Source organism: Panthera pardus, unplaced genomic scaffold, assembly GCF_024362965.1.
Source record: "Panthera pardus isolate Hobbes unplaced genomic scaffold, ASM2436296v1 HiC_scaffold_27, whole genome shotgun sequence".
NCBI lineage: Eukaryota > Metazoa > Chordata > Mammalia > Carnivora > Felidae > Panthera > Panthera pardus.
The window spans coordinates 7,141,546-7,284,745 of NW_026526843.1; the positions used below are offsets into that span (position 1 = coordinate 7,141,546).

The following is a 143,200-nucleotide window of genomic DNA, read 5'->3' on the forward strand; positions in this document are numbered from 1 at the left end:
TAAAAAGGAAGTGCTCTGAGGGGTTCAGTGTTGATGTGTGCCAGAGAAATGCAATAAAGAGGTATATATGCACACTCAAGCACAATACAAGGTTTACTTTCCTCCAGGAAGTGAAGAAGAGAGGTTGTATGCTGTGGGCTTGGGGTTTGGTGCGATCTGAAGAAGCCTATAAATCCACTAGATGGCTATTTTTTTATATATCGTCACTTTTATAGTTTTATAATGAGACACAGATATATTTCAGATTCTATATTTATATCATTTCAATTCCATTCCTTATGCCGAGAAAGATCAATAACATGCCCTGTTAGGGGGGGAAAAAACCATGAAAAGGCATTTACCCGCATGGGGAGCACATCCTAAGGATGGTCCTAAGGGGCCCGCCTGCCCTCAACGCAGGGAGCACTGCCTGACTGAAACCATGTGTGCTTCCGGAATACTGCTGAAGCCGTTTTGAAAACTGTTTCAATAGTATTCACCTTGGAGGGATTGTTTTGAATACTTTGTATGCAATTTTGTAACATAATCTCTTTTCTGATTATAAAAGTAGGGCACTCATTGTAGAAAAGTTGGGAGGAAAGTATAAAGATTTTTTTTATGTCATCTCAAAATGCCATTTGTGAACTGGGGCATACCTCTATCTACCTACCTACCATCTATAATATAATATAGTATAGTATAATATAATATAATATAATATAATATAATATAATATAATATAAATGTTTATAATTAAATATTTATTATATTTATTACTATAAATAAGTATTTTATATAGATATAAATGCATAAATAGGGAGTGTGATCTGCCTCAATTCACAAATGGTATTTTTATGTATATTATATGACATATATTAAATTATTACATATTATTAAATTATATATATTATATATTATTATATAATATATATAATATTATATACACTCCTAATAGGAAATCTTGATATAATATATATCATATATATATTTCCTATATATATTATGATCATATATATATATAGAGAGAGAGATAGATAGATGATATAAACTCCTGATAGGAAATCTTGTACATCTTCAACCAAATCAACCAATCATCCCCATGCATTGATCTCATGGAATGAAAGTGGCATATTATTACTTGGAGTTGACTTTAGCAAATCTGTGAGCCAGGGAAAGTTTGTTTCTAGGTAATAATCCCACCCCCACCTAATGTCAGGCAGAATTCTTAGATGACTCCCATGATGTCCACCCCCCGATGTTACTTCCTGTATAATCTCCTGTCCTTAAGTGTGGATGAGACCTGTGACTTCCTTCTAGTCAATCGAATACGGCAAAGGTAATGGGTGTCACTCAAGATTAAGTTACGTCATATAAGGCTCCATCTCAGCAGATGGGAGCAAGCAGTTTCCCTGATGGCCCTGAGCAAGCAGATAGCCATGCTGTGGACAGCCTCCGGAGAGGGTCACGTGGCAGGGAACTGCAAGTGCAGGTAGACCTGAAGGTGGCCGTCAGCAAAAGACAGCCACAAGGAAATGAATTCTGCCACCACGCTGACTGACCTTGGAAGCTGATTCCTTCCCAGTCGAGTCTCCAGATGAAAACACAGCCTGGCCGACGTCCTGATTGCAGCCTTTGAGACTGAGCAGAGAATCTAGCCGCTCCATGCCCAGACCCCTGATTCATGGCAACTGTGAGGTGATAAATATCCATGTCGTTTTGAGCTGCCGACTCTGTGGTAATTTGTTACACAGCAGTAGAAAACTAACACACCAGTGCCCCAACCAGTCCTGCACTTTCAGCTCGTTGGCCCATGTGAACCTTGCCCTTCTCTAACCATATTTGTATCAGAATGGAAATGGAAGCTTCTAGTGCCTTTTTCATCCTGATTTCCTCATTAATTCCCACCAGGTGTATCCCACCAGACTGGCCTGGAACGCCCCATGCATATTACTGTTACTGGTTTGAATTTTTGTTCACCCTATTCCTTCCAACCCAGAATCCCTCCCTTCTGCCTCTGTGCCCCTTCCATGAAACCTTCCGAACTTCCAGACCACTAGACCATTGCTTTCATTGCACTCTTTATTTGCATTGCTCGTTTGTCTCTGGTTCAAATGCTGCCATGGCGCCTCTTCTGAAATCTTATTTTTTTCTGAAAATGTTATTGAATGTGTATGCATGTACTATATATGTATATATGTGCGTATGTGTGTATATATGTATTACATTACAAAGCACATATGAATTGTAAGCTCATTGAAGCTCAGGATTCCATGTTATGCATAGCATACTGCTGGGATCACACCTCCATATTTAAAAGTTGTGTTACACCAAGTAGTCAGCCGAGCACGGTTGGCCCTCTACTGAGCCTCTCCATGGAACCAGACTTGAGAATATCCCTCAGTGTTACCGTAATTCTAGCAAGCTGCACTTTCCTTTACTGGAAATCAAATATAATGCCATCTAGCCCAATTATTTCAAAGATTAAATAAAGCCAACATGGGTGCCCGGCACATCATAGGTGCTCAATAAATGAGAGTTGAATCAGAACCTAGGGTGGGAAACCTCCCATGTGTAAAGGCTGTAGCAGGCACAACCATGGGTGGAATTATCACAGGCAGGCCAATACTTGAAAAGCTCAATGAAACTGAAGAAGCTTGTAGATACAAAAGGCCAGTTTAGGTAACCGTGTTTGTTCCAAGCCTTAGTTTTCTTTCTAAGTAGATATATGTGGAATGCAAGGCCAGCAACCGCCTTACAAATACTGATCAAGAGTGGGGAGGCATCGAAAGGAATGCGAGTAGGTCTTGCCAGGAAAGAAGTTTGCTGCTTCTGAAATGTTTTGGTCTTAGCCACTGGCAGGATTGATCGATTGCAGTTAGCAGAGCGTTTTCTGTGCAGCCTGTCCAAGCGTCTGCTTCTGTAGTGCTGCGCAACTGTTGCTCAAATTCACTCTTCCTTTCGAGCCATCGTGTTTGAAGAGCAAGAGAATATCCATCCAAACCACCCTAAGTATCCTAACGGCTTCCAAGTCGTTTAAAGGAGGGTCCTTAACATCTCCCCTCACTTACCCCCCTGCTTGGGTTCAAACTTCAACTCCCAGGGTTCGCCCAAGTCCCGCCCCTTGCCCTGTCATCTAATGAATATGCAAATACCACATAATTGGCAGCCAATGGCGTGGTTTCTGGTCACATGGTGCCCATGGTAGGTGAGCGGACAGAAGTTGTGTGTCGGTGAACAGAGACAGCTCTCAGTCTGGGGCGAGCGCTTGAGTGAGCGTGGACGGATGCTTGGGCAGTAGTCCCTGCGGCGGCGGCGGCGGCGGCGGCAGTAGTGGTGGCAGGGGAGGGGAAAGGGGGAGGGCCCCGAGGGCTACACACGCTCCCACTTTCAAGTTCCCTTGGAGGGAGAGGAGGTGGGGCTGCAGAAAGAGGAGGCCAGGAGCAGTTCCATCCGTCCCGTCCCGTCTCCCCCTTTTCCTCTTGCTCCTTGCACCCTGCCTCTGCGAGAGTTGAGGGTTCGGGTGGCAGTCCGCGGCAGTGAGGGCAAGTGGGCCAGGAGAGTGGGCAGCGGAGCCAGGGGTGCGGGGGAAGATGCCCATCCTGCTGTTCCTCATAGACACGTCCGCCTCTATGAACCAGCGCACTGACCTGGGCACCTCCTATTTGGACATTGCCAAAGGCGCTGTGGAGTTATTCTTGAAGGTAAAGGGAGGGGAGGGGAGAGCTGGGGAGAGCTCCCGAGGGATGGGGGTGGTGGTGGATCTAGGTGCTTCTGTAACGTCTGTATCGCCCCCTCCTCCCTCCTTCCCTTCGCGGCCCCCTCCGTCATCCCTCGTCCCGCAGCTGCGCTCCCGGGACCCGGCCAGCCGCGGAGACAGGTACATGCTGGTCACCTACGACGAACCCCCGTACTGCATCAAGGTAAAGGGGCCACCGAGGGAGTGGGCGGGCGGGAAGTGGGAGCCAGGCTCCCCGGGGCTGCCGCCCCTGCCCCCGCCCGAGGCGGTGCTGCGGCGCCCGGCGGGGCGCGCGGGCCCGGCGGGCGGGGAGTGGGGGACGCGCGGAAGGCGGGCGGAGCGGCGGCGGCGCCCGGGGCCGGGGCCGGGGGACGCCGGAGGGGCGGCCCCGGGACGAACGGCGCGGAGGCCGAGCCGGCGGCGGCGCCGACCGCAGCGGCCTCGGAACATGGCGGACATTTTGCTTTTGTATGAGCCAGAGAGGGAGACTGAGGGCGCTGCTGAGATGGAAAGGAGGGAGGGGAGGGAGGGGAGGGGAAGGAAGACCCGACACCGGGAGGGAGGTTGCGGGATGGGCCCGCCCCCTCGGGGCGCACCGGGAGCGGCGGCGGCGGCCCCGGGGCCGGGCGGGCTGGGCGGCTCCGCCCCGAGGTGCTGCGGGCCCGGCGCGCGGGCTCTCCCGGCGCCGGCTCCTCCTCCTCCCGGCCCAGCCTCCTCCCCCTCCCCCCTCCTCTCCCCCCCCCCCTCCTCCCCCGCGCCTCCCCCTTCTTCCTCCCGCTCCCCTCCCCTTCCTGCTGAGAGCGTGGCAGAGCCAGCCGCCGGCCTTCGGAGTGGAGCCGGAGCCCGTGCACGTCTGTGGTCTCTACCCCGCCCCACCCGATGGCAGATCTGCCCGCGGAGCTAGCCTCCCCCCACCCTAGACCCGGAGAAACTTCTCATTTCTCCCCCGGGATCGGTCCGCTCCAGCCCGCTCTCGGGCACCTTAGCGACTGTTAGTGTTTCCTTGCAGACTCCGCCGAAGCCGCGACGGGCTGGGGCGGGGACGTGCGGATCGGAACTCACTGGGGGCCCGAGCTTTTTAAGGACCTGGCCTACCTATTTACATCCTAAATTAGGTTGCTGTTAGCCACGCAGGGATTTGTCCGGGGAGAAGAAAGGAAGGAAGGGGGAGGACTCGACTGCGCGAGGCTGCGGTAGTCCAATTCGATGATTCGATCCACGGGATTCTGACCTACAGGCGAAAAGTAGGGAGGATTTAACCTCCGTGGGGTAGTTAATTCATGTTCCTAATGGTGAGGAGATAAAGAACTGCCTTGCCTGCAGTGGCCCGATAAACTAGAACTCAGACTATTAAGTCAACCTGCATGAGAGTCCTGCTTGCATGTTGAAATTTCAAAAATATATTACCATAATCCTTGACGTCTTTTGCTAGACGCCTTCTTTTTCTCAGAATTATCTTAATTGTGCTGGGGAGCTGCAGTCGGGACATGTTGTAATCCGTTTCAGCCGAGGGAAGTGTTTAAAAGAATGGAACCTACCAAACTGAAGAGTTGGCCAGAGAGAGCGTGCCTTCAGCAATAAAGCTAAAGGGAGGCTTTAATTTTGTAACTCGTAGCTTGGGTTCACAGTTTGATTATTAGGTTCCCCTTCAAACTGTTCTGGTTTGGGGGCTTTGTTTTCAGTTTGTGATTTATCTGTGTTAAAAACTGCAGCAAGTAGACCGCTTCCAAAATGCCACAAGCTTTGAAAAAATGTCAGTTTCCCAAAAGGGTGTGACCATTTTTTTTTCCACATAGAAAAGCAGATGTTTGTACGTCCTAAGTCTGAAAGTCTACACCCTTTGAGTACTAATACAGATAAGAACCCACCATTTGTAGGGTGGCCATTTGAAATTCTCCTTAATTTGAAGTAGGAAAAAGGATAAGCCACAAAACCGTGTGGCTTTTTTTTTCTTTAAAGGATAACTTACTTAACATTTTTCCGAAATGCCAAGACTTGCCATTTAAAAGTGTTGTTGTTGTTTTTGATCTAGAAACATTTCGTGGCAATATTTACAGAATCTTTGGAAAGGAAAAAGAAAGTCTCACCTTCCCACCCCATCCCACAGCTCCCCCCCCCCCCGCCCCAACAACCATGGTGACATCTTTTTACCTAGCATCTTTATCACAGTGTATACATGTTACTTTATGTCCTGCTTTTCCCGCCTGTTTTGTCCCATGAATTATTCTGGGTTGCCACATAGTCTTCATACTTAAAATTTTTAGTGGCTGTGTAACTTATCCATGGTATTTTAGAGGCTCCAGATAGTTCTATGAACAGAGGGGGAAAGTTGGACTTTGTTTTTAGTGGAAATTTCATCTCTCAGCTCTCTTAATCCTGCCATGTTATATATCACATTTTTTCCCCTTTAGAAAAAAAGCATCCTTCCAAGTTGAATTTGATCTTTGTTTTCTTCTGTAGATGGGATAGGAGAAGGCACCCTGTGTAATACTTTTAATTAACGATCATTAGCTTATGATTTAGTCTTGATGCTTTTCAAAGGTTTGCTCAGGTTTTTCATTTTAATCTCACATGATACTTACATGCACTAGAAAATGGTTACTGGTTAGTTATCTTAATGATGTTCTCGTCACGTTGCTGTCCGTACCTGAATCACTAACGATGTACATCTTTGGTAGCATTTTCTTTTTCTGGGTCTCCTCAGCCGGTCCTCTGCCTCCCCCACCTCTCCCCTCAGCATGTGGTAACTATTTGTTCTTTGGCTTTTAGGATCTAGGCATTTGGGAAGGCCTGAAATTTTAGAACATCTGGTGAATTTTTCTTAAAAGTTAGTTGAGTCTTTCATTAGCTAATAGCTGGGAGCCAGAAGGGTCTGTTTTCCGTCACACCGATTATCAAATTGGTCTTTCTTTGATTGTCAGCAGGCATCTTGGTCCCTACTCAAAACTTCACTCTCCGTGAAGAGTCTGGGTCCCTTCAGCCAAGTGATGTTACATAGGGCTTTGCTGGTAGCTTATTTTTCTGAAGAATAGTGTGAACTGTATTTCTCAATTGCTCTCCAGTTGGAGGGTCATTGTTTATCTCTTCTCAAAATAACTACTTATTTCTCAGGTCTTGGTTATATCCAGCTCCAAACACTGCCGAACGAATTTGTGTGTGTGTGTGTGTGTGCTACTGGAAGATTCAGGGCTGTTGGTGGTGTAAACAGGCGTGAGTTGTGCATTTGGGAGGGTTTTTTTTTTTTCCTAATAGGCGTGGAACTCTTCCCAGTATATCCACTTACAGGCTCTGACAATAAATCTTGTCAAAAGTTACAGTGACTGGAATTTTTCTCTGATGTATACTGTTGTGTACATGAATATAGTATTTCACGTAGGGCTTAGTGGATTCTTACTGCACTTAGGGATGGCTGTGTGCTCTTTTAAAATTCGTCATACCTGTTACTTGCAGTCTGGCGTGGATGGAATTCAGTTTGATTTGGGGACCATATAGAAAGCATGTGGAATCCAAGCATTTTGTGCGACATCTGTTTCAAGCTTTGCTTTGTAGACACGTTTTATACATAGTGTCACAAGGCTTAACACTACTTTCATACAATGGTATCTTTACACAGCTGGGATGAAACCCTGTTTAATAGTTTAAAATTTCGAGCATATCCATATAAGACTAATACATGATTTTAAAAAGTGGGCTTTAGGGGCATCTGGGTGGCTTAGTTGGTTAAGGGTCTGACTTCAGCTCAGGTCGTGATCTCTGGGTTCGTGGGTTCGAGCCCCGTGTCGGGCTCTGTGCTGACAGCTCAGAGCCTGGAGCCCGCTTCGGATTCTGTGTTTCCCTTCTGTCTCTGCCCCTCCTCCACTCACTCCCTGTCTTTCTCTCTCAAAAAAAAATAAATAAACAGTAAAAAAAAAATTTTTCAAGTGGGCTTTGTTTTGCATACTAGTTCCTAATAGTTTTGGCTGAGGTTCCGCTGCCTTGTGTGTGTTGTTTTGCCATGAATCACAATTTCCTTTTATTCAGTGAAAGATAGCTGAGGTAAGCCTGTGGGTACTACCAGCTCCCAGCAAATTGAGGGCACCAAGAAGAAAGTGAACCATGAGACTGGGGAACATAATAAATATTCAAAATAGTTTGGTGTTTGAAGTGACTTTCTTTCTTAAAATGGTATCTTTTTTATTGAAGGAAATGCTTTTTTAATATAAACCTGAGTCACTTTTCTAGAAATAGCTGAAACACATGTATAAATAGTGGGCAGAAGTGTTTTTTTTTATATATAAATAGGAAGAGATGTTTCAAAGAACTAGCCCAAGTCTGTAATTTGAAAACATAGAGCATTTGAAAAAGTGAAACTTTCCCTTGAGTGTTGCTTTTTTTCACATCCTGTAGCTAGTTGTGTTTACTGGTATCTTTATCAACATGTATCAGCAAAGGCAGTATTTTGGCTTACAGATTTAGGAAGTAAACTTGGGCTTTTTAAAAAATTTTTCTTTTACATTTATTTATTTTTGAGAGACAGAGAGAGACAGAGTGTGAGCAGGGGAGGGGCAGAGAGAGAGGGAGACACAGAATCCGAAGCAGGCTCCAGGCTCTGAGCTGTCATCACAGAGCCCGACGCGGGGCTCGAACACATGAACCGTGAGATCATGACCTGAGCCTAAGTCGGACGCTTAACCGACTGAGCCACCCAAGGCGCCCCTAAACTTGGGCTTTTTAAATGACCTGTGTTCCCAGCATTTATTGGTATTTTAACGAACGCATAACTTTTTCATATGCCCACAAGTGTATTTTATGGGCCTTATTTGGACAGAAGAGTGACCTTTAGGGGAGCCTTTCACTGTGGTTGGAAGCTAAGGAAGTGCTTTTGGGTGAAACAGTAGCCACACGGCCTGTGAGAGCAACATGAGAGTAGAGGGTGCACTCTACACGCAAAAAGCCACAAAGGCGGTGCATTGACTTTTATGATGAATTGTGTCTCCCCTGACCTAGCTTCCTTTTCACCTTCCTCACTGGCCCTTCAAAGCATGCGATGATAGTTATTTTGAAATTAGAAAAGGGAGGAGAACCATTAACAAAATGAAAAGGCAGCCTACTGAATGGGAGAAAATATTTGCCCATCACGTATGTATCTGATAGAGGTTAATATCCAAAATCTGTAAAGAACTCCTCCAACGCAGTAGCAACATACCAATCTGATTTACAAATGGGCAGAGGATCTGAATAGACGTTTTTTCCAAAGAAAACCTAGAGATGGCCAACAGGTGCATGAAAAGATGCTCAAGGTCATTAAGCATCAAGGAAATGCAAATCAAGACCACAATGAGGTCTCACCTCATGCGAGTTAGAACGACTGTCTTCAAAAAGATAAGAGATAGCAGGTGTTGGCGAGGATGTGGAAAAAAGGGCACCCTTGTGTGCTATGGGTGGGAATGCAAACTGGTGCAGCCACTCTGGAAAAGTGTGGAGGTTCCTCAAAAAATTAAAAATAGAACTACCCTATGCTCCGGCAATTCTGCTTCTGGGTATTTATCTCAAAATAAAAACACTGATTCAAAAAGATACCTGCACCCCCAGGCCCCTGTGTTTATCGCAGCATTATTTACAATAGCTAAGATATGGAAACAACATCAGTGTCCATTGATGGATAAATGGATGAAGAAATAGTGATACCTATATTATCCAGCTGCACAAAAGAAGGAGATCTTGCCATTTGCAAACCATGGATCATGCTAAGTGACGTAAGTCAGACAGAGGAAGACAAATACTATCTGATCTCACTTATATGTGGAATCTAAACAAAAAACGAAAACAACACACAAGCTCACAGGTACAGAAAACAGATCGGCGGTTGCCAGAGGCGGGAAGTGGGAGGTGGGCAGAATGACTGAAGGGCTCAAAAGGTACAACCTTCCAGTTATAAAATAAATAAGTCATGGGGATTTTTTTTTGTAATGTATGGCATGGTGACGATAGTTAAAATCCTGTGTTGCATATTTGAAAGTTGCTAAGGGAGTAAATCTTAAAAGTTCTCATCATAGGAAAAAAAGAAAACCATTTTGTGGCTACACATGGCAGTGGATGTTAACCAGGCTTAATGTGGTGATCATTCCGCAATATATACAAATATCACATCCGTATGTTGTATACGTGAAACTAATATAACAATATGTCAGTTATACACACATACCTACGAAGTAAATGCTTACAGACTTTTGTCCAACCTATGATTTAAATGTAGTTTACCGGAAAGAATTTTAAGAGTGAGGTACCGTGAGTGGTAGCACTTTTTTCCCTTATGCCAGGAATTAGAACTTTAGTGAAAAGCCTATACAAATAACCCTTCATCACTCATATATGCCACTCTATCTGAACCTCTGCTGGTTGTTTTGCAGTGAATAAAATATTTCTTCAAAAAAAAAAAAACAAGCAAAGTTTTCTATAAAAGACTAGATCTCTGGCCAGGGGAGTAAGTGCTGTCTCCAGACTGGGCACCCACTGTCAGGTGACGGGGAGTGCTGGCAGAATTACAGAGTCCTGTGTGTTCTGTACCCCAAATCTCTCCTCTAGCCACTCATTCTTACCTGCTTCTCCCTTGTTTCACTCTTGGTCCTTCCTCACCTGGACTGCTTTTGCAACAGCCACTCCACTGGTTTCCCTGCTTCTGGTCTGGTCTTGCCCCTCACTGATTCCTCCCCCTCATTGCCACCGGATTGGTCGTTCTTTTTTTTCTTTAAGTTTATTTCATTTTGAGAGAGAGAGAGAGCGTAAGAGAGGCAGAGAGAGAGGGAGAGAGAGAGAGAGAGAGAGAGAGAGAGAACGAGAGAGAGAACCCCAGGCAGGCTCCACGATGTCAGTACAGAGGCGAACTCCGGGCTCAAACTCACGGACCCTGAGCTCATGACCTGAGCTGAAATCAAGAGTCGGATGCTCAGCCAACTGAGCCATCCAGGTGCCCCTAAATCGGTCATTCTTAAAAGTAAAATAAAGTCACCCGCCTCCTAAAATCCTTCAGTGGTTCCCCCAGTACATTTCAGAGTAACAGCCAGACTCCTCCAAGGCTTCCATGACCCTAGCTCACCTTCTCAACTGTGTCTTTCCACTCCTTTCCCTTCTCCTGGACCTCAGCCTCCGGCCACAGCGAGAAGGCTGTCTTCCCCAGACTTACTATGCCTCTTGCTTCTGTGCCATCGCATATGTTGTTCCCTGTGCCGGGGACACACTTGTTGACCTGACGTGCCTCAACTCTTGATCCTACATTCTCAAAAGTCATTCTGCCCCTCTGCCCCACCCATACTCCCAGCAGTGTGACAACTCCCACTGTGATCCCCTGACACTGTCCAGACCTTCACTATAGCAATTAGCGTGTCATGTGGTTTTTCCCGGTGTTCATGTTGGCCTCCCTAATGTGAGTTCTTTCAAGGGCACATACTTGAACTTCTATCTGAACCCTGAGCACTTAAGGGAGTGCCTAGATTTTAGCAGGTACTCAGTAAATAGACAAAAAGTAATGTAGCAGAATTGTATTTTTTACAAGACCAATGTATATGCATCCCCTTTCTTTGTTGAAGTATAACTGATATACTAAAACACAGCAATCTTAACAACTCAATGCATTTTTACACCTTTATACGTTCATGTAACCTCCACCCCAGACCAAGATACAGAACATTTCCGTCAACTCAGAAAATGCTTCTTCCTGTGATCCCTTCCTTCCTGCAGGTAACTGTTGGTCTGACCTTTGTCACCACTGTGGTGATATGATCAAAATGGTGTTTCCCGAAGAGAAGTCTGCCAGTGGATTGCTACTGTAGCAGTCTAGCTGTTCATTTGCCATATGTTCACTGAGCACCCTCTCTGGACCAGGTCTGTTACAGGGGCCTATGACATAGGCCAGAAAGTCCTGGCCCAGGGGGAGACCAGCAGAGTAAAAGACGCAGTCCTAGTCATCAAAGTTCTTGGGAATGGACATTGGAAAAAGGTGACTGGAAAAAGTGGATTCAGGTATGGGATGTGTCAAGAACAGTGGACTCTTTTTTTTTTAAGTTTGCCTATTTATTTTGAAAGACACAGAGCACAAGCAGGGGAGGGTCAGAGAGAAGGAAAGAGAGAATCCCAAGCAGGCTCCACACCGTCAACACGGAGCCCGATGTGGGGCTTGAACTCTTGAACTGTGAGATCATGACCTGAGCTGAGATCAGGAGTCAGACGCTTAACTGTCTGTGCCACCCAGGCGTCCGAAGAACGGTGGACTCTTAACCAACACATTGGAAGTGAGGGAGGAGGGTGGGGAGGACACAGCAGTGTGAATTCAGTTCATCCAGTCAGGATTGTAACTAGCCGAGACGAGACCACAAAAGGGCTTTGAAACCTCTGAGCTAGAGTTCGTATGTTTTTCCTGGGATGAAGAGCTGTGAAGTGGATTTGAAGAGAAGTGAGGCAAAAGCTTGCCGTCTGTACGTTTGTTTGCTTATTCGCAGTGGCCTGCATTGAGGTGGGCTAGGGGGAGGGCAGAAGGAAAGGGGGAGGCGACCCCCAAAATGGAGTTGCAATTGCCTCATTTCGCATCGCTGCTGGTCGCGTGAGAGCTTTTGGCCTGGAGGTTGGGATCAGGGTGGACGGGATGGCAGAAGGGCAGGGCGCATGTCAGGCCAGGGCAGATACCGTCCTCCGTTTGCCTGTGCTTCGAGAAGATAATCAGAACGGCTCATGAGACAGGGTTCTTAGGTGCACGGAGTGGTCAAACATGGCTGCAGTTCCCACGACTCAGGGAGAGATGCGCTTCCCAGAGAAGGGCAGGGTCGAAGGACCCTCTGTATGGGGGGAGTGACAGGTATGAAGACGGGACCCCACTGGCTTAAGTTCTTAAATGAAGAATTCTTTGGAAACATGGCCTCTGGTTCCCTTTCACCGAGAGTGTAAGTGAGAGATCCTGCCAGGCAGTCCCTTCGTGTGAGTACTTTCTGTGAGCTGGACCACACTATCTCCTGGATACGATGTTCTAAACGGTGATTAGGTTCCCAGACCTTCCTCTCCAGGAAAGCCTTCTTAACCCTCAATGTCAGTTAGCCAGAGAACTATTGTGTCCGTTATTGTTTCTACGGGGGAAATGGATTTGGGTTTCCAAGGTGATTTGTTAAAAACACATCCTTCCCCTTCTTCTTCACAACTCAGGGATGGTGGGGGCGGGGGGGGCGACATTATAAAGGCTCCAGTGATGAGGGTGAAGGGCTGAGGTGTTGGTGAGAGTAGGCACAGCTCTTCAAATATACCATTCATGTTTTAGATTGGCTATATTTACCCTGTTAGGAACAGTACCCACCGGCCACATGTGGTTTTTGAGCACTTGAAAGGTGGCTTGTCTGAATCGAGATGTGCTGTAACTGTGGGACGCCTGTGTGACTCAGTCAATTAAGCGTCCACTTCGTCTCAGGTCACGATCTCACGGTACATGAATTGGAGCCCCGCGTGGGGCTCTGTGCTGGCAGCTCGGAGCCTGGAGCCTGCTTCGGATTCTGTGTCTCCCTCTCTCTCTCTGCCCCTCCCCAGCTCGCGCTCTGTCTCTCTCTCTCTCTCTCTCTCTCTCTCTCTCTCAAAAATAAACATTAAAAATTAAAAAAAAAAAAAGATGTGCTCTAAATGTAATTTAAACACTTGATTTTGAAAACTCGGTACAAAAATGTATAAAACATCTCATTAACCACTTTTAGATCGATTACAAATTTAAGCAACCATACTTTTTATATATTGGGTTAAATGAAATATACTATCAATTTCACCTACCTCAGTTTTTAAAAATGTGGCTACTTAAAAATACAAAATGACATATGTGGCATGCACTATACTTCCGCTGGACGGCGGTGTTAGTTTCTATTCTTTCTTAAGATATTTCTGACTTTCGCATCCTAGAAATTATTTGCCAAGGAAGTTCCTTTCTCTTCAAGTTGTTTAAAATTAACACCATAATGGACTCATTTGTGTATGAAAGGTTATCATACAGTTCAGAGTTGATGGGTTGATAACCCTTGGCCCTGGGGCAAAATATGAAAGCATCCCATTCTTGTTTGTATTGAAAGCCAGTTTGGTGATCTAACTGGTTGGGTTAGAAGTGTTTTCCTAGGCTAAGTACAATAGAATATATGTGTGAACTCCTAATGTAAATGCGGGAATTCAGAATTCTGTTGGTAATGTGTGCTCGCCAGTGGCTCGAAATGTTCCATGCTTTTAGTGTTATTAGAAATATGTGACATAGCCCTCATTTGACTTAGAGAGCTCCTTGGCCCAAGAATTCTTAGGAACAGTATTCATCAATAAAAGTAGGATAAAGGATAAATTCTCTAGCTTGGCATAGTACAAAACCTAAGAAACAAAGGGAGGTTTGTATCACTGCTCTTATTGAAGACTTTCTGGATGTTCCCTAGCAAGCCCTTGTCTTATATCATGGGATGTCATCAGTAGCATTGAAAGGGGGGGTGGGGGTGGGTCCAGGTTCACACGATAGGAGAACTCCCATGATTATTACTTTCTCTAACCTCAGTCCTCCTAATGGGGGTTACAGAAGTGACCATGTTATTTTTTGTTACTGTAATGACTTCCATTTAAGGAAGAAAAAGCAATGTTTAATCCTGAGTCTGAACAAAAGTACTGAATGGCACGTATTTTACATATAACATTTCATATATAGTTTGGGGTCCTTCTAAAACCCTCCCTTGTAGTCGAAGGTGTTATCCGACTTTTACAGATAGGATTGGACAAATAACTACTTTCTTGTAATAATGAACAATAATACAAAAGCTTTCTAATAACAGCAGCTGACATTTATTGAGTAATGCTTATGCACCGGGCAATGTGCCATTGAATATAAGGTACTTATTTTATTTATCTTCCCAACCAGCCTAAGTCAGAGGTACTGTTATTATCCCCATTTAACAGATAAGGAAACCGGGGCCCAGAGAGGTTAAGTAACACAGCCAAATAGTGAGCCGGGTCTGTATTCCAGAGGCTTCGGTAATGAGCCGCTTTACTTTTCCTATCAGTCATGGGAGAACATTCCTTTTAATAACTTCTCACTTGTATTTTCTCGTCATGATATATGTCCTGGAGCCGTGTTATTTAGACAGAACTGTTATGCTCTTACTTACGGTTGTTTTTGGTATAGCAGTGCTTGGCACGATAGCAAGCATTCACTGACTGAACATTATTACCGCCAGAGTCACTAGTTTTATTTTTTTCTGACGATTTCTAGGCGAGTATCACAGTGCATTCGTTTGTGAAACAGTTTGGCTTTTGATGGGCCACAGTTCTGCCCCTACCCTGGCAGCGTGTGGAGTCGGTAGGGATTGAGATTGGTTAGTGTGTCCATGTCGGGGGTGGAGTTTGAGGACGGATCGTCTGGGCTGAGTAGACCCTATAGGAGAAGCAGTAGGCTTGAAAAAGCAACAGGGTAGTCTTTGGCCTTCTAGTGGCTGCCAGGATCTGATTTTGCCACTTTGACTTTATCAATCTCCTGACAAATGTGTTTCCGGTAAGGAAAAGAAAGACATTCAGGATACTTCACAGTGACCGTTGCTTTCTTCCAATCCACAACCTGTGGGGAGGCAGAGCAGCTTGGAAAAGGCTGGAAGGCACCATAAGCACCTTTACGGAGTTTTATGTATCAGCCTGTGCCTTTACCTGATGGTACCATTCTCATTCCCTCCACATCTCCCAGTCTCCCCAAGTCCCCGACCCCTTCTGGAGCCAGATACCTATTTCTCCTTCCTGCTTAGTTAAGCTGGGAAGGGTGGATTTCCGAGAAGGAACAGCGATGCCGCCCACTCAGCCACTGGGGTCCTAACCAGAGAAAAGGTATATGAAGGCTTTTGTACTGATGTGCCAGATGTTGGGAGAAAAAGTGGGGGTTCTGTTTCTTAAACCATGTGCTCCTGATTATATGAGTCGTTAATGGCAGTTGTTTTTTTGTTTTGTTGTTGTTGTTGTTGTTATTTATATCCTGCCCCATAGGTCAAATAGTTCAGTAAACTTAGTACCAAGAGCCACATTTTGGACTTGAATGCGAGTGAACCAAAGGCAGAACGCACTTATGTTCGTGCAAGAAAGGAACAGTATGAGTAAGAAAGGGCTGAGTTACTAATGTTTATTCTCTTTGCCCTTGACTGCCTTGTTCGTGATTTCAAGTATTCCTCCCACACCGATGGCTCCCCATCTTCAGTTTCTTACCCAGGCACCTGTAGCTGACTACAGGGCATCTCCACTTGGCTGTCTGTCCTGCCATCAGCTCATAGTGACCATGTCAAGAAGACCCTGTGGTTCTAAACCTATACCCTTTTCCATATTTCCCAGCTTTTAGTCACCCAGGGTTGAAAGCAAGGCATTATTTACCTTTGACCCTGTCCTTCCATTTCTTCTGAGATCTGTCCATCATCCCTGGGAAATGCTTCTTACATACGTTCCTTCATCACAATTTCTGCTGCCATCACCTGAGTCCAGATCCTGAAATTTGGTTCTTTGACCACTGTTAACAACCTTCGACTTGGTTCTCCCAAGTACCCCCCAAATTCCAACTCTTCCCACACCAACCGTCAAGTTTCTAAAAAAGATGGTTTCGACCCCTGTCCCCGCAACCAAGCCTCCAAAGACTCCCTAGGCCTATGGATGCCATCCTGAGCCCTCTGCAATCTGCTCCATGAGTGCATAGAAACTTATTCCCTGTCATCTGCCCACGGGAGTTCCCTGCATCAGCCAGACCTGTCTCTTCCACCCCCTGAGTTGGTGTCCCTTAGAGCATCAGTGAACCAAAAGAAGGGGGGAGATACAGAGAGCTGAAGGGGTGGGGCAGGGAGGGAGGAGTGAACTGGCAACATTCCAGTGAGGGTGTGACTTGAGGGGGAGGATGTGACCAAAGGTGCTTTATCATAATGAAGAAAAGTTGCAAAAGGAAGAGGGAAGAGGCTGGAGTATGACCTTTAGAGGTTGATTAGTCTGAACTAGACCAATAGGTTGTGATTTAAATTGGCCTGAAGTTGCCTGGAGGCACGGTTTAATCTGGAGACCCATCTCTCTTTGCATTTGTTTGTGCCGAAGGGGGCCCGCATAACTAGACAGTAGACTGCAGGTTCCAGGGGGAAAAATCTAGGCTTTCATACAGCCATGGCATTGGGAAGTGGGGGGCCCTCCTGTTTTATTTCTTATGGAAGAACGCTGAAGATGTGCGGGGCAAATCTCTCCATGTTTCTTAAAAGCTTACTTGTAACCTCCATTTCATAGTGACGTTTTCAAGCTGTGTATTAGAAGTCTGTTTAAATCTAGGTACTTTTACAAAAATCAGGTTTTAAAAAATGGTCATGGTACATCCTGTCTGGTAGATCACCCCACCCACTGTCGTGTACGTGTGGCAAGGGGTGTCACTTCAACTCTTAGCCACAGTCTGCCACTGATTAGATAGATGCATGACCCTGGGCAAGTAAGTCACTTACCTTTTATGTGGTCCATTTTCTTATCTGTAAAATGAAGGGATTAGATTAGGTTATTTCCAGTGTTCTTTCCAAAAAAAGTATAGGCGAGAATGGTATAACTGAAAGGCAGGAAGGCGAATAATTGAGGTATGGATTTCAGGGTGATTTCAAACTTGCTTTTTAAATTTTAGAAAACGGTTCCTGGCCATGCTTACTGTGCTTTCTTGGACACTTACTCATTATGTTGATGAATGTTACTCCATTTTCATTGGTAAATGGGACTCCATCTCATTGGTGTCATTTCTGTTTGCCGATAACAGTTCAATGATCAAGACAGATTCCTGGCAATGGTTACCTCTCAAGAGGGTGGCCCTGGGAGTTTGGGGAAGGTATTGACTGGCCTCATATTTCTGTTGGAATTTTTAACATTGAATGTATGTTACTTGCGTAACGTAAAAAACTGCTCATAGGGACACTTGGGTGGCTCAGTTGGTTGAGCAGCCGACTTCAGCTCAGATCATGATCTCATGGTTTGTGAGTTCGAGTCCCACATCAGGCTCTCTGCTGTAAGCGCAGAGCCTGCTTCAGATCCTTGGTTCCCCCCTCTCTCTGCTCCTCCCCAACTCATGCTCTCTTTCAAAAATAAACATTTAAAAAAATGCTCATGGGCGCCTGGGTGGCTCAGTCAGTTGAGCGACTGACTTCAGCTTAGGTCATGATCTCAACCTCCATGTGTTCAAGCCCTGCGTTAGGCTCTATGCTGACAGCTCAGAGCCTGGAGCCTGCTTCGGATTCTGTGTCTCCCTCTCTCTCTGCCCCCCTCCCCTGCTCACGCTCTGTCTCTCTGTCTCTCTCTCTCTCAAAAATAAATAAACATTAAAAAAATAAAAATAAAACAAAATTTAAAAATGGTCATAAATTTTTTTGAGAAAATAATTTTTAAAAATTGGAAGAAAGAGATGCCATGTAATATTTTGGAAAGTAATGAATGGCCTTTCTGCGGCCTCCTCTGTTCAGTTCTTTCTGCAGTGTTTGGGTGGCTCTCACTCCTGTCCTTGCGTTTTTCCAAGGCCATCTTTGCTCATTTTTATTTTGTGTATGTGTTCATAAAAATTTCTCCTATCTGGGGGCGCCTAGGTGGCTCAGTCGGTGAAGCGTCCGACTTCAGCTCAGGTCATGATCACAAGGTCCGTGAGTTCAAGCTCTGTGCTGACAGCTCAGGTCCTGGAGCCTGCTTCAGATTCTATGTCCCCCTCTCTCTCTCTGTCCTCCCCCACTTGCACTCTGTCTCTCTCTCTCAAAAATAAACATTAAAAAAATTTTTTTAAATAAATAAAAATAAAATGTCTCCTATCCGAACCCAAAGTCTCAACAATTGAGCATGTGATCTGCACAATAGCTTTTTTTTTTTCCTGATAATAGGTCAATAGCCACAGTTGAAATGGTCTGAGAGTGAGAGAGGAAACATTTAACACTGTATCTGACCGAGTTTGGCAAAGTCTTTGCTACTCTAAGATATTTTTCTTTCACTAACAATATAATTGACTCTTGGACAAAGGAGAAAAGTTTCTAAAATGTGGCTTTTATCTCATAATTTCTTCCTGATTCTCTGGGGCAAGAGAAATTTTGAAAACTCAAAAATGCATTTTGCAGTTATTTTAGACTTACCTCTAGGATTGTTTATCCTCTTAAAAAATCCCTCATACTAGGTATTCTAGAGACCCATGATGCAAAATTGTGAACTTTGTGTGAGTAGACTCAAACCGTGGATCATTTCTTTGCCCAGTTTACTTAAAAATAGGTGCTCATGATGTGGGCCTTTAGCCATCTGCTGGAAAAACAATCCTGCAGGCCATAGACTGTCAAATACATTTCTGCAGTGTAGTATGGGGGTCTATTTCTTTTTTTTAATGTTCTTTTTTTTAATTTATTTTTAAAATTTTCATCCAAGTTAGTTGGGATATAGTGCAACAATGATTTCAGGAGTAGATTCCTTAGTGCCCCTTACCCATTTACCCCATCCCCCCTCCCACAACCCGTCCAGCGACCCTCTGTTTGTTCTCCATATTTATGAGTCTCTTCTGTTTTGTCCCCCTCCCTGTTTGTATATTATTTTTGCTTCCCTTTCCTTATGTTCATCTGTTCTGTGTCTTAAAGGCCTCATATGAGTGAAGTCATATGATATTTGTCTTTCTCTGACTAATTTTGCTTAGCATAATGCTAGGGAGTCAATTTCTTAAGAATGTCTTTTAAAAACTAGGAGATTCAAGTAAGCTAGAATTCTTTTGCATGGTCTTGACTGGTATTATTTCAGTTGTCTCAGGGAGAGAACTGATGCAATCAAATCAAATGGACTTTGAGGCTTTTAGCAAGTTCAGGACACCAAGCGCCCCTGGGGAAGTAACTTAGACAAGAAGGAATCCAAGAGAACTGGATGGTCTTAAGTAATTTTATAAGAAGAAGCTGTGTCAGTGCACATCAAACACAGAATCCTAGATAGCCCCTGTCGAACCTGGAAGCGTACCAGTACCTTGAGCCAAGGGAGAAAAACCACAAAAAAGTGCTACCAGTCCAAATTGCTGGAGATTTAAGGGGGAAAACAGTTGTGTCAGGGTCAGAAAATGCAATGCCGGAAGGAAGTTTTAAAAGAGATACGAGAAGCAAGACAGTTCTGTTCTTTCACCAATACAGCGTCTTCCTAAAGTGTGCGTTCATCATGTTAGCACCTTCCTTTGTAGGTGTGCTGCAGGTAAACACAGTTGAAAAAGATGCTTGAACATTTTAAGATGATTCAGCTGTCACAGTGTTCTGTTTACGTAGGAGGCCAAGTAAACCGTGTCTCCTCTCTGTCCGAATTAGAGTCTGTTTCAGTCGTGAGGAGAAAACTCCAGAAGCTTTTCAAGCTTTAACTCACACGGATATTCCGTATAAGGCTCGAGGGAAAAGTCATGTGTCTCCTTGGGAGGCGGACTTGATTGGAAAAGCAGGGCTTCTTCCTTTCCACGTCATTCTGTTTCGCTGGTCTGGTTACCAATGCAAGGACGATATGCCGTGACAAAGTCGATAGAATGTCAGGTTGCAGAAGAAAGTGAGTTGGTTGAAAAATGCTGTTGAAGTCGATTTAGTCAGGTTGTCTGAGTTGTTGCAGAACCAGTTCCCCGCTCCCACCCCCAACTTGTGGAGAACAGATGGAAAAAGGAAAATAGTTTATCTTTCAACAAGAGAAATGGTGGCCCTGCTAAATTTAAACTCTTTGGCTTTAACTTGTGACATCTGGGAAAATACTCAAATCCGTTAATCATCTAGTTTGTAATCACCTCGAAGAAGAGCCCAAGGTCCAGGATAGCCCCCTCTGTATGGGACTCTGAAGGGCAAATGTTGCCAGCCTGATTTCATTTCCTTGAATAAAAGATTTTTTTAAACAAGTCTTGTCAAGGAGAGGGAAGCAACTTGTATTTTCTCTCCCTGGATCCCAGGAAGATTTGGGCGGAGCTTTTCAGGGGAGCATCCAAATGGGCTTTCGGGCGTGTGTGCCCAGAACGGGTCAGGGCAGTGGCTCAGCACTGAGTCAGAGGGACAGAGAGAGAGCCTGGCATGTGACAACCTATAATATAGAAGGACTATTTGTGCTCTTTGAAAAGATTCACTGTAATTCCCTTTCACACCCAGCACAGAGCCCAACGCAGGGCTCGAACTTGCGGCCCTGAGATCAAGACCTGAGCTGAGATCAAGAGTTGGATGCTTAACCGACTGAGCCACCCAGACACCCCTTCATTTATTTCTCGATTTGCAAGTTATTCCATTCATGCCATTTTTAAGGGGCACTTCTCTTGTGGAAAGTTCGATGTAGCTGCCCTAAATATGTTCCTCAGTTACCTTAGATGAGGAGATTCGTAGCGTGTTCCTTAAATTTGCACATTACACTAAGCCTAACAAGGTCATTTGTATTTTGGAATTGGATTACAAGTGACCTTTAGAGATGGGAGCAGGGCCTTAATAAGGTTGCAGAGGATAGTAGGACATATTTCTTTTAGGCTTTGCCCTTCCAAGGAAAGGAGTGCAGATTCTCTCCTTTCTGTGGTGATATGAGTGGACGATAAATGGCTAGTGGCTAGTCTGGAGCTGGGACAGAACCCAAGGCACTGGTAGACTGAAAAGCCCATACTTCTTCTGTTGGCATTCAAAGACGTTTTCAGTTGCCAATACACATTTCAACCAGGCCCGAACTAACGTACTGATTCAGATGTGAGTTGTTTTCTTTCTGTAAGTCAGATTTATATAAAGGTATGGAATTACAAGATGCAAAAACCCAAAGGGACCTTCCAGTTGGTTTTTTCAACCTTTTCGTTGCTTAGATGAGACAACAGCCCCAGTAAGGGATAAACGACTTACTCTGGACCAGTTGCTTTGCTAGTTGGCTATAGCCAGGAATGGACCAGGGTCTTCCAAGTCCTAGGTCACTGCTCCCCACACACAACTGGTCTGCATTTAGACATGAGGGAAAGGAAGTTTCACTGAAAGGAAATTTGGAAGTTCCATTAAGTGTATATGACTTTGGAGCTATAACAAGACTTGTCTACAAGGTGAGGATGTGGACTACCTAGAAGATTCTCGAGTATAGTGGTTTAAATTGGTGGGCTCTAGAATTAGGCTACCTGCATTCAGATCCCGGCCGTGTCACTTCCTAGTTGTTCGCCCTGGACAAGTTCCTTATCCTCTCTGAGCCTCAGTGTGCTCATCTATAAAATGGCAGTAATAACAGCACCTACTTCGTGGGATGGTGAAGGTGCCCAGATGAGGCTACAGATAGAATGGTATGCTGAGCCTAAGTGAGGTCCTGACACATAAGCACAGATGCACATTACCTATGACTATTACTGACCACCATTACCGTCTTCATCATCGTTGTGACTTTACTCCAGGGAGACTTTTACAACTTGACCTAAGACAGTAAACCCTTAGTTCAGGAGTTCACTCGTCTCAGGTTGCTCCTTCATCCCAAACCTCTGTCCCTCTGGTCTCCCGGGCTAGAAGTTTTGTAACCATCTTTGCGCTCTCTCCTTCACGCATATGGTCGGTCTGTCACCAAGTCCTATCTTGTTGGTTTAAAATGTTTCTGCCTTCCTCTTCATTCCCAGGCTAACTCAGGTCCTGATTCCCTCAGGCTGGGATTACTAGTCAAGGCTCCTAGCTTCTTTTTCCTGGCTATGGACAGAAATCTGTAGCCTGCCTTCCTTCCCCAATCTGTCCTATGTGTCACTGCCAGACTGACCTTCCTGAGACACTGCTTTGATCCTGTTTCCCCGTCCCCTGGAATCAGTAATGAGTCTATTGTCTGCTGAAGTCAGGCCGAGCTCCCTTGCCTGACCTCCCGGTCCTTCTAGCACATCTCTATCCAACAGACATATAATGCCACCCATACACAAATTGTAACCTCGTCTAGTAGCCACGTTAAGAAGTAAAAAGAAACAGGTGGAACTTTTAGTAATACATTTTATTTAACTGCGAAAATTTAAAACACTATCACTTCGGCACGTAACCAATATAAAAGTAAACACTGAGATACTGTCATTCTTATTTTTCTTCTAAGTCCTCCAAATGCCGCATGGATTTTACACTTACCTCACATCTCAAGTCAGACTAGCCGTGTTTGGGGGGTTTTGTTTTTGTTTTTTTTTTTTTAGAGGGCAGGGAAGGGGCAGAGGGAGAGAGAGAGAATCCCAAACAGGCTCTGCTCTCAGTGTGGAGCCGAAGCGAGGCTCGATCCCACAATCCTGCCACTATCACCCCCACAAACAAGACCGACTTAAGTCTTACTTCTTCCTGGTTTCGGCAAACAAAATAGGGACGGTAATACCATGCCTATTTTATAGGGTTGTCCTAACCAAATGTGAAATGTGAAAGTACTTGGTAAGCTGTAAAGCTTCCATAAGAATGTATGGAACTCATTATCGTGAGTCAAGATTTTACTGACCTGAGAGTAGCGTACCTTTGGAGTAATTTGAAAGAAAAGACTGTGTTAAGAAGACTGTGTTAGGAAACGGGCTGTCCTGAATTCATTTCTATAAAAAAAAAAAAAATCAACTCCAAACAATGAGCGAGAAATAGAAACACAGACTTTCTGCCACTAGCTCTTCATGATTATCTTTTGGGAAGAAATTTGTCACATTAATGAAGTTCTCAAGATAGTGAGATTAATCCATAGGCTCTTTCCCCTTCAGCATGGTGAGGAATGCGTTTAGGGGCTTTTAGTTCTTGTGTTGTTCAGTTCATTGCAAAGAATTGGGATTGACCTGATAACAGAATGCCAGCGATTCAAGTGCAGGAATGATTTGTAAAATGCTTCCTTCCAATCCATAGGCTAAAGAGAAATCGAAAGAGCAATTATTCCGACAGATTAATTAGCAAGACTCTGAACAATCGGGACACGTTATTTTCAATATGGAGGAGTTACAGGGTGCTTGCCTAAGTGGTACCCACATCTTACCCCAGCCCTTTACCAAACCAAGCTGTCTGCTCATTTTTCTTTAGTCATGCCGCGGACTGCTTTGCGGCTCCCAGGAGTTCAGTGCTCGCTGTGGGTATAATGCGGAATTTACAATGTGGAAGTAAGATTGCTACGTGAAGTAACTCCGAGAAAGCAGTCAACTTTATAAAGTGGATTGTGAGGGAAGGGCCCACCATTCTCAGGTTTGCCCAGGCCACAAAGCTCACCCATCCCTTCTGATCAGCTCCCAAATCCTTCTGACACCGCCTCTGAAATTCTTGTTTCATCGGCAGCCCCTTCTCCTCCCCTCTGCTCTTCCCATAAGCTATGGCAACAGTTTCCAAACCAGTTTCCCTGCCTCGAGCTTCAGCCTCCCCTCCACCTCCCAGTCTGTTCTCCAACTCCCCAGCAGAATGATCTTGCTAAAACACAGATCTGATCAAGCCGCTGCCCGGATTAAAAACCTCAAGTTATTCCCAGAGCCAACAGATAAAATCCAAACTACAAAGCATTATACAGCCAGAACCCCACTTATCAGCCTTGCCTCCTGCCCTATCCTTCTGTGGACTCTCGTTCTCTTCCTTGGCCTGCCCCTCCACGCCTGCCATCAGTGCAGGATGTTCTTTGCTCCTCTTCCGATGCCCCATCTTCCGTGAGGAGCCTTCCCTAACCTGCTGGTCACTTGTCCTTTTAGTGCCCATAAATACATTTCTCATGCCTCTGTGACAGGAACTCCTCAAGGGCTGATCCCTTTCTAGATCTCCAGCATGTAGCGTTCTGTCCAGTACGGCATAGTTGGCCCGTGCAAATTTGTTGAAGAAAGGAAACAATTGCTAGTATCCCTCCCAAATGCATACCTTTCTCTTCCACCGCAAAGAAGAAAGCTCATTTTTTAATTCAGTATGATTTGCAACGTGCTGATAGTTCTAGGTATTTGAGGAGGACAATTTCCACACAAGCTTTCTTTGTAACTACGCTTTTAGTGAAAAAGCCATAATTGCTTGTGGCCTAAGATTTTCCTTAGGCCACAAGGAATTCTCATGCTCTGCTTTCCCTAGGTACTAAAAGTCATATATACAATCTGGCCAAAGGGACACGTGGAAAGGTTTTACCTTTAGACCCTTCGATCTGTAGGATATGTCAGGAATATTAAAAAAAAAAAAAAAAAAAACCCAACAGCTAAGCACATCTTTAATTTCACAGAATTTCAGACTATTGGACTGGAATGGATATTAACCAGGACCTTCACCCTGTATGGTTATGCGGGTTCTGGACGGTTCAGCCGAAGGGGGCGCCATTCTGTCGGATTCCAATGTGAACGACTCCTTCCGCTGCTTATATTACGCACAGCCTCGCACAGTGTCCCTGCTTGCCTAATCCTCTCCAATTCCAGAGAATACCATCTCGGTCCCTGGGGCCAACAGGCTCACTCAGGGTCATGCAGATATCTCAGTCATTCTGACCCAAACTGCTTCTGGAGACTATGAAACTAGAAGAGAGAACGTTTGCTGTAGTTGTATGGATAATGGCCAGTGTGCCTTCGGCCAGACATGAAATTGAAATGATTTGGTTGATCTCTTATTATTTGCTCTCGCCCTCCACCTCCAGCTGTACCGGCCTGGTTGGCATGACTTCAGCATTCAACCTATCACACTGCTGCCCTCAGTGTCACCAACACTAAGATGGCTGTTTGTCCCACCCAGTTGCCAAGCTGTGCTGTTTGCTCTCTCCCTTGCTGGCCTTCTCCTCTGTGACCTGCTGTCAACTGCCAGTTCTTCTTTTGGCTTCTCTTCTTTGCATTTGGTGCTGCTTTGTTTTTATAGCCATTACTGGCCCCCAGGCAACGTGATCTTTTCCTCCTGGTCTCCAAACCATTCGATCACAGCATGTTGGCTGCTGGCCTGGGGTCTTTGGTTCTTTGCTGCTGCTCATAGCTGCTGGGAGTGCCTGGGGGCTGCTTCTTTGCCAAAACTTTTTAAATTTCTTTTCTTTCTCCCCTTTTTCTAGACGTGGGGCTTTCTGAATGTTTGAAGATGCCAGAAAGGTTGTCTCCGAATAGTGGTGGCTCTATTCCTAGAATTCCCCCTTGACTCTTATTTAAAGTGAACATATTGTTTGGGGGGAAGAATCTTGGTTAGAAAAGTTCATGCAGTTCAGCCCCTCAGTAGCGAATTGTCTCTATCAAGGACAGCGCACTTAAAAATAGCCCCTCCTCTCCTCCTTTCTTCATGCTCATCATCAGTGTCAAACTAAGGTAAATACTGAGGTGTTTGGGTAGGTTTGATTGGACCTGAATAGAAGATTGGACTTCCTGAGCCAGAGCCTTCCAGCCATAATGGACGAATGCACCGTTTGCCTCTTTGCTCTTGGTCGTTAATGCCGACAGATCTTTCCGATCAGCCAAGATCTAGACTAGAATTAGATCGAGGGACTAGTGAATCTGTTAGAGGTTGGATACTTGCTGTTTAGTGGTTGTTTGCACTTTATATATTGTTCATTGTGTAATCGGGAATTTCTTTGTAAATGTTTGGTTTTCAGGCTGGTTGGAAGGAAAATCACGCAACATTCATGAGTGAACTAAAAAATCTTCAGGCTTCTGGACTGACTACTCTTGGTCAGGCTCTAAGATCCTCATTTGATTTGTTAAATCTCAATAGATTAATATCTGGAATAGACAATTATGGACAGGTAAAAAAACTTTTGAGTGAGTACAGCTAATTTATTTTGGTGACTTGGGGTAAGAATTTAAAACTGGGCGTGGTTACCAAGTGTTCTGCTACTTTTCACAACTGCCCAAAGGAAGTCCATATCTTTTAAACACATACTTTAAAAAAATGTCCCCCTTTTGGGGGGTCTTGTATGTGGCTTTATCATAAAATGTGTAGTGCCAATTGCCTCCCCCTCAGGTCATCAGGTGTCTGAGAATGGGATGAATAAATTGCTGACAAGTGTTGGAACAAGGTATTTGAAGAGAAATTTTCAGTGTCCTTAGCTCCCTCTCGCCTCTCCCAATTCAATTGAAAAAGCTCTAGAAGTGCCCATTGATGGCTAAATGGATGAAGAAATAGTGTTGTCCTTTCCTGCCCTAGAAACTCTGCTCACGGTAACCAGAGTAGAGTCCAGATTGCAGAGCATGAGTCACTAATGTCCCCCTACCTGTGCCAGGAATTTGCCAGTCTCTTTCTTTTATGATTACTTAGACCACAGAGGGAGAGGAGTTTTTGCATATGCGAGTTGGGGGAGCTCCCGACTGATAAGAATCCCTCAGTCCGTTCTGAATGTTACCTCTGCAGGGATTGTTACTTGGATTTCCCACCCGTTTCAATCCCTAATCTTTTCCTTCTTGTTTATCCAGGCAAATTTTATCACACGCTTGAGAGATCACTGGCCAGGCAGATGTAAAAGTTTAAATACCATTTTATTACTTTACATGGCTCTAATACTTTTTAAATGTATTTTAGGGGAGAAATCCATTTTTTTTAGAACCATCTATTTTAATTACCATCACAGATGGCAACAAGTTAACAAGTACTGCTGGTGTTCAGGAAGAGGTGAGATTTCATGTTTTTTTGTAAATTTTGTTTAAATGGCGGAGAACATGCAGCTATTTCTGTGGGAGGCATACGTTTCCAGTTAAGAATAAGTTTGATCAGACCTTCCGTCTTCGCAATCCTTGAAAGATTACCGAGTACATGAAAGAAAAATGACCCTTTTGACTCTCTCTTCAGTTTTGTATGGGTTGTCGTGATGAAACTTTTCAACTTTTGCCTTATCAGCTTCATCTTCCTTTGAATTCTCCTCTGCCTGGAAGTGAACTAACCAAAGAACCTTTTCGTTGGGATCAAAGGTTATTTGCCCTGGTGTTGCGTTTGCCTGGACTGGCTTCTACGGAACCAGAGCATCTAGGGAGTGTACCAACTGATGAGTCTGCCATCACACAGATGTGTGAAGTCACAGGAGGTATTGGCAATATTTCATATTTCTAGAGGAGGAATTCAGAGCAGCAGAGTATGGTTTTGCTTAAATGCCGTATCCTGTCTTGTCTTGTTTTCCTTCAGAATCTTTCAGCTCTCCTGCTTAAGCTCATCATGAGTGTGATGTTTGCAGCCATCATAGTTATGATTGGTTCAAGATATACTCTACGATTTCAGATGCTTACATTGTTAAGTAGTATTTTATTTGCTCAAACTGACACTATTTGCTTTTCCTTCTGGTATAGGTCGCTCCTACTGTGTTAGAACACAAAGAATGTTGAATCAGTGTTTAGAATCTCTAGTTCAGAAAATTCAGAGTGGTGTAGTTATTAACTTTGAAAAAACGGGACCAGATCCACTTCCTGTTGGAGAAGGTACAGTACGTGACTTTTTTGTGTTCTTTTTGCGCCCCAGAGAATGATCTGAGGTTGGGAAGACAGTCAACTGATAACAGACACAGCCTGTACTATCCACACACGTTCATGTGGTTGCAAACATCCATCCAAACAATGGCCATGCGTTCACGTGTCAGGTGGTCTGATGCTAACAACTTTAATCCAGTGGCAAATCTTCTTAAGAAAATTCTTCCTTTTTCCTACCCATTTCATCTTCCCTGGTCCCAGTCTTGGGATACCCTGCATTATTCACCTCTCTATGAACGAAGTACCTGGAGAATCATGGAGGAGTGCCACTTAACCGGTAATCTGGTTTTGGTCTTATGAGTGCCAAATGGGCCACGCTATCTTTATGAAATCTGTGTTCGGTACCGTATGTCAGCAAGAGATTGTGAACCTTTATCCGGAAACTGCTGATATCCTATGAGATCCTACACCAGTATTTTCCCGGCCACTGTTTAACTGCAGAACCTTTTCTCTTCAAATGACATCTCACAGAACGTTCCACATCTCAAAACAGACAGATTATGGCAGTGGATGATAGCAGAGGTCCTTTTGTACAGGGGAAGGGTCTTCTCCTTCAAATCATCCCTGTGCCGCAAGCCCTGGAGCACCGTGCACTTCACCTCGCTCCTGTGCTCTCGCACACATCATTACCACCTTGCCTGTCTGACCTGATCCACACATTTTTTTTTTTAAGTAGGCTCCATGCCCAGTGTGGGGCTTGAACTCACAATCCTGAGACGTAGAGTCGCATGCTCTATCGACTGACTCAGCGAGGCTCTCCTGATCCATGAGTTTTAATTGTGTGGCCACAATCAGTCATAGCTGCTCAGAAAGACATACGTCTCTGTCGGAAGCCATGGATCCTGTGGCTCCTGACCTTTCTGATGTTTAGTGCCTTGAACCCTTTGAGAAGCTGTTGGAAAAATAGAGACCTCTCTCCCTAGAAGAACGGACATAGGCCACACAAACACAATTTTGTATTTAATTCTAGAGTTTCTTGGACTCCAGTTTAAGAACACCCACCACAGAAGACTGAGGCCTTACAGTCTGTTTTAAATTCATTAATGTAATTGTAAAGGAAGGACATGTTATGTATTGCTAACGATTCACTGCTCCATCCATACTTTTGTGTTCAGTTACCTTAATGTGAACTGGGGATGGTCATACTGGAAGCCTGTTGGATTTTGGTGTCATGTAAATAGCTCAGATTTTTCTTTCTAGCTCCATTTCTCCTTTGTCTAGGGTTCTTTTTTTTTAAATTTTTTCCATGATAAAATTTTTTAAATCTTTGTTTATTTTTGAGAGAGAGAAAGAGAGAGAGTGCAAGTAGGGGAGGAACAGAGAGAAAGGGAGACACAGAATCCGAAGCAGGCTCTGGGCTCTGAGCTGTCAGCATAGAGCCCGACGTGGGGCTCGAACCCATGAACCGTGAGATCATGACCTGAGCCGAAGTCGGACGCTTAACCGACTGAGCCACCCAGGCGCCCCTACATTCCTTCTATCTTGGAGTGAATCTGGATCGTTTTCATTTTGCTTTTGTAGTCATTGGGTGGGTTTAGTCAAGCATACTTTTTGCCACCTAATGGGGACTAGAAAGAAAAGGCAAATGGAATTTATGACCTATTTTGTCAGATTCCACAAATGTAAAAACTATACCAGGGGATGAGCGATTTCATTTGCCTGATTTGGAAGAATAACTCTAGTTGGCGTGCTGTGTTTAATTTATGTGTCCAAATCTCAGCAAATTGAAAATTAATTTTATAATGGTTTTCGATGTAACTATGCATTTGGGGCATAGTTAAGGATCGGGGTGTTTTGGTTTGTTTTGTACTTTGCTTTTAGCTGAAAATTTTGTACAAGAAGATCAGCAGCTGGAAAAAGAACTGTATGCCTTAGTGTCTGTCTTTGTTTAACTTGTAGATGGACTTACGGATTCATCCAGGCCAAGCAATTCATTTGCTGCTCAACCCTGGCATAGTTGCCATAAGCTGATTTATGTACGGCCTAACTCTAAAACTGGTGTTCCTGTTGGACATTGGCCAATTCCAGAATCTTTTTGGCCAGATCAGAATTTACCTTCACTAGTAAGTAGCATAAAACAAAATGGTAAACATCATTTGGGTTTTCCGTTTCCTGATTACAGTGACCCTTGTAAATTACTTTGAGGATTTTAAGCCGTGCTTTCTATCTCTTGCTGGGAGTCTAAGCTTGTACCAAAAAGCAAGAGAGGACTTCGTGCTATTCTGGCATTCTTCCTTTCAGTCGCTTTTGCCACCTGAGCTACCCACTTTGGATGTTAGGGCATGGCTATTTTTGATGGTGTTGCGATCGGTGGCTTGGCTCTTATTTCAGAGTGGCTGACTTGATTTACATGGCAGACGCAATGTCTGAAGAGTGCTAGCATTGATTTTCATGTACATCCTCAGGGAATTACAATTTAGCTTGCACCTTGTGTAGGTTCTAGAAACATATTTAAAACAGAAGCTCTTCTACATCTTTCTAGGGAGTCACTAGACACCTAGTGGAACTTTGTGGACCTGCTTTTCATCTTTTTGTAGTCAATGGACTTGTGTTCCTTGGCAATGTACCTCTCAATGATGGGTAGTTAAGCAATATATATATATATATATATATATATATATATATATATATACATTTCGAGAGGAGGCAGAGAGAGAGAGAGAGAGAGAGAGAGAGAGAATCTCAAGCAGGCTCCATGCCTGGCACATGGTGAGCTCGATCTCATCATCCTGAAATCATGACCTGAGCCAAAATCAAGAGTCAGACGCTTCAGCAACTGAGCCACCCAGGCGCCGTAACTAAGCGATCTTTTAAAAATTATCTCTCAATGAGGACTTTCCTTTTTCTTCACTGCATTCAGGAGAGGAGGGTTTGATATTGTAGTTGCTCCTTTTTAGTCCCAGATGAAGTGGACTTTTGTGGGAGACAGGTATCTGCTAACACGGGAAAGTGCACGAAACCCACTCCCCCTTCTTCCTCTCCGCAGCCTCTGTAAAAAGGCCAGAGCAATCCTCCTTCTGTGGGCACAAAACAATCACCGAGCCTTCAGTTTAGCCCCTTACTGCTTCAGCCCGTCTCTGTTCTGTGTACGTTTTAGAAATTTCTGACATGAACTGCATTTTCTCCTGGCTTACTCCTTTTAGGCTCCTATTTTCAGGAGAGGCCATGAGACTATAGGACTGAAGGGCCACTTCCGCCCCGGCTGGGAGTGAGGGTACATCTCCTCCACCTTCCCTCAGGGCTCCAAGGTGACACACTGGTCAGATCCCGGTGCCCAGTTGCTCTCAGCTCCAAACCCGAGAGAGTGAATGTTTTGGTCACGAATTTACTTCATTGTTGCCAGTGACGGGGCTTCACTTGGGTCTTTACGACCTTTTTTTTTTTTTAAATCGGTTTAAATGTAAAAAGCCAGAAATATTTCTCAAGTCTAATTGAAATGAAAATCAGGAAAAAACTGGAATGAAAGAAATTCCGGCTCACTCCCACATCACCCGTGTTACCTACCATCCCTCCAGCTCTGAAAGCACATCTGATGGTTGTTTGTTTCGACTCCCAACACATCTTGTAGGTGTGTAAACCATAAAGGCAGAGGAGCATGTTTTTCCCTTTAAAGGGGAAACAGAGATGGTTTGTCACATTCACGCTCGGCTTAGAGAGCTCTCGGCAAGAACAGGTGCAGCCACATCTCACCCTTGTCCCCGGGACTCGGTCCTGTCTTCTCATATCTTGGGATTTCTCTTGCTGCTGCCATGTCTCTCCCAGGTGCTCTCTATCCCCACAAGCTAAACCTGTTAACGAAACGGCTGCCCCACCAATCTGCTCTGCTACCCCAGGCACAGAGGCCTTTGCAGCCCAGTCCAAAGCATACCCAGCCCTAGCTGTTCAAGGCAAGCGTGTGGGTGTGAGGAGTGCTTAAAAATTTCAGTTGAAAAAAAAAAATTTCCACTAGTCCTGGGTGTTGTGACTGGCTCATTTGGGGGCACCTGCCTTGCCCTTTCCATGCCTTTACAGTTTTTCATTTTGCTTGTTAGTGGCTCTAGGTCTGTCATCAACTCATCAGAAATCTTCATGGATTTCTTCTTTGCTAGCCACGTCTGGCCCGTCCGTAACCTTTTGGGTACAAAGGAATGAAGGGCGGGTCATGCTTGGAGGTTGCAACAGTGGATCTGAAAATCAGGGTTCATCCTATGGATCATCGGTGACTTCCTAACTGTATTCAAAGCAGTTGTAGTTTTCACTTCGCTGAAATGGTAGTTACAAGTGTTTGAATTTACCTTTCCTCCTCCCAATGCCAAGTACATGGAAGAAATAAAGAATCTGTGGGCCCTTCCCGGATGGAAGCCGTTGGTGATGCCCTCTTTTTCAAAGCGCTGGTTTTATCTCAGCGATGGTTTAACAAAAACACGAAAGGGGTTGCAGATTTGTCAGAAATATAAGCTCACTTGCTAACGGACCGTATTTTCCCCTCTTGTTTTTTAGCCTCCACGAACATCTCATCCTGTTGTGAGGTTCTCCTGTGTAGATTGTGAGCCAATGGTAATAGACAAACTTCCTTTTGACAAATATGAACTTGAACCTTCACCCTTAACTCAGTACATCCTGGAACGAAAGTCTCCCCATACCTGCTGGCAGGTACTTCCCCTTACCTGTTGGCCCAATGTCTGTAACCACTCTGGGATCGGGGAATTGCTTTGAGAAGTTGCAAAGGTTAATCTAGGAATAATTAGACTGAATCTGTTAATAACTTTTCTGACAAATCCTATCAAATAAGCAACAGGGCCAAGCAAATCATTTCAGTGTGATAGGAATCATTAGCCTCCTGACATTGCCATTTAAGGCAGTGGACTCTGATGACACCTGTGTATTTGAGGATTTGGCAGACCCCTTGAAGCCTATTCAGGGACCCCAGGTTAAGCATCCCTAACCTAAAGGATGTCCTTCTATTTAGCTGTGGCTTCTGCAGCTGAAACTTAGCGTGAACTTGACAGATTGGAAGTACAAGATCTATTTTTTAAAAAAAAAAAATTTAACGTTTATTCATTTTTGAGAGAGACAGCGTGAGTGGGGGAGGGGCAGAGAGAGAGGAAGACACAGAACCCAAAGCGGGCTCCAGGCTCTGAGCCGTCAGCACACAGCCCGAGCGGTGCTCGAACCCATGAACTGTGAGCTCCTGACCTGAGCCGAAGCCGGACGTTTAACCAACTGAGCCACTAGGGCGCCCCACAAGATCTATTTTTTTAAGCTTTTCTTTAAATTCCAGTTAGTTAACATACAGGGTAATATTAGTTTCATGTGTACAAAATATTTTTGACACAGACACACACACAAACCTTAAGCCCTGAAACTACTTTTTGGATTAGTGTAATGTAACCAAACTTCTGTTCCTGTACCAAGCACATTGGCATGTGTAATGTGGATTTTACTTGGACGAGGCAAATGCACATATGCTGGCTCTTCCAGGTGTTATACTCCGGCCAGAAGGGCTTGCTGATTCGTTAATAGATTCACCTTTGGATATTAGTTTGTAAAAATCCAGACACGGCAGTCACAGCCTTTTTATTTGGATATAATAAGGAGGCCCCACGCTGGAAGTATGTTTGTTCTATTTCTAGACTACAGCACCATATAGCAAATCAGTGATTGTTAGGTTCTATTTACACAAGAAACACTTTTAGACTGCCGTCTGTTTCATCCTAAAATGTGCGATTATTGCTACTAGCTGTCTTTAAGCCACTTAAATTCTCCAAAGATGCTAAAACTGGTTAGAAAAAAAGGAGCAAGCTTAAAGCAAGCATGTAAAAGTGCAAGAAACAGAACAATCTCATAAATATAATATTGAGCAAAAGAAGCCAGACATAAAAGATCCCATGTCCTATGATTCTATTTTGTCTACATTCAAAAAAAGGTACAGTTGGCTTACTCTGTCAGAAGCCAGAATAGTGGTTTTTCTTGGGGGTGCAGAGTTGTGACCAGCAAAGGACATGAGGGGGTTTCTGGTCATCGTTCTATTTCTTGGTCTGGGTGCCAATTACACATGTTCAGTCACCTCGTGAACATTCATTGAGCTGTATACTTTTTTTAATGTTTTCTTTTTATTTTTGAGAGACAGAGAGAGACAGAGCATGAGTAGGGAAGGGGCAGAGAGAGAAGGAGACACAGAATCCGAAGCAGGCTCTGGGCTCCGAGCTGCCAGCACAGAGCCTGACGCGGGGCTCGAACTCACGAACCGCGAGATCGTGACCTGAGCTGAAGTCGGATGCTCAACCGACTGAGCCACCCAGGAGCCCCCATTGAGCTGTGTGCTTATGATTCATGCACTTTTCTGAATGTATGTTTATATTTCGGTTAAGTGCACTGGAAATGTGCTAGAAATGTAGAGCTATGGATAGTAGAATGTTAAAATCAAGATAGGAGGTTTGACTTCATGGGTTGACAAAAATTTCGCAATAAAAGCAAATACAAATTATAGCTTTCCCCTAACATAAGCCCTCTTTTCCAAATGGCACATTTCTTGTAAATCTTATCCAAAGAAACTTAAATCCTGCCCTGGCTTCCTGCACCACTGCTCAACTATGCCACATGCCTATCTCCTGTACCTTACGTTACTTTGATTTAGAGTAGTTTTAATGCAATGAATTAGTGGGGATGAACAAGAATAAGATGAACCAGGAGCCAGGAAATTTGGCTAATTCCTAATGGAGACTGGATTCCAACCCTTAACTCTGCCACCAGTTTATGTGGTCTTGGGCCAGATACTTACTTTCTCTAGACAGTCTCTAATGATCCCTTTGAACCCCCAAGTTCTTTGAATCTGCAAGTGATAAGGAATTTGGAAGAACTCAAAGGGCTTATGAGAAGGAAGGAAGGGAGGAAGGAAAAGAAGGAGGGGAAAAAGGAGAGAGAGAGAGAGAGAGAGAGAGAGAGAGAGAGAGAGAGAGAAACAAAACAGTGTTTCTCCCTTTATGGGAATCATAGGTCTGACCCTTGACAGTGTGTGTAATGCTTTTGATCCTTTATGATGATTTTTCCTCTTCTGTTATACACACTTAGGAAATAGGGCAAAACCTACCATGTGTTATTACAGATATTTGTTTCTATTAAGGTTCAGATTATGACACAAAGTCTAGATGAGTCCTGTTTTACAGCTCAACTCATTGTATGTGGGGTCATAAATGGCATAGGAAAGATTTATTCTTAGCTATGACTAAACATAGCAAGAATTTACTCAACTGGTAGATTATATTGCTGGTACCAGCAATTAGCAAGGTAGATGGATTCTCTTTACCACCAGGGTTTGACTTTTGTCTTAAATGATCCTGCTGAGGGACTTTGGAAAAGACAAAAGTCTAGGTCCCTAAAAGTATATGTTGGTGCCCTGATTTGGGCCAAAGAGCAAACACGGAACATTGAGAAGGCATGGTAGCCAGAGGACTTCAGCACAGCACAGCGAGTGTATGGGAACTGACAATATAATATATAGCAAATCAGGAATATCAATAAAGGAGAAGATGGAGTCACACGGAATAAAGATTAATGTTTTGATCTTTAGTGAATGTTTGCTCTACCAGCATAATTGATAAGACAAAAATGCCTTCCAGACTGAACCAAAGCATCTCCTTGCTGCCTCAAAAGAATTAGCACCAGTGCCTGGCTTATAATAGGCTACTTGATAAATGTTTATTGGATGAGAGGCACCTGGGTGGCTCAGTCGGTTGAGCATCCGATGTTGGCTCAGGTCATAATCTCACGGTTCATGAGTTCAAGCCCCGCGTCGGGCTCTGCACTGACAGCTCGGAGCCTGGAGCCTGCTTCGGATTCTGTGTCTCCCTCTCTCTCTGCCCTGCCCCTCTCACGCTCTCTCTCTCTCTCAGAAGTAAATAAACATTAAAAAAATTATTGGATGAAAAATGAATAAATGGATAGGGGAATGGGGGTACCAAAAGGAAGTAGAGCAAGACTGATAATCGTACGCGTGAGGAGTGTTAGCATACTACTTTAAACGGGCTTTGCTTTTGTAATTGCATGCTTTAGGCATGGGGCCATATTCCATTTTTCTAAAGCCTCCACTCCAGTCACCAGTTGTTCTTTTGAGAAGTCAGTTTGTTTTAATGGCTGGTTATCACTTAGCACTATTTCAGCCATGTTTGCCATTGTGCTAACCAAGTAAATATTTGGACGTTGTGGTCTCCGAGCGGTTATTGCACAGTACGGTGTCATTTCTTTTTCTTAAAAATTTTTTTTTCATTTTATTTATTTGAGAGAGAGAGAGAAAGAGTGCCCAAGCGAGGAAGAGGGGAAGAGGGAGGGAGGGAGAGAGAAAGAGAGAGAGAGAGAGAGAGAGAGAGAGAGAGAGAGAGAGAGAGAGAATCCCAAGCAAGCTCCATGCTCAGTGTGGAGCCCGACATGGGGCTCAATCCCACAACCCTGGGATCAGGACCTGAACTGAAACCAAGAGTTGAATGCTCAACCGACTGAGCCACCCAGGCGCCCCTCATTTCTTAATATAATGTATACAGGAATTGCGATGTGATTTAGTATGACATATTTGGGCATAACCATAGGCTAGAAGCACTATTGCCATTTTTAAATTACATAAATTAGCTGTGCCTTAGATGTTGCTGGGAGTTTGGTTTCACATAAAATCCTTATTGTCATAACTATATATTACTTCATGTTTTTAGGTATTTGTTACCAGCAGTGGAAAATACAATGAACTTGGTTATCCATTTGGTTATTTAAAAGCCAGTACGACTTTAACTTGTGTAAACCTCTTTGTGATGCCGTACAACTACCCAGTTTTACTCCCTCTTTTAGGTAAGTAAAGTATGTGCCACTTTATCATCTTTAAACTCTTTTTTAATGTTTTATTTTATTTTTGAGAGAAGGCGGGAGGGGCAGAGAGAAGGAGACACAGAACTCCGAAGCAGGCTCCAGGCTCCGAGCTGTCAGCACAGAGCCCGACGCGGGGCTCGAACTCATGAACCGTGAGATCATGACCTGAGCCGAAGTCGGATGCTTGGCCGACTGAGCCACCCAGGCGCTCCCACGTTATCATCTTTAAAATACAACAGAAATGAAAAATAGGATAATGGCCTAAGCATTTTAAATGTAGTCCAAGAGCGATAGCAGGATATAGAAAAATTTGAAAACTGCTTTGGAAGGATAGCATTTACACACTGTTTTCTGTTCTGTTCATTTTCTTGCTGTTTTGTTTTTTTTTTTTTTTTTTTCCACATCAGACAGAAGGGACGCTTAGCTCCAATACTGCCGTTCCCCATGCCCCCCTCTGCGCCCCCGGCTTAAAGTGCACTTGGCTTTTTCGTAGACTAATTTGGGACACAAAATTCCATTGATTGGGGTTAATGCTCCAAGAACCTCTCCAGGAAGTAGGCCTTCTGTGCGGGTTTTGGCTCCCACTCATTCCTCCACAAACGAGTCTTAAATGCTCTGGAGGCATCTGTTTCAGGCAAGTTAAGGAAACAGGTACAAGGGTAAATTCTGTAATGACTGTAGTTGTAGAAGCTGCAGTTTCCATGGTACAATTCTACAAGGAACAGCTTCGGCAGCTGTTACTGAGATATCACTGAAAATGTGAGTAGAGATTTTTTTTTTCTCATTGAAAGAGCCGCATCTGTTGAGAGTAATAGAGTACCACGTGGCATCCTCCTAGCTGTGAATTGCGAACATATTTATTTGGTGGGGTTTTTGCAAAAGGTGTCAACCTTTAAGTTTAACCTAGTCATTAAAAGCATAAGATTTTTAGTGCTGTGAACTCTATTTGTACTAAATGTACTGAAAAAGCAATTCTTTTAAATGTTGCAGGTTAGGAACGGGCCATGGTAAATGTATTAGCATGGTTGTTTTGTACATAGTCTACTTCACTTCTCAGTCTAATCTAAAAATATCCTCTAAAAGGTGATTGTCATTGGGGCGCCTGGGGGACTGACTCGGTTAAGCTTCTGACCTTGGCTCAGGTCATGATCTCACAGTTTATGGGTTCAAGCCCTGCATCGGGCTCTGTGCTGACAGCTCAGAGCCTGGACCCTGCTCCAGATTCTGTATCTCCCTCTCTTTCGGCCCCTCCCCCACTCCTGCTCTGTCTCTGTCTCTGTCTCTATCAAAATTAAATGAACATTTAAAAAAGTTTGAAAGGTGATTGTCATTGCTATAAAATATAGGTTATGTCTTTGATATTAATAAGGGTACCAATAAAAAGTACCCATATTTTGTGGATTTGTTTAAATTATAAACAAATATAAATTCATACAAGTATAAATATAAGTATAACAAATATAAATTCAAACATGTATAAATTCATAAATAAGTTTATTATTTATTAGTGACTTATTTCCTTAAAAATATTTTTTAAAACCGAGTGTAGTTGATACACAATGGTACGTTAGTTTCAGGCGTACAACATAGTGATTGGCTAAGTCCGTATGTTACACTGTGCTCATCACAAGGGTAGCTACCATCTGTCTCCATACAACGCTATTACAATACCATTGATTACATTCCTTATGCCGTGCCTTTTAGTCCCGTGACTGATTCATTCCATAACTGGAAGCCCGCACCTCCGTCTCCCCTTCACCCATTTTGCCCATCCCCCTCCAGCCCCTCCCCTCTGGCAACCATCGATTTGCTCTCTGTATTTATAGGTCTGATGCTCCTTTTTGTTTGTTCATTTGTTTTGTGTTTTTGGATTCCACATATGAGCAAAATCACATGGTATTTGTCTTTCTCAGTCTGACTTATTTCACTTGGCAGAAAACTATCCATGTCACAATCTCATCCTTTATGACTTCAGTTTTCACAACTGTAAAGGGAGGGATTAGACTAGATAATTTACACGTAGGCTGTTTTATGGTATTATTTTTCTATTTTTTAAACTTTAATTATTTTTGAGAGAGAAAGACAAAGCGTGAGTGGGGGAGGGGCAGAGAGCGAGAGGGAGACACAGAATCGGAAGCAGGCTCCAGAATCTGAGCTGTCAGCACAGAGCCCCAGGTGGGGCTCAAACCCGTGAACCTCGAGATTATGACCTGAGCCTAAGTCGGATTCTCAACTGACTGAGCCACCCAGACGCCCCTATTTTTCTACTTTTAAGACTGTATCTTATTTTGAGATAATTGTAGATTCACATGCAATTGTAAGAAATAATAAGAGAAAACCGGTGCAGTCACTGTGGAAAACAGTATGGAGGGTCTTCAAAAAGTTAAAAATAGAACTACCATATGATCCATAATCACACTACTGGATACATACCCAAAGAATACAAGAACACTAATTCAAAGAGATACATGCCCCTAGATGTTTATAGCAGCATTATTTTTAATACCCAAGATATGGAAACAGCCCAAGTATCCATCGATCAATGAATGGATAAAGAAGATGTAGTATATATACACAATGGAATATTACTGAGCCATAAAAATGAAATCTTGCCATTTGTTGCAACATGGATGGATCTAGAGAGTATAATGCTAAGTGAAGTAAGTCAAAGAAAGACAAATGATTTCACTCACATGTGGAATTTGAGAGACAAGAGAAACGAGCAAAATGAAATAAAAATAGAGAGACCAACCAAGAAACAGACTCTTTTAAAAATTTTATAGTGTTTATTTATTTTTGAGAGAGAAACGGACAGAATGTGAGCAGGGGAGGGGCAGACAGAGAGGGAGACGTAGACTCTGAAGCAGGCTCCAGGCCCTGAGCTGTCGTCACAGAGCTCCATGTGGGGCTCGAACTCACGAATTGCAAGATCATGACCTGAGCCGAAGTCGGACGTTTAACCAACGAGCCACCCAGGCGCCCCTCCCCCCCCAAAACAGACTCTTGGCCATAGAGAACAAACTGACGGTTACCAGAGGGGAGGTGGGTGGGGGATGGGTGAAGTAGGTGATGGGGACTAAGGAGGGCACTTGTGCTGAGCACCGGGTGATGTATGGAAGTGTTGAATCACTGAACTCTACACCTGAAACTAGTATAACACTGTATGCTAACTAACTGGAATTAAAATAAAAACTTACAATAAAAAAAATAATATTGATAGAGAGATGACACCAAAAGCACAGGCAACAGAAGCAAAAATAAACACATGGGGCTACATCAAACTTAAAAACTTCTGTGCATCAAAGGACATAATCAGCAGAGTGAAAAAGCAAGCTATGGAATGGGGGAAATTCTTCAAATCATGTATCCGGTCATTTTTTGGTTTGTGTGTATGTGAGGGGGGTAGGTTTTCTGTTTTCTGTTATTCAGATTGGGTACTTTCTACTGTTCTCTTTCCCAGTTTACTGATCATTTCCTCTGCCCCCTCCATTCTGCTTTTGAGCTGTTCTATTGAGCTTTTTACTTTGGTTATTGGATTTTTCAGTTCTAAGATTTCCATTTGGTTCTTCTTTACATCTTCTGCTTTTTACTTTCTCTTTCTTTGATGAGGCTTTCAGTTTTTCTCACTTGTTTCAAGCCTGCTTATAATTGCTCGTTGAAACGTTTTTTATGATGGCTCCTTTTAAAATCTTAATCGGACATTTTTAATGTGTCTGTCATTTTGGCGTTGGCATCTCTTGATTGTCTTTTGAATTTGAGATCTTTCTGGTTCTTGGTGTGATGAGTGATTTTCAGTTGAATCCTGTTCATTTTCAGTATTCTGTTACGAGTCTCTATCTTATTTAAGCCTTCTGGTTTAGCTTCCTGTCACACTCCTGGCAGAGATTGTAGGTACTGACTCTCCTCAGTGCCAGGAGGGGGTAGAAGTCCGGGTTCCCCACTTGGCCTCTGTTGACATTCAAAGGGAGGGGCTCCTTCTTATTGCTGTGGGGGGCGGGAGTTCTGGATCCTCACTAGAACAATACCTTAAGAATTAGGAATTCCTTGTTACTCCTCCCCACGTGGTCTACGTGGACACCGCAGGGGTGGGGGTGGCCTTATCACCAGAGGGCAGTGGAAAAGTTCTATAGAACTATTCTGGGCCAAATTTTAGGACCTCATCTTTGGCCTAAGCTCAGCCTGCCTTCCAAAGTATCATATGAAAGTGCCCCTAACTAGAGTAGCTGGTCTCCCATTAGAAACTGAGATGTGCTGCACTTCACAAGACGCTCCTCCCTCTAGGCCTGGCCTTTGGTGGTCTTGCAGGTAGCAGAGGTCAGATGTGGACATGGGATAATGGTTGAGTTGTTCTTCCTTTGTCTAAAACCTGTCGCACCTAAGTTGCCGCGTGTTGCGCCCTCTCACTCCCCAGTACTACGTGAGGTCCTGGCACTGTGTTCTTGGTCCCCCGTTAGGCTGTATCACTCTCTTCCCCAAGTGTCAAGTTCCCTTTCTCCGTGAAACGCTTCTGTCCCAAGAGATACACGTGCCTCATTTGTTCCTGGTCCTCCTTACGCTGTGACACGGAGCATCCCACCCTGCCTAGAGTGTCACCATCTCTCGGTAAACATCTCAAACCAGAAACCCCAGAGGCACCTTTGATTCCTTCCCCTTCTCCAACACCACACATCCATCTGAAGGTCAGTCCATCCTTGACTTATTTCTCATTCTGCCATTTGGCTTTAAATATCCATTTTCAGGGACGCCTGGTTGGCTCTGTTGGTAAAGCATCTGACTCTTGATTTCAGCTCAGGTCATGACCTCATGGTCATCGAGCCCTGAGTTGGGCTCTGTGCTGAGCGTGGAGCCTGCTTGAGATTCTCTCTCTCTCTCTCTCTCTCTCTCTCTCTCTGCCCCTTCTCTGCTCTCTCTCTCAAAATAAATAAATAAACATTAAAAAATAAATATCCATTCCCACGCTTTTCTGTAACCTGTGTCTTCCCAGGAGCACAGGGTTTTTCACACCATTTGAGGCTGGAGGTCCTTGTGCCCCCGAACCCCAAACTTGAGTTTCATGTGGAGTTCTGAAATGGACACTCTCAGCATTTCCACCATGACTTCGCTTTCTGGGTTGTGCAGCCCCATAGTGTTAAGAGTATGGACTACAGAGCAAAGCTGCCCTGGTATGGATCTTGGCTCTGCTGTTTGCTTGCTTTGTGATCTTGGATAAGATACATAGCTTCTCTGTGCCTTAGGCATTTCATCTGTAAAATGGGGGGTAATGATAGTGGGGGGTTCCCCAAAGGCATTTAGTTGGGATTAAATAAGTTAATATCTATGTTATCTTCATAGCTCTTGAAGGCACTGCTAGTCCATATTAAGGACATTATATAAAGATATAGGGCTTTTTTGCAGTTTGGTGGACAGGGCATTGAGGAAAAGGGCAAGTTAAGTCACATATACCTCCTAATGCCCAGGAACATCACTGTATTACTGCATAGTTGCATAACTGTCCATTAAGGTCACCCTTGTTTTTTTCCTGTATTAATTCAAGATTTCCATCAGAAGTAGTTAATCGAGGTTTAATTATCGAAGCACTAAAACTTAACCTGGAATGGGTAAGTGAGGCTTAATTGGGTCAATGAGCTATCACAGGAATCATGTCAGTAGGGTGGCAACCAGAACAACACAGTCGGCAAGAAGATTATCTCTCACTAAGGAAATTATTTTTTCTTTTCTTTTTTTAAAAATCTTTTTATTTATTTTTGAGAGAGAGAGCGAGCAGGAGAGGAGCAGAGAGAGAGAAGGTGACACAGAATCTGAAGCAGGCTCCAGGCTCTGAGCTGTCAGCACAAGGCCTGACATGGGGCTCGAACTCACGAACCGTGAGATCACGACTTGAGCCGAAGTCGGTCGTGTTAACCAACTGAGCCACCCAGGCGCCCCAGGAAATTATTTTTTTCTATCGAGGGCCAACAACTACAGAAATGAAGACACTTGTTGTAGCTTTGTCTTTTAACTTAAGAACCGGGACTTGTGCAAAAAATAAAATTCAGATTCAGACCAGTTATGATCAGGAGAACAAGAAATGGAGGCCCAGAAAGGGAAGCGATTTCTCAAAGCTTACTCTGCCAAGCGTGTGGCTGAGCCTGGAGCTCAAACCCACATCTTCCCCCCACCTTTTTTTTTTTTTTGCTGCCGGAAATGGGGAGAAAGGAATGGAAGAGAAAATGTCAGTAGTCTTTGAGGTGTCAGCAGTTATCACTTCACTTTCCTATCCTCTGGTCTCCTCGTCTTTCAAATGTTGACGACTTGGTTGTTTATGGCGTCTTCGGGGTCCCATTGCGGAGACTCCGTGTGAATGGCGACCTCATGCCATGGAAATCATTCACTGAGCTGCGGAGAATGTGACTAAAGGGGTGCTACCCCAATGGCTCTCTACCCTTAATCTAGATTGTGGAACATTCTCTCTCTTCTTTCCCCCCTTTCAAAAACTCCGGCAAGAAATAATTAGACTGAATTAGACTAATTGGTGGAATCATTGCAGTTGGCATTGCTAGAAATGTTAAGAGTATTCTTGACTCTCGTTTCACTATCTAATCTGTTTATATCTAGATGTCTCCCCAGTCTTGTGGTCTTTCAATTTGTCAGTTTCCAAAACTCTGCTTCATTCCCAACAGACTCCACATAAAGACCCAAGTGTAACAGGATATTTCCACAGTCTCTCATTCCTTTCTGTCAAGATATGAATGGTCTTTAAAGGACCTGCATGTTACAATGAGCCAGAAATCTCTTCAGATCTGGTTTTCTTTGTTCTTTCTACCCTGCACCAAAAGAACAAAAGACCTACATTTTATGACTTTGTAAATTCATTTAAATTAGTTTCGGCAGGGGTCAATCATTTATTATAGCAGTAAAAGGAAGAAAATGTGTAGCTGTTTTTCTTAACTAGTAATTCAGAATTTCAAAGAATAGCCCTAATTGTAGAGAAATTATGCACGTGGCGTTGGGATGCTTTTGTCCCTGGAAGTAAAGCATTTGGATTTTTTTTGGATAAGAGCCAATGAAACCTGAAAAAACAAAATCGAAGATGGATTTGAAATATCTTTGGTATTTATAGTAAGCGTGGCAGGCTCCTGTTGATGTGTGGGGCTATTGATTTTGAATTATTATATAAAATATATTTTTTCTTTCCCTCAGAAGGGAATAATGACATATTTTGAAAATTTTCCTGTAGTGTATAGAATGCATTTAGATTATTAAAACAATTAAATTTAAGTGTGAAAAGATAGATCTGCTTACTTAAGGACAGTGTCTTTAGTGGTATTAACACACATGGTATTCAAGAGAATATATTTAGTTGTACAGAGTTTTGAACTACAACCTAACATCTCTACTAGCTTTTGCTAGTGCCATGACCCAATTGGTAACTAGCATTTGACAGACGCAAAGTTTGAAAATGAAAGAAATGAAGAAGGCGGGGCGGGGAGGGACTATACAAAGTATAGACTTATTAAAGAGGATCCAAAGCATAATTTGGAGTTTGCGGTCTCTGCCTGAAAGTTAGAGGCTTTGCTTTTGTTCTCATATACTTTGTAAAGCTTCTTACCTTGACCTTTCAGCCAAAAGTGTAACACTCACTGTTTACTTCTCTATTCATTACTGAGATATAACTGACATGTAACATTATATTAGTTTCCCATGTACAACATAATGATTCAATATTTGTATACCTATTGTGAAAAGAACACTGGGAACACTGGTTAGCATCCATCACCACACAGAGTCACAAATTTCTTGTGATGAGAACTTTGAAGATCTACTCACTGAGCAACTTTCAAATATGCACAGTATTATTAACTATAGTCGCCAGGACTTTATTTTGTAAGTGGAAGTTTGTATCATTTGACCACTTTCAGCCATTTCGCCTGACCCCTTCTCCCCACCTGGCCTCTGGCAACCACCAATCTGTTCTCTGTGAGTTTAATTTTGTTGTTGTTGCTTTAACAGCCTTTATTTATTTATTTATTTATTTATTTATTTATTTATTTAGAGAGCCAGGGGGAGGTGGCCGAGAGAGAGGGAGACAGAGAATTGGGCAGGCTCCGTGCTGAGCCCCAGGCGGGACTTGAACTCATGTGAGATTATGACCTGAGCCGAAACCAAGAGTCAGACCCTTAACAACCTGAGCCACCCAGGCGCACCTTAACAGCCTCCATTTATCAACCAATGTCCGTGGATTCCCCCTCAGTGCACATAACTACAGTAGTGTTACCAGCATGTAGGAGGTCAGAAAAATATTTCCTGTGGCTCAGAGGTGGTGCTTTAATACTAGATTTTATGTAGCTTCACACATAGAAGAGGCGTAAGTAACTTGAGAATTTGTTTTATTTACTAGAAAAATGCTATATATAATGTTGGCAAAGAGCACCCAAAAAAAGACAATCAAATAAGTTCCAAAGAAAGGTTCGTCTAATGTAATGTTTTAATTACACTGAGATTTCTAGGAAATGCTATAATGGGTGTGCTTGATTTAGATCTTGGAATTTAGGACTGGAATAACGTAATATTTTGTTTGGTTTTCTCTTGCAGATGACTTGTTTAAAGTTCACAAGCTTAAGCCAAATCTGAAGTGGCGACAGGCTTTTGACAGCTACTTAAAAACTCTGCCTCCATACTACTTATTAGTATGTATTTCTGCGTATATGTGCATTAACTGTATCAGTGATGATTCTTGTTGCAAGAAATGTCAGTGAGCCAAAAACTTGACCCCCGAAATGAGACAGATTTTTTAATTTCTAAATATCTATATCGCCACCGTCTTCGCGAATTATGCGTAAGACCTTGGAGATGTCATGTTGGCACAAAAGAGAATTGCTTATTTTATTTCCTTTAACTGCCATGGTTATTTTTATAAAAACACATCTCTGTTTCTCTGAGCAAAAGCAACCTTGTGAAATTGGAATTTTGGAATTTGCGAAAAATATGTCTGGATTCATGTATGAATGTCAACTTCCCTTTTTAACTCTAGAAATTTTCAATGTGGGGTTTCCCTCTGAAAGAAGAAATTCTGGAAGGCGGCATATGTGCCAATTGCCTGTCAAATGTGTTCTAGACACAGCAGGAAGCGGGGCTGCTGGTTGGGGGAGGGGAATCCAAAAAGAATCAAAAGTTACTTGGCCTCATTTGGGTGTTTACAACTTGAGAAAAATCTTCGTGATGCTTTTGAACTGGTCATGTAATCGAAATCAAGATTACCAAAATCGTTTCAGAGGCGGATGTAGCAAACCTTAAGCCAAGTTTCTAGAGGTGAAAAGGCAGAATCTTAAATGGTACTGTTGGTGTCACTGGAAGGAGAAATTGGGGTGCGTTAGTATTTACCATGGCAGGAATGGGGTGCACGATAAAATGCAATATGAAATGACTTTATGACTTGGGAATTAAGACTGAAAGCAATTTACCTGTTTGAATATGCTGTTTCTTGATCTTCTTATCCCACTCTCTTCTGATTTATTTATTTATTTATTTATTTATTTATTTACTTTTTATTTTTTACTTTCTGCTCCTTACTCCTCTGCTATTTTCATTGCCACTTTTTAATGTTCCATGTTTGGTTTTATGTGCAGCACCTTGACTTCTAAGAAATGAATCATGTCCCTTTGCCCCTTATAACTGAACTTTGAGTATTTTAAGATTTATTCTATTCTTACTGTTGTGTATTTTGTTTCCTTATAGCCATTAAAGAAAGCACTAAGGATGATGGGAGCTCCAAATCTGATATCAGATAATTTAGATTGTGGACTTAGTTACAGTGTTATCTCTTACCTTAAAAAACTCAGCCAACAGGTAGTATTGGTAAAAACAAACAAACAAAAATCCTTTGCCCTCAGAAGTGCATTTCCTTATTCTTTAGTGTAATTGTCATTTTTCAAATTAAATGTGTATATATCTCTCCACTTTATGGATTAGTGATAATGTGATTCTCTATGGCTTCTAGCTTCACCATTAAGCTGCAGCTAAGGGTCTGTCAGTGTCATTGGATGCTGTGCCGTTTCTCCTTCTGCTTGCCAGTTTGTGCTACCCACGAGCTGGTTGACATCTTGTGGCCTAAGAGGGGCAGAGGCTTAAGAAAATGATCTCATGGGTCACATGTTGTCTATCCTCAACCTAGTTTCTCCTCCAATCACACTGGGCTAGCGCATCCCCCTTCTTTAGGTCGGCACACTGAGGCATGGTGTGCCTCAACGTCTGGCCTGAAATTAGTTCTTAGGCAATAAACGTATGCACACGCTCTTTCTTGGCGAGGGGGAGATGAGACCAGTGTTCCTCACGCTGGAGGGTGATAGGCCCCTTGGGGACCCGAAGAGTGGAGTTCAACCTCCTCTCTTCTTGCCCTCCGTCCGTTCCTTTATACCCCCACCTCATTCACCATTATTCACCTTGTCCCTTGCCTGCCCCTCTATTAGTACCTCATCCTCCACTCACCCCTACTTACCATACTTCTCACCTCTACCTAGCCCATTCTTGCAGGATGGAAGAGTTTCAGAGCTACCGAGGTAGAGCGTTACTGCCATACGAATGTGTTACGTTCTATGACAAATTAATGCAGCCTTTTTACTTTCTTCTTATGCACAAGGGTGCTCCCAGGTAGGGGGCAGTGGTAGCGTCTGCAGTGGCAGTCAGGCTTTAAGTCACATATGTCTGGAAGTTGGGCCTTTAGAAGACAGACAGCCGTAAGCAAAAGAGTGTCAGATTTCACTAAGGAACCAAAATGACTCCGCAGTTGGGGGACGCTGACACACCTTGCTAGGATCCGGCACAAACAGAAGTATGGTCTGGAGTTTACCAGCTCCTGCCGGTCCAGTGTGCTCATAAATGCAAAAGAAAGCACAGGCAGACCTAGATTTCTGGTCCACCGAGCGTCCCCGTGACCCCCTTTCCTCTCCGCCAATAGATTTTTGTTGTTGTTGTGAATGTTTTGTTTTGGTTATTTATTGATTGATTGACCTATTGATTTACATATATTTTTTTATTTGATGTCTACCTTAGGCCTTTAAGGCTGTGTCAGCAGGGTATGGCCACCAGGAAGAATAGTGAGCAGAGTTGAGTCGTGCAAGTTCTGGGACCTTCTGGAACACGTTGCTTGTGTAGTTTTCTGAATGAGATTTCGGGACCATTTCTGGAAACAGACCCTTCATTTGCTCTTATCCCTTATTTCATGACTTAATTTTGTGCCAAAGATAAGAAACATACTTAATTCCAATCATAGTGAGAATTAATGAATCTCTCCGACCTAACCGTAAGAAATGAAAAATCCTTTTGGGCTTACTGGGCACTGGTGGAATCCCTTCTTTTAAAGAAAAAAATTATTACTAATTTGTAATCACTCTAATCACTAATTTAATTACTAATTTAATAACAACTATGTCACCAGTGTTCCTTGAACCATGTATGTGGATCACCAGATATGCCCAATATATTGCTACAAGTCACCATCAGGCACTATTTATCAATGCGGTTTAATAGCGTCCATTAGGATTTTTTTGTAAGTTAGCTAGAAACTTACTGAGCAGATATTACAAATCATTTGCGTGGTAACGTTTGTTAAATTTAAGCATTACTTTTTTGGGGGGTGGTCCGATGTTAGAAACAAACAGCTGAATTATTTCCAGATGTAATGCCAATCTGTGTAATCTGAATTTTAGCCCTAGTTTACATTTATAAATACAGAGTCTTAAACCTTTATGTCTGGGTCTGAAATAAATATATTGACTTAGACTAGATTTTACAGCAACACAATGTGATTTTAAATGTCTATGAATGTAATTCTTATCCATGGTTTCCATTCTCTCCATGATCCAATCATAATTTTGCCATTAGACAAGAGAAAAAATGTAGTAAGTTATTTTTCTCACCCCCACCTCCCTGTTTGCTGTGATAGTGCAGAGAAGCACAGGGAAATGTTTAATTACCCATTTTTCTGTGATTTACAATTGAAAAGTGTTCTGTGGGGTTCTTAAAGTGTTCCCTTTCTTAAGTAGTAAAAACAACAGTGATAATATAGATCTTTTCATAACATACTATGTACTTTCATTTTAGACCAAACTAGAGTCAGAACGGATACTAGCGTCCGTGGGGAAGAAACCTCCCCAGGAAATTGGAATCAAAGTGAAAAATCATTCTGGAGGTGGCGTGTCCTTTACCCACAGTAAAAATTTTAGAAAACTATTGAAAGAAATCATAGGGGAAAGTGCACCAAGACTAACAGAATTGAATACCAAAGAATTTGCTGGCTTCCAAGTAGGGCTCTTAAACAAGGTAAATTGTGGACATAAATACTTTGTATTTGTTTGAGCTTGTCTGATGCATTTATGCCATAGTATTTTAGTTTTGAAATAATTACGATCCTGTTTTGGACTTCATACTTATCAATGGTTTAGTTTAGGAATTGCCCTGCCCACAGACGCCAATATGGAATTAAATGTGCAAGATATGTTTGGGGGTAATGTCTGTGAAGGATAAAGGGGAGAGAGAACAGGAGTTGGCGGGGGAATCTTCAGGCCACACGGCTGATTTAGCACCTGTGAGAGGAAGGGACGAGGAAGAGAATTGGGTGTGAAGGGTCTCAGGCAGGAGTGCAGCTTCGAGAAAGTCTTGGCCAGCCCAGCAGGGACCTCTAACACCAAGATTTCCCATAGAGGAGGTCCACATTGGGCAGAGGTGGCCAGGCCAGTTGACACACTTGGGAAAGGATATTCTCAGTGGTTTGAGCATGTTGTGGGTATATTAGAATTTGGAACAAGGCCAGCAAAGGCGAGGTTTCCACTGGCAAAATTCTATGGTAGTTATTGTATTGAATATCCCTCTCTTCACTACGATTTTACATACACTGCAGCATTAAGAATTACATTTCTATATTAAAAGCGTCAGGAGTAACTGAAATTATTTGTTCCATTTCAAACAGGATTTGAAACCTCAGACATATAGAAATGCTTATGATATTCCACGTAGAGGTCTTTTAGACCAGTTAACCAGAATGAGATCCAATCTGCTGAAAACACACAAGTTTATTGTTGGACAAGATGAAGGTAAATGAACAAAGAAGTATTTTTTGTTGATTAGGAAAATATCAAGCCTGACTTACATGAAAGTGCTTATTGCATAACGGGTAGGTTATTTTGTAATACTTTCAGGCTTAGAATGCTCATTTTCACCTGTTCTCAGGTTTTAGGGCAGGTGTGCATTAATTGGCTCACTGAGAGTGAGCATTTTTTAAAGTTTTTATTTGAATTCCAGTACAGTTAACATACGGTGTCATATTAGTTTCAGGTGTATAATATAGTGATTCAACACTTGCCTACCTCACCCGGTGCTCCTCGCGACAAGTGCCCTCCTTCATCCCCATCACCTGTTTCACCCATTCCCCCCACCCACCTCCCCTCCGGTAACTATTGGTTTGTCCTCTATGATTAAGAGTCTGTTTCTTGGTATATCTCTCTCAAGGGTGAGCATTTTGATAGCCACTCCAGGTTTAGTGAACTGGAAAGTGGCGGGACCTAGGTCTGTCAGATTTTGGAAATGGCACAACCCAGCCTGTCGTGATGAATTCAGTCCGGAATTCCTCATTTACATGAAAATTATGAAGCTGGTAGTGTGTAGGACAGTTGGTGATGGTGTACAATTCCCCTTTACTCCATTGTGTTCATTTGAAACAGGGTCATTTGTCCATTAAAAGGAGTTAAATCTTAGCCTGGCCGACCTCCTAAAATTATATACCAAGTTCTGTGGAGAGGAGGGAAGCTTCTCTAGGAAGGGAGCCTATAGATCTAGTCACATTCCCCAAGAACGGAAGGCCTACTAACCAAGGTCTCTGGATGATAAGAGAGAACCATGGAGGCCAGGCTCTTTGAAATGCAGCACAAATATGGTGTTTCAGGCTGGGTGGTAGCATACAGGATGTCAGCCCATTTTCAAACCTGGTTTGAGGCCTAAGGGCGTTGTACTTGGCCTAGTGATTTGAGCTTGTAGGGAGTAGTGATGGTACCCTGAGTAGTGAGTGGGATGAAGAGAGATAATTTTAGATCTTAGAATTTGAGATGTTTTTAAATGTTTATATTTATTTTTGAGAGAGAGAAAGCGCACGCACGAGCAGGGGAGGAGCAGAGAGAGAGGGAGACACAGAATCAGAAGCGGGCTCCAGGCTCCGAGCTGTCAGCACAGAGCCTGACGCAGGGCTCCAACCCATGAACCGTGAGATCATGACCTGAGCTGAAGTCAGATGCTTAACCCACTGAGCCACCCAGGTGCCCCCAAAAGTTGAGATTTTAGACTATTGGATGCCAAGGTGCACGTTGCCAAACCAGACTATGATCATGCCCTCTTAAAGTTTTATTTATTTATTTATTTATTTATTTATTTATTTAGCACACATGCACACATGTGAGCAGGGGTGGGGCAGATAGAGAGGGAGAGAGAATCCCAAGCAGGCCCCATGCTGTCAGCGCAGAGCCTGACACGGGGCTCGATCCCACAAACCGTGAGATCGTGACCTGAGCCGAAATCAAGAATAGGATGCTCAACCTACTGAGCCCCTGATCGTGTCCCCTTGTCCTCATGATGCATACAGTGCAGCTGTGTACCATTTGTTTCTTTGCCGGTGATTTTACAGATTCCCTTCATAGTGTTCCGGTCGCACAAATGGGTAACTATCAGGAATATCTAAAGACACTGGCTTCTCCGCTTCGAGAGATTGATCCAGATCAACCAAAAAGACTACATACTTTTGGCAATCCATTCAAACAAGATAAGAAGGTAAGATACCTATTTCTAAGTCTGCTCAAGTTGTGATAGTCTTGCTATAATTCCTTTCTTCTGGGCAAGGTGAATATAAATCAGAGGTTCTCTGTTGGTTGACAAGATAAAATAGGACTCCAGGGCTCTCCGTAAATGGAAAGTGGGAGCCTCCTGATACAAAGGTGTGTTGTTTGAAGAAAAGAATAAGTGACATTTACTGAGTACCTAGTAGGAGTTGGTGTTTTACGCGATCACATTTAACGGCCACAACGGTTCTGCAGATGAGTGTTACCACGTGTCCTCTCATAAGAAGAAATCAAGGCTCACAGTGGTCAAGTGGTGTGCTCTGAGTAGCACAGCTGAGAAGAGCCAGGATTTGAACCCACATCTTTCCAGCTCCAGAGTCTGTATTCATTCCCACCTCTGCACACTAATTCCTTTAATATTGAGATCACCAGTTATTCCCTGTTTCCATTACTCGGATCTCTAGTGCTCTAGCCAGACGGTGATGAAGTGTTCATCTTGAAATAGGAAGTACTACGTGATGCTGCATTCTTTGGATTGTCCTAGTAGAGATCTAAATGTGAGGTGTGTGTGTGTGTGTGTGTGTGTGTGTGTGAGAGAGAGAGAGAGAGAGAGAGAGGGAGAGAGAGAGAGAGATACCGACCTGACCATCTAAGGATGAAGACAAATGGGGATTCTGTTTGCACACATGGAGAAGACTATTGGTGTTAAGCTGCAGACCGTATAATAATCTGTCTGGTAACAAAACTAGACTGAGAGATATTCCACTTCACCCCAATCCTCAATTAATTGGACTTTTTCTTAATTTTTCTGTGCCTTGGGCTCCTCATTTGAATCCCTGGGGATAATGATTACACTTACCAGAGTCCTGTGCAGTATTGAGTTAGTGCATGTACCCATTTCAAACATGACCTACATGCAGCAAATGCTCAGGGTGTATGGTTTCCCCTTTCTGTACCGTGTTGCTTTGGAAAATGCCTTGGAAGCGTCATTTATCATGATTTTATGAAAATGTTTTCATATTCTCAGGTCATCCTTGGATGGGAACAGCTTTTAGCTAACCCTCTGCACTGATGGCTGTCATCCTTTACCTACCCCCAAGAATGAAAAGCCCCCAAGGTGGACATATTGGAACCTCCGTGAGGTTGCTGTTGGGGCAGTGACATTTTCTGTCAACCTGCTCTCTACCGTCCACATGCAGCGTTCTGTACAGTGATAGTCAATATTTCTTAATGATGCATTTAAAGCACAAAAGCACACAAAAGGGAATTGGTTCACTTGCCAAGGGTCGCTTCCGAATGGTCTGTATTTCCTCCGAAAAGTAACCTCTTCGGTTGATGCGAGTTGCTCATTTCTCAAGCTTTCTGGTTAATCATGATTGTATTGTGTTTGACCTTGGCAACACGTTATCTTTTCATTTCCTCCTTGTTCCACCGAGACTAGGTCAAGATGGGACTGGAGTAGCACTTTCTGAGAACAGGGTCTAGGTGGGGCACGGTAAATCTCTGGCCCGTGATGAAGACGTGTGTTGGTAACAGGATGTATGGTTTTGAGTGTGCGCGTGCCGCGTGCGGGCACTGTGCTCTTTAATGGAGAGTGTTCATTGGTGTTTTCTAGGGAATGATGATTGATGAAGCAGATGAATTCGTGGCAGGGCCACAGAACAAAGTGAAGCGCCCCGGAGAACCCAACAGTCCTCTGTCATCTAAGAGAAGGCGGAGTATGTCCCTGCTGTTGGCGAAACCACAAACACCACCCACTGTAACTAACCATGTGGGCGGAAAGGGACCACCCTCAGCCTCGTGGTTCCCATCTTATCCAAACCTCATAAAACCCACCCTTGTACATACAGGTATAGAGTAGTGGTTGTGATTTCCTTATGGCTCCTAGAAGACTAACACTAAACAGCCTTATTTTCCTTTGTGTTCATTTCCTTTGTATCCGCTTTTTGTTCGTTAAGTAAACCATTATTAAATCATCAATGTGGTAGGTACAAAGGGCCCCGTGGGGAGCAGAGTCACTGTCTGAGGCAAGAAGATCCATACTTATGTAGTAACTAGCACAAGGGGGAGACATGGGGATAGGAGCGTGTTGCTGCGTGAGTCAGAACGAGGAAGCAGGTTCTCGACGCAGCAAGAGAGAACCAGCTTAATACGAGGCTGGGTCTGCACTGGCTCTCTGTGTCCTCAACTCCTGCTCCCGCTCTAGCCCAGTGCGGTCTGGCTCTGCCTCCCCACCGCACTGAGACAGGCATCATCACGGCTCCCAGGGTCTGTTGCGTGTTCCCATTGCTTCTTCGCGTCACTTGTCACAGTTGTTCACTCCCTCCTCCCTGGAAACTTTCTCAGGTTCCCAGACACCACACGTCCTAGTTTTCTTTTCCCTTTGATGGCAACTCCTCTTCACCCTCTTTTTCTGGTTTCTCCCCTTCTCTCCCACCTGTAAATAGCGTAGGGACCCAAAGCTGGATTCCAGACACCAACCCCCCACCCCAGGTGATCCCATGCAGTCTTGGGCTTTCCAGGACATTTACATGTCAACAACTCGGGTGTTTACACCTTGCTTCAAACTCCAGACCTAAATTTAACCATGGACATGGTATTTCCACTTAGGTGTCCCATAGGCCAATAAAACTCGGTTTCACGTGTTTCATCAGAACTCCTAACCTTCACGCTCTCCAAAACAGCTCTGCTTGCTGCCTGCCGCAGGCATGACTCTTAATGTTAAGTGACACCATCCGGCAGTATGCTGGTAAAGGTGCAACAGCCAGCTGTCAGAGTGTGTGGGGGCCGGGAAGGTGAAGCCTTGGATTATAATGTTTGCAGGTTTCCACAGTGTAAAGGATGCCAACGTGATCGCTGTCAGGCCATCAACATGAGGTCACTGGGCCAGATCAGGAAGAGCACACTCCTGGCACCATTATTTCCCCAGGGGTTCAGTGAAGACCCACGGAGTCACCATGATTTCTCTTTTATTCTTCTCTCACTTCCATCCCTTAGCAAGTGCAGACACTTTGACACCCAGTCTCTATCCCTCTAGTCTGTGCTGCCACCGTCTGTCCCCAAGCTGCTACAACAGCTTCTCATCTGATTTCCCTGCTCTCCCACTTGACCCTCCTGACCCATCACTGCCCTGCAGCCCAACTGACCCTGTGCGCACGGAAATCCGATCCTGCCACATCCATCCCGAAACCCGCCACCAACTCCCCCGAGCACTCAGAACACAATCGGAGCTCCCGACGCTGGTCTACACGCTCTGCAGGACCCGGGCCTGCCCTCCTCTCCTGCATGCGTCCTCTGGGTGTCCTCCTTGCCCTCTCTGCCTCTGTCCTTTGCTCCACGGCCCCGGCTCATCCCCTCCTAAGGCCCTGCACTGGCCCTCACGGCAGCCAGAAGTCCTCCTCACGTGCACAGGCCGCCCTGTCTCCTGCTCCACGGGTCACCTCCTCAGAGGGCCCTGCCCGACCCCGGGGTCACGGAGACTCCCCCTCCTCTCTGTCACATCCCTGATACCTTCCTTCCCAACAAGAATTCAAACTGTATTATTCCCCTTGCCCAAATTACACATACCATCTGACTTCCCCATGAGGATGTAAGTTCCGTAAGGATAGGGATTGTTCTTGTCTGTCTCGTTCACTGCCGATCCTCTAGCTTTGTCTCAGTGCCTGGCAGGAAGGAGGCAGAGCATGTGAAGTAGAGGTGTCAGGCCTGGAGTAAAAGGAAACCCATTTCCTTGTCACAGAAGGGAATGATGAGAATCACAAAGATTTTTGGTGACGGACTACATGTAGAGCCTCGAGGCCTAACGGCCACCTCTGTTTTCTTAGAACTTTTGAGATAGAGAGGAGAGAAATTGAAGGGGGCCCATGTAGTCTGGTGCCAAGCTCGGTGAAGCCTGGCATTTTCTTTATTTTCTTAAGCATGGCATTTTATATGTAAATTACAGAAATCGTGACATCAAGTGAGACTTGCTGCCTTTCAGCTTGTAAAGCACAAGCAGCCACTAAACCACGGGTGCCAGGGACCTAAGAACGCTCAGTAGTTGTCTTGCCTGACTCGGTTTCCATATGTATTGGGAGTGCCGTGAAGAAAAGAAGGTGGTTTTGTTGTATTATTTTCCTGGGCTCGGTTTGAGGGGTCTCAGCCTCCCATCTGTACGCCTTCTTGCTTTTTGAAACAAATAATTTCCTCAAACGTGAAGATCTGCCTGTGGGGTTGATATAACTCACCCACCTCACAGTTTACCTTCTTGATTTGGCCTCCAGATGTCACTATCATTCCTGATGTCCATGAGGAGAAGAGGGAAAATGGTCAGATCCCACCCGATGGCTTCTTGTCAAAATCTGCTCCCCCAGAGCTTATGAATATGGCAGGAGATGGTATTCCACACCACCACCAGTTGGATTCTCTATCTGACGACTTCACTAGTCTAAGGAAAGATGGCCTGATTCACAAACCTGGTACGCATGCACTTCTAGGAGGAAGCAAACACTGCAGTGTCTCTGTAGATGATCGAAAAGCCTCAGTGACACCCACTTTGGGAACTGTACCAAACACCTTGCAAATAACTCCTGCTATGGCGCAAGGAATCAATGCTGATATAAAACATCAGTTAATGAAGGAAGTTCGAAAATTTGGACGAAGTAAGTAATGAAGGCACAAGTATCAATAATATAATGGGAGGTCCTTCTCATAATTCTATGATTCAGGATAGATTCATGCTATCTCTGGAGGTATTGGGGAAGTATTGGGTTTTCACATAATTTATTATTATTTTTTAATGTTTATTTTTGAGAGAGATTGAGAGAGAGCACGAGCAGGGGAGGGGCAGAGAGAGAGAGAGGGAGACAGAGAATCTGAATGAAGCAGGCTCCGCACTGTCAGCACAAAGCCTGACGTGGGGCTCAAACTCATGAACCCATGAGATCATGGCCTGAGCCAAAGCTGGACGCTCAACCAGTTGAGCCACCCAGCACCCTGGGTTTTCACATAATTTAAAGTGATTCCTCTTGCTTTAACTAAAAGGACCCAATACACCCTTTTCTCTTTTTGCACCTTACTGATTGTAATAGTTTCCTTTTGCTGCTGTAACAAGTTGCCACAAACCACGTGGCTCAAAACTGTACTCCCCTTACTGTCATGGAAGTCGGAATTCTGAAATTATCTTCACTGGGCTAACAGAAAGGTGTTCCTTCTGGAGACTCTAGGGGGAATCTGTCTCCTTGCCCTTTCCAGCTCCTACAGGCTGTCTGTGCTCCTTAGCTCCTGGCCCCTTCCTTCAGCTTCGAGCCAGTAACGTCAGGGCCTTCTCTCCTGTCTAGCCGTGCTCCTATCCTTACATCTTTTCTCTCTGGCTCCAATTCTACTCCCCACCTCCTATTATTTGGATATTTGTGATTACACTGATGCGTAAGCCTGGATAATCTCCCCATCTCAAGATCCACAGCTCAATTCTATCTGCAAAGTCAAGTCCCTTTTGCCGTATACGGTAACATATTCACAGTTTCCAGGAGGTAAGATGTGGACAACGTTGGGGGCCATTGTTCAGTCTGCCACATTTGTTCAGTGTTTACAAGAGTTTCCTTAGTAGCTGATGCGCGGATGTTTGGGTTCGAGTGTTTAAAATACAAATGATAACTTTCCACCTGTGAGGATTGATTACTGGGGATGTGTAAGGATTGAATTTTATTTCCTATTCGTATTTTTTAAGAATACTGAGGTTTTGGGTTTTTTTTTTTAATATCTTCAGAGTATGAAAGGATTTTCATTCTGCTTGAAGAAGTGCAAGGGTCTCTTGCAGTCAAGAAACAATTTGTCGAGTTTACCATCAAGGAAGCTGCAAGGTGGGTGTAAAGTGGAGACCTTCGTTGTTTGTCGTTAAGCGGTAGGGCCCAATGCAGAATGGGGGCGGGGGGGTGGAATGAGCTGTCCCTTGGTTTTCCCAAACCCTGGCTCTCTCTCGTACTTAAGGCTGTCTCCAGAGGCATCGAGATTGGTATTATCAGAGTCCGACTCATTCACGCATGTCTGTGGAATCTTCTAAGCTCACCACAGCCTGAGGTGGGCTCAGGCCCTCAAGCTGGCACTGTCAGTATTTGCTAAGCCGCATCTTTTTTTGTTTGTTTTTGGTAAATTTCTTTTGAATGTCTATTGAGACAGAGAGAGACAGAGCATGAGCGGGGGAGGGGTAGAGAAAGAGGGAGACACAGAATCCGAAGCAGGCTCCAGGCTGTCAGCACAGAGCCGACGCGGGGCTCAAGCTCACGAGCCGCGAGATCACGACCTGAGCCGAAGTCCGGATGCTCCACCGACTGAGCCACCCAGGCGCCCCTGCTAAGCCGCATGTAGACCACCAGTTCCACCTTGTGCCCCGCACAGTGCCTTGCACATTGGAAAGGCTTCGAGTATCTTTTGGTTAATAAAATTTCTCTTTATTTCTAGGTTTAAAAGACGAGTCTTAATCCAGTACCTTGAGAAGGTACTAGAAAAGATAGACTCCCACCACCACCTCAACAACGTTAATCACATCAACAGAAGAGCATCATGTTAATGCAAAGACCAAGGAGAAAAAAGGGCAAGTTTTCTATGCTGTACGATGGAAGATGATATTGTCAAAGCTTCCTAGAATGTTTTAGGCAAGGGAATTGCCTTCCCGAAGCTAAGAAAAAGCCATGGAGCTTTTTTTTTTTTTTTTTTTTTTTTTTTTTTGATTCTCTGGAAGTAAAAGCTGGCTAAGGGTTTTTCTGGAAGTATTAATTTGTTGTTTTGTTGTTTTTTTCCCAGTTGAGGAAGGTGATATTATTAATTCAGCAGGTCAACTTCAGTAAGCACTGTCACCCCTTCTAATCTTTATTTGTTTTTGAGAGAGAGAGAGAGAGAGAGAGAGAGACAGAATGTGAGCAGGGGAGGGGCAGAGAGAGACGGAGACACAGAATCCGAAGCAGGCTCCAGGCTCCAAGCTGTCAGCACAGAGCCTGACTCGGGGCTCGAAGTCATGAACCGCGAGATCATGACCTGAGCCGAAGTCGGACGCTCAACCAACTGAGCCACCCAGGCGCCCCACTGTCGCCCCTTCTAGATGTGACAAGGGTTTCCTCATATGAACTTTGCTGTTCTGGGCATTTCCAGAGTGACTAAGAGCCACCTGTAACGTGGAGCACTGCTTGGTGGTCATCTTGTGTGTGCCGAACAGAGTTTTCAACAATTCCTAGTTGTGCCTTTTAAACCATGCAATATTCAGGACAGTTTGAAACAAAGAGTAAGAAAGCTGCTATTCGGGTAACTTATTTCTCTGTGGGAGGGGGCAGGGTGAGTCACAAATGATCTACCTCCAACTCTCTTCTATTTTGTCTAGAGACATTACAAAGTGCACCTGAGGCTACCCCAACCCTGACATTTGTTCTTGCGTGTGATGACCGAAAGTCTTCAGGCAGACTTGTATGTTCTGTGCTTTGGGAGCACTAAAAGAAAAAAAAATAATGTATATATTTCCTTTAAGGTTTATACAAAGGTTTATATGGAGCAGTATTGTTTTGTCTGGATTAATTTGCAGAAATTTAAGTGTACAAAGAGATTTTGAGTTTGCATATATAAAATAAATCATTTTATTGATTTTCACAAGTTTGTTAATGCTGGAGACATTTCTAGTTTTATCTTTCCTGTGACTTATTACTCCTTTCAGAAAACAGAGTGCACATTATAAAGTGAAGATGTTAACATAAGGATTGAAACTTCAAAACATCACTCACAGAACCCAGCGATGTTGGGGGAAATGGCAGAGCAGGGTATTCTGGGGGTCAGTCCCTCTCCAGAAACACTGAAAACACTGAAAAAGACACCTATCAGAATGAAGGACTCTGGAAGATAGCAAAGGTTTATAGCAACCAAGCGAACACTGAATCAGGAGAAAAGCCAGTGAAACATAAGAGAGTTTTGTGGCATTTGAACGTATTCTTGCCCCACCCCCCCAGTCTTGAGGATGACAGCTTACGTTCTATGTGTGGGTTCTCGCTTCTGGAGGGAGGAGAGTGGACCTCAGACCCAAGAAATTATGTTTGTCTGTTGAACCTGTCTGGAGCTCCCTGAAAGATTAACGTAAGGGGGGCAATTGCTTCTGGTTCACCCAACTCCTGGAAGGAAAAACTGGGGAATGAGTTACCTTGGAGAATGAGGGCTTTGAAATGCTCCTGTGTGTGTACCTGGATATCTAGAAAACCATGTGCATGCCCGGGGCAGGGCTCAGAGTCGAAAAGACCTGAGAAGACCATAAGATTTCACCTCTGGTGAAGCGTTAGGCTCAGCACCATAGTGGATAAACTAGTCAGAGGATCAGTAAGGAAAGAGCGCACTTGAGCAATGCTATACATCAATTAGGTCTAACAGACACCTGTAGAGCGCCCACCCAACAACAGCAGGGTACATATTCTCAAGTGCTCACAAAGTACTCTCCAGGATTGTCTGTATACTAAGCCATAAAACAAGTCTCAATGAATTTTAAAAGATGGAAATCATACAAAGTAGCTCTTTTGCCATAATGGAATCAAACTAGAAATCAATAACAGAAGTTGGATACTCATCTCCTACCAGACACAAAAATCAATGAACGATAAATAAATAGGAGCTAAATCCCTAAAACTCTTAGAAGGAAACTTTGGAGTTAACCTTCATGACCTTGCATTTGACAATGGTTTCTTGAATATGGCACCAAAAGCACAAGCAACAAAAGAAAAGTATAGATAATTTGTCTTCATCAAAATTAAAAGCTTTTAGGGGCGCCTGGATGGCTCGGTTGGTTGAGTGTCCGACTCTTGATTTTGGCTCAGGTCATGATTTCACACTTTGTGAGGCTGTCAGTGCAGAGCCTGCTTGGGATTCTCTCTCTCCCTCTCTCTCTCTGCACCTCCCCCTCTTTTAGTGTCTTTGTCTCTCTCAAAATAAATAAACATTAAAGGAAATTAAAAGCTTTTGTACCTCAAAGGACTATCAAGAGAGTGAAAAGATGATCCATAAGAGGAGTGTTTTATATTTGTAACACATACATCTAATAAGAGTCCAGTATTCATAATATAAAAAGCATTCTTTCCACTCAACAACAAAGATACAAACAATCTAAGGAAAAATAGGCCAAAAAACTTTTGAAAAAACCCATCTCCAAAGAACACGCACAAAGGAGCACGTGAAGTGTAAATGGCCAACGCGCCCATGAAAAAATGGTCAACGTGTAATCAGGGACATGCAAATCCAAACCACAATAAGAGAACACTTCACATCTACCAAGACGGCCATCGTCAAAAAGGAAATAAGTGTGTTGAAGATATAGAGTAACTGGAGCCCTCATACATCGCTGGGAATAAAGTACTGACACGTGCCACAGCATGGATGAACATCGAAAGCATTGTGGAAGAAAGAATGTGAAAGAAGCCAGACAAAACAGGGCATATATGTGTGATTCCACTTATGCGGAATATCAAGAACTGGCATATGCATAGAGACACAAAATAGATAACTGGTTTTGAGAGCGTGGGGAAAGGAAGAAATGGGCAATGACTGCCAGTGTAGTTCCCTTTTGTGAGAGTAAAAAAGTTCTAGAACCAGAGAGTTCCTTAAGGGTTGCACAACTTGATGCCATTGAGTGGGAAATTTTAAAGTGGTACATTTTACGTGTAATTTGCAACAACACCAACAGCAACAACAAAACGCTCTGGAGCAGTCCAGGTGCCATCTGATGCCACGTGAGGCCATATGGAGCAGAATGGTTGCCATTCAGCCCTGCTCAAATTCCTGACATGCAAAATTATGAAGTGTCATAATGTTTTTTTAATTCCAGTGTAATTAACACACAGTGTTACATTAATTTCAGATGTACAATATTGTGATTCAACAATTCTATACATTACTCAGTGCTCATCATGGTAAGTGTACTCTTAATCCCCTTTATCTATTTTATACATCCCCCTCTGACCTTACCTCTGGCAACCACCAGGTTGTTATCTACATTTAAGAGTCTGTTTTCTCTCTCTCTCTCTCTCTCTCTCTCTGCCCCTTCCTTGCTCTCTCTCTCTCTCTCTCTCTCTATTAATCTCTCAAAGTAAATAAATAAACCAAAAAAAGAGTGGCTATTTGTTTGTATTTTTGCCTTTGTTCATTTGTTTTATTTCTTAAATTACACATATGAGTGAAATTATATGGTATTTGTCTTTTTCTGACTGGCTTATTTCCCTTAGCATAATACTCTCTAGCTCCATCCATGTTGTTACAAATGGCAAGACTTCATTCTTTTTTATGGCTGAAAAATATTCCATTACACACACGCATGCACACGCCCCCCACATAGCCATCTTCTTTATCCATTCATCTACCGATGGACATTTGGGTTGCTTCCATATCTTGGCTATTGTAAATAATGCTGCAGTAAACATAGGAGTATATATCTTTTTAAATTAGTGTTTTTGTTTTCTTTGAGTAATAGTATAGAATAGTAATAGAATCACTGGATCATATAATTTTATTTTAAATTTTTTGAGAAGTGTAATAACTTTTAAAAAAAAATCATTGACTTCTGGTTTCTGGTCCCACATGGCTTGGAAGTTGCTACTCCCTCCCAACAAGTACAAGGCTGAACAGACTGAAAAATCAACAACTCTTCTTGGATCTATAAGTGAGGGGAGGACACAGGGCAAACCACTGCCCCCAAGATTAGCGAGACATAGGTCAATAACAGCGAGGCATGGCTTGCTGGAGCAGAGATTAATGATAGAAAACCACCATGAGAATGGGGTAGAAAAACCTGAACTATGATTGACAAACTTCTGGATGCTTAGTGTGCACAAGTCTGAGAGTTAAAAACTCCAGTCTTTGACCGTCAAGATGTCAGTTCTTCCCAACTTGATCTACAGATTCAACGCAATCCCAATCAAAATCCCAGCAAGTTATGTTCTGGATATTGATAAACTGATTCTAAGATTTATATGGAGAAGCAAAAGATCCAGAAGAGGCAACGCAATAAGAAACAAAGACGAAAGTTGGAGGGCTAACACTACCTAACTTCAAGACTCACTATAAAGGTGCAATAATCAAGACAGGGTGGTATTGGTGCAAGAATAGACAAATAAATCAGTGGGACATAATAGAGAACTTGGAAATAGACCCACATAAAATAGTCAAATGATCTTTATCTTTTCAAATTTTTGTTTAAATTATGGCTAGTTAACATACAGTGCCATAGAGGTATCAGGAGTAGAATTCAGTGATTCCCTACTTATAACATCCAGTGCTCATCACAGCAGGTGCCCTCCTTAATACCTGCCACTCATCTAGCCCATCCTCCACCCATCTCCCTCCATCAACCCTCAGTTTGTTCTCTATCTTTAAGAGTTTCTCATGGTTTGTTAGCCTTTTTCTTTTCTTTTTTTCCCCTTCCATATGTTCATCCATTTTTTTCTTAAATTCCACATATGAGTGAAATCATATGGTATTTGTCTTTCTCTGACTGACTTATTTCACTTAGCAGAATACTCTCTAGCTCCATCCATGTCATTGCAAACGGCAAGATTTCATTCTTTTTGATGGCCGAGTAATATTCCACTGCACATATATACCACATCTTCTTTATCCATTCATCCGTCGATGGACATTTGGGCTGTCTCTTTGGTTTGGTTATGGGTAATAATGCTGCTATAAACATTAGGATGCATGTGCCCCTTCGAATCTGTACTTTTGTATCCTTTGGGTAAATACCTAATTGTGCAATTGCTGGACCTTAGTGGAGTTCTATTTTTAACTTTTTGAGGAACCTCCATACTATTTTCCAAAGTGGCTGCACCAGTTTGCATTCCCATCAACAGTGCAAGAGGGTTCTCCTTTTTCCATATCCTCACCAACACTCGTTGTTTCTTGTGTTATTATTTGTAGCCATTCTGACAGGTGTGAGGTGGTATCATATTGTGGTTTTGATTTTCATTTCCCTGATGATGAATGATGTTGAGCATCTTTTCATGTGCCTGTTAGCCATCTGGATATCTTCTTTGGAAAATGTCTATTCATGTCTTCTACCCATTCCTTAACTGCATATTTTGGGGGGGGGGGTATTGAGTTTGATAGGTTCCTTATAGATTTTGGATACTAACCCTTTATTAGGTATGTCATTTGCAAATATCTTCTCCCATTCTGTAGACTGCCTTTTATGTTAATGAAGCTTTTTATGTTAATGAAGTCCCAATAGTTCATTTTTGCTTTTCCCTTGCCTCCGGCGACATGTCTAGGAAGAAGTTGCTCCCGCTGAGGTCAAAGAGGTTGCTGCCTGTATTCTCCTCTAGGATTTTGATGGTTTCCTGTCTCACAGTTAGGTCTTTAATCCATTTTGAATTTATTTTTGTGTATGGTATAGGAAAGTGGTCCAGTTTCATTCTTCTGCATGTTCCTATCCAGTTTTCCCAGCACCATTTGTTGAAGAGACTGTCTTTTTGCCATTGGATACTCTATCCCGCTTTGTCGAAGATTAGTTGACCATATAGTTGTGAGTCCATTTCTGGGTTATCTGTTCTGTTCCATTGATCTATGTGTCCAAGTTGGGGGCATAAATATGTACAATTGTTAGATCTTCTTGATGGATAGATCCCTTAATTATGATACAATGCCCTTCTTTATCCCTTGTTATATAGTCTTTGTTTTAAAATCTAGTTTTTTCTGGTATAAGTATGGCTATTCTGTCTTTCTTTTGAAATACATTATTCAGTAGCATGATAGGTGGTTCTCCATCCCCTCACTTTCAATCTTCAGGTGTTTTTAGGTCAAAATGAGTCTCTTGTAGGCAGCATATAGATGGGTATTGTTTTTTTTTAATCCATTCTGATACCCTATGTCTTTTGATTGGAGCATTTAGTTCATTTACATTCAGAATGGTTATTGAAAGATATGAGTTTAATGGCATCTGGTATTTCTGGTGATGTTCTCTCTTCCTTTCTAGTCTTTGTTGCTTTTTGTCTCCCCCCCACCCCAAAGAGTCCCCTTTAATATTTCTTGCAGGACTGGGGTAGTGGTCACAAATTCCTTTAGTTTTTGTTTGTCTGGGAAACTCTTTATCTCTCCTTCCATTCTGAATGATGGCCTTGCTGGATAAAGGATTCTTGGTGCATATTTTTCCCATTCAGCACGTTGAATATATCCTGCCATTCCCTTCCAGCTTGCCAAGTTTCTGTGGACAAATCTGCTGCAAACCTGATCTGTCTTCCCTTGTAGGTTAAGAACTTTTTTTTCCTTGCTGCTTTCAGGATTCTTTCCTTGTCTGTGTATTTTGTGAGGTTGACTATGATATGTCTAGGTGATGGCTGGCTTTTTTGAATTTAATGGAGTTCTCTGTGCTTCTTGAATTTCAATGTCTGTGTCCTTCCCCAGTTGGAACTTTTCAGCTATAATTTGCTCAAATAAACTTCCTTCCCCTCTTTCTCCCTCTTCATCTTCTGGGACTCCTATGATATAAATATTATTATGTTTTAAGAAGTCGCTGAGTTCCCTACATATACCTTTGTGATCCAATACCTTTCTTTCCCTCCTATTTTTGGCTTCATTATTTTCCATAATTTTATCTTATACATCACTGATTCATTCCTCTGCTTCTTTCATCCTCATTATGGCAACCCATTCAGGTTTGCATCTTGGTTATAGCTTTTTAATTTTGGCCTGACTAGATTTTACCTCTTTTGTCTCTGCAATAAGGGATTGTCTGGGGTCTTCTATACTTTTTCCAAGCAGCTAGTATCCTTATAATTGTTGTTTTAAATTCTAGTCCAGAAATCTGACTGATTACTGTGTTCATTCAATCTCTGGCCATTACTTCTACTTCCTGTTCTTTCTCTCGGGGTGAATTCCTCCAGCTTGTCATTTTGTCCAGAAAAAAAAAGGGGGATATCCTAGGTGTGTTTTGGTCTGCTTGCTAAAAGAAGCTAGATCTAAAAATTAAAAGTAAAAGCACATATAAGAAAAAAATATTTTAATCAAAAATAAGATAAATTGCAAAATAAAAGCAAAAAGGAAGCCAGATCCTCTTTTCCCCTAGAGCTGAAGCTTTGCAGCACTCTGTGATCAGTAGGCTTGGTGCATGTGAGGGGTCTGTGGTGGTCTTCTGGAGGATGCACCCGTTGTCCTGATTCTCACGCCTACTTGCCCTTATGGAGATGCCCCCGCAGAGTGCAGGAGGGCTGGGCTTGGTGTAAGAGGCTCCAGTCTCCACTCGGTGGTTCTGCTTAGCTCACTGGGGTCAGTCAGGGCTGATGGCCAGGGGGCAAATTGGCCTCATCCTGCTCTGTCATCCCCAGAGCAGAAAGCTCGCACCTGCCACTCTTCAGGAAGTCCTCAAAGAGGAGCAGTCACCCCTCCTGTGTCCCCAGCTTCCATCAGATCCCTGCCTTCACCCCCTATTGGTGTCCAAGCTGTTTTATCTCAGCACACAGCTGGGTTTCTAAACCCCAAATTTTAGGGACTCATGCAGCAGGTCCCCGCGCGGATCCTCTGGGGGAGGGTCTCCCCACGCTTTTGCCATTTGCGGGCTGGTCCCAGGCAAGTGGTCCCACAACCACGCAGTGGCTCAGAGTTTATGGTAAAGTGGAGCGGAAAGCTGGCACCAAGTCTCAATGCCCTCAGCCGGCATCCCTGCTCCTATGCCCGGGAACAGTGCAGCACCTGGCACCACCTGTTCTGTCCCTGGAGAAGCCTTGCTGCCACTCCCAAATGCACTTCAAGCAGAGGACCTGTTTCTCCCCTAGTGACCCAGGGGATCCTCAGACCATGCTGTCTGCTCACGGGACTCTTCCCTCGTTCCCCTCAGAAACACCACTACGCCAGGCACGACCCTGGCTGTGGAGGACTTCTAACGCTTCAGATTTTGCGTCCTGCTGCATATAATACCTTGTGGTAGTCTCTGTAAGCAGGGCTCCCTGCCGTCCACAACACCCACAGCACCTGCAGTTCTTATCTCCCCCAAATCAACTCTCCGCAACTCCTACCTTCCATGATCCTACCTGTGGACTTGCAGTTTTGTTCTCTCGGTCCTCAGCTTGATTTCTTGGGGGTTAAGAATGATTTGATATTTATCTAGCTGTGCTCAAGGGATGAGGCAAGCTTAGGGTCCCCCTACTCCTCCACCATCTTAACTCCCCCTCCTAGTCAACTGATCTTTGACAAAGGAGCAAAAGCAATACAATGGAGCAAAGGTGTCTCTTCAACAAATGGTGCTGGAACAACTAGACATCCACGTGCAAACACACACACACACACCACGAATTTAGACACAGACCTTACATCCTTCACAGAAATTAACACAAAATGGAGCATAGACTTAAATGTAAAATACAAAAGTAGTAAACTACTGGAAGATCACGCAGGAGAAAACCTAGAGGACTTTGGGTATGATGATGACTTTTTAGATACAACGCCAAAAGCACAACTAATAAAAGAAAAATTGAGAAGTTGGACATCATTAAAATTAAGAGCCTCTGCCCTGTGAAAGTCAATGTCAAGACAATGGGAAGTCAAGCCACAGATTGGGAGAAAATATTTGCAAAAGACATATGTGATAAACGGCTAGTCTTCAAAATATTCAGAGAACTCTTCAAACCCTACAATAAGAAAACAAACAAGCCAACTAAAAAAAATGGGCCAGAGGTAAGAGACATCTCACCAAAGATGATATACAGACAGGAAATAAGTATATGAAAAGATGATCCGCAGTATATGTCATTGGGGAATTGCAAAATAAGGTAGCAATGAGATATCACTACACTCATATAGATTGGCCAAAATCCAGGACACTGACACCACCAAATGCTTACAAGGATGTGGGGCCACAGGAACTCTCATTCATTGCTGGTGGGAACACAAAATGGTACGGCCACTTTGGAAGACAGTTTGGCAGTTTCCTACAAAACTAAGCACACTTTAGCCATACCATCTTGCAGTCACTCTCATTGGTATTTATCCAAAGGAGTTTAAAGCTTATGGCCACACAAAAACCTGCACATGAGTGTTTATTGCAGCTTTACTCTTAATTGCCAAAACTTGGAAGCAACCATTGTCCTTCAGTAGGTGAATGGATAAACTGGTACCTCCAGACAACAGGATGTCACTCAGTGATAAAAAGAAATGAACTATCAAGCCATGGAAAGACATAGAGAAACCTTAAATGCATATTAATAAGTGACAGGAGCCAATATGAAAAGGCCATTTACTGCCTGATTCCAACTATCTGTCATTCCAGAAAAGGCAAAACTATGGAGACAACAAAAGGCCAGTGGTTGCTGGAAGTTGGAGAGATTGAGGAGAAATGAATGGGCCAAGCACAGAAGCTATTTTTAAGGTAGTGAAAATACTTTTCATGATACTATAATGGTGGATACATGCCATTATACATTTACCCAAATCTGTAGAATGTGCCACACCAAGATTGAACCCTAATGTAAACTACAGACTTTGGGTGATTATGATGCATCAAAGTAAGTTCATCAGTTGTAACACATGTATCCCTCTGGGAGGGATGTTGATGGGGAGAGGCTATGCATCTGTGGGGCAGGGGATACTTGAGAACTCTCTGTATCTGCTCAGTTTTTCTGTGAACCTAGAACTTCTCTAAAAATACAAAGTTTAAAAAATTTACTTACTAAAATGGACTGAATATTTGTGCGACCCCCAAATTCAAATGGAAATCGTAACCCCCAATGTGATTGTATTAGGAAGTGGGGCCTTTGGAAGGTGACGAAGTCATGGTGGTGGGGCCCTCATGAATGGGATTAGTGCCCTTATAAAAGAGACCTCAGAGACCTCTCTTGTGCTCTTTCTGCCATATGAGGACACAATGAGAAGTGAGCCGTCTGCAGCCTGGAATAGGGCCCTCATGAGAATCCAGTCACGCTGGCACCTAGATCTCAGACTTCCACCCTCCAGAACTGCGAGAAAGAAGTTTCTGTTGTTTTTAAGCCACTGTGTCTATGGTATTCTGTTGCAGCAGCCTGAACTAAGACACTTCCAATCAATAATGGTATTTTTTTTTTCATGTGTCTGTTGGCCATCTGGATGTCTTCTTTGGAGAACCGACACATGAGAAAATGCTCCACATCACTCATCATCAGGGAAATACAAATCAAAACCACAATGAGATATCACCTCACACCTGTCAAAATGGCTAAAATTAACAACTCAGGCAACAACAGATGTTGGCAAGGATGTGGAGAGAGAGGATCTCTTTTGCACTGTTGGTGGGAATGCAAGCTGGTGCAGCCACTCTGGAAAACAATATGGAGGTTCCTCAAAAAACTAAAAATAGAACTACCTTCCGACCCAGAAATTGCACTACTAGGCATTTATCCATGGGATACAGGGGTGCTGTTTCAAAGGGACACACACACACACCCATGTTTATAATAGCACTATCAACAGTAGCCAAAGTATGGAAAGAGGCCAGATGTTCATCAACGGATGAATGGATAAAGAAGATGTGGTGTATATATAATATACAATGGAGTATTACTGGACAATCAAAAAGGATGAAATCTTGCCATTTGTAACTATGTGGATGGAACTGGAGGGTATTATGCTAAGTGACATTAGTCAGAGAAAGACAAAAATCATATGACTTCACTCATGAGGACTTGAAGAGACAAAACAGATGAACACAAGGGAAGGGAAACAAAAATAATATACAAACAGGGAGGGGGACAAAACAGCAGAGACTCATAAATATGGAGAACAGAGGGTTACTGGAAGGGTTGTGGGAGGGGGGATGGGCTAACTGGGTAAGGGGCATTAAGGAATCTACTCCTGAAATCATTGTTGCATGATACGCTAACTAATTTGGATGTAAATTAAAAAATTAAAATTTAAAAAACAGAAAGAGGCAGAGACACCAGCAAAAAAAATACAATAATAAAGGTATTTTTTTAATGTTTGTTTTTGAGAAAGAGAGAGAGACAGAGAGACAGAGAGTGAACAGGGGAGGGGCAGAGAGAAAGGGAGACACAGAACCTAAGCAGGCTCCAGGCTCTGAGCTGTCAGGAGAGAGCCCTACACAGGGCTCGAACTCACAAACCATGAGATCATGACCTGAGCCAAGTCAGACGCTTACCCGACTGAGCCACCCAGGCACCCCAAGTGACCAACTCTTTAAACCACACTTAATCTTTAAATAAAGGCAGCAACAAAACCATATTCCTGGCCAACAAGCTACAAGACTCCCTGCTTATAACTGATACCATGTTAACGCTTTTCCTAAAGAGGATACAATGTTCAACTTTTGCCTTTAGATCTTTGTCATTCTTTTGCTACCTAAACCACCCCTGCCTTTAATATCCTGCATCTTATTTATTGAGAATAAAGTTAGCTCTCATTACCACATTTTTTGTTAGCAGCTAAGGGGATGAGAGGGGATAAAACCCCAAAATATTTGGTTAATATGTATGTAAACTTATTCATATTAAAATAAAGAAGTAACACTCAGAATCATTACAGTCCTTGATTCTGCAAATGGTTGTATGGTTACTTTTCTAATTACCCATTCCACATTCCCTTAGCCCTTGGCAAGCATCTTTCCCAGAGAGGTCCTGTTTGTACTGGGGTGACCTAAACCTTCATTCCCAAGGTTCATGGCCATTAGCAGTCCTAAGTGAATTAGCTTGGTGTAGTTTGCATTGACCGTAGTGAGTGGACATAGGAGTATTAGGAGATGCCCTGCAGGATCTCTGGCATTACAGACATACACCTGCTTACTCCCCTTACAACGAAGGGTCCCTCAGTCAATCAAAGCCCAACCTTGATTGGTTAAAGATCCAAAAACTCATGTATAAAGGGGAGGCCTCTTGAAGAAAGACCCTTCTACAATAAAAAGTTTCTACTGTTAATCTTTCTCCCATTCATACCCAAAGGGGCCTGCAACCCTTTACCAGTGTGACTGTGCACTGGGGACAAGAAATTATCAGATTTATCCAAGATCACAGGACCCCAGCTCCAAAGTGGCACTACTTTTCTGGACACGTTAAATGTCATCCTGGTCCTTTTGAACAACATTTGGCCTACCACTGGGACTTAGCAGGAATGAATGCTTGACCAAGGGACACCGAGTTCCCAGGTCACCTGAGCTGCCCGTCCTAACCTGGGTGACCCACCAGTCACAGCAGTGGGTGTGCAGAGAAGCACCCCTTTTCCAATGCAAGTGGCTGTACAAGATCAACTCAAGCAGGTCCTGAAGCCACAAGGGCTTTGCACGAGGAAGTGGGCCCAAAACCCATGGCTCTGACTCCTGCTACCTTAACTTCTTTCTCTTGGAAAGAAGAGAAGAATTTGAAGATGTTCCCCGTGACCTTTGCCCTCTGGTGTTCTCCCATCGTCATATTGGTGTCCTCGCATCTGACCTTTAGAGTGGGATTCATGGGAGTGCCAGAGCTCCCCTCCTGAGCCTTTTCTGCAGTTTCCTCCAGCTGGTAGCCTTGCAGGCAGCCCAGGTAGTTAGCAAGCTCGAGAAGAATCTGATGTGTCATTGCTCACTTGGAGATGGACAGAGCCCCTGAAAAGGGCCTGACAGTGGCCTCTAGAGGTGACACTGAGCCCTAGCTAACAGCCCGTGAGAAATGCAGGACCGGTCTCACAGGACAAAGGACTTGACTTCGGCCAACAATCCCAGTGAATTTGGAAGCTCATTCCATCCCGGATCTTCCAGATGAGAACCCAGCGCAGCTAAAATATTGACTTCGGCCTTTCAAGCCCCAAAGGAGAGAACCAAGTCAAAACTATCCAGACTTCAAGCTACAGAACTGTGGGAGAAGAAATAACAAACACTGTTTCAATCCACCAAGTTTGGTATACCTTTTGAAGTCACTAAACTGGGGGCAAATTGTGACACAAAATAAAAAAACGAATACCCTCTCCGAATGGGGATTCACATATGCCCATGTGGATTTCACGAAAACCAGTTGGCTAGAGAAGTAATGCATGAGGCCTGGATTGGGGAGTTCTTCCTAACAGGCAGGCACTGCCGATTCTAGTTTCTTCCAAAACAAGAAGAGAAACAGTGTAAGTAATTTACAACCGGATACACTGGATTTAGACTTTGTTCAAAATGTAACATACACGAAGAGGCGCGGGGGTTAGTGGAATGAGATCCTGTGAAAATCCACTCCAGCATAAAAGCAATACGAACACAGGCATCGTATCTAAATGAACTGGCTCACAACTGTGCAAAGTAACCCAAGGCTTGCCAGGCCAGAAGAGCGTTTACTCCCGAAACCTGGCTACATCCCAGTAGGAACAGCGAGCCTTGGGCTGTGGTAACAGCACTATTCCCACCGCCCCCTCCCCAGCTCCGCGGTGGCCTTGAAACCCAAGACCTCACATCCGGGGTAGCTCTGAACGCCAGCAAGCTGTCCGCCACTGGAGGGGACAGAAGTGATTGCAGCTCCCCAGCAATCTCTATTCCTAGACAATTGTCACTGTTTGACGTGCCTGGTGACTCCTTGAAAAGCACCACTCCTGGGGCTTGTCCCATAATTGAACAGTCTGACAGCTTGCTTTTTGTGTACAGCCCTGTTCTCCATCTTAAGGTGCCAGGCAGGACCCCTGTAGGGAGTGTTCAATAGAAGGGACAACAGTGGGCATCTTCGTTTCTGATCTTACAAGGAATACTTCTAATTCTTCACCTAGGAATAGTGTCTGCTGTAGATTTCTGTAGATTTGTATACCCTTCTAAACAAATGCTTTACAATTTTTTTTCATGAATAGTCATTGCTTTTTATTCCATGTGGTGTTTTTTTGCATTCTTTTGGATGACTGTGTGACATGCCTCTTCCGATGTGTTAATAAAGTGCCTGGTTATATTGTCTATAAGCTCCAAATTCACTCTTGCTCTATGGAAATGTTCTGTGTCGTTGAAATGTTTTCTTGCAGCAGTTGTTACCGAAGCTTGTCTATAGAGGGCGCCAGAGACAATGAAAGGGACACTTTGCATCCTGGAGCGGGATGGCTGGCAGAGCCGGCTTCTGGGGGCCCTGGGTGTCCCCAGCACCAGGCTCTGCATCGTGCAGCTTCTCCGGGGCGGGGTGCTGCAGGGCAGTGTGCCCGCAACACTCTGGGAGTCTGCAGTTTCGCTTACACCTCCGTGGGGCCATAATAATATATCAGAGTCTTCTGGTGAGAAGGGCTTTGCCTTGTATGCTCTATCTTACCCTAGACAGGATACTTCCTGGGTGCTCCTCAGCTCTGAGCAGGAGAGTCTTCCTTGTGGGATCAAACTCAATTCTTGGGAGGTTCCTCTCTGAGTGCTTTAACTTGGCCAAGGAATAAGGGGGGCGGAGGGGCAGTTCCTTGAATGATCTATTTTCACAATGGCAGGGGGAAGTTGGAGGGGAATAGACGATCTTGGGTGCTATAACAAATGACCATAGACTGGGTGGCTTAAGAAACAACAGAAATTTATTTCTTACAGTTCTGAAGGCTGGAAGTTCAAGATCAGGGTGCCAACAGGGGCAGGTTCCGGTGCGGGCTTTCTTCTGGCTTGCAGACAGCTGATTTCTTGCATCCTCACGTAGCAGAGAGAATGTCCTTACACCGGTACTGATCCCACTCCCATAAAGGAGGAGACCTCATAATGTAATTACCATGAAAGTGGAGCCCTTATGTAGTTACCTCTCAAAGATCCCACCTGCAAATACCATTGGGTATTGGGATGAGGATTTCAATATATGAATTTATGGGAGCGAGACACAAACATTCAGTCCATTGCAGATAGATGCTCTATTTCAGTTTTGGGGACAGTAGCTGCTCCTTATATTTGCTCTTTCTATATTTAGAGTTCTCCTTACTTTTTTTTTAAGTTTATTGTTATTTATTTTGAGAGAGAGAGAGAGAGAGAGAGAGCAAGGGAGGGGCAGAGAGAGAGAGAGAGGGAGACAGAATCCCAAGCAGGCTCTGGGCAGTCAGCACAGATCCCAACGTGGGACTCGAACATTTAACTGATGGAGCCACCCAGGTGTTCCTAGAGTTCTTACTTCTTACTAGCCAGTCTCTTGTTACTCTACTCCCCCTCTCCCCCCGTTATAGTTCATAATTCTTTATATTAATCATTCACTGTTCGAATTACTCTGTGGTTTCTCTCTACTGATATGATGCATTCTGAAACAGAGCTGGTGTTGTGGGTAGGATGGTCCTTGAGGTAGACCCTTAAGATAAGACTTTGGAGTTTATCTTATTGTGCCTTTGGGCTTGGGTGCAGTGCTCTGCTTCCTGCCAGTGGTAAATGGGATAAATGTAATCCATGGCATGCTGTAACTTCACAATTTGTCACACTGTCACAATGGATGATTGTGATAAAGTGCCAACTGGAGAACTGGGGAACAGTGTATCAGTCTGGTTCCAAAAATGCATTAGAGTTCTGGTTATGTCAAATTCTTACAAACATATGGTCATTGTCTGTCTTACATTTTAGCCATTCTGGTGGGTGTTTAATGGCATTGCATTGTGGCCTTAATTTATGTGCCTCTGGTGATTAATGAGCTATACTTATTAATATATTTAGTGGCCATTTGGGGAATGTTCTTATGAAGTACTTTTTCAGGCCTTTTGTCCATATTTTTTGGGGGTTGTCTTTTTCTTAGTTTGTAGGAGTTCTAAACTCAACTCCTTTGTCAGATGTATATATTATGAAGACCTTCTATGAGTCTCTGGTTTACTTTTTCACTCTCTTAATAGTGTCTTTTAATGAAAAGAAGTTCTTAATTAGGTCCAATTAACCAATCTTAGATTTATTTTTTGTATCATGTTTAAAAATCTATGTCTATCCCAAAGTCATGGAGTCCCAAGCTTTCTTCTAGATTTCTGATGCATCTGAAATAAATTTTCATGTATGGAATGATGTAAAGATCAAGGTTCATTTTTACCATATGGTCATCTAGGGACTCACTAAAAAGATTATCATTTCCACACAGATATGCAGTTATATTTTTCTGTGAATTTGTCTATTTCACCTAAGTTTTCAAATTTAATATAAAGCTCACAGTATTTGCCATCTCTTCTTTTTTTAAATGTTTGTTTACTTTTGAGAGACAGAGCATGAGCAGGGGAGGGCAGAGAGAAAGGGAGATGTAGAATCTGAAGCAGGCTCTAGGCTCTGAGCTGTCAGCACAGAGCCTGATGCGAGGCTTGAACCCACGAACCATGAGATCATGACCTAAGCCAAAATCAAGAGTCAGATACTTAACCGACTGAGCCACCCAGGGGCCCCTACCATCCCCTCTTAAAAATACGTGCTGGATCCATTGTTATGTTTCCTTTCTCACTGCTAATATTATTTATTTGTGGATTATCTTTCTCTTGGTCAATCTCATTAAAGGTTTGTCTGTGTTTTTGTTGTTTTCAAAGGACAAACTTTTGATTTTGTTGACTTTATTGCAGTTTCTATTTCATGAATTTCTGCTTTATATTTACTACCCCTTCTTTCTGTTTTCTTTGGGTTTATTCTACTCTTCTTCCAACTTCTAACATTGGATACAGATAACTGATTGTCAGGCTTTTTTTTTTTTTCTTTTTTAACAAAAGAGCATAAGGAAGGCTATTCCTTTGAGGTCCACTTTCACTGCATCCAAAAAGTTTTGTTATGTAATATTTTCCTTAATCATTTCTATGTGTTTAGAAGAGTGTTTTAAAATCTCAAAATACATTCTTTTGTTGTTCTTGACTTCTAATTTAATTTCATTTTGTTGAGAGAGTATGGGGTGCATGAAACTGTGTATTTGAACATCATTGAGACCATGGCCCATTTATATATATATATATATATATATATATATATATATATATATATATATGCTTGAGAAGAATTTACACTATTACTGTTGTATATAAGTTTCCATAAATGGCCACAGATCAAACTTGTCACTTGCATTGTTAACATTTATGCATTTACTTATCTTTTGCCTATTTGAACTCACAATGATGTAGAGAATTGTGTTAAAAAACCTTCCACAATAAAGGTGAATTTTTCAACTTCCTTCAGTAGTTCTACTTGTTCTTGCTTTATGTATCTTTGAGGCTATTTTATTAGGTTTATGTGAGTGGACAGTCGTCAAACATTTCTGGTGAAATAAAATGTAGTTATTTTATAGTGACTTTTGCACTGTGATAATGCAGTGTTTGTTTGCAATTGTTTATTTATTTTTGAGAGAGAGAAAGAGTGAGCAGGGAAGGGGCAGAGAGAGAGGGAGACACAGAATCCAAAGCGGGCTCCAGGCTCTGAGCTGTCAGCACAAAGCCCGACAAGGGGGTCAGGCCCACAAACTGTGAGATCATGACCTGAGCTGAAGTGCTATGCTCAGCCCACTGAGCCACCCAGGCGCTCCTGTAATAATGCATTGTTAAAGTCTCTTTTATCTGATATTAATATAATTACCTCAGCTTTATTTTGCTTAATATTTGCCTGGTATAAAAAATATTTGCCTGGTATAAAATGTTATTTTTTAAATAATCACTCTGTGTTCTCATATTTTAAATGTTTCTCTTTTAAAAAACATATAACTAGAATTAAAAAAAAATCCTTACTAGAGAAGGTGATCAACATGGCAGGGAAGTAGGGGGACCCGAAGTGCCCTTGCCCCTCAAACACAGCAGTGTTGAGGCCAGAGGACTTGGAATTCCAAGAGTCTGGGCTGAAGAGTGACAGAGACGTCTCCAGGGGCCCACGGGGACAACTTGGTAGGCCACAGGTGTGTGATTACGAACTGGGAGAGATAAATGGGTGGCGTAGGCACGCAGGGGAGGGATCCCTGAAATGCCCAGAGTCTAAGAGACCCCCAAAAATGAACCACCAGAGTCCAGAGTCAAAGCTAAGCAGCAAGGGTCATTTATTGCAGGTTCGAACCTGGACCTCTGCGCCCTCGTTGCCGGTGACGCCAAGAGGTCCTGAGAGAGGTTTTTACACCCCTTTTATAGACAGGTACAAACAAGTCATGGGGAAATCAGGAATTTTCCACAGTTACAGAGCTGCGATTGGTTTGTGTTTAAAGTTGGACACTTAACAGTATTCGATTGGTTCCTGCCTTTAGGTCAGACCACAACCGGGGGTACGGGTATCACAATGATTGATCAGGAATACACGGATGTGCCAGGCAACAATGATTGATCAGGAGTACACAGATGTGCCAAGTAACAATGGTTGATCAGGAATATACGGATGTGCCAGGCAACAATGATTGATCAGGAATACGTGGGCGAGCCAAGCAATTGTACAGAAGCGGAACAAGCTGGTTAAGCTTGGTTAGGTTTCAGTTTCCCGTAACTTAAGCTTTTAAGTTTTAATTTTCTCAGGCCTCTCATCCCCTTCTGCAGAGAGACAGAGGGAAGAGAAAGAGAGGCTGTGGGGTGTAGGATTGTATTTGCACAAGAGAAAGACCGGGGACCGGGGACTGGAAAAAAAACGGAGAAAGATCCAATCTCTAACTGCAGGGTTCGTTCCCGACTGGGGCCGGCTGCCCAGTTGGCGCCCCTGGGGAGGAGGGAGCCAGCCCCGGAACTGGTAACTAGTTCAGAGGCGCAGTTGGCAGTGGGAGAAAGCAGTCCCCTCCCTCGAGTGCTGGGGGAAGCAGGTATATAACCACTCAAAGGGCAAAGACTGACTGCGCCCACCAGCCAGAAGCCATTTATCGGCGGGGCGGGGCAGCACTTTCTTGGTACCAGGGAGCACAGAGTGGGACCCTTTAAGACATCGGGGTTTAGGTCCCAGCCAAGCACCTGGAAGGCACGGGGGACTGTGGAGTGAAAAAAAAATGGCCGCTCACACCCACACAGCACTGTGAGGACACCCTGAACAGGGTGGTTTGGGACACCCAGTCCAGGGAGGAGAGAATGAAGTGTCGCCAGTTTTCTCCCAATCACCAGCAAGGTGGGGGGCTTCAGGGAACGGGCCAGGGGCCAGGGTGCAGGAGGGCCCGCTTACACCAAACCACGCCCCTCTGTGCCTGGTAACTACGTGTCTACCCAAGCAAGATCATTGCTGACCTGGGGCGCCTGGGTGGTTCAGTTGGTTGAGCATCTGACCTCAGCTCAGGGCAGGATTTCATGGCTCCTGGGTTCGAGCCCCCTGTCGGGCTCTGTGCTGACAGCTCAGAGCCTGGAACCAGCTTTGGATTCTGTGTCTCCCTGCTCTTGCTCTCTTTCTCTCCCTCTCAAAAATAAATAAACATGAACTTTTTTTTAAATTTAAGATTGATGCTGACCAACCAGACAACCCCTCCTCCAGACCAGTGCTGCCACTGGTTCCAGGGCCCCCAGCAGTTTTGCATTTTCTGATTTAATCTGGGGGCAATTCTTATTACATATATATATATATATATATATATATATATATTCTCCCTTTTTTTCCTCTTATTTCTCTCCTTCTCTAGTCTGGTTATTCTGGTTGTTAGTTTGTTTAAGCAGACATACTTAATCTATTCTCTTTACATCTGTTCTGCATCTCCTTCTTTATTTTCCTCTTTCTCTCTGGATTAAGCCATATAGTTTCTCTACCTGGTCAATTTTCTTTTCTTTTCTTTTTCCTTGTCCCTGTCATTTGTCTCTTTGTATGGGATAAGGCTTATTCCACCACCACCACCCCCATTTAAAATTTTTTTCCCAGGGTTACTTCAACTAACAAATCAAACCACACGTGGTGGAGGGTCCAAACCACCACTATGAGTAGGAAGATAAAGCAACCAGAGTCACAACAGCAGAGAGCATGTAACACACTCCCAAAACACTCCCTGAAGGGCCAGGGCCTGGACAGTGTATGATCCCTCTTTAATATAGTAGTGCTTGCAGGTGCAGGACACTTAACAAGCTTTTAAAACACATCAGGGACAGAAAACTAGCCAAAATGATGAAACAGAAGAATTCTCCTCAAAAGAAATTCCAGAAAGAAATTACAGCTAAAGAATTTATCAAAACAGATATAAACAATATATCTGATCAAGAATTTAGAATAATAGTCAGAAGATGAATCACTCCACTTGAAAAACGCATAGAAGAAAGCAGAGAATTTATTGCTGCAGAGATCAAGGAACTAAATAACAGTCATGATGAATTAAGAAATGCTATAAATGAGGTGCAAAATAAACTAGATGCAGGGACAGCGAGGCTGGAAGAGGCAGAGAGGAGAATAAGTGAAATAGAAGATAAAATTATGGAAAATGATGAAGCTGAGAAAAAGAGAGAAAAAATACTAGACCACGAGGGGACAATTAGAGAACTAAGTTACTCAATGAAATGTAATAATATCCATATCATAGGAGTTCCAGAAGAAGAGAGAGAGAAAGGGGAAGAAGTGTACTTGCACAAATTACAGCTGAGAACTTCCCCAGTCTGGGGAAGGAAGCAGGCATCCAAATCCAGGAGGCACAGAGAACTTCCTTCAGACGTAACGGGAATAGGTCTTCTCAACGATATATTATAGCGAAACTGGCAAAATTCAAAGATAAAGAGAGAATTCTGAAAGCAGCTAGGGACAAACGGGCCTTAACCAACAAGGGTAGACACATAAGGGTAGTAGCAGACCTATCCACTGAAACTTGGCAGGCCAGAAGGGAGTGGCAGGAAATATTCAATGTGCTGAATAGGAAAAAGAGGCAGCCAAGAATCCTTTATCCAGCAAGGCTGTCATTAAGAATAGGAGAGATGAAGGCTTTCCCAGACAAACAAAAGCTGAAGGAGTTCATGACCACTAAACCAGCCTGTAGGAGATCTTAAGGGAGACTCTGTGAGTGGAATGCTGCAAAGACTACAAAGAATCAGAGACACCACTACAAGCATGAAACCTACAGATAACACAATGACTCTAAATCCGTATCTTTCAATAATAATGCTGAATGCAAATGGACTAAATGCTCCAGTCAAAAGACATAGGGTATTGGAATGGATGAAAAACAAGATCCATCTATACGCTGTCTAAAAAAGACCTGTTTTAGACCTGAGGACACCTTCAGATTGACAGTGAGGAGCTGGAGAACTATCGTGCTACTGGAAGTCAAAAGAAAGCTGGAGTTGCCATACTTATATCAGACAAACTAGATTTTAAATTAAAGACTGGAACAAGAGATGAAGAAGGGCATTACATCATAATTATGGGGTCTATCCATCAAGAAGAGCTAACAATTATAAACGTTTATGCCCCCAATTTAGAACACCCAAATATATAAATAAATTATTCACAAACATAAGCAATCTTATTGATAAGAATACTGTAATTGCAGGGGACTTTAATACTCCACTTAACAGCAATGGACAGATCATCTAGGCAGAAAACCAATAAAGAAACAATGACCCTGAATGATACACTGGACCAGATGGATTTGACAGGTATATTCATAACTTTTCATCCAAAAGCAGCAGAATACACATTCTTCTCAAGTGCACATGGAACATTCTCTCCAATATAGATCACAAAACAGGGTCACAAAACAGCCCTCTATAAATATAAAAGAATTGAGATCATACCATGCATATTTTCAGATCACAATGCTATGAAACTTCAAATCAACCACAAGAAAAAGTTTGGAAAACCTCAAAATGCATGGAGTCTAAAGAACATCCTGCTAAAGAATGAATGGGTCAACCATGCAATTAAAGAAGAAATAAAAAATACATATGGAAGCAAATGAAAATGAAAACACGACAGTCCAAACACTTTGGGATGCAGCAAAGGCAGTACTAAGAGGAAAATACATTGCAGTCCGGGTCTATCTCAAGAAACAAGAAAAATCCCAAATACAAAAATCTAATAGCACACCTAAAGGAACGAGAAGTAGAACAGCAAAGAAACCCCAAGGCCAGCAGAAGAAGAGAAATAATTACAGCAGAAATAAACAATATAGGATCCAAAATAAAAACAGTAGAACAGATCAATGAAACTAAGAGCTGGTTTTTTGAAAAAAATAAACAAAATTGATAAACCCCTAGCCAGATTTCTCAAAAAGAAAAGAGAGAAGACCCAAATAGATAAAATCATGAGTGAAAATAGATTTATGACAACCAATCTCTCAGAAATACAAGCAATTATCAGGGAATACTCTGAAAAATTATATGCCAACAAACTGGACAACCTGGAAGAAATGGACAAATTCCTAGACACCAACACACTACCAAAACTCAAACGCGAAGAAGTAGAAAATTTGAACAGAACCATACCTAGTGAAGAAATTGAATCAGTTATCAAAAATCTCCTACCAAATAAGAGTCCTGAGCCAGATGGCTTCCAGGGGAATTCTACCAGACATTTAAAGCAGAGTTAATACCTATCCTTCTCAAGCTGTTCCAAAAAATAGAAACTGAAGGAAAGCTTCCAGACTCATTCTATGAAGCCAGCATTACCTTGATTCTTGAACCAGACAGAGACCCCACAAAAAGGAGAATTACAGGCCAATATCCCTGATGAACATGGATGCAAAAGTTCTCAACAAGTTACTAGCAAATTGAATTCAACAGCATATTAAAAGAATTATTCACCATGATCAAGTGGGATTAATTCATGGGCTGTAGGGCTGGTTCAATATTCACAAATCAATCAATGTGATACATCACATTAACAGAAGAAAGGATAAGAACCATATGATCCTGTCAATAGATGCAGAAAAAGCATTTGACAAAATACAGCATCATTTCTTAATAAAAACCCTCAAGAAAGACTCCACCAAAAGGCTGCTAGAACTGATACATGAATTCAGCAAAGTCGCAGGATACATGAATTCAGGAAAGTCACAGGATACAAAATCAATGTACAGAAATCATTTGCATCTCTATACACAAATAATGAAGCAACAGAAAGAGAAATCAATAAATCAATCCCATTTACAATTGCACCGAGAACCATAAAATACCTAGGAATAAACCTAACCAAAGATGTAAAAGATCTGTATGATGAAACCTATAGAAAACTTATGAAGGAAACTTAAGAAGACACAAAGAAACGGAAAAACATTCCATGCTCATGGATTCAAAAAACAAATATTGTTAAAATGTCATGACTACTCAAAGCAATTTACATGTTCAATGCAATCCCAGTCAAAATTGCACTGGCATTCTTCTTAAAGGTAGAGCAAACAATCCTAAAATTTGTATGGAACCACAAAAGACCCCGAATAGCCAAAGCAATCCTGAAAAAGAAAAGAAAAGTAGGAGGCATCACAATCCCAGACTTTAGCCTCTACTACAAAGCTGTAATCATTAAGACAGTATGGTGTTGGCACAAAAACACATAGACCAATGGAACAGAACAGAGAACCCAGAAATGGACCCACAAATATACGGCCAACTAATCTTTGACAAAGCAGGAAAGAGTATCCAATGGAAAGAAGACAGTCTCTTCAACAAATGGTGCTGGGAGAACTGGACAGCAACATGCAGAAGAATGAAAGTGGACCACTTGCTTACACCATACACAAAGATAAACTCAAAATGGATGAAAGACCTAAATGTGAGACAGGAAACCATCAAAACCCTAGAGGAGAATACAGGCAACAACCTCTTTGACTTCAGCCAAAGCAGTTTCTTGCTCGACATGTCACCAAAGGCAAGGGAAATAAAAGCAAAAATGAACTATTGGCACCTCATCAAGATAAAAGTCTCTGCACTGCAAAGGAAACAATCATCAAAATTAAAAGGCAACCACTGGAATGGGAAAAGATGTTTGCAAATTACACATGGGATAAAGGGCTAGTATCCAAAAATCTATAAAGAATTTACCAATCTCAATACCCAAAAAACAAATAATCCTGTGAAGAAATGGGCAGAAGACATGAATAGACGTGTCTTTTCCAAAGAAGACCTCCAGATGGCCAACAGACACATGAAAAGATGTTCAACATCACTTATCATCAGGGAAATACAAATCAAAAGCACATTGAGATACCACCTCACACCAATCAGAGTGGCTAAAATTAACAACTCAGGCAACAAAAGATGCTGGAGAGGATGTGGAGAAATGGGAACCCTCTTGCACCGCTGGTGGGAATGCAAACTGGTGCAGCTGCTCTGGAAAACAGTGTGGAGGTTCCTCAAAAAATTAATAATAGATCTACCCTACAACCCAGCAATAGCACTGCTAGGAATTTACCCAAGGGATACAGGAGTGCTGGTGCATAGGGGCACTTGTACCCCAATGTTGATAGCAGCACTTTCAACAATAACCATATTATGGAAAGACCCCAAATGTGCATCAACTGATGAATGGATAAAGAAGATGTGGTTTGTATATACAATGGAATACTGCTTGGCAATGAGAAAGAATGAAATCCTGCCATTTGCAGCAATGTGGATGGAACTGGAGGGTGTTATGCTAAGTGAAATAAGTCAGTCAGAGAAAAACAGATATCATATGTTTTCACTCATACATGGACCTTGAGAAACTTAACAGAAGACCATGGGGGAAGGGAAAGGGAAAAAATAGTTACAAACAGAGAGAGAGGGAGGTGAACCATAAGAAACTCTTAAATACTGAGAACAAACTGAGGGTTGATAGGGGTGGGGGAGAGGGGAAAATGGGTGATGGGCATTGAAGAGGGCACTTGTTGGGATGAACACTGGGTGTTGTATGTAAGTGATGAATCACGGGAATCTACCCGCCAAACCAAAAGCACACTATATACACTGTATGTTAGCCAACTTGACAATAAATTATATTAAAAAAAATCCTTACTGGCAGCCTTTACTGGCAAGTGTAGTCTATTTATATTTATTATAATTACAGATAATATTTGGACTGTATTTAGCAAGTTAACTTGTGCTTTTACTTTGTATTTCTTTTTTTAAGTTTATTTATTTTGAGAGTGAGAGAGAGCGGGGGAGGGGTAGAGAACCAGAAGGAGAAACCCAAGTAGACTCCACGCTGTCAGCACAGAGCCCAACACAGGGCTCGAACTCACAAACTGAGATCATGACCTGAGCCGAGATCGAGAATCAGCACTTAACCGACTGAGCCACCCAGGCGCCCCCTTTGTATTTCTTTATGCTTATTTTCTCCTTCTTTATTTTTAATTTTTTAATTTAGATTTTTGACAATGAATTAAAACATGAGTGAATGCTCTTGTGGATTTTTTTCCTGCTAACAAAGCTCTTTTGTGGTTGGCACTTACTATTTGCTTACATTTAGGTCTATGGTCCACTTTGGGTCATTTTTGTTTATGGTGTGAGGAAGGGGTCTGACTTCATCCTTTATTTATGGATGTCCAGTTCTCCTGGAAACATTTGTTGAAAAGACTTCATTTCCCATTGAATAGTCTTGGCACCCTTGTCGAATTTCAACGGATTATAGGTTAAGGATTTATTTCTGGACTCTCAGGTTTGTTCCTTTGACCTCTATATCAATTCTTACGTCGGTACCACATGGTCTTAATTATTGTAGCTTTGTAGCAAGTTTTGAAATCTGGAAATGTTTATGATGTTGCATGTGGTAGTCAGACTACTTAACTAGAAGGTGATTGATCCGCTAAAGACAGACAAGATTTTGTTTAGGACATTTGTGGATTATCAAAATATCAAGTTTAGCTTGCATGTTTATTGCATGAGTAGGTTACTTTATAATACTTTAATATTTAGAATACCCTTTTTCACTGAATCCCTACATCTACCCAGTCCACGTTTATTTTTCTCAAGCATAAGGGGAGATGTGTGTTAAGCATCACATACACTATCCTGTTCATGCTTTATCTCTTGTAATCCTTAAAGCAGCCCAATGAGGTAGATACTGTTTTACGCTTATTTTATGGTAATAGAAATTTTGAATAAGAATTTAACTGGTTCTGCCAGGTTTAGCCAATTGAAAAGTGGCGGAATATAGATCTATAAGATTCCAGAGACTGCACACTCTAATACTATATCACACTGCCTACAGTTATGAGTTCAGCAGAGAATTCCTTATTTACATGAAAATAATTTAACTGATAGTATGCAGGATAATTTGTGTCAGACTATAAAGCTTCTTTGCCCCATTTGTTGATTTTCAGTGGGATCATCCGTCCATTAAGTTTAACAGATCTTAGGCTGGGCATACCCTTGAAATTATACATCGAGTTTTGTTTGTAAGGGGTCTTTCTGAGAAGAATATAGGTTTAATCAAATCATCCAAAGAGGTTAAGGCCCAGTACTCAAGGTTCTACGGACTAAGTGTAAAAGAATTCCATGGAGCTTAGGTTCTTCCAAAAGGAGAACAAGTATGGTCCTTTAGTTGGGATGATGGTATAAGGGAGGTCAGCCCACTCTTAAACCTAGCTTGTAGCAAAAGGGAATTGTTCTGGACCTAGTGGTGAGCCTATAGGCAGTAGTGATGGTGGACTGAATAATGACTTAGCTGAGGGGTGATGATTCTAGATTCTAAAATATAATAGAGATCATAGATATGAGATTCTAAACTCTGTTTGGTGCCATGGTGCACATCGCCAACAGTGGCCATGTCCTCCCTAATGGATAGTACATTTAAGCTGTATAGCATCAAAGTCTTTTCCACTGATTATCCACTTTCCCATTGGAGTGCTCTACTCAAACAAATAGCTAACTATGAGAAGAATCTGAAGACAACAGCTTCTCCATCTCAAAAGACTAATCCAGAACAACCTAAAAGACTTTATACTCTCAGCTATCTGCTTCAAGATGATAATAAGGTAAGATAACTATGACTATTTCTGCCTAAATTGTGGTATTCTTTGTATAATTATTTTCTTCTTCAAACGATGAGTGTAAGTCATGTGCTCTACTTCTATTTATTTAAGGGACAAAGTATGATACAAGGAATCTCATGTGAACAGAAAGTAGGAGCCTTCTGATCCAAGAGTGTGTTAGTTGAACAGAAAGAGTGGTTGCCATTTATTGGAGTAGAAGCTGGTGTTTTAAATGATCCCATTTAATACTTACCACCGTTTTGTAGATGAGTATTACTATCCCCCCTTTCATAAGAAGAAATCAAGGCTGACAGTGGTCAAACGTGTTGCTCTGAATGACACAGTTGACAAAAGATAGAGCCAGGATTTGAATCCACATCTTTCTGGCTCCAGAGTCTGTATTTGTTCCCACCCCACCCCCCCAGTAACTCCCTTCATATTGAGATCACAGTTTACTTTCTCTGTTTCCATTTTTCAAGTCATTAGTGCTCTATCTAGAAAATAAGTGTTCCTCTTGAAATTGAAGTACTAGCTGATGTTGCCATAGTTGGATTGTCCTACGGACATCTTAATGGGAGATGTGTATAGTGTGCATGAGAGAGACATACTGACTTGACTATTGAAGCACGCAGGCAAAGAGGATCATAGCTGCTCTCATTGGAGAGATCATTGACATAAAGTCACAGAACATGCAACAAATTCTTCGGTAACAACACAAGACTTAAAGTTAGCCACCTCACCCCAAACTCCTCAGTTAACTGGAGTTTTTCTTAATTTCCTGTGCCTTGGTTTCCTCATTTTTCACAAGAGAGAGAATCACACCTAAGTCAGAGGGCTTGGTGGAGGATTGAGTTAGTGTAGAGCATTTAGAACAGTACCTATTGGAGACTAAATGCTCAATGAAAATGTTTTCACCATTCTGGATTCCTCTTTTATGGGAAGCGCAAACGTGCCGGGAAAATATTTTTTTATCACAACTGTATTCAGATAAGGCAGTTATCCTTTGATGAAAACAGCTTTTAGCTAACGTATTACACCCTTGACTTCCTGTTTTATCCACCAACACTGAAAAGAACTCCCTATACCCACCCAGCTCCAAGGATGACATATTTAAATCTCGATAAGGTTAGAGGTGGGGAGATTTACACGTTCAATCTATTCTACCTTTTACAGTCTCCATGTATCATTTAATAAAGTGTTAATCAGTATTTGTTAATAGAGTTAAAGCACAAAGGGACAAAAAAGGTATTTTCTTTTTTCTCCAACAAAAGCTGAAGCAAAATGGTGTGTACTTCTCCAAAGAGATAACCGTGGGTTTATAAGCTTGACTGATGAAAGCCACTCATTCTCCAGCAATCTTAGCAAACGTGGTTGTCCCATGTTTGGTTTTGTACAAAAACCTTGTATTTTACCTTCTCCTTATTTCACTTAGGTTACACTAAAATTGGATCGCATTTTCTGAAAACATAGTGTGGGCTAAGTGAATATAAATCTTTGGACCATGATTAAAACTTATATTAATAATATAAACGCATGGCTGTCTGTGCATATGAAGAGTGCAATTTTGCAATGATTGGATTTTGTCTTTAATGGAATGTGTTCACTGATGTTTTTCAGCAAATAAAGAATGACAAAGGATATCAGGTTGAAGCAGGGCAACAAAAACAAATGAAAAGTCCTAGGAAGCCCAGCAGCTGCCCATCATCTAAGAGAAGGCCAAGTATGTCACCAAGGTTAAGCGAACAGGAAAGAGAGGGGAACCCCATCTCTAGGGTTCAGCCAGGTCAAAGGAAATATATAGTTATGTCCTTGAGGGATGGACAGGTACAAACATGTTTGCAAGCGGAGGGGCAGGTCTGTACGTTGGGTCCAACCATTTGGGCAGTGTAAGAGTTAGAACAAGCAGGTTCCCAGGGCGCCTGGGTGGCTCATTTGGTTAAGCGTCTGACTTTGGCTTGGGTCACGATCTCACGGTTTGCGAGTTTGAGCCCCACACCGGGCTTTCAGCTGTCAACTGAAAGCAGAGCCCACTTTGGATCCTCTCCCTCTCTCTCTTTCTCTCTCTCAAATAAATAAAGGTTTTTTAAAAAGCTGTAGAATAAGCAGGTTCCGGACACACAAAAAGATGATGGGCTCACCACCAGGATGGATCTGCTCATATCCTCCTTGTCTTCACGTTGTGTTCCTGCTCTAACCCAGTACAGTCTGGCTGCTTCTTACCATAGTCCAGTGAAGCCGTTAGCGTCAATTTCACCAGTGGCTGCTACACTTTGGCATTCATTTCTCAGAAGCATGTGATGTATTTGTTCACTCTGGGCTCCATGGAAACCTACTTGGTTCCCAGACACTGCGTTCTCCTGGATTCCTTATCCCCTGGCTAGTGACCCCTTTTCCTTCTCCCTTTTCTGACTTTTTCCTCTTCTTTCCCACCTGTAATTCTGCAGGGGCCCAAAGCTGGATCTTGGGCCCTTGTCTCTTCAACCCGCTCTCCCCTTAGGCGATTCCACACAGTCTTAGAACTTTAAATATTATTTGTACTGCAAGAACTCTCACCTTTATACCTCTAGACTACAACTTGCTCCTGAACTTCAGACTAAAATACAACAGCTTACATGACCCCTCCAATCAGCGTCTACTACATACCTAAAATACAATTGGTTCTGCCTGAACTTCTGACCTTCCTCCTCTCCAAAAATGCTCTACTTTCAGCCTACTCGATCTCAGCAAATAATACCATCCATTGGTGTAACATTTATTTATTTATTTATTTAATAATTAAAAAAATTTTTTTAATGTTTATTTATGTTTGAGAGAGAGACACAGGCACACAGAGCGTAAGTGGGGGGAGGGGCAGAGAGAGAGAGAAGGAGAGGGAAACACAGAATCTGAAGCAGAACCCAGGCTCTGACCAAGACGCGGGGCTTGAACTCACAAACCGTGAGATCATGACCCGAGCCAAAGTCAGAAGGTAAACCGACTGAGCCACCCAGGCACCCCATTCGTGTAATATTTATAAAGGTGTAACAACCTGCTGTCCAGCGTATGGGAGCCATGGAAGGCCTAGAAGCTCCAATACTTAGATTTGCAGATATCCATAGTGTAAATAGCCCCACCATGGACTAGTTCAAGCTACCAACCTGAGGTCACTGAACCAGAATCAGGACAGATTGACCACATCTGTGACACTTGTGAGCAATTGCCTAACAGCCTGCACACACCTGGCACTATTATTTCTCCAGGGGTTCAGGACAAAACGCTTAGATTCACTCATGACTCCTCTTGTTATTCTGTTCTTCATCTCTCACCTCCACCCCTTAGCAAGTACAGGCAGCTTAACTCCCAGTATCACCCTTTGTATCACCCTTGCCTGGATCACCCTTGGTCTCTATCCCTCTAGTCTGTGCTGCCACCGTCTGTCCCCAAGCTGCTACAACAACTTCTCATCTGATTTCCCTGCTCTCCCACTTGACCCTCCTGACCCATCACTGCCCTGCAGCCCGACTGACCCCGTGCGCACGGAAATCCGATCCTGCCACGTCCATCGTGAAACCCGCCATCAACTCCCCCGAGCACTCGGAACAGAATCGGAGCTCCCGACGCTGGTCTACATGCTCTGCAGGACCCGGGCCTGCCCTCCTCTCCTGCACGCATCCTCTGGGTGTCCTCCTTGTTCTCTCTGCCTCAGTTCTTTGCTCCACGGCCCCGGCTCGTCCCCTCCTAGGGCCCTGCACTGGCCCTCATGGCAGCGAGAAGTCCTCCTCACATGCACAGGCTGCCCTGTCTCCTGTTCCAGACTCTGCCCAGGGGTCACCTCCTCAGAGGGCCCTGCCTGACCACAGGGTCCTGGAGGCTCCCTCTCCTACTCTCTGTCACATCCCCAATGTCTTCCTTCCCAACGCGAATTCACACTTTATTATTTCCTTTGCCCATTTTACTTGTACCACCTGACCTCCCCACGAGGATCTAAGTTCCATAAGAGCAGGGATTGTCTCGATGCCGATCGCCCAGCACTCAGCAGTGTCTGGCACAGAGGGGGCTGAGAATATGAAGCAGGGGTGTCAGACTTGGAACAAAAGGAAATTCACCTTTCTGAGACAGAAAAGACAAATGGGGAGGATCATATACGGACTGGGATTCTTGGTGATGGAGTGCCAATATCAGATATCTTGGCATCAAGTAAGATAGATATTCTGCTTTCCACCTTGTAAAGGGCATCGAGGAGGCATTAAATCACGAGTGTCAGAATCTGTGAGTGTTTGTTAGTTGTACTGTCAAACTGCATTTCTGTATGTATTCCTAGTGCCAAGAGAGAAAAAGTGACTTATGGTATGATCTTTATGGAGACCTACTTGTGGGATCTGATATTTCCACTTGGTATCTACTTCCGCTTTAAGAAACAAACAATTTTCTCAAAAGTGCAGAGCCCGGGGATGTCCCCCGGGGGGTGATGAAATGCACCTGCCTCACAGCTCAATCTCTTAATTTGGTTTTCAGGAGCCACTGTCACTCACAAAGTCCGTGACAAGAAGATGAAAAATAATCCAACCCCACCTGATGGCTTCTTGCCAAATGCTGCTGCGCCAGCAGTTACGAATGTAGCAGGAAATGGTATTCCACTCAACCAACAGGATTCGCTCTCTGATGACTTTGCTAAAGACGGCCTGTCTCGCAAACCTGGTAGTAATTCACCTGGAGGAGGAGCCAAGAACAGCAGTGTCTCCGTAGGTGACCCAAAAGTCCCAGTGGTGCCTTCGACAGGAGTTGTGCCAAAGGAAGTGCCAATGAGTGCTGCTCTGGCACAGAAAATTAATAATGATATAAAACATCAATTAATGAAGGAAGTTCGGAAGTTTGGACGAAGTAAGTAGTGACAAGATGGCTCTTAATAAAACCATGGGAAGTCTCATTCTATGATTTAGAATAGATCCAACCCACCTCTTGGACTCATCCTTTGGCTGAATTGGGTTTTTACAGAATTTAGGATGGTTTCTCTTTAACTGGTCTCGAAATTCACGATATACCTCTTAAAATTGTCTGTTTGGCTTGCTTGGTGTTTACAATAGTTTCCTTAGTAAGCATTCAAAACACAAACACTATGCAACCCTCTAGCCCGTGAGAGATGATTGCTGAGGCAGTGGATGCACTAAGAATGAGTTCTAAGCCATCTTTGTGTTTTTAAAAATACTGAATTTTAAAAATTATTTTCCGGGTATGAAAGGATTTTCACCTTGTTTGAAGAAGTTCAAGGGCCTCTTGTAGTCAAGAAACAATTTGTTGAATTTACCATCAAGGAAGCTGCAAGGTAGGTGGAAAAAAGAACTCTTCATTTTTTTTTTAAGAACTCCTCAATTTTTTTAAAGCAGTTGTGCCCAATGCTGAACAGGGGCAAAACCAAGCCCTGGCCATCATAGTCTGGGCAGGGGAGGGCATGGGCCCTCAATTGATGACACTCTTGGTATTTTGCTAGACTACATCTTCCCAAGAGGATGCATTTTCTATTCCCATGGAGATTGTAGGCTCTATTTTGTATCCACTACTATGACTAGCACATTATAGATGCTAGCACATTATAGATGCTAGGTATCTTCTGGTTCCTTAAATTTGTCTTAATTTTCAGGTTTAAAAGAGCAGTCTTGATTCAGCAGCTTGAGAAGGTACTAGAAAACCTGGAATCCTGCTGCCATCTCAAGAACGTTAATCACAAGAAAAGCAGAGAATTGTGTTCTTGCAAAGACCAGTGAGAAGCAAAGGCAAATTTCCTATGCTGTAAGATGGAATAGGGTAGTGTTGAAGCTCCCCAAAATGTTGTAGTCAAGAAAATTCCCTTCTAGAGGCTAAGATAAAAAGGAGTGGAGTCTTTTAATTTTATGGTTCTCCATCAATAAAAGCTGGGCTATGGCCCTAAGAATTTCTTATGAAAGCATAGTTTGTTGTTTGTTTCTTTGTTTTCTTACTTGAGGAGAGGGATGTATTAACTCATCAAGCTGAATATTATTACAGTGCCGGTTTCTGTGGCAGGTCCCATGGTTGTAGCTGGTATTTAAACCTGCTTTCTTTCACTACCCATTTCTCATTCCCTTCCCCCTGACATAGCATCTCAGGTCATGGTCAGGGTTCTTTGCCTCGTAGCATGACTCAAAACTTAATTGCTGAAGCATCTGGGCCACTAAGATGTCCTGCCTTAAATGGGTTGTTGCAATTTTCCACAATCGAATCACACGATGTGAGAGTAGTAAGCTCTTTGGACGTCCTGGACATACTCTTTCTTAGCTCCTTGGGTAGCAGGAGCCCATTCCCTTTGATTGTCTGCTTTCATCACCCCAGCCAGTATGGGACCCCCTTCTTTGGCTTTTGATGGAGAGGGCTGAGGGAACCAAAATGGCCAGCTAGCAGTCTCAAGTCCCTCTCCGTGGAATCACGACTGTGTTCCTCAGTGAAAGCTTTTCTCCCTTTGGGATGAAGACCTCTGGTTCAGAAAAGCCTAAAGCAAGAGGCATGGGAAGGTTTTAGGGATAAAGTGACAGGAGGGTACTTCCATTCCACCCTTGGATTTCAACGCCTGTGAATCCCGACTACAGGAGGGAAAAACAAATGATGTCAGATGCTGATATACAGCAAATACTGCTCCTTGGAAGTTATTACTTCTAGGGGCGCCTGGGTGGCTTAGTCGGTTAAGCATCCCACTGTGGCTCAGGTCATGATCTCACCACTCGTGAGTTCAAGCCCCACATCAGGCTCTGTGCTGATGGCTCAGAGCCTGGAGCCTGGTTTGGATTCTGTGTCTCCCTCTCTCTCTGCCCCTCCCCTGCTCATGCTCTCTCTCTCTCTCTCTCTCTCAAAAATAAACAAACATTTAAAGAAATTAACATTTTTAAAAATTAAAAAAAAGAAGTTATTACTTCTAGCATAATCTCCACCCCTGCCACATTGGCGACTTTACGTTTGAGCCCACTGGGGAGGATGCAAGTGCGGTAGAAGAGGCTGATTGCGATCTACACAACGGATACTTTATTCATTAGATCACTAAACTTCTGCACCGGTAAGGTTATTCTTCGCTGATCACCCTCATGAGACACACGTATCTTCACATCGGATGTCTGTCTGGGTGGGTGTATATCCACATACATCCTCTCCAGACCTCCTTGTCCCACATTTTCAACCACGTATCCTCAAAGTCCCCGACCATTTGGCCAATGACTCGAACACAGCCTGTGCATGGCCATACGCTTGTACCTCTGCTCAAAATCTTCCCTTTGGGAGGCTTACCCTTCATGTCCTTGAGGGCTGTCCCAGGTGGGACCGTAGTACGGCAGCTGTCCACTTTTGGCTTGTGTGGTAGGCAAGTGCTATGCACTAAATGTCTGTGTCTCCCCCTCCACATTCATGTGTTGAAGCCTCAACCCCCAGTGTGATGGTGTTTGGACGTGGGCCCCTTGGGAGGTAATAAGGTTTGGGAGAGGTCATGAAGGTGGAACAGCCACGATGGGATTGGTGCCCTTATAAGAAGAAAATAGAAAGCTTGCTCTCGCCCTCCACCCTGTGAGGACACAGCGAGAAGGCAGCTGTCTTAGTCTATTAGGGCAGCTCTACCAAAACACCATAGACTGGGTGACTTGAAAATAACAGAAATGAATTTCTTGGAGTTCTGGAGGCTGGGAAGGCCCTCATCAAGGCACTGGCAGATTCAGTGTATGGGGAGAACCTGCTTCCTGGTTCACAGACAGCTGTCTTCTTGTCATGTTCTCGCGTGGCTGAGGGGATGGGGGAACTCTCCGGGGCCCCTTTTACAAGGGCACACAGCCTATTCATGAAGATCTGCCAAAGGCCCACACCTCAAAGTACCATCACACTGAGAATCAGGATTTCAATGTATGCATTGGGGGCGCGGACACACATTCAGACAATGGCAGCAGCAACCTGCAAGCTAGAAAGAGAGCCCTCACCTGACACTGAATGTGCCAGCACCTTAATCTTGGACTTCCCAGCCTCCCAGACAGTGAAAAATAGATTTCTGTGGCTGAAGCCACCCAGGCTATGGTACTTTATTATAGTCGCCCGAGCAGACAAAGACAGCAAGATTCTCATCATGGCCTCCCGTATTCCCGTTTCCTGTATCGAACGTACGAGTACAATGCACGAGTGCCGTTCTGGTGGGATTTTGCTGATGTAATTAAGATCCCAAGTCAGTTGATCCTGAGATACAGAAAGAATGTGGGCGGGCCTGACCCACTCAGGGAGTCCTTTCAAAGCTTTTCCCTACCGAGGAAGGGAAGAGGAAGTCAGAGAGCCTCAGAGCACAAGAAGCACACAACACGCAGTGACCACTATGAGGAGAAAGCGGTGCCCCTGAGAAGGCATGGGGGTGGCTGGGAAGGCAGCCCCTCGTTGGCAGCTGCAAGGAAATGGGGACCTCGTTCTCCACCCTTCAAGGGTTAGGTCTGAATGATTCAAAGAGGAGGATCCCAGAGCTTCTAGGTAAGCACCAGCCTAGCTGACGCTTTCACTTGGCCTTATGAGTCATTCAGCAGATACTAGATGAGCCTTCTGGGTTTTTTTGATGTGCAGAATAGTGAGGCGATCAATGCATGGTGTTTTCAGCTGCCCCACTTGTGATGATTTGTCATGTGCCAAAATAAAATCAATACTATGTTGCATGCCTGCTGTGAGGGAATGACAGTAAGCCAGGGCTGAGGTGTGTTGCTTTTTAAATTTTTTTTAATGTTTATTTTTGAGAGAGACAGAGAGAGAGAGAAGCAAAGAGAGGGAGACACAGAATCCAAAGCAGTCTCCAGGCTCTGAGCCGTCAGCACAGAGCCCGATGTGGGGCTCGAACTCAAGAACTACGATCCCATGACCTGAGCCAGAGTCAGACACTTAACCAACTGAGCCACCCAGGCGCCCCTGAGGGGGTTTGCTTCTGTTCTCCAGCCACCTGTTCATAAGAAACTCCCCTGGCGGCCATAGGTGCAGGGGCAGAGGGCTTTCTCATGAACCAGGCCCCACTCAAACTAGCAGGTTTTCAGGTTACTTGCTAAATGGCTCAAAATAGCACAACAATGAGGAATAGGGTACCACCGGAGCCACCAAGTCCCATTGCTCTCTTGTGTCCCTTATAATGGTAGGAAAGGATAGTTGTCACAGACTGTTGTTCACAATTGGACACGCTCCACAATACTCATTTCACATCTATGATTTCACCTTTTTTTTCACACTGCACTAATATTATCTGACAGTTCTTCTGCTTATCTAGTGTCTTTATCTCCCACCTGGAACGGATGACCCGTGAGAAGAGGGTCTAGTTCACGGTTCTTTCACACCTAGTGAAGCGGATGGTGCTAAAATGGTTTCTGACAAACATTGAATGAGTTATTTTTAATCATCACAACAAGTATGGGAGGTGGATGGTGTCAGGAGCCTCAGTTCACCAAAGGGGATGCAGAATCAAAGACTCTGGGTACGGAGCCCCCGTTCAGGAGCAAACAAGGAGGTCCCTGGAGGAACCACTGGGAGCCGGGTCTCCCTTGAAGCCAAGTTCTTTCCACGCCTCCGATGCTGCCCCTGGACTCCACAGCCTCTGGCTGCCCCTGGCCCACAGTCTCCCACTGGTCCCTATTTGTCACCTGACCCTGGATCTGGAACATTCTCTGCTCACTCTCCCTCCCTGATGGGAGCTCCCAGGGGAGGGAGGGCCTAGCTCTCACCTGCCTCAGCCTCGGCCTCAGCCCTTCAGCACTGAGGACTCCCAGGGACACCTGTCCTGTCACACAGGCCTAAGCTTGTGTCCCTCAGCCAGTGCCAGGCCCGTAGGGGAGTCTGCTCTCTGTGTGTGCCCCAAAGGAGATCCCTGCCCATCAGTGAATGACCCACCGTGCACTGCTCTCTGCCCCAGAGCTGGTAGCCTCTCCTGGGTTCTGGGCCACGACTGTCTCCCATAGGCAGCACCAACCCCGAGCAGCACTGTTGCATCCACACGACTCCTGAAACAGAATGCTACAGGCACCAGTGACAGTCACAACAAAGTTTATTACAATGAGAGGCAAGGCCGACCGATCGGGACCAACACTCTTGATAAGAGTGCGGCCCGGAACAGCCGGGGTACAGAGTTTTTATAACCGATCACATCGTTTTATCATCACCTGGGAACAGAACAAAGAAACAATTTCCAGATGAGTTAGAAACAGTTGCCTAATGAGGTGTTTACTTTAGACTTTCTGCCTCTAAGTTGCAACCAGTGGATCTCCTTGACCCTGCCTCTGATGCTCTTTTCTTTGAACTTTTGCTTCCTTAATTGGTGAAGCCTAATTTACAAGAGTATGAGGCGTAATTTATAAGAGTAAAGCAAGGCTGTTATCTCTTAACCTTCAATGTCAACACAAAGCTGTTATTTTTCAAGCTAAGCATTAGCCCTACACTACAATTTAACCCTTACAGCACATTTGCAGAGCACCCACATCGTGCCAGGATGGGCTGGGGCTTCTGCCCATCCCGCTCACCTCAACCCCACAGCTACTTCATGAAGCAGGGGCTGCGATTTCCCCTCAACACCTGAGGAACCTGAGCCCCCAGGGAGCACGTCCTTGCTCAAGGTCAGACAGCTGGTTGGGAGCTGAAGCCAGAGTTCAACCCGGGCGTCCCTCCCTCCACTGCGTGTGCTCTTGAGAGCCGTGCAGCTCTGGGCCCGGACCTCACAAAAGGGAAACTCCATTCCTTACTAAATTGAGATGTAAAGTCTAAAGAGCGTGCGGACTTGCCTCGCCGGGTGAAGAAGTTGCTAACCTTCAAAAGAAAACCGTCAGTTATTTCGCCAGCAAAATGCACGTATTTGGGAATAGCCGAGAATTGCGATCCGGGCCAAGCAGGCTCCAGCAAAACCACGGGCGAATTCAGAGAACAAAGCAGAGGCCGGCTCTCTCACAGAGGAGAGGGGACAGCGGTAAACAGCGAGTCCCCAGCAGTAAAGTCACAGTTCCCAGCTGTGACGGTCTCTCATTGGCTGAGCTGTGACGGTCTCTCATTGGCTGGGCTGTTGCTGGGGGCGGAGGAAGATCTTTCTGCGTCCTGCTGGGATAGTAACACAGTGGCTGAAACTGTTGCTTTGCCAGGTACCTGTCTTCTTGTTGGATTCACTATTGGCCCCAGATGGTGGGGAGCGAGAGCTCCCCCTTCTGGTCTCTTGGCTCCAACGTAGTGAAGTTTCCCTTTATTAAACTTCAAGAAGTCCACGGCAAGTCCCCCCTTTCATCTTCAAGTACAGCCTGAGGCCTCCCCGGTTCAAGAGACCAGCACAGAAGGCTGAGTGCCCCTAGGCAGACACTTGGAGTTTCTGCAACACGGAGCGGGTCAAGGGATACGGATGGCCCAACTTCCGAGAGCCTGCGCCTAGAACAACAACGTCCCTTCAAGGGGACTGACTCAGAAATGCAGTTCACATTGACAGCGGGGAGTCTGCTGAGCTAAAGCGGACATCTCACTTGGGACGGTGTTCCTGCCCCCCAAGAGCATGCTGACCTGTGGCCTAGCTCTCTGCACTTTTAGAGTGTCTCCCTTGTGTTTTGGGTTCCCCAGAGTGTGTCTCCATGTAGCGGTCACCAGCACTAAGGAGCCCAGCTGCCCCTCGTCATCACCCTCATCATGAATCCACAAATTTCTGGGTGCCACTGTGTCCAGGCACTCAACGCCCTGAGAACATCTGACTTCTTCCACACCTCCTTAGGATCCATGTGGTGGAGATTATTCACCCCTGCTGTTATGAGGAAATTCAGGCCAAGGCAAGTGAGGGGACAGCTGAGGCAGTTCTCTCAGTAAGTGGCAAAGCCAACTCTTACTGATTGGGGACAGACAACCAGCAGGGACGCTGGAGCCAGATAATGGTTTTAGGAGCTTTGATGGGGGGGGGGGTGAAATTAACCCCAGGTGCTAATCTTCCTGCCCTCCTTCCATGACAACTACCCTGATGATTCAGGAAAGAGCAAATACGTGACAAGTAGATCATGTGGGATGAACAAAAATCAGGGTACCATGTAATTGTGCCCTTGGATGTGCAGCAGGTTTCTGCTTATATTTTTTAAATAAATGTTCATTCACTTTTAAGAGAGAGAGCATGAGCAGGGGAGGTGCAGCGAGAGAGAGAGGGACAGAAGATCTGAAGCGGGTTTGGTGTGGGCTCCATGCTCATGGCAGCGAGCCAGATGCGGGGCTTGAACTCACGAACTGTGAGATCATGACCTGAGCCGAAGTCAGACTCTCAACCTACGGAGCCTCCCAGGCGCCCCAGATCTCTGCTTATTATACCTGATGTTCTGCTTCCAGTAGACTTTCCACCAGCTCATTATCCAATTCATGGAATCACTAAAAGTGATGATCAGGGAGCATAAGAAGAGGAATAGAGTTATCACTTCCCACCAAAAGTTCCTTATGATGGCAACAGTGGGCGACACAGACCTGTGTTTAAACTGTTTTTTTTTTCTCTTTTTCTCTCTATTTAAAAAACGTTTTTTATTTATTTTGAGAGTGTGCGAGAGGTAGATGTGAAGAGAGAGAAGAAGAGAAAGAGGGAAAGGGAGAGAAAGAATCTCAAGCAGGCTGCAGGCTGTCAGCACAGATCCCTATCCAGGGACTCAATCTCACAAACCGTGAGATCATGACCTGAGCCGAAATCAACTGTCAGCTGCTTAACTGACTGAGCCACCCAGACGCCCTGAGAGAAACAATATCCTGATTATTGAATACAGGTTTCGTTGTGAGGCCAAGATCAAGTCTCATGGTATCTTTCAATCTATACATTTGCTATTTGGAGCCTGAACTGAGCAAATTGGCACATTCTGATTGAGGCCCCATTGAGCAAACTAACTGGTGCAGGTGGACAGGTGCATGAAAGGATTCCATCAAGCAAAGCCTAGGACCCCACCTGGGAACGCCAGGCAAGATGCCACCGTATTCTCCCAGGACACGGGACTTAAGTAGCACGTAACTGCAGAGCCCTGACAGCCACTTTGCGATCATGAGGAGGAGCCAGAATGGGGAGGAAAATGGCTTCCAGAAAGCAGAAGAGAACGTGGGGAAGAGGCCAGGCCCTCGGTCATACTATTAATGGAGGACTTGGCCTCACTTGATGCTAATCTCCACTTAGCTGTTGGCTCCTTGTCTCACGTTAGCCCAAACGGGGGAGTTCTGTGCTCCTGCGCCTGAAAGCAACCTTTGCAAAACAGCGTTCGCAGCGGCAAGTCAAAGAGAAAACACAGGGTGCAGGTGGGAATCACCCGAAATTGCCACTTGGCCACAAGCAGTTTGCACATTCAGCATTAACACAGCCTGGAGTCCTCTCGGAACAAGGCAGGGCTCTCAGTACAGTTTGTGCTTCGTGTGAAGATTCTGTTTAGTGCGTCCCCCCAGGGGGCCCCCACTCTGCTGTGACAAGTGAGAGACTGCAGAGCAGCCCCGAGAGGAAGAAGGGCTCCTTCCTGCACTTGTGCGGGTGGACACCATGGAGGAGGACAGGCGGGAACCCTGAGCACCTGGAGGGGGCGGCCCCTGGGTGGGGGACTGAGCTGTGAGGACTCAGCGGGCCCCAGCGCTGCTCACCCCTCACAGGGTCACATTAACCTAGGCCCCGGTCTTCAGTGACCTTTAACATTTCGGGTTCAATTGCCATTACAGCTTAGCATTTAAAGTGAAATGGAGTAACAATTTTGCAGTTACAATGTCGCTAAGGGAGTGTCCCGGGAATGAGAGATCTCGGAAAGACGGGTTCACACTCAGCACCTTCACAAGATTCGCTCAGATAAACAAGCCTATCAATTGCGGGGTGCGGGAAATAGTAACAAGCTGACGGCCATGCTTTCCCGGGACTCCTGTTTCCTAGGTTCCTTGTGACCCTGGTGGAACAGGCACGTTGGGACCTCCGGCCACGGATTCCAGTGACTCTCAGTTCTCGTTCTGGCCGCTTTTAACGTTGCCCAGCCCCTTCCTCACCTGGTTGCTTTCACAAGACGGTCCTCTCTCAAGTAAAGGGATTTTGATGAATGGATGATACTGTAGGCTGATGGGAGGGACCCGGGTAAGGCCCCTGTCCTGCCAGGCCACCCCCCGACCCCCCCACCCCCATCCAGGCAATCTTGTGCTTGCTGATTCCTCTTGACCCCTACATCTTCCCTGCCTTACCTTGTCCCTAGTCTTTGCCAGAATTATGCCTTTGTTGAAGGCATTCCTAAGAGAACGTGACCTCCTGTTGACCTGAAGCTGGCCCTGGGCCATTGGAGGCCCCTCACCCCCTCACCCCCTCACCCCCTCCCTTGTGCTTGAAATGTAAATTCCCTGTACCTTAGGAGCTTTTGCAAGGTCACAGCCTGAGGGCAAGCAGGGGTCCGCCCATCTGGCCGTTGTTGTCGGGGTGAAATCCCTGAAGGCGTCCATAGGAACTGTAAAGGTTCTGAAGGCAGGACAGATCCAGTCGTAGGGCCGCCTGGTATGTAATCCCTTGCTTCTTAAACCTGCCACGACCCACGTGGAGTGGCCTGTGTCTTCCCGGTCTCTCCTTGTCCTCCCTTTAAGGGGTTAGTGTCTGAGTTCACCCAGAAGCTCTGGAAGGAGCTCACAAGGGGCCAGCCGGCCAGGAGACCAGAGAAATGGGTCTGGAGAAGGAGGCATCCTTGGGGAAGCCCAGGGTTGGCCATCGACCTCTGTGTGGGGAGGTGTGAACGTCCATCAGGTGCTTGGGGACCACCCCGTGGGGATGGGGACACCCCGACCGCACCGGCCAGGCTGATGTCCTCATGGGGGAAGCAGCACCAGGTCACCATGACAGGGACATACGCCACAGCCGCGTGGCAGGCTGGCCTCTGCTGTGGGCATATCAGTGGTCACCCGTGCCCGGCAACAGGCTCCATACAGCCTGGATACAAGGGAGACAGAAGAGCGGAGGGTAGAGAAGGACTTGCCCGGATGCACTGCTCCGAGGCCTGGGGGCGGCAGACAAGGCAGGACAGCAGGATGGCCTGTTGGAGAGTTTAGGCACAGTTTTGCAGTTAGGAGGCACGGGCCGTCCGCAGATTCTGATGCGAAGACTGGGACAAAGCTGACAGACCGCTGAGAGGAAAGCCCCCTGGGAAAGTGCAGGGAGCGAGGAGGAGGAGACGCTGGTGATGCATGAGGACACGGATGTGTGCCCTGTGCTCTCTGACCCCTGATACCAAGGAAATCAAACTCAGCAGCACAGCCCGGGTCGCGGAATCCCACTCGGTAAATGCTTGACGAGAGCTCATAGGCCCGCTGAGCTCACTGACATAGCTGCCCACCCAGCCCAGGCAGGCATCCACGTGTGGTTAGTGTGGCCGTGGGATACAGGGTCATGGCATTCTTGACTGAGGGCCCAGAACCCTTTGTGCTGACAGTTGGCCCGATCCCCAGGGATGAACCCCAGGCATGGCCAATGGGAAGCTAGGGTGGGCGATCACGAATAAGCCCTTCTGGGGTCAGGGTATGTGGACAGACATCTGGGATGCCTGCAGGAGCCTGAGGCAGTCTTTCCTGTTTTCCACTTTCTGGCTCTTAAGGCACTGACACCGCTGGCAGTCAGGAAGCTGATGCCCTAGCATGAGCTGAGCCCTAGCAACTGACCCTTCGCAGATACAGCAGATTTCGGGCATGGGAAGGGGGGGCTTGAAAATACAGCGACTAGGTTAAGGCAGCAACAGCATGTCTTGTGTATTCTAAACAAAACCCAGGGCTACTGCCAAAGGCATCTGGGGCCCTCCACCCGAGTTCCCAACTGGTGAGGGGTTGGCAAGTTGATTACATGGGCCCCCTCCCTCCCAGCGAGGGATCAACAGTGGCCGTGCGTTGCGTGATCAAACATCTGGCCTAATGCAAGCCTTACCCAGTAGGGCAAACCAGGCCACCATGATTAGGGGATCGCAGAGGCTGAGGACTGAGTAGGGATGCCCTTGTCAAACAGTGACCGGGGTCACATTTTAAGGGTCATGATATGCAAGACTAGGCAAAGGACCGTGACCTGGGATGGAGTTTCTAGCTGCCCTGTGGCCCGTGGGCAGCAGTTTGGTCAAGACGAAGACTGGGATATTAAAGCAGCAGATTAAACTGCCGACAGGTAAAACCACCTTGGTCTGGTGGACTCAGGTACTGTCCCAGGCCTTAATACATTTGAATGAGCAACTAGTAGGGCCTGTGTGTTACCCCACACAGCAGACTGGAGACCCTGACGAGACACCTAGCATCATAAAGGTATGGAAGGCTCACGAGGCAGCCATTGCCCCAACTTTCACGGAGGATCGGTGTGCTGTGCCGCCGAGGACTCCAAGTGCCATCGGGCCTGGGAGAGCCGTTATCTTCCGGAATTTACAATGGGACGTCTCACAGGATGTGTGTGTTACACTTCACGTGTGTGAGCCAGGGAAAGTGCTCGGTCCCCCATATATGGTAACACACAAACATGCAGTCTGATTAAGTGGTCTTGTGTTACAAGGTCGTGAGGGACGTTGTGACATACACGTATAGCCAGGTTGCCTTGAGGTTTTTGTTCTTTCCTTAGGGGGGGAAACCCTACCACGTCCCCCCCTTTAATGCTCGGACCCCTCTATTTAGGGTCAAAGAGCATCATCTTGGCTCAGAGGTTTATGTAGGCTGTCCTTCCACATATCTAGCATAGTCCGTCCACCCAGGGCCTGCCATTTGATGACTGTGTTGACATTGTCCCAGGTCTCTCGGAGATGAGAGAAGTTAGACAAGGGGTTGGGATCTGGCTCAAGGGGATCTGGGGACCCCCACCATTGGATTTTCTGGGCAACTGAGTTATAAAACCTTCGGCCTAGGCATGTTAAATTTTTAACAGAGACGACAATGAACTTTTTCCCTACCAGGAAAGACAGCCTTTCCCAATAATTGAGCTTTTGAGAAGCCAAACCCCAGTATTAGGACTGGAGTATTTTGTTTTACTCTAAGGTTTGTGGGGATCTAATTTTCTAGGCTCTTAGGGCCATTGTTTCCCCACGTTGGTGCCAACGAAGTATCCTAGCCATAAGAGGAAGGTGAGGGTTAACAGAAACTTCTTACCATGTTTCCAGCCGGCCAGGGCGGCCTCCACGAATCCTACGGCAAAGAGTAGAGCAAGAATCACAATACCAGTGAGGAACAAAGGAGTGATAGTGCATCACAGTAAGGAAACATATAGAAAATAAGGACAGTCTATTTGTTCTACCGGACCGCCGATTTCTCAAGCTTCTGCCGTGCGTGGATCAGTCAGCTTCCAGAGTGACCAGGGCAGGGCTGCAGTCTCCCAGAGCCTCTGGAGTTGCAGATTGCTTCTTCCGTATGGTCAGCTTGCGCGGCGTTGATGGATCAGGAACGCACTCCCAGTTTCGAGAGGCTGCCTTCACTCTGCCGTAGTGAATCCAGGGACGCGCTTTGTCTACCTTTACTGCAGTAGGGGTGGACAAGATGACAGTGAATGGGCCCCTCCAGACGGGTTTTAGGGGCTGGACATTTCACTCCTTTATCCATACAGCATCTCCTAGTTTAAAGGGGTGAGTGCCTGTGGTCGGATTCACAGGTAATCAATCGTTCCCTGACCCAGTGGTGTAAAGTGGTTAAGGTAAAGCCAAGGGCCCGCCTCTGTTGTTTTAGGGTTAGATTGCCTATGTCATTTAGATCCTCCCCCTCATGCCATTGATAATGGGGGGAGGGTGCCCATAAAGGATTTCCTAAGGGGAGAACCCCATCTGCTTCTTCAGCCTCCCACCTGGAGCTGCAGCCTGCCTCCCTGAAGGTCCCTTATCTCTCCCTGCCTAATGTAACCCTTTCCCTATTTATTTCTCCCCTGGAACAGGGTTGTAACTACTGTTAGGGAACAGGCACGATGACCGCTCTGGCTTCTTCAAGCTGACAAGGGACAGTGTCGGGCTACAGCAGTTAGAGTCACCCACGGTTGAGTGGCCCACACTGTGGTTCTACAGGAAGGCTGGCAGGCAGGAGGCGGCATAAACATTGGCAGACACCAAGAGAAAAAAACACAAAGCGAAGTTGGTTATACTGACCAACAAGATGGCATCTTCAGATAATGTCTACACTTTCCAAACCTGCCAAATAATCTAGGAGAGACCCTGACTTTGTAAACAACATGTCAGGGGATCTCTCATAACCCAAGTGATGGAGAAGCAGGCGCAGTAAATAATCAGTGATGGCTCTATTTCCAAGAGTTTGGCCCTAATTTAATTTAAAAAAATTTTAAAGCACCTAATGCTTGTGAGGTGTTATTTACTGTTTTGCTGAGTATAAGCAGACAGTTTGTTTTATTTTGATGTATAAAACTTTCCCAACAGCCAGGAGTTCTACGAGAGAAAGAATCAAGGCAGCCATTTACCATTATTTTGTAAATTTATAGGTAAGCCAAACCTGGGTATTATTTTATAAAGCAGAATTTTTATTACTTTTTGTGCCTTTTCTGTCTTGTAGGGGAAGGCCTTTACCCAATTACTAAAAGTATTAACCCATACCAACAGACGTTGGAATTTCTTTTGACCGTGGCATAGGAGTGAAACTTAATTGTTAGTCTTTTCTGGACAGCTTCCAGTTCCTTGATTGCCTGGGACAGCAAGTTTGTGGTTGAAAGGATTGTTTCTTTTTTTTTTAATTTTTTTAATCTTTCTTTATTTTTGAGAGAGAGAGAGACAGAGTGCGAGCAGGGAAGGAACAGAGAGAGAGGGAGACACAGAATCCGAAGTGGGCTCCAGGCTCTGAGTTGTCAGCACAGAGCCTGATGCGGGGCTCGAACCCACGGACCTCGAAATCATGACCCAAACTGAAGTCAGCCGCCCAACCGACTGAGCCATGCAGGCACCCCAAAAGGATTGTTTCTAAGACATACTTCACAGGCTGATACAACTTGCAGAATTGTCCTTGACAATTTTTTTTTTCTGTAAACATCTTTGGGCCATTTGATAAGCTTTGTCCCTCTCTAAATGAAAGGGCTGATATTGTGTTTTAATGATCTTTTAGTTCTGTGAGCTTGGTAATAGTAATTGCCCTGCTTTGTTTGTAACCATTCCAAGGGCTGGAGAAAGTGTCTATCAGTCAGACCCCAGTTTATGTATTCATTTTTTTTTGGAGGGGGGAGAGTAGGTGGGATTGACTTTCCTTTAATAATTGATATAGCAGCAAACTATTTTCCTGAACCCTGGTATCTATAGCCTACAATATCCAGTAATTTTCAAAATCACACGTAATGGTTTATCTGTCCTGGAGTGAGTAGCACCATAGTCTCTAATACAGTTATAATGTCCCTTTCTAGCAAGGGAGTAAGGCTCTCTGGCAGATATCAGGGAAGAATGGGAAAAAATTAGGTTTCCCCATACACACCCCAGGGGCCGAGAGAAACAGAAGTTTTCCGGAGATGCCTCTAATTGTCATGCCTTGTTTGTATAGTTGGCCTGGAGTGGAAAGGAAGGCAGAAAAGATATCTCTGGTGTTAAGAAGGAAATCAACCGGTTTTCCTTCTGAATTTAGTTACCCGAGGTTCCGGGTTTCTGATAGACAGTTGGTTTAGGGGATTCACCGTGAAGAGCCCCAGACCCCAGTTAGTCCCTTCTAGGGACACTGGTTATCCAACCCTCACAGATACAGGTCCCCGAGGGCATTCAGATCTCCAGTGACTGTCTCCACATTAGAGGCAGGGCTCATGGGGTTTTCATTTTGGTTGTCCCCTCTGAGGACATTCTCATTTTACTGCTCTGAATGGCCATATAACTGGCACTTGGTGCCAGGACCTTGGGTAGTCTGGTCTGACATAGTACGTTAAGGCCACAACTAAGGCCTCAGATTTTTTTTAAGCCTCCTTTTCTGTTTTGTTTGTAATATACCCAATTGGCAGCTGTAAGAGCTCCTCCCCTTCAAGGCCATTTCCCTTCGCATTTGCAAAATGAGTCCAATTGTAGGATAATATTGTCATTGATATTTCCCTCTGGAGGCCAGGTTCCTCTTACAATTTCCATTGGGACCAAGCCTTTGGGCAAAAGAAAATGAATATAATGCATTCCAAAGGAGTAATGGCTCTGGTTGGGGAGTTACCCATCTATAGGAAAAAGGAAGAAAGATGTTCCTTATCTCAATTTCCGGTAGGTGGCCAGGAGAAACCTCATCTCCTGTCCCTGCGTTTTGGCTGGCTATGTGACTAGCAGCCAAAAGCCCTGTCAGTCTCGTGAGGTGCTGGGAGTAGTCATTCTTACCCAGGCTTGACTCTACCTCTGAGCACTGGCCTGGTCTTTCCTGTTTTGTTTTGTTTTGTTTTGTTTTTTAACTTACCCCTCCATTTCCCACCTATAGGACCTTGGGGATATGGACTGTGACCAAGCAAGACTTTCCTGGTTGTTGTAGGATGCACTAATTTTATTGTGGCCTAACAGTAACTTACATATTGATCATTGGCCATTGAGGAAAGGGGTTAAAGGGCCAAAGTCAAGGTCTATTCCCCTGCCTTTGTCAACAATGCCCATATAAATATGTTTCAGCCATGTGGATATCCATTTTGGGCATACAGTGGACTAAGTTTAGTAAAATGGTTCCCATGTATCTTAGTAAAAGCCCTTCACATATCATCCCTCCCTCATATGGCACAGGCATCCAGTCCTCTGCTAAACAGGAACAACACAAATGTGTAGGATTTGGAGGCCAGCACCAAGGGTATTGCCATCATTTCCCCAGCTTTTGGATCAAAGGAGGAGGAATTTTAATCTTAACCCAGTGTACATTTAAAATCCATTTATTTTAACCTTAGTCCATCCTGACCACACATAAAATTTCTTTTTAAAGATTTTCCTTCATGAACCTTCTACAAATTTTCTTTGCATTTAGATTTTGTCCCAAGCCATTTTTCTCCAACTAAACAGTCTCATTTAGGACAAAATTACTTTCTTTTACCTTTAACAAAAATATATTTTCTTTTATATATATCTTTTATATATATATATATATATATATATATATCTTTCTTTCATATCTACTACTTTTCTACATACAGAGTTTTTTTTATTTTTATCAGTTTTAACTATATTTAGCAGAATTTTAACTCTTAGAAACCTTAGTCTCCAGTGAAAACTAAGTAGTAACAAATTGCGAACTCTAGGTTATATCAGAATTTTTTTTAGATGGCAAACTTATGAATCCATTAAGCACAAAGCATGTTTGTCAACAGTTCCAAATATCCTTAGGTTTTTTTTTTGCAACAAGTCAAAAGCACAGACCTACTTCTAGTAATTAGTGCTTTAGCTTATCTCATTAGATATCCAATGAATTCAATCTTAGTTTATCATGCAAGCCAAACTTTAACATTTTAGGTTACCAAAGACTTTGAAAACCATCTTAACAATTACCCATGGAAACTATGAGACAGACAAAGTTAACCATCACTTTAAGTCATCCTTTTGTTAACAAATTGGAACAGAGATAACATGAGCTTATTTGACCTTCAACAAATCTAGGTAGAATAAAAGATTTGTTTTCAATGTTGATAAACATTGTCTACATCAAGCCAACAAACTTAAATTAGCTTAAACACTGAATCGGTTTTATTTGGGTCCATATAAGACAACTTGTTCCCCCTGGTTAATTTTTACCTGGAACATTGGTGGGGAAACCTGACGTAGGTGGTCTTCCCTCCTCAACATCTAGAGTGGGAGGAGGAGCTGCTAGTGCATGAGGCATTAAGGAGCCGGTTATACAGGTTGCCTCCCCCCCAGGTGGTGCAGAAACAGGAGTGGGGGAGGCGAGAGAAGGCAGAAGAGGAGAGGTGCCAGCAGAAGGCAGAGAAAGAGAATTCCCAGTTTTAAATCTTGTCCACTCACACAGAAGACCCAACCCTAGGTTTCTTTTGTTTTTTTTTGGTTTGTTTTCCACTAGTGGAATCAGGCAGTCCATGTCAGTCTGGAGAATACAGGGAATGTTCCCGAAACAAAGGGAGTTTCAGCTGCTGCTTGGGAATATTCCTTAAAGTCCCCGTTCTGAGGTGGGCTAACCAGAGACACGTGGCTCTAATTATCACCGTCATTGACCCAGGAAGTAAATGAGAGACAAGTCCCCCCACACAGTCACACAAGGACTCCAACCCACCACCCTACATTCAGGGCCTTAGAGTGGCAGCTTCATTCCTTGCCCTTTGTGGAACCACTAGGGCAACTCTGGGAGGTAATCAGGCTCCCCTTCTGCCTCGTAGGGACAGATCTGCCAAAGCGAACCTGGGTTCTTACCAGTCTGACGGGTGTTCCCTTAGCTGGCTCCTGGGCCTCACGGGTTCCATTGGCCCACACAGGGTCCTCGCCCCGGTGTACCTGGAGGGCTAGTCTCCTGCAGATCAAGCGGTCCACTGGCTCCAGGTGAGCTGCCTCCCCACACCTCAAGGTTCGGTTCATACCCCCGGCGGCAAAGGAGGTGGAAACGCACCACCTCTGAATCCCGGACATGAGCCCCCAAATAATGTAGCAGGATTCTCGCACAGAGAGTCGTGACCCAAGACTTTTCATTCCCAGAAAAAACTTTTTTTGTGCCGGCACTGCTCAGTTGGGTTCATACCCAAAGCACTGAGCCCCGAATGCCACATGGTGTAGCTTTTTATAAATTTTTTACCTCTTTGTCTCTCATATATGGTAACACACAAACAGGCAGTCTGATTAACTGGCCTCATGTTACAAGGTCATGAGGGAAGTTGTCACAAACACTTATAGCCAGGTTGCCTTGAGTTTTTTTAATTCTTTCCTTAGGGAGGGACCCTACCACATGGCTATTGTTGATAGTGCTTACTACAGTCATTCAGTTGTATGTACCTCTTAGAATCAGTGTTTTTGTAGCCTTTGGGTAAATACCTAGTATTACAGTTGCTGGATCATAGGGAAGTTCTATTTTTAACTTTTTGAGGAAACTCCATACTGCTTTGGAATGGTTGCATTTTTGTCATTAATGAAACATGTATATTGCTACTTGTCAGGAAATGATGACCGATAAAGCAGAGGAGTCTGCTTTCGGACCCGAGAACCAAATGAAACGTCATGGAGAACCCATGACTCCTGCTCCATCTAAGAGAAGGCCGACCATGGCGCTGCTGTCACTGAAACCGGAAGAAGAAGGAGCATCCCAGGCCGGGGGCTCAGCCGTGTTCTTGGAAGAAGGTGAGGGATGTCTGTCTCCCTCCCCTTCTTGACCCCTTGTCAAAATCCGTTCCCTCAGAACCTTTGAATATGGCAGGAGATGGTATTCCATGCCAACCAGTTGGATTCTCTCTCTCATGACTTAACCCATCTCAGCAAAGGTGGGCTGAGTCACAAACCGGGTAGTAATTCACTGGCGGGATGAATCATTCCCAGCTGTCTCTCTACAGATGACCCCAAGGTCACAGCAATATCTGTGCTGGGAGAAGTGCCAGATAAAATACCAATACCAATGGAAATCAATATAGAAATAAGAGATCAGTTGAAGAGGGAGATTCGACAGTTTGGACGAAGTAAGTAGAACAGGAATTTCTAACCATGAAACCACAGTAAGTCTTACTCATTCTATGATTTAAACTCAATTCAAAAGAACTCTTGAGGTACATCCTTTGCCAGAATTGGGTTTTCCCAATTAGAATGGTTCCTCTTTATCTTGACTGAAATGTGCCAGGAAAACTTTTTTGGGGGGATTCTTTTCTATCTCTCCATTGGTTGTTGTGTGCCAGAGTTCCATTGGTAGATGTTCCGGTGTCTGGATGTAAGCATGTAAAGCACATGTACCGTGTCACATTGTAGGCCTTGAATGATTGCGGAGGCAGCACATACACCAAGATTGACTTCTACGTACTCTTTATACTTCAGCAATACTGACAGGTTTTTTTTTTTAATATCTCCAGAATATGGTAGAATCTTCAAATTGCTTCAAGAGGTGCAAGGGCCTCCAAAAGTGCAGAAAAAGTTTGTCTTATATGCCATGAAGGAAGCAGCGAGGTGAGTGTGGAGAACTCTCCAGTACGTTTCACACTGGGGCCCAGTGAGGCGTTGGGGGAGGTGTGGGGACGGGTCTGCCTGGCGTTTCTCAAACCCTGGTCCTCACTCAGAGGTCCTGCTGTGTCTGCACTTATTTATTTTGATATCGTCTGAGTCTCACTCATTCTTCCAAGCTCAGGGAGACTTCTGTTCACACAGAGTTTCAGGTGGGCGTGGACCCTGAACTGACACTCGTCTTATTTGCTGGATTTTCCTTACCATGCTGGTTCATTTTCTATTCCTATGTAGATTGGAAGCTTCTCTTTCTTCTCTTTCTATCCCCCCAAAGCCCCCGAAATTATGGGTTCTTGGATATCTTTTGGTGAATGACCTGTCTCTTTATTTTCAGCTACAAAAAACAAGAGTTAATAAGCCACCTTAAGAACATACTGGAAAAACTAGAATCTGACCACGTCAACGAAGACAATCCCAACCCAAATTTGTAATCCTATTGATGAAATGATCCATGAGAAACCAGAAGCAGTTCTCTGCCGCAGAGTGGATCCCGGTGTTGTTGATGCCTCTTCATATGTGTTAGTTATGAAAATTGTCTTCTTGAGGCTAAGAAAAATCATTAGAACTTTAATGAAATAAGTTTCTGTTAGTAAATGCTGGGCATTTGCCCTAAGTGTTTTGTTTCAATGGAAATTTTTTGTGTGTTTGTCTTCCCTCTAAAGTGGAAGAACCCCCATGGGGCATCCAAGTGGCTCAGTTGGTTAAGGGACCATCTTCGGCTCAGGTCATGATCTCACAGTTCATGAGTTCAAGCCCCGCATCGGGCTCTGTACTGACAGTTCAGAACCAGGAGCCTGTTTCGGTTCCTGTGTCTCCCTCTCTATGCCCCTCCCCCACTTGCACTCTGTGTGTGTGTGTGTGTGTGTGTGTGTGTGTGTGTGTGTGTGTGTCTCAAAAATGAATAAACATTAGAAAGTTGTTTTTTTTTTTTAATAAACTGAGGGAATCCCCTTAAGCCATCAGGATACACTCCATCCTAGTTCCTCAGCGGGTCCCAGGCCTTAGCTGGCATTCATAACTGTCTTGTCCACTAGCCATTTCTTCTTCGTTTTGCCTGAGAGCTGTCTCAGCCTGAGGGGTCAGTGGGCTCCTCCTGAGGGGATGACTCACACCTTAATTACAGATGGACCTGACCAGTAGATGTCCTCACTGAAGTGAGTTGTTATAACTTCCTTTGACTGGAGTCAGCACCGTGAGAGCGCCGGGAGACACCCAGACCTCGCCGACATATTCCTCCTCAGTGTCTTGTGTCGTTGCGAGCCAGTGTCCTTAACACTCGGGTTCCGTCTCCCCACCCTGTGCAGGCGCCCCGTGTTTGCCTGACGGTGGGGAGAGACGAGCATCCAGACTGACCGCCGGGCAGCGTCTGTTTCCATTTCAGCGGAGTCAGGGTAGGGGCTCTGGTGGAAAACAGTCCTCCTTTGGGAAAAGACCTCCAGTACGGGGAAGCCTGAAGCTGTGGGGACAGGAAGCAAAATTTCGCTACTGGATGCGTGGGAGTGAGAGTGAGCGGAGCCCCTCACATTGCCATCCCTTCAGTAAGGAAGACGTGATCACGCCTACGGGAGGGACAGCTCTCTCTCTTGGCAAATGAGGGAGAGCGTGACAGCCTCTAAACTATATTGTCCCAGCCCCTCAAGGTACCGTCTCCAAGTTAGAACCAAAACTGAGGCTTCGAAAGATCATTCTATGATTTTTTTTGGAAACTTCTGCTTGGGGATGATGAGGCAGGTCATAACCCTAGTGAATTCGGTGAGCATGTGCCCCGAGAAGCAATATCCTTGTTTCTAAGCGATGCTGCCTGGAAATCCATGACAGGAGATCAGGCGTTTTCTAAGTCCATGAATGTTGGGTTTCTCAAAAATCGATGGGTGGGAAGGAAGATCCATCGGCAGAACCGAGGTGCAGCTACCTTTCCCTGAGGAAAGAGACCAAAATAATCAACCTGCCACCTGGTAGCTGACTCACCACGTGGGGGAATGGCGCCATATTGGGTTCTCGTGTGGGTCTGTGTGACTGGCGCACAAAGAAGTCAGCAGTGTCTACACAACAACATCGGTCCTGGTGCGTGATGCCCCATTACTACTTGGAGGAAGAGGGGTGCCTGTAAGGAGCTATGGGTGTGGTCCTGGGAGCTCAGAGTGGCCTCAACTGAGAGACATAAAGGAATTGGCGACCTCACTCCTACAACCTGAAGAAACTAGACCTGACAATGACCTGACAGGGCTTGGAAGCAGGTTTTCTCTCTTGAGTTTCCAGTTAATGACTCAGCATGGTCAACAACTTGACTTTAACTCCATGAGCCCCTGAGCAGAGAAACTCATAGTACCTGCCTGGAATTCTGAGCTGTGAAACTGCTTGAGAATACATTTGTGTCATTTCACGCCGCTAAATATGGACAAATTTATTATGCAGAATTATAATATTAATATGGGTCTCTTATAGTTTGCCAAACCATAAGAGACTCTTAAAGGAACAACATCAACTTCCTGATCTGTGTTCCCTTGTAGGTTAAGGACTTTTTTTTCCCTTGCTGCTTTCATGATTCTTTCCTTGCCTGAGTATTTTGTGATTTGATTATGATATGCCTTGTTGATGGTCGGTTTTTGTTGAATCTAATGGGAGTCCTCTGTGCTTCCTGGATTTTTATGTCTGTGTCTTTCCCCAGGTTAGGAAAGTTTTCCACTGTGATTTGCTCACATAACCCTTCTACCCCTATTTCTCTCTATTCCTCTTCTGGGACCCCTATGATTCTGATGTTCCTTTTTAATGAGTCACTGATTTCTCTAATTCTTAAATTGTGCTCTTTTGCCTTCATCTCCCTCTTTTTTTCTGCTTCATTATTCTCTATAAGTTTGTCCTCTATATCGCTGATTCTCTGTTCTGCCTCATCCATCCTTGCCGCCACGGCACCCATCCGTGATTGCAGCTCAGTTATAGAATTTTTTATTTCATCCTGACTAGTTTTTGCTTCTTTTATCTCCACAGAAAGGGATTCTAATCTATTTTCAACTCCAGCTAGTATTCTTATTATCGTGATTCTAAATTCTGGTCCAGACACCTTGCTTGTATCTGTGTTGGTTAAGTCCCTGGCTGTTGTTTCTTCCTGCTCTTTCTTTTGGGATGAATTCCTTCGTTTTGCCATTTTGACCGGAGAAAAGGAATTAATGAGGTAGAAAAAATTAAAATTAAAAAAATTAAAATTAAAAAATATTAAAATTAAAAAATTTAAAAAAACACACACAAAATCAAATAAATGATGCTAGATTCTTGGTGTGTTTTGGTCTGGGTGTTGAACGTGGTTTGACAGATTAGAGAAAAAGAGGGGTGAGGAAAAAAAAGGGAAATTGTTTGAAGATTTGAAAAAATGAATACACCGAAGTAGACTAAAATGAGATGATAGGAGTAAAATAGAATTTGAAAAAATATACACAAAAGTAAAGAATAAGGGAGAAAAAATGTTAAAGAAAATTAATAAAAATTAAAAATAAATATGAATCTTTTCTTATTCTGTATTCAAGAAAAAGAAAAGAAACGAAAAAGAAAAAAGATTTAAAAAAGAAGGAAAAAAAGGAAATGGTTTGAAAATTGGAAAAAGTGAATACATTGTAGTAGAGTAAAATAAAATGATGGAAGTAAATAGAATTTGAAAAAAAATACATAAAAGCAAAAAATATAGTAAAAAATTTAAAGAAAAATATTTTTAATAGAAATTGAAAGTAAAAATGAAGTTTTTCTCTTTCTGCATTCAAGAAAAAGAAAAGAAATGAAAAAGAGTAAAAAGAAAGAGAAGGAAAAAAGGGGAATCGTTTGAAAATTTGAAAAGGTGAATACACTGAGGTAGACTAAAATAAAATGACGGAAGTAAAATCAATTTGAAAAAATTTACACAAAAGTAAAAAATATAGTAATAAAAATTAAAGAAAAACATTCTTAATAAAAATTGAAAATAAAAATGAGTTTTTTCTCTTTCTGTATTCAAGAAAAAGAAGTGTAAAAGAGAAAAAAAAAGAAAGAAAGAAAATTGAATAGATGGACCTAGATGGACCTGCTAACAGATCCAAGTAGGAATGAAATTGCTTCGTTTTCCCCTAGAAGTTGGTCTATGTAGCACTTTATAGTCCATAAACGAAGCCGGCAGTGAGACTTGTGTTCTTGAAGAGCGAGGTTGGCCCAGGTGGGCGGGTCTCAGTGTACCGGCTCCGCTCTCCACTGGATGGCGCTGCTAGGCTACTGGGGTGGAGCGTTGCCACGCTCGTAGGTGTGTATGCACATGCGCAGGAGCGGTGAAAATGGCGCCACCCAGCTACCCAGTCTGTTCTCCCGGTTCAGCAATCACGCACCCGTCCTCTGTCTTCAGCTCTGTCGACTCCCCGCTTTTTCACTCTCCGTAACCAGGCCCCAGGCAGTACCTCTCTCCGAAGATTTGTCTCAGATGCGGCTGTGGTCCCCAGCCCCTTACTTTTGAAGGACTTCGGCTTTGACCCGTTCCGCCCCTCTGCGGGAGGGTCTCACAGAGCAAAGGCCGAATGAGCGATGGCCGAATGTCGGCTGCACCCAGGAACGCGGGCAGGACCCCGAGACTGCGGCCAGGTGCCAGCCCGCCCCAGAAAAAGTTCACGAGACAGTGTAGCAGCAGCATTTCAGGGATTAAGGAAAATCACAACACACATCTGGCACCAGGCTTCACCCTTAATGACCTTGTTCCAGCACCAGCGAATGTGGCTGTTTTGCAGGGTCTGCTGGGACCAGGTGGCTTCAACAGTCTCTACCAAATGTCCTTCCAGCAGCGGACCGCTTCTCCCTGTGTGGCCCGAGAACCTCCTGGACCCACTCTGTTCCTGAGGATTCGCCCTTCCCACCAGAGCACCACCAGGTATCAAGCTGGGGAGCTGCAGCCTTTGTGCTCCCCTCGTTTACAGTCTTAATGGAATTTAAACCCTCTCCTTTCTCCTTTCTCCCTTTTTAATTTAGTCCCTGTGGCAGTTTCCAATTTTCTGTTTTCTCTCCAGCTGCTTTGGGGAAGGGTGCTTTTCCCATATTCTCCACCCCCCCACCAGTCTCTGTCCTCTCTTCGCTCACAAAAGCACCTCCCTTCCTGCACCTTCTCTCTCCCCAAGTTCACTTCTCCACGCCATGTACCTGCTGAATTTTGGGGTTCAGGTTGTGCAGATTGTTGTGTTAATCCTCCAATTAGTTTTCTAGGTGTGTAGGATGGTTTAGTGTTGGTCTGGCTGTATTTCATGGACACGAGACACACAAAAAACTTCCATGCTATTCTGCCATCTTGGCTCCTCCTCCTCATTGATGGAATTTACCTCAGTCCTGTCTCTCAGTGGTGTCAGGGTTTCCCCAAATCCATCCAGTGGTGATAGTGGCACCATCAAGAATTTGAAAGCTTCATGGTGATGACTCTGAGCATGTCCCTTTCATCTTACCTATTTGGCCCGTGCAGAACTTTTACATCTTGGACAATGACAGCAAAATATCATAAACTTAGTTGGCTGTTTATTCACTTATAGCTGCTGTTTTCCTTGAAGCTCCATTCTTTAGCAATTAACACATTCCCGGGCATCTGGTAAGTACATTTGAATGAGCAAATGCTTTCTTCTCTTTTAGAAAACCTAGCCAGAAAGAGTTTGCCTTCAGTTGGAAAAGGCACCCTCACTTCCTACCTCAGGCTTGTATCAACTCTCTAAGCTTATGGCATAAACTACTCCTCACAGGCCTTCACCACCTGTCCCTTACATCGGGCACTGCACTATTCCTTTACCTCCATGACGTTATTGTCATTGAGAAGGAAGGAGAAACTAATATAGACACATTGGCAACACAGGTGAAAGAGCGTAGGAAAGAATTCTCACAAAATCAGAGGCTTTGCAATTTAGTGAAATGCTTAGTGATACAGTAGCCTGGGGCATGTCACAATTATGCTTGTATGGTGAACAGCAAGTTGGTAAATCTGAACTTTCTTACCATTCAAAAAGAGACATATAGCAAAGAGTTGGCCTATCAGATGCTGGTGATAACACGGTTTATGGTTTTGTGATTTTGTGGTTCTATGACCCACTGACATGTTACCTTAAAACGTGCTAGCTTGGAGTAGGGCCCAGAAGAAAGATGTTCCCTGAGGATCCACCATGGCCACATACATGGGAGGTCCCTGTGACCACTTGACGGGAAGAGAAACACATCATGTCTGATTTGCAGTTGTTACTTCCCAATATACAAGCATTTTGTACATATTATTTTTCTTTTATTTTTTAAATACAATTTACTGTCATTGGCTAACATACAGTGTATACAGTGTGCTCTTGGTTTTTGGGGTAGAATCCCATGGTTCATCACTTACATACAACTCCCAGTGATTATCTCAACAAGTGCCCTCCTCAGTGCCCATCACCCATTTTCCCCTCTTCCCCACTCCCCATAAACCCTGAAATGGTTCTCTGTATTTAAGGGTCTCTTATGGTTTGGCAAACTATAAGAGACCCATATTAATATTATAATTCTGCATAATAAATTTGTCCATATTTAGCGGCGTGAAATGACACAAATGTATTCTCAAGCAGTTTCACAGCTCAGAATTCCAGGCAGGTACTATGAGTTTCTCTGCTCAGGGGCTCATGGAGTTAAAGTCAAGTTGTTGACCATGCTGAGTCATTAACTGGAAACTCAAGAGAGAAAACCTGCTTCCAAGCCCTGTCAGGTCATTGTCAGGTCTAGTTTCTTCAGGTTGTAGGAGTGAGGTCGCCAATTCCTTTATGTCTCTCAGTTGAGGCCACTCTGAGCTCCCAGGACCACACCCATAGCTCCTTACAGGCACCCCTCTTCCTCCAAGTAGTAATGGGGCATCACGCACCAGGACCGATGTTGTTGTGTAGACACTGCTGACTTCTTTGTGCGCCAGTCACACAGACCCACACGAGAACCCAATATGGCGCCATTCCCCCACGTGGTGAGTCAGCTACCAGGTGGCAGGTTGATTATTTTGGTCTCTTTCCTCAGGGAAAGGTAGCTGCACCTCGGTTCTGCCGATGGATCTTCCTTCCCACCCATCGATTTTTGAGAAACCCAACATTCATGGACTTAGAAAACGCCTGATCTCCTGTCATGGATTTCCAGGCAGCATCGCTTAGAAACAAGGATATTGCTTCTCGGGGCACATGCTCACCGAATTCACTAGGGTTATGACCTGCCTCATCATCCCCAAGCAGAAGTTTCCAAAAAAAATCATAGAATGATCTTTCGAAGCCTCAGTTTTGGTTCTAACTTGGAGACGGTACCTTGAGGGGCTGGGACAATATAGTTTAGAGGCTGTCACGCTCTCCCTCATTTGCCAAGAGAGAGAGCTGTCCCTCCCGTAGGCGTGATCACGTCTTCCTTACTGAAGGGATGGCAATGTGAGGGGCTCCGCTCACTCTCACTCCCACGCATCCAGTAGCGAAATTTTGCTTCCTGTCCCCACAGCTTCAGGCTTCCCCGTACTGGAGGTCTTTTCCCAAAGGAGGACTGTTTTCCACCAGAGCCCCTACCCTGACTCCGCTGAAATGGAAACAGACGCTGCCCGGCGGTCAGTCTGGATGCTCGTCTCTCCCCACCGTCAGGCAAACACGGGGCGCCTGCACAGGGTGGGGAGACGGAACCCGAGTGTTAAGGACACTGGCTCGCAACGACACAAGACACTGAGGAGGAATATGTCGGCGAGGTCTGGGTGTCTCCCGGCGCTCTCACGGTGCTGACTCCAGTCAAAGGAAGTTATAACAACTCACTTCAGTGAGGACATCTACTGGTCAGGTCCATCTGTAATTAAGGTGTGAGTCATCCCCTCAGGAGGAGCCCACTGACCCCTCAGGCTGAGACAGCTCTCAGGCAAAACGAAGAAGAAATGGCTAGTGGACAAGACAGTTATGAATGCCAGCTAAGGCCTGGGACCCGCTGAGGAGTAGGATTCAGTGCAACCTGGTGACTTCGTGGGGTCCCCCATTTCAGGGGGAAGGCAAACACAGACACACACACACAATAAATCGTCTGTTCAAACCAAATACTTAGGGAAAATGCCCAGCTTTTAATAACAGAAATTTATAACATTTAAGTTCCAACTCTTTTTCTTAGCCTCAAGAAGACAATTGTCTTAACTAACACATGTGAGGAGGCATCAACAATATCAGGTTCCATTCTAAGGCAGCCATCTTGTTCTGGTTTGTTATTGATCATTTCACTAGTAGGATTATAAATTTGGGGTGGGATTATCTTCGTTGAGAATTTGGTCTGATTCCAATTTTTCTAGTACTGTCTCAAGGTGGCTTATTAAGTCTTGTCTTTTAAATCTGAAAACAAAGAAACAAGTCACTAGCCAAAAGATATCCAAGAACCCATAATTATGGAAACTCTGTGAAGAACAGAAAGAGAAGCTTCCAATCTACATGGGAATAGAAAATGGACCCTCATGGTAAGAGACAATCTAGGAAATACAAAGAGTGTCGGTTGATGGTCCACACCCACCTGAAATTCTGTTGTGAATAGAAGTCTTATTGAGCTTGGAAGAATGAGGCAGATCAGATAATATCAATCTAAATAACTACAGAGACAGCATGAACTCTGAATGAGGGTCAGGGTTTAAGAAAGCCAGGCAGCCCTGTCCCCACCCTTTGCCCAGCACCTCCCTGGGCCCTGCTGTGAAACATACTGGAGTTTCTCTCTGTACCCACCTTGTTGCCTTCCTCCTGCAAAATGCAACAAAATTTTTGCCGCAATTCCAGAGGTTCTTGCACTCCTTCAAGCAGTTTGAAGACTCTATCATATTCTGGATATATTTAGAAAAAAAACTGTCAGTATTTCTAAAGTAGAAAGAAGAGGCAGAACTCAAATCTTGGTGTATCTGCTGCCTCAGCAATCATTCAAGGGCTAGAATGTTACATAGTACTTGTGCTTTACATGCTTACATCCGGACACCGAAACATAGCTACCCATGGAACCCTTACGAATAATAAACAATTGAGAGATTAAAAAAAGAACAAAGTACTGAGACATTTTAGTCACAATAAAGAGGACCTGTCTTAAATTATGTGAAAACCCAATTCTGGGAAAGGATAAGCCGTAAGAGCTCTGTGGAATCCAGTCTAAATCACAGAATGAGAGGGGCGCCTAGGTGGCTTAGTCGGTTAATCATCCAACCCTTGATTTCAGCTTAGGTCATAACCCCACAGTTCATGAGATCCAACCCGGCGCTGTCAGTGCAGAGGCTGCGGGATTCTCTCTCTCCCTCTCTCTGCCCCCGCTTCTCAAAATAAGTAAACTTAAAAAAACTTTGAACTCATAGAATGAGAAAGACTTCCTGTGGTTTCACTTATGAAAATTCCTATTCTACTTACGTTGTCCAAATCTTTGAATTTCCTTCTTCAATTGATGTTTCATTTCCGCAGTGATTTCCATCGTTTTTGGCGGTTTCCCTGGCCCTTCTTCCAGCACAGATACTGCGGTGACCCTGGGATCATCTGTAGAGAGACGGATGGTAATGATTCCTCCCGCCAGTGCATTACTGCCAGGTTTGTGACTCAGCCCACCTTTGCTGAGACGGGTTAAGTCACGAGACAGAGAGTCCAATTGGTTGGTGTGGAATACCATCTCCTGCCATATTCATAGGCTCTGGGCGAACGGATTTTGACAAGAAGCTATCAGTAGGGATCGACCACTTTTCCCTCGCCTGCTGTGGATATTGTGAACGACAGGTGCATCTGGAAACCAAGTGTAATGCGGAGCTGCAACGGCAGGCATTTCAACGACCCCGCATGGACATCCACGTGCTCCACAGTCTCTCAAGGTCTTAGGTCATAGCAGGAGGATACACCGGATCCATGTATCCGACCTGAAAATTTGACTTCAGGAAAAATAACAGAACAAAGAAGCCTCTTACATTCTTGGCACTCTGCATGCATACAGAAATGTAGTTGGGCAGTACAACCAGTAAACAAACATTCACAGGGCCCTGGCACTCATGGTTTAATGCCCCTTTGATGCCGTTTACAAGGTAAAAAGCTGAACGTGCCACTTGATGTCAGCATGCCTGATATTGGCACTCCATCACCAACACTCCCAGTCAGTTAATGATCTTCCTCATCTGTCTTTTCTGTCTCGGAAGATGAATTATTTTCTACATCATGTTGACACCTCTCCTTCATTTACTCAGCCTCCTCTGTGCCAGGCACTGAGCCAAATGCTGGGAGATCGGCAGTGAACGTGACAGACAGAAACAATCCCTACCCTTGTGGAACTTACATCCTCATGGGGAAGTCAGACAGTATGTGTAAAATGGGTAAAGGGAGTTATACAGTTTGAACTCGTGTTAGGAAGGAAGACATCAGGGATGTGACAGAGAGCAGGAGGGGGTGCCTCCAGGATCCGCGGTGGGGCAGGGCCCTCTGAGGAGGTGACCCGTGGAGCAGGAGACAGGGCGGCCTGTGCACGTGAGGAGGACTTCTGGCTGCCGTGAGGGCCAGTGCAGGGCCCTAGGAGGGGACGAGCCGGGGCCGTGGAGCAAAGGACAGAGGCAGAGAGAACAAGGAGGACACCCAGAGGACACGTGCAGGAGAGGAGGGCAGGACCGGGTCCTGCAGAGCGTGTAGACCAGCGTCGGGAGCTCCAATCGTGTTCTGAGTGCTCGGGGGAGTTGGTGGCGGGTTTCGGGATGGACGTGGCAGGATCGGATTTCCTTGCGCACAGAGTCAGTCGGGCTGCAGGGCAGTGATGGGTCAGGAGGGTCAAGTGGGAGAGCAGGCTGTAAGGTCAGAAGCTAGTGCAGCGACCTGCTGAGTGAGGAGGAGGTGGGTAGAGGGACATCCCGATGGTGGGATCCAGGAAGGAGTACAATATTAAGAGGAGAGCCAGAAGACTCAAAAAAGAATGAAAGAAAAGGAATATTCAATAAGGAGAAGGAAACCAGTTGAGTGCGGAGCTTGGGAATCCAGGAAGGTTTCCATGAAGGAGAGCGGGAACACCTGTGCCTAATGTGGATGAGAAATTAAGGGCAGCGTCACCCAAAGCCGGTGACCTTGAGGGAACTGCTCCCTGGCAGGGAGGAGCCAGAGGCCAGGCTGCACTGGGGCAGGTCAGGAAGGGGGTGGGGGGCACAGGCATCCTCACCATCTTCCAAACACACGGCTGAGCCCCCGGCCTCGGATGCTCCCTCTCCTTCCGGCATCACTGACAGCATTGCCATGGTCAGTCTTCTCTTACACAGAGGAGAAGTCATGGGTTCTCCACGACGTTTCATTTGGTTCTCGGGCCCAACAGCAGACTCCTCTGCTTTATCGGTCATCATTTCCTGAGAAGCATCAGAAACATAGCCCATTAATGACAAAAATGCAACCAAACTAGGATGCATGGGTGGCTCAGACCCTTGATATCAGCTCAGGTCATGATCTCACGGTTCGTGGGACAGAGCCCTGACTCAGGGCTGCTCGGGTTTCTCCCTCTCATTCTCTCTGCCCCTCCCCCGCTGGTTCTCTCTCTCTCTCTCTCTCTCTCTCTCAAAATAAACAAATAAACTTAAAAAATGCAACCATGCTGAAGCTGCATTGTACATATGTGTATACAACATGCCTCTCCATCGTTAATGTGAGTTTTCTCAAGGGCCAAGGTTTATCATGCCCCCACAAACACTCCGTTCTCAGGAGCCCCAGCCTCTTTTCCATCCCTCTAGGGAGAAAATGGAGGAAGCTTGGGAGGAAGCTATCCTACAAGCGTAGTCCAAAGGCAAACATTGTACACGATGAATCAGCTCACTTGCAGGATGCGAACCCCTCAGCCAGAATTAAATAAATACATGATTACCTCGCTGACAAAGTAAATAACATTCTGTGTCAACCCTTTCAGGGGAAATAATTCAGTTTCCTTTCCATTTTGATTTAAATACAACATTATCGATATTGGCCGAGTCTTTACAGAATGCCCCTCGTCGAGGGTGAGGGGACAGGAGGTGGAAATCTTTAACCCACGCGTGTCCAATGGCACAGAGTCCAATGTGTCCACCTAGGAGCCCTGTGATGGGCACTTCTCAATATTGTTCATAGATCAGTTGGCACATATTGGTATGACAGACTAGCTGAAAGGTCTTCTCATTTAAGGGTAACCCCCAAATTTGCCCCATCATATTGGAATGAACTGGGGACAAATTCCTTTTCTGAATCATTGACAGTTCCCATTAAGGAGAAGTACAAAAGGGGAGAATTATTTTCATGGAGCATTTCATACCAGCCAGCTAAATGCTCTACTCTGCTAAATGCTCTACTCGTACTAATTTATTCAGTATTTCACAGAGCTATAATTGTGGCAAAAACTCAGGGCCAAGGTAAGGAAGAGAAGATGTGGAGTCAGAAGGGATCTGGAGCCCAGAGAGTCCCAGGAGCAGTGGGAGGGTTTGGTAGTACTGATGCCTTCTCCAGGGGTTGCTAGCATGCAGCCTTCAGTTTGGTCTGGTCATGAAAATCCCTTTGCTCGGAACAGACCATCTTCTAAAAGTGTTGAGGGGCGCCTGGGTGGCTCAGTCGTTTGAGCGTCCGACTTCGACTCAGGTCATGATCTCGCAGTTGGTGGGTTCGAGCCCCGCATCAGGCTCCGTGCCGACAGCTCCGAGCCTGGAGCCTGCTTCGGATTCTGCATCTCCCTCTCTCTCTCTCTCTGTCCCTCCCCTGCTCCTGCTCTGTCTCTCTCTGTTTAAAAAATAAATAAAAACATTAAAAAATTAAAAAAGAATAAAGTGTTGAGATGAGGCGGGGGTGGCCACATCAAGAGTGGCCAGAACAAGAACTTAAGGTCCCCGAAATCCCTGCTGTGAGGCCTCACGCGCTGCATTGGACCACAGTCACAAGAAATCCAGGAACAGGAGTGACTAGGGAAGAGCGTGTCAGACTGCTGAGCACGACTTCCATCGCCTCGACTACATCTGTCACCCTGCCATTGACATGCTTGTTTATCAGCAGATCTCTTGTGATGCTGGTGAGTGTGAATCCCTTTCCCTGAGAACTGTCATCCCCTGAAAACTACTTTAGTACCATTTGAACTGCAAGATGTTAACTGCATTTAACTTTGAATATAAACCTTTGATTGCATTTGAACTCAAAATGTTCACAGTCAGGGCCTGGAGTAAAGTGACCATATGAGGGTTGAGCAGCACAGGGAGCTGATCTGTTCTCAAACCTGATTCCAGGCCAACCCGGGGACCACCCCTCCTTTGCTTTCTCAAGGCTCCTGCCTGGCACCTTCCATTGTATTAGCTGAGATAAAATAGAGACACTTAGAGAAAAATAAAGCTTACCAAAATTTTACTAAAGAAGAAAGAGAAAATCTAGAACTCCTGTATCTGGTAAAAGTATTAACAATTTAAAACTCCTATCCAATTTTAAAAAATTAAAAAAATTAAAAAATTAAAAATAAACAAAAACTTCCTATCCAGAAGGCTTCCCTGATGAGTACTCCAAGAATTTAGGGGGAAATAATATCAGTGTTACATAAACTCTTGGACCAGTTCCCACCTCATTTTATGATGCAAGTATAAACCTGACACCAACATCTAACAAGGACATAGAAGAAAGGAAAACTACTGGTCAAGATTCCTTTCCTGAAAACACATATAAAAACTCTAAACAAAAGATTAGCAAACAAAAATAAAAGATATGCATCATGTTATGATGTAGTGTATTTCATGAAGGCAACATTGGTTTAAAATTTGATCAGTCCAATTGTATTTAGAAAAAAAAAACAAGGAAAGTTTCCATTATTAATTTTATAGATGTTTCCAAGTTCAAAAGCTACTGATGCTTAAAAATTATCAGCAACTGAGAATAGAAGGCAGTTTCCTTAACCTAATAGAGAGTATTCACCCCCCAAAATCCTATAGCAAACATAATACTTAATGGCGATATACCAAACATTTTCTACCTAAGTTTGTAAACCAGACAAGGACGTCTACTATCTATTCAAAAATATATGGAGGTCATAAAAACTGCAGCAGTGCCAAGAAACTATTACAAGTATAAATTGTGGAAAGGTAAAAGCAAAACTGTCATTCACAGATGACATTTTTCTGTACATGGAATATCCAAAAGGATACAAACAATTAGAGTTGATATGTGAACAACAGCGAATTTATTGTATTCAGGAGGAAGGATCAAAAACCACATCTACTTCTCTGTAATAACCAAAATATTTAGAAAAAGAAAATTAAAATACCATTGCAAACAGTGTCAACAACATCAAAACCCAGGGAGTAAACCTAATGACAGGTGTCCCACAGAACTATACGTAACACAAAAACACCACTGAGAGATGCTTCAGGCCTCAAGGCAATGGAGAGAAATACATTTTTTTTTATGGATTGCAAGACTCATTAAGTCATTATTGTCATTTCTGCCAGGAATAACTATTGCAATCATATTTAAATGTAAATAACTTTCTATTTCAAATTTCAAAACTCCATCTTGTTCCTTTTGGGGAAATTAGTGAGCTGATAGTAAACAGTGGAAGGGCTGAGACAATCTTTCAGAGAAAGAAGGTTGGAAGAGGTAAGACGCCAGCCAGCAGACTTCCTGGAAAGGAGAAGCATGGCAAGCACGTGGCACTGGGGCAAGGGTGGGCGGATACACCCGTGCAAGAGCCTAGAGAGTCTAGAAATCAATCCGGAAATAACAGCTGCTAGATGGCTGACACTGGGGCCCACGAACCACTGTGGTCCCTTCGGTAAGTCCACCCGGTCCCTGCAGGGAAATGCGCCTCCTCTCTGACCTCAGTTCCATCCACACCACATTGATATCAGATGAATAGGAAATCTGGGACAAAACTTAGGACGTCACCTTCATGGCTTTAGAGTAGGAAAGGTTTTGAAAAAATAAAAGCACTGACCAGAAAGAAGAGACTGTTCAATACACTTAATCGAACTGAGAATATCTGTTCGTCAAAATGACACTATTGAGATGGTGACAAAGCAAAACAGATCTGCAGAAGATACTCAGAATGATATATTTAAATATGCACAGAAATAGAAATATATGTAGGGCTACAAATCAATTTAGCAAAACACAAATATTTCAATGAAATGTGGCTAAAAGACCTGGAAAGGCATCTCGTAAAACACACACACACGAATGGCCAGTCAACCTCTAATCAGCACAAAATGCACATTTAGACTTAAGGAGAGGCCCCTGCACACCCAGCAGGGTGGCTGAGATTCAAGACTGCCTGCACACCAAGTGTTTGTGAGTATGTAACGGTAACCAACTCTCATACACTGTGGACCCAGGTCCCCAGCTTGATGCCCCAGGTGATAGTTAAAAAGTGGGATGAAACTCCCCCAAGACTAGATCCAGAATTCAAGGAAAATTACTGTGCCCAAGGCTGCAACACAGCATCCATGGAAGAACAACTCCCCGCAGAGTGCCTTCGCGCACCCAACGAAGACCTCCCCCCAAAGGCTGAGACAGAGCCCCACACGGCTCCGCAGCCACGGCTGAGACGGCAGCCGGGGCCTAGTCCCCCCACTGCAGAAGGGACACCTCCTCGGCCAGGGCTGAGGCGGAGCACTCCAGGCGGAGTCCCCCTTCCGTGCACAGATGGACCTTTCCAACGACAGTCTCAGCTCCCCAGATGGCAGCAGAGGGAGCACCAAGAAAGAGCCCAAGCCGCCAGCGCTGAGAAAGGACCCAACGTCAAGTTGTCTCCCCGACGGCTCACACAGAGCCCCCGAGGGCGACTTTCACTCCAGTCTTAAACACCCGAGGAACAGCACCCCCACTGGCTGTGACGCGGCACCCACGAAAGCCTCCCCAGGACTAAGCGTCCCCCCCCCACCCCCGCCCGGGGACCCGCCCGGGGACCCGCCCGACGCGAGCAAAGCCCACCGCCATCGTGGCTGCGACAGAGCACCCAGGGAAAAGGGCCCCCTCAGGCTGAGCCAAGCCCCGAGGAGAGGCTCCCACAGGCTGAGGCAGTGGCCCTCGTGGGCAGGAACCTCGGGGCTGAGGCAACGCGCCGAGGAAACGCTGCCCTCGCACGGCTCGGGTGGACTGCCAGGAAACCCCCCCAGCCCCGCTCACGACTGAGATAAGCCCCCGGACGAGAGTCCCCTCCCCAGCACCGAGACGGTTCCACGAGGAACGCCCCTCGCGGCACTCTGTCTCTCTGACCACCAAACTGGCCGACACCCGCTGCCCGGGGAGACGCCGCCCACCCCCGGGCTGAGGCCAGAAGCCGAGGAACTGTGTCCACGGAGCTGAGGTAGATCAGCCAGCAAGATACCGCACCTGAGGGAGACACGCCCCCCGAGTTCAGGGACAGCTCCCAGGGAAAAGAATCCGCGCTCCGAGTGTGAAAATCCTGACCTTGTTCCCGGAGCCTGGCAGCAACCCGCACGATGGCGGTGAGGCTGTGGTGCCTCTCACGTGGAACTTTCTAGAAATGTGCCCTCTGGGAGTTGCTGGAAATGCGCCCTCTAAGGGTTCTGGGAGTGGTGTGCACAGGCACGTGTGTGGCCAGAGGACTGATACATTATTACTTTCCCGGGGGGTGTAAGCCAAGCTGCAGACCCCGGATGCTGCTCCTCGGCGCAGAGCCCGGTGCTGGAGAAGCCTCGAACCCCCAGGAGCCTGCTGTGCCAGTCCCCCAGCGCCACGAAGCACGTCTTTCCACCCCCACGCCCCCGCTAGCATGTGCCAGGCGCCCCCTACAGACAGACCTCGGTCACTGACGCCACAGGAAAACTTAAAGGAACCAGAACATTTTTCAATCCAGCAGGCTAGCAGTGTGAATTTGGAGCGGAGAGGGAATAAATCAAAAGCTGGCACACCGTATTAACAGTAAAAGAGGAGGATGGTATGATCATCCTAATAGATGAAGACCACACGTGATAAAATGCAGCAAGTATTCGTGAGAAAAAGTTAAAAGCCTTTGCTACAAAAGTGCCAGCACAAATCTGCTTTGCACATTACTCTTGGGGGGGAGTTAGAAACGTTGCTCATTGGGGCGCCTGGGTGGCTCAGTCTGTTAAGGGCCGAGTTTAGCTCAGGTCAAGACCTTGTGGTTCCTGAGTTCCAGCCCCGAGTCGGGCTCAGTGCTGACGGTGTGGAACCTGTTTGGGAATTCTTTCTCTTTCTATCTCTGCCCTTCTTCTCTCTCTCTCCCTCTCAAAATAAATAAACTTTTTTTAAAAAAAACGAAATATTGCTCATAAAATCAAAACAGGATCACCCCTTCTCTTCCACACTCGGTACAGGAGCATCAGGTTGCCAACAGGGCTGTGCACACAGAGGGAGCTCTCAGACTGCGGAATTACGCACAGTCCTGACAGCAGTGCTTTCCAGGCAGTCACCAGGCACCTCGAATAGTGACAACCGTCTGGAAACGGAGCTTTGCAGAAGCTCTAAATCTCTTTCTTCCCCTTCAGTGCGGCTGCTAGGTTGCCGCCTCGCAGAGCAACGGGAGCTGTGAGTCAATTTTCAAGGCTACTGGGGAGCAGAAGAGAGGAGGTTAGGAAGAGGGCAGTTTAAAACACCACAAAGTCTGCTGTCAGCATTGCGATTTAGCCAGTTTTCTTGCATAAACATCGTTCCGAGTTTTGCAGCCCCGTTGGTTGATTCCAGAGTGCTGAAACCTTGACAACATTTGCCAGTGTTCTCATTGCCGTTTTGCATCAGTGGGTTTTTAGAAGTTTTTATTCTACCACTTTGTAAGTGCTTCTTCCTACATACTCCATTTCAATCTAAGTATAAACACAAGAAATGAAACTATATTATTCACAAAGTCCTTTTCCTCTGGAAGAAAACTGATGCGTGGTGCCTATATAATTGTGCACAACCACCCATGATGAGGACTTTAAGAAATCTATCTATCTATCTATCCCCTATTTTCATTAAGCCTCATTATAGCACCTGCTACTAGAGTTAGTTAGATTTCCCCCTGTGTGGATAGCTTGCACGTAGGGATTCTTTGGAATTTCATATGTGAAATTTCCTTGCTGTTAAGTTGCATAACCAAACATGAACAAATACCCTTGTTGCTGAGTGATGTTTCAGATTTAAATCCTTACATTCTCATCTTCGATTGTATTTCTTTTTTTATTCAAAAAACTTTTTTATGTTTTTATTTTATTTTTGAGAGAAAGCCAGAGTGCGAGCAGGGGAGGGGCAGAGAGAGAGGGAGACAGAATCTGAAGTAGGCTCCAGGCTCTACGCTGTCAGTGCAGAGCTCGATGTGGGGCTTGAACTCACAGACTGTAAGATCATGACCTGAACTGAAGTCGGACACCCAACCAACTGAGCCACCCAGGTGCCCCAGTCTTTGATAGTATTTTGAAAGAAAAAGGTACAATTTTTGTCCTGGAAGGACTAAATAAATCACAAGAAAGTCATAACTGGAACGTTCTCCAGCATTGATGAACTTGTGAAAATAAAAAATTCATACATGTATGTATGCGACGTCATCACCTTTGTGTACACTAAATCTTTGTAAATTAGTAAAAACGTGACTAGTTGAGGAAATGTCAACCTTTTCATAAACATTAAAAGAAAACTTCACAATGTCATGTTTTTCTTACAGCATATCCCTTGTCAGTCTGATAAGGGTCTTTTAACTTCCAGACTGCCTGGCTTGCTCCAACACTTTGCCTCTGTATGTCTGCAAAACCCACCACAGCAGTGCTCATATTAGTGTTAGACTGAATAACCAGAGGACTGGAATCTTGAAGGGGCGTACTTAGAATCCCACCTACCACACAGGCCAAGAGGGGACAACTCTATAGGAAATTTGTTCAAGGAAATCCTTCCAGAAGGCAGAAAGTCGAGCTGGCCTCCTGGTCATTCATTTTTATTGAAGGGAGAGATGGCCAAAGATATAAGTCTATATTGATGTGTATTTTATTCCCAGTTGATTGACTGCATGGTCAGGAACTTTGAAGGAACACAATGAAAGAATTGTGACAAAGGGGTGTGAGGAAGGGGTGGGGGGATAGATGTGTCCAGATGAGCATAGAATGTAAAGATAAATGTGTCTCAAGAGATTGGTCAGTAAAGAATAAACTTAGCAGAGCAGAAGTTTAATAATCTGATGGCTAGCATACCCATTTGGTAAATATCCATCAGGCTCTTCCCCAGCAGTCATGTCAGAACCCAGAGGGGTCAAGAACTAAGTGGCCAAGTGGCAGGGATGGAGGTCGTGCTCAGCACCATGGGCCTCCACTCACCAAGGCTGACCTCACCACAGCCACTGCTGAGTGCCCCATCTTCTGAGGGCCAACATGGAGCAGGGCCAACATGGAGCCCCTGATATGCCACCAGTCTCCAGAGTGATCAGCCAGCTACCAGGTGGCAGGGAGTTTACTCTGTACCAATTTCAGCTGAAGTGGATGGTCCTTTGGAGAGACAGTGATCATGGAAATGTGCTTCTCTTCACGAGATATGGTCTGAAATTTTGTATCTTGCATCACTATGTTCTAGGATCTAGAATAGCCTCTCTTTATCTCATTATTGCTACAGGCTCAAATTACTAAGGCTAAAACAATTCCTATGCCCTTCTACCCAGGATTGTGAATAGGCCGACCTTCCTCGTATAATAATCTCAACTCAAAAAAAGAAAAAAGAAAAAAGAAAAAGAAAACAACCGCCCAAACTGACTTATTCTGCATTTGGAAGAACCTAGGCTCTATGGTGGCCTCTTATCATGCAGAGAACTTTAACCTCATTGAGAATTTAACTGTATCTACTGACTCTTCTCACAGAAAAGTACCCTTATACATAACACTTGGTATACAATTTCGGGGGGGGGGGGCTGTCCTGGATTAGATTTGCTCATTTTTAGTGGACAGGTGAGGCCACTTAAAATCAAGAGAACAGAATGAGTGGGGGCACATTTAAAGCAGACGCAAGTTATCCTGGGTACTATCAGTTTCGCTATTTGTAAACAAAAAATTATTTTTGTTTTAAATATAATTTATTGTCAAGTTGGTTTCCATACAACATCCAGTGCTCATCCTAACAAGTGCCCTCCTCAATTCCCATCACCCACATTCCCCTCTCTCCCACCCCCATCAACCCTCAGTTTGTTCTCAGTATTTAAGTGACTCTTATAGTTTGCCTCCTTCCCTCTCTGTAACGTTTTTCCCTTTCCCCTCCCCCATGGTCTTTTGTTGAGTTTCTCAAGATCCACATATGAGTGAAAACATATGATATCTGTCTTTCTCTAATTCACTTATTTCACTTAGAATAATACCCTCCAGTTCCATCCATGTTGCTGCAAATGGCAGGATTTCATTCTTTCTCATTGCCACGTAGTATTCCATTGTATATATAAGCCACAATTTCTTTATCCATTCATCAGTTGATGGACATTTAGGCTCTTTCCATAATTTGGCTATTGTTGAAAGTGCTGCTATAAACATTGGGGTGCATGTGCCCCTCTGCATCAGCACTCCTGTATCCCTTGGGTAAATTCCTAGCAGTGCTATTTCTGGGTCATAGGGTAGATCTATTTTTAATTTTTTGAGGAACCTCCACACTGTTTTCCAGAGCGGCTGCACCAGTTTGCATTCCCACCAACAGTGCAAGAGGGTTCCCGTTTCTCCACCTCCTCGCCAGCATCTATAGTCTCCTGATTTGTTCATTTTAGCCACTCTGACCAGTGTGAGGTGGTATCTCATTGTAGTTTTGATCTGTATTTCCCTGATGATGAGTGATGTTGAGCATGTTTTCATGTGTCTCTTGGCCATCTGGATGTCTTCTTTGGAAAAGTGTCTATTCATGTCTTCTGTCCGTTTCCTCACTGAATTATTTGTTTTTCCGGTGTGGAGTTTGGTGAGTTCTTTATATATTTTGGATTCTGGCCCTTTGTCCAATCTGTCATTTGCAAATATCTTTTCCCATTCTGTCCGTTGCCTTTTAGTTTTGTTGATTGTTTCCTTTGCAACACAGAAGCTTTTTATTTTGACGAGGTCCCAATAGTTCATTTTGCTTTTAATTCCCTTGCCTTTGGAGATGTGTCAGGTAAGAAATTGTTGCAGCTAAGGTCAAAGAGGTTTTTCCCTGCTTTCTCCTATAGGGTTGTGATGGTTTCCTGTCTCACATTCAGGTCCTTTATCCATTTTGAGTTTATTTTTGTGAATGGTGTAAGAAAGTGGTCTAGTTTCATTCTTCTGCCTGTTGCTGTCCACTTCTCCCAGCACCATTTGTTAAAGAGATTGTCTTTTTTCCATTGGATACTTTTTCTTGCTTTGTCAAAGACTAGTTGGCCATACATTTGTGGGTCCCATTCTGGGTCTCTATTCTATTCCATTGGTCTATGTGTCTGTTTTTGTGCCAATACCATACGGTCTTGATGATTGCAGCTTTGTGGTAGAGGCTAAAGTCTGGGATTGTGATGCCTCTGCTTTGGTTTTCTTCTTCAATATTACTTAGGCTACTCGGGGTCTTTTGTGGTTCCATACAAATTTTAGGATTGTTTGTTCTGGCTTTGAGAAGAATGCTTGTGCAATTTTGATTGGTATTGCATTGAATGTGTACATTGCTTTGGGTAGTATTGACATTTTAACAATATTTATTCTTCCAATCCATGAGCATGGAATGTTTTTCCATTTCTTTGTGTCTTCTTCAGTTTCCTTCATAAGCTTTCTATAGTTTTCAGCATACCAATCTTTTACATCGTTGGTTAGGTTTATTCCTAGGTATTTTATCGTTCTTGGTGCAATTATGAATGGGATCAGTCTCTTTATTTCTCTTTCTGTTACTTCATTATTGGTGTATAAAAATGCAACCGATTTCTGTACATTGATTTTGTACCCCGAAACTTTGCTGAATTCATGCATCAGTTCCAGCAGACTTTTGGTGGCGTCTGTTGGGTTTTCTATGTAGAGTATTATGTTGTCTGCAAAAAACTGAAAGTTTGACTTCATTTTTGCCAATTTTGATGTCTTTTATTTCATTTTGTTGTCTGATTGCTGATGCTAGAACTTCCAACACTATGTTAAACAACAGTGGTGAGAGTGGACAACCCTGTCATGTTCCTGATAAGGGAGAAAGTTCTCAGTTTTTCCCCATTGAAGATGATATTAGCTGTGGCCTTTTAATAAATGGCTTTTATGATGCTTAAGTATGTTCCTTCTATCCCGACTTTGTTGAGGGTTTTTATTAAGAAAGGATGCTGTATTTTGTCAAATGCTTTTTCTGCATCTATTGACAGGATCATATGGTTCTTATCTTTTCTTTATTAATGTGATGTATCACATTGATTGATTTATGAATATTGAACCAACCGTGGAGCCCAGGAATGAATCCCACTTGATCATCGTGAATAATTCTTTTTGTGTGCTGTTAAATTCAATTTGCTATTATCTTGTTGAGAATTTTTGCATCCATATTCATCAGGGATATTGGGCTGTAGTTCGCTTTTTTTGCTGGGTCTCTGTCTGGTTTGGGAATCAAAGTAATGCTGGCCTCATAGAATGAGTCCAGAAGTTTTCCTTCCCTTTCTATTTTTTGGAACAGCTTGAGAAGGATAGGTATTAACTCTGCTTTAAATGTCTGGTAGAATTCCCCAGAGAAGCCATCTGGTCCAGCACTCTTATTTGTTGGGAGACTTTTGATAGCTGATTCAATTTCTTCACTATCTATGGGTCTGTTCAAATTTTCTGTTTCTTCCCATTTGAGTTTTGGTAGTGTGTGGGTGTCTAGGAATTTGTCCATTTCCTCCAGGTTGTCCAGTTTGTTGGCATATAATTTTTCATAGTATTCCCTGATAGTTGCTTGTATTTCTGAGGTATTGGTTGTAATAAATCCATTTTCATTCATGATTTTATCTATTTGGGTCCTCTTTCTTTTCTTTTTGAGAAGCCTGGCTAGAGGTTTATTAATTTTGTTTATTTTTTTAAAAAAAACAGCTCTTAGTTTCATTGATCTGTTCTACTGTTTTTTTGGATTCTATATTGTTTATTTCTGCTCTGATATTTATTATTTCTCTTCATCTCCTGTGTTTGGGGTGTCTTTGCTGTTCTGCTTCTAGTTCCTTTAGGTGTGCCGTTAGATTTTGTATTTGGGATTTTTCTTGTTTCTTGAGATAGGCCTGGATTGCAATGTATTTTCCTGTTAGGCCTGACTTTGCTGCATCCCAAAGGGTTTGGATTGTTGTATTTTCATTTTCATTTGTTCCCATACATATTTTAATTTCTTCTCTAATTACCTGGTTGACCCATTCATTCTTTAGTAGGATGTTCTTTAACCTCCATGCTTTTGGAGGTTTTCCAGACTTTTTCCTGTGGTTGATTTCAAGTTTCATAGCATTGTGGTCTGAAAGTGTGCATGGTATGATCTCAATTCTTTTATATTTATTGAGAGCTGTTTTGTGACCCAGTATGCGATCTGTCTTGGAGAATGTTCCATGTGCACTCGAGAAGAAAGTATATTCTGTTGCTTTGGGATGCAGAGTTCTAAATATATCTGTCAATTCCATCTGATCCAATGTATCATTCAGGGTCCTTGTTTCTTTACTGATTCTCTGTCTAAATGATCTACCCATTGTTGTAAGTGGAGTATTAAAGTCCCCTGCAATTACCACATTCTTATCAATAAGATTGGTTATGTTTGTGATTGTTTTATATATTTGGGGGCTCCTGTTTTCGGTGCACAGACATTTATCATTGTTAGCTCTTCCTGATGGGTAGACCCTGTAATTATTATATAATGCCCTTCTTCATCTCTTGTTACAGCCTTTAATTTAAAGTCTAGCTTGTCTGATATAAGTATGGCCACTCCAGCTTTCTTTTGACTTCCAGCAGCATGACAGATAGTTCTCCATCCCCTCACTTTCAATCTGAAGGTGTCCTCAGGTCTAAAATTAGTATCTTGTAGACAGCTAATAGATGGGTCTTGTTTTCTTATCCATTCTGATACCCTATGTCTTTTGATTGGAGCATTTAGTCCATTTACATTCAGTGTTATTATAGAAAGATATGGGTTTAGAGTCATTGTGATGTCTGTAGGTTTCATGCTTGTAGTGATGTCTCTGGTCTTTTGCGGTCCTTGCAACATTTCACTCACAGAATCCCCCTAGGATTTCTTGTAGGCCTGGTTTAGTGGTGATGAATTCCCTCAGTTTTCATTTGTTTGGGAAAACCTTGATCTCTCCTTCTATTCTGAATGACAGGCTTGCTGGATAAAGGATTCTTGGCTGCATATTTTTCCTGTCCATCACATTGAAGATTTCTGCCATTCCTCTCTGGCCTGTCAAGTTTCAGTAGATAAGTCTGCTACTACCCTTATGTGTCTACCTTTGTATGTTAAGGCCCATTTATCCCTAGCTGCTTTCAGAATTCTCTCTTCAGGGGCGCCTGGGTGGCTCAGTCAGTTAAGCGTCCGACTTCAGCTCAGGTCACGATCTCACGGTCCGTGAGTTCGAGCCCCGCGTCGGGCTCTGGGCTGATGGCTCAGAGCCTGGAGCCTGCTTCCGATTCTGTGTCTCCCTCTCTCTCTGCCCCTCCCCCGTTCATGCTCTGTCTCTCTCTGTCTCAAAAATAAATAAAACGTTAAAAAAATTAAAAAAAAAAAGAATTATGTTATGTCTGAAGGGAGTCCTCTGTGCCTCTTAGATTTCAATGCGTTTCCTTCCCCAGATTGGGGAAGTTCTCAGCTATGATTTGTTCAAGTACACCTTCAGCCCCTTTCTCTCTCTCTTCTTCTTCTTCTGGAATTTCTATGATAAGGATATTGTTCCATTTAATTGAATCACTTATTTCCCTAATTCTCTCCTTGTAATCCAGGATTTTTTTTTTTATCTCTTTTTCTCAGCTTACTCTTTTTCCATAATTTTATCTTCTAATTCACCTATTCTCCCCTCTGCCTCTTCAATCCATGCTGTGGCCGCCTCCATTTTATTTTGCACCTCATTTATAGCATTTTTTAGCTCCTCATGACTATTTCTTAGTCCCTTGTTGTCTGCATCAATAGATTCTCTGCTGTCCTCTATGTTTTTTTCAAGCCCAGCAATTAATTTTATGACTATCATTCTAAAACCTTGTTTAGTTATGTTGCTTGCATCAGTTTTGATCAATTCTTTAGCTGTCACTTATTTCTGGAATTTCTTTTGAGGGTAATTCTTCTATTTCATCATTTTGGCTAGTTTTATGTCCCTTATGAGTTTTAAAAGCTTGTTATGTGCTCTGCACCTGTGAACACCGCTATATTAAGGGGGGGGGGGAGGGTCATACACTGTCCCGGGCCTGGCCCTTCTGGAGGTCTTTTTTGGACAGTGTTTTTTGCTGTCTGTTGTTGTGACTTTGGTTATTTTATTTCCCTACTTGTAGCGATGTTTTGGCCCCTCCACCACGTGTGCTTTGATTCGTTCCTTGAAGTAGCCCTGGACAGGAAAACAAACAGATGGACAAACAGGAAACAAAAGCATACAAACACGCAAACAAATAAAACAAACAAACAAACAAAAACAAAAAGCAAAAAACGAAAAATGATCCAAAAGCAAAAAACCAGAAGCACCAGCTATAAGTAAAGAACAGGGTGAAGGTGGTGCTGATGGAAGAGCACATAGAAAGAGAGAAACGATAGGGGCGGGGGTGGGGGGGTGGGGGGGGGAGAAAAGATAAACATTGACCAGGCAGAGAGACTAAAAGGCTTAATCCAGAAAGAGAGAAAGGAAAATAAAGAAGGAGGTGGGGGGGGGGGGGGGGAGAAGAAACTAAGATAAAGTTACCCAAAGAAACTATACTGCTTGATTATTCCAGAGAGAGAGAAAGGAAAGTACAGAAGGAGGTGTAGAACATGTAGCAAGAGAATGAATTAAACATGCCTGTTTAAACAAACCAATAACCAGAGTAACCAGCCCAGAGGAGGGAAGAGATAAGAAGCAGAAATAGAAGCGAGAATATATCTGTATGAGAATAATATAGAATGAATCCAGGCAATGCAAGAGTGCTGATCTGGAGGAGGGGTCCGTCTGGTTCCACAGCGTCTATCCCACTCCAGGAGACTCGCAGTTTACCCAGTGCGCGGAGGGGCGTGGCTTGGTGTAGGCTGGTCCTGCCTCCACTGTGGGCCCCCGGGACCTAGCCCCGAAGCCCTGCTTGGCGGTGGTGGTGGGGAGACAGATGGCGACCCCCAAGTCTTTTCTCCACGACCCGGTGTCCCAAATCACTCCTTTGGAGCCGTCCTCACTGTGCCGTGGGAACAGACTATGCTGTCTGGCTCCGCCGATTCCTGTGCCCCGGGGGCTTGGCTGGGATTTAAACTCCCGCTCCGTGCGCCCCAGTACTGGGGGGGGGGGGGTGCCTCTCGATGCCAGCCTGATATGTGGTCCAGGCTGGTTTTGTCCCATGCAGCTGCACTTCAGGGGAGGGGACCCGTTTCTCCTGCTGCAGACTGCGCCCCTGGCCTACCACCAAAGCCGGAGGTGGCTCTCCTCCTCTCCAGGTGCACAAACAGGGCAGCCAGCCCCAGTCAGGAGAAAGCCCGGCAGTTAGAGATGGGATCCCACTCCACCCCATTTCCAAGGTTTTTCTCTTGTCCGGATACAGTCCTGCACCTGCCAGCTCCTCTTTCTCTTCCCTTTGTCTCTCCGCAGAAGGAGATCCCTCCCCTCCGTGCCTACGCGGCCTATTTTATCTCCCCCACTCTCAATCACCCACCTATAGCATGTCAGGTTGTCCCAGTTTCTCCCCAGTAGACTCAGTCTCTTTTCCTCCCCAACTCTTGGGGTTCAAAGTCCTTTGGCTTCAGCCCTTCTTTGTTTGAGAGATGCAGGAGGTACGGATCCCCCTACTTCTCCGCTGTTGGCCCCTCCTCCCCAAGAAATTCTTTACTGAATTCACAGAAGGTCCTATGGAACAGTGTTTGGGTGTGCAGTCTCCAGAGTCTGACAGGCCCAGACGCAGCCTCTTTACTCCTGATTAAGCTGAGCAGACCATCTAAGTTCCCATTCCTGGTTTTCATGCCCATAACATGTGCATGTAAATAGCGTCTTCTTCCTGTGGATGTTTTGAGAATTAAAAGGGCATAAGCATGGAAAATGGAGGATGTGTGCTGGTTACCCCTCACTTCCCTAACAGACATAAACTTGCACCTGAGCAGAGGTAGGGATTCAGTGAAAACTCCGGGCGCCTGGGTGGCTCCGTCAGTTACGCTTCCCACTCTTGATCTCAGCTCAGTTCTTGATCTCAGGGTCGGGAATTCGTGCCCCATATTGAGCTGCACGCTGGGCATGAAGCCTACTCAAAAGAAAAAATATATAACATTTGACTAGGGATTCAGTGAAAACTGGCATTCAAAATATTAAAGTACTATCAAATGACCTACTCGTAATAAACATCTTCATGTAAGTCAGACTTGGGATTTTTTTTAATCAACAAAAGTCCTTCACAAATATTTGTCATTATCAGCAGACTGGATCGCTTTTGAGTTAACTGGTGTAAAAGACCACTACGGGGAATAGCGTAAGCATTTCTATATGTCTGAGGATTCAAATCTTGCTTTATTATTTTAATGTTTATTTATTTATTTTGAGAGAGAGAGGAAGAGAGAGCCTGGGTGGGGCAGAGAGAGAGAGAGAGAGACAGAGAGAGAGAGAAAATCCCCAGTAGGTTCTGTGCTGTCAACACAGAGCCTGATGTGGGGCTCAAACTCACAAACTGTGAGATCGTGACCTGAGCCGGAATCAAGAGTCAGATGCTTAACAGACTGAGCCACCCAGGCACCCCTCAAATCCTGCTTTAAATAAAGCAAATAATTTAGTTACTCCTGAGCTTTTCATTTCTGTATTAATATTTGACCCTCTTAAAATCTTAGTGAATGACTGTACATTTAATATAGTTGACTACAGTAGAATTTTCCCAGTGGAAACCGTGCGCTTGCTCGCCTTGTCCTGAATTCTAATGCACCCACAAAGCATTAAAGCCACTGGGAATATCCTGTGTCACTTCAAACACCAAATCCTGAGGTGTATGCCCGGGCAGCCTCGTAGGTTTGTAATCTAGATGCATTCCTCCGGCAGCCATGGACGTGAGCGGCAGGGATCTCCATCGAGGAAGCAATGGCTGATCCTGCCGGGAACGCAGTCAACCAAGAGCTTCCAGCTGTGGTGCCTTAGGGATCTGCTGCAGCAGTCGAGCTGAGGCCATGCTCTTCCCAGGCTTCCCCCAGCCAGGGACTGAGAAAGATGGGGGGGGGGCGGGGATTATAGGCCCTGGCCACTTCTGCCCAACGTGGACCTCCTCTATGGGAGATCTCGGTGTCAGACGTCCCTGCTGGGCTGGCCAAGGCTTTCTCGCAGCTGCACTCCTGCCTGAGACCCTTCATACCCAATCTTCTTCCTCGTCCCCTCCTCTCACAAGTGCTAGATCAGCCGTGTGGCCTGAAGGTTCCCCCCGCCGACTCCTGTTCTCTCTCACCTTTATTCTTCACAGACATTCCCCCCAAACATATCTTGCACATTTAATTCCATATTGGCATCTGCTGGCAGGAGGGTCCCTCCGGTATAATTCTTAACCAATTAATGATTGCTAAATCCTGGCGCAGCTGGGTGGCTGAGTTGGTTGAGCGTCCAACTCTTGATTTTGGCTCAGGTCATGATCTCACGGTTTGTCAGTTCCAGCCTCTAGTCCACCCCTAGTCCCTATTCGCACTGGCAACTGGGAGCCTGCTTGGGATTCTCTCTCCCCCTCTCTCCCTGCCTCCATCCCTCTCTCTCTCTCTGAATAAACTTTAAAAATAATCAGTAAATCCAAAATAGGATAATTGCTATCATGAACCTAAAAGCAATATGAAAGGCATAAATATATCAGACAAGCTCAAGAAAATACCAACTCTTCCTGTCATAATCTGTCTTTGTAAACATACCTTTGAGAGGCCAAGCCTCTCCGTTTCAGGGATTAAATTTATATTTCTATTCCTAAATGTCGAATATTTCCACTTAGATAAAGTAAGGATTTAGTAGGCTGCACATCTCTTTCATTTCCAAAAACTCCATGATCAACTACCAACGCCAAAATTATCTAGGAATCAGACTACTCTGATTATCATACCATCTCTGGTGTTCATTATGAGAACTGTTCCTGCTTGGTCTTTGGCTAGTAAGTTCTGCTACTTGGTTCTGATTCCTCGGACTCCAACCATGACCATTGTGTTTATGGATGTTAGAAGTTTCCATAGTAATTTCTGGCCAACAGACAGGAGCTACCATAGAGCTCTTCAAAGATGTTGGGGGTCTGATTATAAATTAATTTTTCTCAGCCTTGGTGAAAGTTGTGTCTTCTGGACCCTCCAAGAGGTAGATGAGCAGATCTTACATTAAAAAAATTCCCTCTAACATAATCTCCCAGAGGCCTTTGGATGCCTCACGCTATAGTCCACTAGGAAAGTTCTTGCGTTTCTCCTTAATTTAGAGTAAGCGGCCGTTGTTCCTTATTTCACTTAACCAACCAAGCAAACTACTGGAGCCAGCCCAAAAAGCAAAGAGATTTCATTCACAACCTCATTTTAATCATTCCAAATTAAGACATTTGGCTTGATCCAACTTTATATTTCTCCCACCTTTTTATACTCTGCCCTTAAGGGCCATTTCCAAACAAATATCCGCAGTTGTTGGTTATACGTATTGGGAAGAAGCTTACAGTTTTTCAGTTATGGCACAGCTCCCAGTGGGTGGCAGCGTATACCTCGCTCCCTGTGCTTGTGGGGACTTGGGTGTAGTTATTCCTCAGAAGCAAAAAGGGGTGGAAGGTGGAGCTTCTGAGGAGGATCTGAGTGCCCTGGAACTGGCTCAGAGAAACCACATCAGGTTCTTCAGAAAAAGAGGAAACTGAATCTCCTTGGGCAAGAGTGGTAGAGTGCTGAGGAGCAAAGAAAACTCACAGAGCTTACGGGGTCAAGGTAGACAATTTCATCGCAATGGGCCAATATATCCCAATGATAAATGTCGAGATTCTGTTCCTTTCTACTCAGTGCCCTAACATTAGTAGAAGGCATCCTGTGAATTTGGGATCCAATGTGTTGTAATTCAGTGTTATGGACTGAATGTTTGCATCCACTCAAAATTCATATCTTGAAATGTTAACCCCCAATGTAATAGGAGGTGGAGTGTTTGGGAGGTAGCTAGGTCATAAGAGTGCTGTCTTCAAGAGGACCGCCAGGCGAGGAAACCAGGAAAAGGTCCCTCATCAGAACTTGACCTTACTTGCACACGGATCCTGGACTTGCCAGCCACCAGAACTGGGAGCAACAAATGTCTGTTGTTTAAGCCAGTTTCTGGTATTCTCTTATGGCAGCCTGAATTCAGACATCGAGCCACTTACAGGATTATACTTTGGATCCGGTTTTCCCAAATCTCGGGACTGCAGTTACTGGAGGTAATGGCTTCTTCAAAGGCAACTTGCCAATATTGCAGGTCCTTTCTTAGACCTTGACCAGGGGATGTGAGAACTTGGGCTCCTCAGTGTCTTTCCCTGGTTCTCAACACATTTAAGAAGCAACCAACCAACCCTGTTCTACTTTCTATTGCAACCACAATGTTCGAAGGTAACAGATACTTGGTGACTCAGAGCCTGTTTTTTTTATGGACACTGATTAAAAGGGAGATAAAATTCACAAATTGAATAACTCTTTGCCACTTCCTGCCACTCACTACCTGTAGCCTCTTTAACACTGGAAACAGGGGAGCTGATGCCTCTAAATCTCATGAGATTAAAAAAGATGTTCCAGAAAACACAGAAGCAATTCAGAGAACAATCCCTAGATCTAGGTTTCTCTGGAACTCTGAGCACCAAAATCAGTATCAGCCACACTTCAAGCAGGAAAAGTAGAACCAATATATGTGTGTAGTATACACATATATTCATAGATAGTATAGAGTTCTAAATATATATAAAATAGATATAATTTTAAATATCATATGTATGTATGTGTATATGCACATATATATTATATACATATATATATATATATATATATATGGCCTTATATAGTATTTGGAGGTAGTCACGCTGTCTCTGTCTATGAAGCTGTTGTCTCACGTGAAATGCTGAAGCAGGGCAAACATGCAAGAAGGGGAGATGAGACCAGGCTGACACCTACAAGCACCGGCTGAAACTCCGTGAGGATTGATGGAAACCCATGGCAGTTCTTGCCTCTGCCCTTAGAGACGAGGGTATCCTGTAGAAGCAGAGGCCTTCCAGAACGGAACTGAAGACACCCTCTTGGTCCTGGAGTCAGAGAAGCCGAAGTCAGACTCCGGGAAGAGAACAACCGATGAGGTGACCCAGCAGATTGGCCACAAAGTGTGTGAGCCACAAAACGGTCACCGCTTCCCTCCTGCCCCTGAAAATCCCCAGGAATCTCCCTTGTGTTCTCCTCTGTCCAGAAACACGTGAGAGTGGAGACCAGGGAAATTGTCCATCAGCCTGGCCACCTTGTAGTATGACAAAGGCATCAAATGGCCATTGCACGAAGGCGGTCAGGAGGAGCCCTGCCGCAGAGAAGAAACCCCAGAGCAGGTGGTTAGGCAGGCGTGCATAAGGGAGGGCCTATTCATCGATCGCATTGGGAACATACCTATCCTCTGACTGGGTGGACTTTGCCACAGCGGGGACTCGAGGAAGGTGAGCCACTAATCTGGATACGGATTTGTTTAACCTTCCTATTGTTCATTTATCAAGTGGCATTAAGTGAGAGTTTAGAACAGATTCGATTTTACATTTCTCAACATAAACTAGCGAGATCACCGGATGGGCCACGTGAACTGTCAGGGATGGTAGTTTAGTTTCCTCTACTTGAGAGTTAAAAATAGACCCCAACTTTTGAAATGACTGCCAATTATAGAGGTTTCGCAGAGTGCTTTTGTAGGGGATTCTAAGATGGAAAATGAGGGGGCACCGGGGTGGCTCCGTTGGTTGAGCGTCCACTGTTGATTTCGGCTCAGGTCGTGATCTCATGGTTCCGGCCCCATGTTGGTTGTGGGATGGAGTCCCGAGTCAGGCTTCGTGCTGAGCCCGCTTAAGATTCTCTCTTTCTCTCTCTCTCCCTCTGCCACTCTCCCCCAGTCACACGCCCTCTCTCTTTCTCTCTCACCCTCTCTAAAAGAAAAGAAAAAGAAAAACAGTTTTCAAAAGATGGAAAATGAGTTGTGAGGTTCCCACTGCTTCTTTGGCGACATTTAATTTCTCAGAGCAGTGGGTGAAAACTCGCAGACCACGTACTGGAAACATCTAAGCCGGGGGCACGGCTTAGCGTGCTTACAGAAATACCGTTCCCAGCCAACAGAGCGGCCACGGCTCAAACACATGAGACTTCCGGGCCCGGGCAAGGAGCCGCGCATGCAGTAGGTGGTGTGCCGACTTGGCTTCCAGACTCTGCTCTGACCCCAGCTGCCTATGATCCTGGATGGGTCCTTCCCTCCTTGGGGCCTCCTGTGTGTCTCTGTAAAATGGCAATCCGGGGACAGATGATGCCATAAGGTCCTTGTGGCCTGGACACTGCTGTCTGGAGAGGTGGCTTTCCCTGGCCACAAGTGGTGTGCCTCCATCCTACCTTTCTTCTAAAGTCCGAGTGACAGCACAAATAGTGGAAAGAACACGGAGAAACTGGATTAATCATGTTTCGCTGGTGGGAACATAAAACGGTAGAGCCATAATGGCAATCTCTTATAAACCTAAACATGCAACTAACATATATATTTTCAAACAACTAAATTATCTGAACATATTTACTGGCGCATGCATTTATCAATTTTAATTGCTTCAACTTCGAAGTTGAAAATGATCTTTATGAATAAATGTTATTTATGAGTAAGAGATTGGATGTGTACTCCCCACGTGTCATAGTTTTTGTTTTTCCTTTGCACGTGTGCGATGGAGCCGGAACAGAGAAGGAAAGTGTATTTGATAAGTTAAGAAGCATGTAAAGAACTGTCAAGGCCCAGACTGCAAAAGAGCCTAGAAGGTTTCTAGAATGTTTATGTAAATCATTTCTCAAATAAATCACAGTTACAGAAGAGAAAGAAAGAAAGAAAGAAAGAAAGAAAGAAAGTCTGAAAACGACCTTGTTGGAAACCAAAAGAGTTCCCGTAAGGAATTTGAGGTATTCCCTGGACACTTGCGATGTTTCCTTCATTCAACAAATGTTCATTGAGGATTTCTAGCGCCGGGATTTCTAGCGCCGGATTTCCACAAGGGGTGGAAAAGACCAGGTGTCGATACTTTGCACATCTCATACTTCAGGGGCCCACTGCCCTGGCAGAAAATCTGCCGTGAGTCCCGAGATGGCTCAGGGTCTCACACAACGTGAAGTTCACAGGGGCAGGCAGAGCAGGGTCAGGACTAGCTTGAAACAAGTGAAGCACTCCAGGTGCAAAATTTTAGGAACTGCTGAAGCACTTGGCAATCAATATGAGTAATGGCTTACCAACATTTTTTTTTAAAGAGTGCTCAAAGGTTGGTTGGTTGGTTGGTTATTTATTTATTATTTTCAGAGAGAGCATGCGCGCGTTGAGTAAGGGCGAGGGGGCAGAGGGGGAGAGAGAATCTTAAGCAGCCTCCACGCTCCTCGTGCAGCCCACCTCGGGGCTCGATCCTGGGATCATGACCTGAGCCAAAATGAAGAGTCGGACGCTCAACCGACAGAGCCACCCAGGTGCCCCTCAAAGGTTATTTACTGGCGGAGCAAGTTTGTGGAGACAAATTTCAGCACTTGCCCTTCCAACTTCACTGCGTGTCATAATCCGGTCCCTTTAAAATCTGTTCAACCTCATCCCTCAAAAGACTCAGCCTCAAACTTGAGGCTCCTTGTGGTTCCTGAAGCTCATCGCACTCTTGGGTACCTGGGCTTCCTCAG

General features: G+C 44.3%; 4 protein-coding genes across 13 annotated transcripts; 3 read left to right on the forward strand and 1 right to left on the reverse strand.

The window, feature by feature from the left end:
* The first annotated feature begins 3,173 nt into the window (after positions 1-3,173).
* On the forward strand, positions 3,174-59,293 carry INTS6L (integrator complex subunit 6 like). 10 transcript variants are annotated; one of them, XM_019439658.2, is made up of 19 exons: positions 3,174-3,248; positions 3,595-3,680; positions 3,822-3,899; positions 26,189-26,338; positions 27,112-27,201; positions 27,427-27,610; positions 27,870-27,998; positions 29,946-30,109; positions 32,526-32,678; positions 36,728-36,860; positions 45,450-45,544; positions 46,593-46,703; positions 48,957-49,175; positions 49,822-49,945; positions 51,526-51,668; positions 53,292-53,526; positions 55,939-56,316; positions 57,423-57,516; positions 58,115-59,293. In XM_019439658.2, exons 2-19 carry the CDS (start codon positions 3,609-3,611, stop codon positions 58,221-58,223), a joined length of 2,661 nt encoding a protein of 886 aa, XP_019295203.1. In that variant the 5' UTR covers positions 3,174-3,248; positions 3,595-3,608; the 3' UTR covers positions 58,224-59,293. The 10 variants fall into 10 exon arrangements, with proteins under 10 accessions (XP_019295203.1, XP_019295211.1, XP_019295208.1 ...); XM_019439661.2 differs by lacking the exon at positions 3,174-3,248 and having other exon boundaries at positions 3,263-3,680; positions 55,939-56,133; XM_019439657.2 differs by lacking the exon at positions 3,174-3,248 and having other exon boundaries at positions 3,264-3,680.
* Positions 59,294-85,096: 25,803 nt separating this feature from the next.
* LOC109261128 (integrator complex subunit 6-like) lies at positions 85,097-91,217 on the forward strand. The gene is made up of 5 exons (XM_019439667.2): positions 85,097-85,320; positions 86,935-87,037; positions 89,812-90,177; positions 90,526-90,619; positions 90,935-91,217. Exons 1-5 carry the CDS (start codon positions 85,111-85,113, stop codon positions 91,056-91,058), a joined length of 897 nt encoding a protein of 298 aa, XP_019295212.1. The 5' UTR covers positions 85,097-85,110; the 3' UTR covers positions 91,059-91,217.
* A 17,063-nt stretch (positions 91,218-108,280) lies between these two features.
* LOC109261126 (integrator complex subunit 6-like) lies at positions 108,281-109,777 on the forward strand. The gene is made up of 4 exons (XM_019439656.2): positions 108,281-108,482; positions 108,692-108,814; positions 109,199-109,292; positions 109,681-109,777. Exons 1-4 carry the CDS (start codon positions 108,281-108,283, stop codon positions 109,775-109,777), a joined length of 516 nt encoding a protein of 171 aa, XP_019295201.2.
* Positions 109,778-117,394: 7,617 nt separating this feature from the next.
* On the reverse strand, positions 117,395-125,805 carry LOC109250433 (cancer/testis antigen family 45 member A8-like). The gene is made up of 5 exons (XM_019421474.2): positions 125,720-125,805; positions 120,489-120,669; positions 118,721-118,843; positions 118,058-118,152; positions 117,395-117,676 (listed from the first exon to the last, which is right to left on the reverse strand). Exons 2-5 carry the CDS (start codon positions 120,664-120,666, stop codon positions 117,671-117,673), a joined length of 402 nt encoding a protein of 133 aa, XP_019277019.1. The 5' UTR covers positions 120,667-120,669; positions 125,720-125,805; the 3' UTR covers positions 117,395-117,670.
* Positions 125,806-143,200: the final 17,395 nt, after the last annotated feature.

What these genes read in the sequence shown, in the direction of transcription:
- LOC109261126 (XM_019439656.2), top strand. Translation starts at nt 108,281, where the DNA reads ATGTATATTGCTACTTGTCAGGAAATGATGACCGATAAAGCAGAGGAG. An exon ending in AGCCGTGTTCTTGGAAGAAG is followed by an intron (nt 108,483 to 108,691) that starts GTGAGGGATGTC and finishes GTCTCTCTACAG; the next exon opens with ATGACCCCAAGGTCACAGCA. An exon ending in GCCATGAAGGAAGCAGCGAG is followed by an intron (nt 109,293 to 109,680) that starts GTGAGTGTGGAG and finishes CTTTATTTTCAG; the next exon opens with CTACAAAAAACAAGAGTTAA.
- LOC109250433 (XM_019421474.2), bottom strand. Translation starts at nt 120,666, where the DNA reads ATGATGACCGATAAAGCAGAGGAGTCTGCTGTTGGGCCCGAGAACCAA. An exon ending in AGCCGTGTGTTTGGAAGATG is followed by an intron (nt 118,844 to 120,488) that starts GTGAGGATGCCT and finishes GTCTCTCTACAG; the next exon opens with ATGATCCCAGGGTCACCGCA. An exon ending in AATTCAAAGATTTGGACAAC is followed by an intron (nt 118,153 to 118,720) that starts GTAAGTAGAATA and finishes AAATATATCCAG; the next exon opens with AATATGATAGAGTCTTCAAA.
- LOC109261128 (XM_019439667.2), top strand. Translation starts at nt 85,111, where the DNA reads ATGTCCTCCCTAATGGATAGTACATTTAAGCTGTATAGCATCAAAGTC. An exon ending in TGCTTCAAGATGATAATAAG is followed by an intron (nt 85,321 to 86,934) that starts GTAAGATAACTA and finishes GATGTTTTTCAG; the next exon opens with CAAATAAAGAATGACAAAGG. An exon ending in ACCATCAAGGAAGCTGCAAG is followed by an intron (nt 90,620 to 90,934) that starts GTAGGTGGAAAA and finishes CTTAATTTTCAG; the next exon opens with GTTTAAAAGAGCAGTCTTGA.
- INTS6L (XM_019439657.2), top strand. Translation starts at nt 3,570, where the DNA reads ATGCCCATCCTGCTGTTCCTCATAGACACGTCCGCCTCTATGAACCAG. An exon ending in CATTCAAACAAGATAAGAAG is followed by an intron (nt 51,669 to 53,291) that starts GTAAGATACCTA and finishes GGTGTTTTCTAG; the next exon opens with GGAATGATGATTGATGAAGC. An exon ending in ACCCACCCTTGTACATACAG is followed by an intron (nt 53,527 to 55,938) that starts GTATAGAGTAGT and finishes TTTGGCCTCCAG; the next exon opens with ATGTCACTATCATTCCTGAT.